General features: G+C 42.4%; 1 protein-coding gene across 4 annotated transcripts; it reads right to left on the bottom strand.

Moving 5' to 3' along the window:
* Positions 1–57,555: 57,555 nt before the first annotated feature.
* On the bottom strand, positions 57,556–136,500 carry C6H14orf132 (chromosome 6 C14orf132 homolog). 4 transcript variants are annotated; one of them, XR_012159553.1, is made up of 4 exons: positions 136,170–136,500; positions 93,527–93,658; positions 68,120–68,397; positions 57,556–66,511 (listed from the first exon to the last, which is right to left on the bottom strand). XR_012159553.1 is itself a non-coding variant. In XM_073349580.1 (3 exons), exons 1-3 carry the CDS (start codon positions 136,488–136,490, stop codon positions 68,173–68,175), a joined length of 609 nt encoding a protein of 202 aa, XP_073205681.1. In that variant the 5' UTR covers positions 136,491–136,500; the 3' UTR covers positions 67,589–68,172. The 4 variants fall into 4 exon arrangements, 3 of the variants coding, with proteins under 3 accessions (XP_073205681.1, XP_073205680.1, XP_073205682.1); XM_073349580.1 differs by lacking the exons at positions 57,556–66,511; positions 93,527–93,658 and adding an exon at positions 116,521–116,583 and having other exon boundaries at positions 67,589–68,397; XM_073349579.1 differs by lacking the exon at positions 57,556–66,511 and having other exon boundaries at positions 67,589–68,397.
* Between the last annotated feature and the right edge of the window lie 7,679 nt (positions 136,501–144,179).

Here is a 144,179-nt window from a genome sequence, read left to right as displayed (position 1 = left end):
AACCTCTTCATGAGCGGGACATTGTTCACTCATTACACACTTGTCCAGCTATACTGCCAAATAGGGTTAGCAGTAATTATGTAATTGTTTAAATTACTTACCGGTTATTGAAAGTTCATTGTCAAAGCACTTGGGTGATGTACAAAATGAATACATTTATACATCACAAAGTGGGTCCAATGGCTCTATGGAACCTGCATCAAACCCTATCCTACATCTTGTTGAAAAATCAACAAGACCTACACAGTGGTTTCTGACAAGTTATTTCTGAGACCACTTTGCACTCATGGTAGGTGAAAGCGGGGGGGTCAAGTGGTAAAATGATTTGATTTTTTCTATTATTGTAGAACCTAGGAGCCCTAGTCATGGAGTAGGACCCCATTCTTCTAGGTGCTTTACAAAGACAGAACAATAAGAACGTAAGAACAGCCATACTGGGTCAGACCAAATGGCCATCTAGCTCAGTATCCTGTCTTACAACAGTGGCCAATGCCAGGTGCCCCAGAGGGAATGAACAGAACAGGTAATCATCAAGTGATCCATCCCCTGTTGCCCATTCCCAGCTTCTGGCAGACAGAGGCTAGGGACACCATCCCTGCCCATCTTGGCTAATAGCCATCGATGGACATATCCTCCATGAATTTATCTAATTCTTTTTTTAACCCTGTTATAGTCTTGGCCTTCACAACATCCTCTGGCAAGGAGTTCCACAGGTTCACTGTGTGTTGTGTGAAGAAATACTTCCTTTTGTTTGTTTTAAACCTGCTGCCTATTAATTTCATTTGGTGACCCCTTGTTCTTCTGTTATGAGGAGTAAATAACACTTCCTTATTTACTTTCTCCACACCCGTCATGATTTTAGTCGTCTCTTTTCCAAGCTGAAAAGTCCCAGTCTTATTAATCTCTACTCATATGGAAGCTGTTCCATACACTCCCTTTCTCAAAGACCTGGTAGTCCAAGTGTAAGACAAGACACAACAGATGGATACAGATAGACATGGGAAGTAACAGGAAAGAATGAGTCAATATTGGTCAATGTGACAGGCAGTGGTCTCAGCACACCATAGCAGCCTAACCATGGTTAAAAGTTTTTGGTAGGTGTTACAGCAAAGGAGAGGTTTGAAGGAGGTAAATTAGTTTAGTGGATATTTCTGAGAAGTTTCTCTAAGCATGAGGGGCTGTAAGTTTAACTTTTTCCTGCAGCCATATTAGGAGACCAGCAGCCATGAGCTAAGAAGCAGAAAGTCACATCCTCACATTCCATTAAAACAATGTAATATCAGGCTGTTAAGAAGGCTCCTGTCCTGATAGTACCCACCATCACCCCATAAAGAAACAGATCTTAAGATGGTTAAAGAAAACTTTGTTTGATAGCATTCTGTCTGGCAAGAAATCACTTAACAGTTGTGTTTGTAAAATCTATACTTCTGTTGTTTGCCTTTATGGCCCTTACTTCTCTATTGTTTGTCTGTATGATCTTTATCTAGTTCTTTGATTGTTTCAGTCTGTTACATAACTAATTTTGCTAGGTGTAAATCAATTAAGATAGTGGAGTATGATTGGTTAAAGAATTGTTGTACAATATGTTAGGATTGGTTAGAGAATTGTTTAGTAATATTTTAGCAAAATGATTGGTTAAGGTACAGCTAAGCAGGACTCAAGTTTCACTATATAAATTCGCAAAAAGAAAAGGAGTACTTGTGGCACCTTAGAGACTAGCCACAAGTACTCCTTTTCTTTTTGCGAATACAGACTAACACGGCTGTTCCTCTGAAACCTGTCACTATATAAATTGGATCCAAAAGAAGTTCTTGGGAACCAACTCTAGGACACAGCCCCAAGATCAGAGCTGCCAGATCTCAGCACCCTGCCAATGACACCATGCAGAAGCTGGAGTCCCCCGATGACCTAATCCTACCTGGCCATCAAGAAAAGTTCATCTCCCTTATTGGGAATGGTGAGCATTGTATGCTTAGCGTGTGCATTCTGTTTTGGTGATTGTTAATAAATGTAGGTTATGGATATTACTGTGTAAGGCTCTTTTGCTGGTAAAAGATCCTGTAAACCCACAAAAGATTATGCTTTGAGCCCTGCATTGGGTAAGGGTGGGTATTTAAATTAACCACATTACACCCTGGGAATTGGGTAAAGTTAGGTGTCTTTTGCCTGGAGCCTTAAGAACTGGGAAAGGGTGGGGATGCCTAAATTAGCAGGATCACGCCTTGAACCCATGGAATGGTAAAGTTGGATGCCCTAGAGTGTGTGTAACAGAGAATTTTGTGTGGGTAACAGGGCACAAAGGTGCTTGATCTCAGCAGGACAAGATTGCATTTTTCAAGGGCAGAGAAAAGAATGTTGCATTAATTGTGATGTGAGATGATGAAAGTCTGGATGACCAGTGTGTGGATTCGCAGGACAGGCCATCTTATTATTAGTTATATTACAATAGCATCTAGGAACCTTAAGTAATGAGGGGCCCCATTGAACTAGGCACTGTACATACACATACATAGAGACTGTCCCTACCCAAAAGAATTTGCAGTCTAAATAGACAAAATAGGCAAAGAGTGGGAGAAAGGTATTATTATTCTCATTTTACAGACGGGAAACTAAGGCATGGAGGTTAAGTAACTTGTCCAAGGCTGAAAAGCAAGTCTGTGGCCCAGCCTGGAACTGAACTCAGATCTCTAGCACCCCAATTCAATAACTTAAACACAAGGCTATCCTTTCTCCCCTATGGGATAGCTACCCTGACGAGTAAAGATTCACAGCTTTTAACATATAATTCTATCTAGTTTTATCATCCATGTATTTTTAAAGTAAATTAAAATAGCAGCAAATAAATAGTAGAAAGTGCATAAGAAAAATATCTTGAGATAAATAATATATTGCACTTACATTGCAAATTTCATCAGAGTATCACCAAGCACTTGACACAAAGATTAGTTAATGAATTATCAGTGAATTATAATAATATAATGAAACCTGCTGGCAGTAACAAGCCCTTGCCCCTTGGCACTTCTTAAACTTAGTCACCAGATGACTACAAGGCAGGCAGACAGGCACAGCACTGAGGCAGAGACAGAATAAGATCAAGGTCATTGCCAGTGCTGGGAATAGAACTCAATGGTCTTGACTTTTGGCTGCTGATCAAAACCCCTCAATGAACACCCTACATCACGACCACTGAAAAATACAACTCTTATGGCTAGCAGACAAAAATACCTAACAAGCCCTCAGTATTTAAACAGAATTGTTTGAATCTACAAGTGTCCCATTTTATCCTCTTCAATTTTCTCCTTGGTTACTGTTAGCTTGTAGCTATTTGAGTGGCTGCTGTTTCTCAGACTTACTCTTTCTGTCATGATGACAGAACCCAGATCTCAGTGCAGATTCTTTTCAGGCTTATGGGTATTGGAACCAGAGTTTTTTGTGCCATGTTTGCCCTCTAGGATGTTGCTTACCTCACATTAGTAAAGCATGTACACGCTCTGCAGGTGCAATTACTTAGGGGCATGACTTGTCTGGCAGCCAAGTCCCTGTGATATGCTCGGGACCAGGCATGAAGTGACAGTTCTTCTGTCTAGAGTAGGTACAGAGAAAGAATAATTGTCAGGATTTATTGACGTCAAAACAAGATCGCAAACCAGGAACAAAATAAAGCACGTACAGTTCACAAAGCAGTGAGGCCCTCAGAGTTTCTTTCCACAAGCTCAGTCTCCATCAGTCAAACAAAGAAAAGGAGAAAACAAATATGACTAAACTCATCTTTCATTATAAATGGGCTAAAATGGCTTCCCTATGCACTTACAGGACACCTCCTGTTCCCCAGTGCCTCTCAGAAGACACCAGGATTACAGTGGCTGCAGATTTCACAACACTTGTGGAGGGCACAAGGGATCCTGTTGTAAGGCTTGCATGGAGCCTGTACTGACCCATCATGCTGCTTAGAGTCCCAGCTCACTCTGCTATTCCATTCACTCAAGCTGCTCTTACAGGGTGTTAGGGTTTGTCTTCCCAGGGAAGTTAGTGTGCAGTAAGCTAGCGTGTGACTTTAAAGCTCACTAGCTAGTCTGCACTAACTCCCCACATGGACACACTTACAGAGCACTAAGAGTGCCCTCAGGAAGTTTAGCTTAATGCCCATTCAAAGTTCAGTGAGCTACTGCACACACAGTCAGAGTGTCCACATCAGGAGTTAGTGTGGAGTAGCTAGTGTGCTTTAAATTCACATCCTAGCTTGCCGTGCATTACCTTCCCTGGGCAGGTAAGTCCTTGGTCATATCTGCAGTAACAAGCCCCTGCCCCTTGGCATTTTCCAGCCGGTAAAAGGTTTAGTGTCCTTTAATTATAGCTAATAGAATTGTACACCTGCTATTATAATAATATCATTAGCAGCAGCAGCCAGTTCTGTCCACAGGGCTGCCAGCAGGTTTAATTATATTATTATTATTCATAGCTAATGATTATTATTTTTGCAGCATAGTAGCCCCAGGAGGCCTCTGGAAGGCCTGGGGCTCCATTGTGTAAGGTGCTATATAAACAGACGGGCCCTGGCCCAAAGAACCTAAGTCTAAATTAAGAAATGCCTTAAGAATAAAGACATTTTGTTTGTATATTTACTAAAGAAATGAAATAATCCAGTTGTAAAAGCAAAATATTTGCCAGCCTGTGACAATCTACATTGAACAAACTGTATAGATTCCCATAAGCAGCATACGCGTTTTAGAGCCCATTATTTTCGAAGGAGTGGCAGAGGCAGATGGCTGTAGTGTGCAGTAAATGTACAAGGGTAGTAAGTGGCTACAACAAACAAAGGAAGGGGAGAGATTTGTGGAACCGCTCTCATTGTTGCAATAGTGCCAACTCTTGTGATTTCATCACTAGTCTCATGATATCTGGTGTTTTTCTTAAATCCCCAGCTCCTAGAGACAAGTGAACACATGAGATGTTATCCCTCAGGGTTGAGAGCAAAAGCTGGAAAATGTGACCGAAATGCAGCTCAAAGGCCCGAAGACTGGAAGGCAAACAAACAGAATCCAGTATTTATGTCACTTCTTAAAAATCTCATGATCTTGAAGCCAGTCTCATGATTTTTCAGTACTTGGGTTGGCACTAGCTGCTGTAGTGGAAGGATGTAGCTGCAGAAGGTTGAGGTCATCCTCCATTTTAGAAGGTGAGTCTTTGGACTCTAGGGGGCCAGATCAGAGAGTACCAGGCTGCGGCTTAAAGCAGGGGTTGGTTTCTGTGTTATGTAGTGCTTAATAAAAGAAGATAATGCCTTCATACAAACAGCAACACAGGCTGGACACTGAATGTAACAGTGGTGGGAACCTGTTACACAGATCGGATATGTGTTCACTAATGGGTTTTGTATCAATTTTCAGTGTTTATGAGATCTGATCCTTCTACTAATTCTCACTGAAGTCAATAAATACCATCGCTTCTTTAGTAATACTTGACAGATAGAATGGGAGTAGTGCATGCTAGGGACTGAAGAATCAGGTGCATATATTTGTATGAATGAAGGAGGAAAACCTTTCTTAAGGAATCTTTAATTACGTAAGATGTCCAGCTATGTCATGTTAAGTTAGTCATAGTTTGGAACTCCCGAGGAAAAACTAACTCCTCTGCTTGAGTTTAATAGTGGAAAAGTTGACTATTAAATGGCAGCCCTTGTTGCTTATCTCAAGTAGTATGGAGACTGATTTATAAACTCTGTCACAAACAACCATCCATCTCTCCTTATTTAGGATTCTTCCCATTTTATTGGTTTGTTGGTCATTCTTAAGGCTGGTTGGAGACCAAAATGTTTATAGCACAGCTAGTAAACTGCATGGAATAAAAATTAACTTGTTAGAGGTACATCCCACATTTCACCATTGGACCTTGCAAATTAACTTAAAGCCATATAAATAAAAAAAAACATGGAAAGAGGAAATCGAACTGCTAAATGCTGATGACTGGGTGGAGATTAAAGGTAATCTAGGTATGGCCCACACCTAAACAAACATTTTGCTTTAGTTTTTAATAAGGGTAATGTGGAGACAGCGGTAGGGTGACTAATGGGAAAGAGGATGTGGAAGTAGAAATTACCACATCCAAGGTGGAAGACAAACTCAGACAGTTTAATGGGACCAAATCAGGGGGCCAGATAATCTCTGTCCAAGAATATTAAAGGAAATGGCACATGAAATTGCAAGCCCAATGGCAAGGATCTTTTAATGAATCTGTAAACTTGGGGGTTGTACCCTTTGCCTGGAGAATTGCAAATATAGTACCTATAGTTAAGAAAGGGGGAAAAAGTGAACTGGGTAGCTACAAGCCTGTTAGCTTGACCTCAATTGTATTCAAGGTCTTAGAACTAATTTTGAAAGAGAGAGTAGTTAAGGACATAGAGGTAAATAGTAACTGGGATAAAATGCAGCATGTTTTTAAAAGAGGTAGATCATGCCAGACCAGCCTGATATCTATCTTTGAGAAGATAAATGATTTTTCTAGACATAGGCAATGCAGTACATCTAATCTATATGGATTTCAATAACACATTTGGTAAACTTCCACGTGGGAAATCATTCGTTAAATTGTAGAAGAAGGGGATTAATACAAGATTTGAAAGGTGGGTAAGGGACTGGTTAAAGGGGAGACTACATTATTTCATGTTGAAAGGTAAACTCTCAGGCTGGAGGGAGGTTACTAGTGGAGATCTTCATTAGTGACCTACGTATAAAAAGTGGGAGTGTGCTAATAAAATTTGTGGCTGACACAAGGGTAGGAGGTACTGCCAATATGGAGGAGGACTGGAATATCACACAAGATTTGGATGACTTTGAAAACTGGAGTAATAGAAATGGGATGAAATTTGATTGTGCAAGGTCATGCTTTTAGGGATTAACAATATGATTTTTTGTTATGAGCTGAGGCCACATCAGTTGGAAGTGACAAGAGGAGAAAGACCTGGGTGTATTGGTCAATCACAGCATAACTATGAGCTGCCAATGTGATGCGGCTGTGAAAAAGGCTAATGCAATCTTAGGATGAATCAGGTAAGGTATTTCCAATAGAGGTAGGGAAGTGTTAGTATCATTATACAAGGCATGGATGGGACCTCATCTGGAATACTATGTGTAGTTCTTATCTCTCATGTTTAAAAATAATTCAGACTGGAATAGGTGCAGAGAAGACCTACTAGAATGATCAGAGGAATGGAGAACTTACCTTACAAGAGGACACTTGAAGAGCTTGGCTTGTTTAACCTAACAAAAGGAAGGGTAAGGACAGATATGATTGCTTTCGGTAAATACATCAGAGGGATAAACACCAGGGAGGGAGAGGAGTTATTTAAGTTAAGGACCAATGTTGGCACAAGAACAAATAGATGCAAACTGGCCATCAATAAGTTTAGGCTTGAAATTAGATGAAGGTTTCTAACAATCAGAGGAGTGAAGTTCTGGAACAACCTTCCAAAGGTGGTAGTGAGGGCAAAAAACCTAACTTGTGTCAAGACTGACAAGTTTATAGAGGGGATGAGATTGCCTACAATGGCATATGCCCCATCTGCAACTTTTATTAGCAAATATCTCCAAAAGCAGAAGAAGGGACACTAGATGGAGATGACTACGAGTTACTACAGAGAATTATTTCCCAGGTGTCTGGCTGGTGGGTCTTGCCCACATGCTAAGGGTCTAACTTATTGCCATATTTGGGGTCAGGAAGGAATTCTCCCCAGGTCAGATTGGCGTGGGGGCTTTTCACCGTCCTCGGCAACGCAGGACATGGATCACTTGCTGGTTTGAACTAGAGTAAATGGTGGAATCCCTGTAACACAGTGTCTTTAAACCAAGCTTTGGGGACTTCAGTTACTCAACCAGAAGTTATGAGCCTATTACAGGAGTGGTTGGGTGAGGTTCTGTGGCCTGAAAAGTGCAGGAGGTCAGACTAGATGATCATGATGGTCCCTTCTGGCCTTAAAGTCTGAGTCTATGAAACAGAGCCATGACAGGATGCTAAAAAAACCTTCATGCTCTTTCTTATCCAACACAATTACACTGATAAAATGGCTGGGCGATGATGTTTTATGTGTAATCCAGATCTTTAATGTCATTTTAATATTCCTTTGGTTTGTCTGAGACAAGTAAAGCCATGTGGATGGAAATGGGCAAATTGCTTCTCAACAGGTCAAAATCACTTTCTTCAACCTAAAGTTATTTAATAAGTTTGACTTTTATTTTTCATTTTAAGATCTGTACAAACTTCAGGCTACACATGGTAAGTAGGAGAAAAAACTCCATTAAGTTTCAACTTGAATCCCGCAATTGCAACTTACAAGAAAAAGAATAGGAAAGGATACAAAAACTCCCCTTCCTGCTGTTATCTGCAGCTAATTCTGGCTTTCTCATGGGGTAGGGAGGTTGTAAGAGGAGTCATTCCTTGGACTACAAACCCAGCAATATGGAGTAAGATACTGGACCCATGGAGAAGAAACAGGGTGAAATGCTGGGCCCATTGTAGTCAATGGCAAAACTCCTATTCACTTCAGTGGAACCAGGATTTGACCCAGAATCTTTGAGCCTGAAAGCCGCAGGATAGATCCAGGAATTATTTTGGGGAAGTTCTATGGCCTGTGTTATACAGGAGGCCAGACTAGATGATTACAATGGTCTCTTCTGGCCTTGGGATCTATGAATCCACAAGGAAGGCATTTGAACGTAGGTCATCTACATTCTAGGTTAGTGCCCTAACCACTGGGCTACTGGGGGTGGGGGCATGTGCATAGCATACCTACCAGATCAAGCAAGACTGGCAGGGAACACATCTAGTTTGCAAATCCCACTGGGGCTTAGGTGTGAGCTAGGTACCAGGCAGTTCAGTGGGATCAGGACTTAGGTGGCTGTGTGCATATGCACCAACAGAAATGTAGGCATCAAAATCCCTTTGTGCATGTAGACCCAGTGACTAGGAGGCAGGAAATCCATGGGAGCTGGAGGTGTTGGGTATCTTATAAGATCATTAACCTTAATTTAGTGCATTAACCTTAACTCAGCCGGAGGTTATGGTCCTATTGCAGATGTGGGTGGGTGACATTCTGTGGCCTGCAATGTGCAGGAGGTCAACTAGATGATCACTATGGTCACTTCTGGCCTATAAGTCAACATTTCCATTTCTGTCCTCCCACAGGGTTCCCAATCCTCACCCCAAACCCTGTTTCCCCTTCCATCTAAATTCAGTATCTTAAAACAACTTTTCCTGTGTCCAAGGCTCTGGTATCAAAGGGAGAGGTCAGCTCTTTGGGGAAAGGACTGTCTATTATATATCTGTTCAGTCTCTAGCAGAATGGGACCCCAATGCTGAGTACACCCTTGAAAGATAGGTAAGTAGTATTTTCCCTACAAGAAGACAGGTAAGGCTACACAGAAAATCACTGGCAGAGCTTGGATTGGAACTCAGGAATTCCTGACTCCTTAACTTACGTTAAGTACACTAGACTATGATGTTTCTGATGTTTACTAGTTTAATGTAGAGAACAAACACAGTGCCCATATAAATGAGGGGCATAAAAGAAAACAAAAAGAACAAAAAGCACATGTGGAGGAGCAAAACCACAAGACTTTGAACCTTGTGTCTTAGACACTGCAGCCTGCATTCTCCCCTGATCACCATACATGTATTAAGGATACATGAAGAAGAAATGCAAAAGATAAGCTGATGGTCTGTTTTTCCAGTGCTCCCATCCTTACTGGAACTGATACATCTGGTATGTACTATATGTTTGCTGTGTTGGTCCAAGGATATTAGAGTGCCAAGGTGGGTGAGGTAATATCTTTAACTGGATCAACTTCTGTGTAATCCCAAAGGCTTGTCTCTCTCACCAATAGAAGTTGGTTCGATAAAAGATATTATCTCACCTATCTTCTCTCTCTTTGTACCAACTGTATGCAATTTTAATCTAATTGTTTTGTTTGCTGCATATGCAAAGGAATCAAGTCAGATAAGACAATAATCCTTTTCCGTACCATACATCACTGCTGAGTCTAGAATGCGGCATTCAGCTCTGGGCACATCAGTACAAGAAAGCTTTAGAAGATAAATGGTAGAGAATCCTGAAAAAAGGGACAATTGGGTCTGGAGGGACTCACGTGAAAAGATAAATGATGGCCACACAACATCTGAATGGGACATAACTCATTGCAAGTATCTGAGAGATGTAAAGGTCAAGAAGGGAGAGGAGCAATGTCCAAAGGAGCTGTAACTAGAAGTAATGGAATGAAATTAAAAACACTGAGGATATTTTTTGATATTCAGCCTGAATTTGCCAACAGTGAGATTTATTAGATTGTTGACTAGTTTCCCAGGGTTGTGCTGTGTGCAGATTAGTAACTGCTAGTTAAGTCCAATTACTTGGTAGAATTATAGCACAGGGAACATTCTGGCATTGGCAGCTAGGGGAGGACTAAGGGGTTTAAATTGAATTTTTCTTTTTGAAACTTTTTTATCTGAAAGACCATAAAATAGGCCCAGTTCCATTGAAGTCAACCGGCATTTTGCCATTGGCTTCAGTGGGAGCAGGATGAAGCCTGCTGGGAGCAGGACTGTGAGGTGACCTGATTAGGGTGTTATGTACTAACCGATAACAATAAGTAATTGCATTTTTCATTTGTAAACTTCAAATCACGTTCTATAAGGTACCTGAGCACCACTGTTCTCCTTTCACGGATGTGAGAACTGAGGTGCAGAATGGCCCAAGGTCCAAAGCATGTCACTGGGAGAGTCAGGAATAGAGGATAATTCTCCAGCTTCCAACCCTGTGCTCGATGCAGGAAAAAAAGGCTTATACCTATGTTTGTACAGGACTCTACATAGCTGTTCAAATAGATATCTCTCATACACATATCAAAGATATCACACTACCATCAGGATACATTGCCATCAGGAAAACGGGATATATTCTGGCTGTGTTCTATCAATCTTTAGAACCGGCTTTGAGAAACACAAGTAAGAAAATACCCTTGAGCAGTCTGGCACTGTTCTTTTACACTGACTCCCAAATGAACAACACGCTGCTCTCACTTGCGGTCACACATGTGTTAGTTAAAGGAGAAAGGGTGGCCACCTTGGGATTTTGTGTTAAAATATCACTTTGAAGAGAGAGCAGGGTTTGCAGAGGGAAAAGATGGGTAAGCTGAAAGGGCGAGTAACTGACAGGCTAAGAATAAAATAGCTTCAAGATGTGGCAGACTGAGATGGGACAGGATGCACTTTGAATCCTTATTTCAGCCACAGGAGATTTCAGAGTTCTCCACAAACTTTGAAGCTTCTAACAGGTCCATGGCTGCAAGTAATATACACCATGGCTGCTAACTAAACAGTGCATTTATGGCATGGGGAAACAATTGCAAATACCTGTGTAGTAAAAAAAACCTCAACAACATACCAGCTTGTTCATTGCAAACTTGTTATTAGCCTATATAATGTCAGTGACAAGCTTTAGAAAGAGGGATTCTAGTTTCAGCTAAGATAGTGGGACAGATCTGCAACAGGTGTAAAACTTGTGTAGCTTCAATGAAGTCAAAGGAGCGATGTCAGATTTACACCAGCTGTGGTTCTGCCCCCCTCCCCATCTTCTTTACAACTAGAAATGAGAGCTATTCAAAGAGAAATGGCTACTAGCAGGGCCTGATTCTCCACTGTATCAATTTTACACTGATATAACTCAATTAAATCCCATGGAGTTTCACTGGCATGATATCAGTGTAATGGTGTGGAGAATCAGGACCAAAGAGACTAGATGAATCTAATGTTATTTTGTAACAAATAACATTGGTATAACTGGGTAAAAAAGGGTACATGAAGGGAGGGAGAGCCCCAGCAAAGATCCCTGTTTTGTGCTCACTGGGTGATAAATGGTATCCAATCAATAGACTCTGCATGCTTGAACTCCACCAAAATCTTCTACAAGGTTTCTGAGCTACAGCTAAAGATAAACCTCACTTATGAAAGTACTTTCTCACCTTGTGCTCATGGGCAAAAGCAGCCTAAATTTCCATATAGTGAAAGAGTGCAGCAATACTAATCCAAGGCATGGTGTAATAAGCAGAATTTCTCCATTCTTGCCCTTTTTGCTGTAACTAGCAACACTGCTCAATGTCTTTCTACTTTCGAGATTGCTTTGGTCATCACCTTGGTAATCCACAGGAGAATTTGGACGAGTTGTAGTGTCTAGAGCATTTTAGTGCACTATATTTTAGGCAGGATAATGTTGGAAAATATGTATTTTTGTACCCATAATACACAGATGTCCCTCTGCCTTAAAAAGTAAGGGAGGAAAAAGAAATGGATGTTTCTTTGTTCAGAAATTGACCTTCCTTAAAAAATAAGAAGCAGAAACAGGATAATACACAAAGAGAGAGCAGATATGCAGGCAGAGCTATAAAGTGAATAGATAGATACCTTTAATTACATTAGACCACTAAAAATATCTGCCCCTGATGTTTATGCTGCTAAGTCTTGAAACACCACGAGTAGGTGTAAGCTGGTGAAAGAAGATGGGTTGACCTTGATTTTAAGTTTTCTTGCGAGGGTGAGTTTTAAATATGAACAGAATAAAATCATGAGGACAGGTAGTCTTTAGTTAGCATGCAGTTAGAAACTGAAGCACTGAAAATGTCAGGGGAGCTCAGCATAAGCAATTAAGCTGAAAAACTGTTATCCCTGACAGCAAGTTTTGTTTGGTGGGAGACTAGTTGAACTGGTGTTTTCATTCTATGATAACAGACAGGGTTAACATGATAATAGACAGCATTTTACTGAGAAGGAACAAGTGACTTGGATTGAGTTAAATCACTATTACTTGTGAAGTACCAGTTTAGGCAGCTATTAAATTATGCTAAAATCATCTACTTTGGTTTTCAGATTTCAGTCTCACTCAGTCCTGGCTTCATGCTTTTGCAGAGACAGCTCTGAGGATTCTCTTTCCATTACATTGCTTCCTTCGAAAATATTGTTAGATACACCACCCACTCCAGAGATGTCTGGGTGTGATGCTACAATAAGAGTCCATTGCATCACCAAGTGAGAACCCAACCGCATTGGGAAAGAGAGGAATCTAGTGGTCAGAGCATGGGACTGGGAGACAGTAGTCCTGGGTTCTATTTTTGTATCTTTCACATTGGACCATTGTGTGACCTTGGAAAAAGTTGCTTAATTTTTCTAGGCCTTAATTTACTCAAATGGATATATTAATATTTCAGGGGTTCAGATACTATGGTGAGGAGCATGATAGAGAAACAATTTAGATTCATTCTTAGATTGATAGATTTTCCTCCCACACAGGAGTGTTTTGAAGGGTTTATTATGTAAATACTTTAAATACTTTTAAACTTTTAAACTGTTTTGAGAAAATCAGATGTAAGGTTCTCTCAAAGTGCAAAGTATTAGTAATATTTCCTTATCTCGGCCTTTTGTTGCAGCAACTAATACAGAAATACACATAAAAACCCAGCTTACTAATTTCACTATGGGTAGGTTTAACACAGTCAGTGAATGGTAGATGGCAAAACAATGGATATACTCCATAAACACAGATTTATTTATGAAATGATCCCTATTGCTTACAAAAATATAATCAAAACAACATTTGCTGCCTCTTACATAAAAAAGAAAGATATTTCCCAAGTCCCATCAAACCTCTGCCTCAAGCAAATGCTGGAGAAAGGAAATTAACCTTGTGTTATGCCCTAAAGATCAAGCAACTCTGTTTTATTGGTCCAGTGGGGAAGTGAAGTCCAGAATGAATTATTTCCACTGACAGCTAAGAGCAGGTCTACATTACGCTTTTACAGTGGCCCAGCTGCACCGATGCAGCTGTGTCACTTTAGCATTTCTGGCAAAGATGTTCTACGTCAACAGGAGAGAGCTCTCCCATCAACTTAATAACTCCACCTCCACAAGAGGTGGTAGCTATGTTAGCGGGAGAAGCTTTCTCGCTGACATAGTGCTGTCTACACCGGTGCTTAGGTCAATATAACTGCATCGCAGAGAGGTGTGAATTATTCACACCCCTGAGCAAAATAGTTATACCAAAGTAATTTTATAGGGTGGACAGGGCTGAGTCACCGATAATGTGACATTTAAATTAGGGGCTGTTTGTCAGCAGTGTCCCAAGCCAAAAGGAAAACACAGGCCAACAGATGACACCAAAGTAACCTTTGTAAAGGTCTTCCATAACAAAGGAAGATTAGAGATAGGGTGATAACTGGTGAGAAACGAGAGCAAAGTGTGTGTTGGCTTTGTATGTAGGGTCTGCTTTAAGTCCTGTACCCTTAAGAGTAAAGCAGGCACCTTGAGCTGTTTGGAGGTTTTTCCTGTGACTAAGGGCCAGCTTTTCAAAAGTGCAGAAGCAGACAGGTGCCTAAAGGGATTTTCAAAACATCTAAGCAGTCTTCAATGGGTGTTTGGTACCTAATCTGCACAGGGGCTTTTGGAAATCATATTGTGAAAGTAGAATGAATTATATTGAAATTATAATTCATTAAAGAAATGCTACTTGAAGGGTTTGTTGAAATATAGTTGTCAGGAAGAGAAACATTAAGGAGTGTGAGACAATGGGTTCTCAAACTAATTAACTTAAAGCTCCTACTGAGCTAGGAGATTGGCAAACGTTAGTATGCAAATAAGATATGTATGTATATTTGTCAGTTTCTGCTTTCTTTTGTCTCTTATGTTAAATTGGCTTTGGCTTAGCTGTATAAATAAGTTATCTTGGGCCTCAGAGAGGGGCTCACATCTGGGTGCATTAGCAAGGCGCTTTGCTAATAAACAGAGTGGTCTGACAAATTATGTGAGTCCTGAATCTGGCTTTGACAATATTTAGATGTCTAAAGACGAAGGTAGGTGCCTAAACCTTTTAAATCTGTCCCTAAATATAAAATGGTTGCAGCTACAGAGCACATTCTTGTATGGATACTTTATATTTGTTGTTTGTTTCTTTGCCCTTTCCCTTAGTCTAGAGGGATAGCTTACTGAAGAGCATAACAGGTTTCATGTTATGATCACAGGAAGTATAAAATATAAAAATACATGAAGATATTTAAGAGGCTGGGCTTTGAAAACTATAGTCAAACCTTGGTACAAATTTGAGACTGCTAGTTCAGTGGCTTACAGCATGAGAAGCAAGCTAATGGCCTTAGACCAGCGTGTTGCATGAATACTTGCAACACAAAAGCCCCCATTATAAATGGAACTAACTGTTGTTCATATGGACAGACACAATCTTACTCTTAGGCATGATCCCCAAAATGAGGACAAATGACAGAGGAGTATAGGAAAGGCTGTATTGCCAGTAAAGTCATGGACAGAATGCGGGCAATAAACAATAAAGCACGGAAGCCGGAGCCCTACCACCCAGGGCTGACAGCCCAAGCCCTGCCGCCTGGGGCTGAAGTCGAGAAGTTTACATAAAATCACGGAATCCATGACCGACTCATAGCATTAAGCATGCTGTATCCATTTGGGGCATAAAAGACCAGACTCACAAAGGTGTTAAAGCACCTAAAGATGCATCTAGGCAGGTCTTCTCTTGTAGATGCTTATCCTGCTTAAAGAATGAGGCATACTTGTGGCACCTTAGAGACTAACAAATTTATTTGAGCATAAGCTTTCGTGAGCTAAATCCCACTTCACCGGATGTATGCAGTGGAAACTACACTAGGAAGATAGATAGATAGATTACACAGAAAACATGAAAAAATGGGTGTTGCCATACCCACTATAACAAGAGTGATCAGTTAAGGTGAGCTATTATCAGCAGGAGAAAAACAAAAACAAAACCTTTTGTAGTGATAATCAGGATGGCTCATTTCCAACAGTTGACAAGAAGGTGTGAGTAACAGTAGGGGGAAAAATAAGCATGAGGAAATAGTTTTACCTTGTGTAATGACCCATCCATTCCCAGTCTTTATTCAAGCCTAATTTAATGGTGTCCAGTTTGCAAATTAATTCCAATTCAGCAGTTTCTTGTTGGAGTCTGTTTTTGAATTTTTGTTGTTTTAGTATTGCCACTTTTAGGTCTGTAATCAAGTGACCAGGGAGATTGAAGTGTTCTCCAACTGGTTTTTGAATGTTGTCATTCTTGACGTCTGATTTGTGTCCATTTATTCTTTTACGTAGAGACTGTCCAGTTTGGCCAATGTACATGGCAGAGGGGCATTGCTGGCACATGATGGCATATATCACATTGGTAGATGTGCAGGTGAACGAGCTTCTGATAGTGTGGCTGATGTGATTTGGCCCTATGATGGTGTCCCCTGAATAGATATGTGGACAGTTGGCAACAGGCTTTGTTGCAAGGATAGGTTCCTGGGTTAGTGTGTTTGTTGTGTGGTGTGTGGTTGCTGATGAGTATTTGGTTCAGGTTGGGGGGCTGTCTGTAAGCAAGGACTGGCCTGTCTCCCAAGATCTGTAAGAGTGAGAGATCGTCCTTCAGGATAGGTCTGTGGGGTTGGAGCAAATGCAGTTGTATCTTAGAACTTGGCTGTAGACAATGGATTGTGTGGTGGGTGTGGATGAAAGTCCCCTCAGACAGAGACAAACACCTACAAGATCTCTATCAAGCGTTCTTACAACTACAATACCCACCTGCTGAAGTGAAGAAACAGATTGACAGAGCCAGAAGAGTACCCAGAAGTCACCTACTACAGGACAGGCCCAACAAAGAAAGTAACAGAATGCCACTAGCCGTCACGTTCAGCCCCCAACTAAAACCTCTCCAGCGCATCATCAAGGATCTACAACCTACCTTGAAGGACAATCCCTCACTCTCACAAATCTTGGGATTCAGGCCATTCAAGAAAGAGATCTTGGAGTCATTGTGTATAGTTCTCTTCAAGTGTTTAGTTCTCTCTGTGTTCCAAGTGTGCAGGGCCATTAATCGACTTCTGCTATGACGGGTAGTTAGTCTGGGAAATGAGCAGGACATAGTGGATGGTTTTGCAGCGATAGGTTCCCTAATTGTGTTGGGGTGACAGATGGCATGCATATCCCCATCTTGGCACCAGACCACCTTGCCAAAGAGTACATAAACTGAAAGGGATACTTTTCAATGGTGTTTCAAGTGCTGGTGGATCACAGGGGGGCGTTTCACCGACATCAGCATAAGATGATCGGGAAAAATTCATGGCACACACATCTTTAGGAACTTGGCTCTGCTCAAAAAGCTTTAATCTGGGACTTTCTTTCCAGACCACAAAATGAACATTGAGGATGTTGAGATGCCTATAGTTATCCTGGGGGACCCAGCCTACTCCTTGCTCCCATGGCTCATGAAGCTGTACACTGGCCGCCTGGACAGCAGCAAGGAACAGTTCAACTATAGGCTCATCAACTGCAGAATGGTGGTTGAATGTGCCTCGGTCACTTAAAAGGACGCTGGAGACGTTTACTAATGAGGTGGAACTTTAGTGAAGAGAACATCCCCATGGTTATAGCTGCCTGCTGTGTGCTCCATAATATCTGTGGGAAAAAAAGGGTGGAAATTTTCCACAGGGGTGGGCAGTTAAGGCAGATCACATGGCAGCCATTTTTGAGCAACCAGACACCGGGGTACTAAGAAGAGCACAGCAACAGGCGCTGCGTATCCACAAGGCTTTGAAAAGCTGTTTCAGTAATGAGTCACAGTAATGTGAGCTGCTTGTCTGCATTGTGATTTCCCAAAGCTTCACCTGGCTTGTATCACAGTCCCTGTAAAGCCAACCCCCTGCCCAAACCCACTGCTTCTACTCAATAAAGAACATTTATTTCTCAAATCCATCTACTTTATTTAACAAACATAAGTAAAGAGGGAGAACAGAAAAAAAGTTAGCCTTGGGGAAAAGGGGTTGTAAAGTTGGAACGGGAGAAACATTTTTAGCTGTGTAACATAACACTGCATTCTAGACCATAAAATGTCTGGGAATGGGCACTTTCTGTTCCTTGTAACCTCCCCCTGAGTTAAATGAAAGGGATAATGGACTTTTCACCCACGCCTCATGGAATGCTTGGGGGAGGTGATTCTGCGCCAGGTGATGCTGGCTGGCTGTCCACCAGGGTCTGCAGAGGGACTCTACCTTCTTGTTTCTGTTTCTGCAGTTCAACCAGATGCCTCAACATGTCTTATTGGTCCCGCATAATCCAAAGCATGTCATCCTGAGCCGCACGCTCACGCTCATGGGAAGCTTTCCTACTCTCCATGTCCATATCTAACTTCTCAAACAGTGAAATCCTCAACGCTCTCAGCTCTGTGACAGCTGTCCTAGAGGTGTTCATTATCTCGGTGAACATGTCCTCCCACCTTCTCTTTCTCCTCCTTCTAATCAGTGAAAGTCTGCCTTTAGATGTTGAAGGCATGCTGAAGGACAGATTTCCAGCTGTCAGTCATGGGAAAAAAGAAAGGAGCCATTGTACATGCAAAAAAATGTTTCCATAGCAAGGCCATTTTTGTTTAAAAAAAAAACAAACTTATTACACTAGGTGCAAACCATAACATAATTAGAATCCGTAACCGTTCACTGCACTGATTTGCTGTTCCAGCCATGGTGATTAGGTCCCCCCAGGCCATGGGTGACCGCACTTTTAAAGAAGTTTATGGCAGGCTCATGTTGGGAGCAGAGGTAGCTAATGGAACAATGGCCCTTTCCCATAGCACCACAAGAAGCTGTTTACGAACAGGGCGAGAGGGGGGGAATGTTTTCACTCCTAAATTGTGGAATCACACATGTGGGCCCCCAGTCCCCTGTCAACCATTAGCAGCTGCGTGGTTTGGTGATCCAGAATATGGGGGAGGAGGGGGAGTCTACATGCTCTTTTTTTCTTGTAAGAGCACTTTTAATAAGAACTTCCCCTGTTTCCCCTAGGTGACCCTATGTGATATCAGTCTCCTGAGGTAACAGAGGCGGAAAGGAAGGAGATGCTGCAAGAGTCTGGGTATAGACCTGGTTCTTATGCTGCTATGCTGTGTACCACAATGATGCCAACAGAATTAGTTCAGGAGTTGCATGGGAAAGTGTCCTACCGTGGTGGAAGAAGTAAGGCTGTCCTGCCTAGAAACCTTCTGCAAAGGATTGCAGGGTACCTCCATGAAAGTTTCCTAGAGATATCCCTGGAGGATTCCCAGGTTCTTGTAAGCAGAGAACCACAGAACCTCGCTTTTTCTTCACAGTAAACATGCAATACCACTGAACATGTGTGCCTGCTAAAGTTTAACTGGACTTTGATTGTAACTGTATACTCACCAGAGATGCCTTCCCTGGCATCATGGTGGCCCACCGTGATGTCCTGCCACCCACAGGGCTCCAGGGTTAAAAATATTTCCTGGCTTTCGGGGAGAATGGATCCACCATTCGCCTGTCTCCCATTCTTCTCCTCCTCCTATTCCTCATCCGCCATATCATCCCCCTTGTTGTCCCTAGACTCATGCACCTATGAGGGGTCCCTGTTGCTTGTGGGAGTACTGGTAGGGTCACCCCTGAGAATTTCATGCAGCTCGTTGTAGAACCAGCATGTGTGGGATTTAGCACCAGAACGACTGTTTGCTGCCCTTGCCTTCTGGTACGCTTGGCGAAGTTCTTTTATTTTCTCACGACACTGCTGCGTGTCTCTCGTGTAGCCCTTCTCCCCCATTCCAGGAGAGATCTTTGCATAGATGTCAGCATTTCTTCTGCTGGATCGGAGCTCTGCCTGCACACACTCTTCTCCCACACAGCGATGAGATCCACCACCTCCTGTGCAGACCAGGCTGGAGTGCGTAGTCCCCATGATCAGCTGTGGTCAAGCTGGCATGCTCCCAATGCTGATCAAACAGGAAATGGGAAATCAAAAATTCTTGGGGCTTTAGCAGGGGAGGGCCTATTTCCTGTGTACCTGGCTGCAGTGCAGCAGAGTTGAGAATGGTCTCCAGAGCCGTCACAGATGAGCATTGTGGGACACCACCTGAAGGCCAATTAAGTCAAATTACACAACGCTGCTTCTGTACTACCTCGCAGTCGACCCATGAAAATCAAGTTAAATGCTACGCCACTCACAGAGGTGGATTACAGAAGGTGACATTAGACGCGACTTAGGGTCAGTGTAAAGGACCCGGTAGTGTAGACACATACATTAACAGGTTGACTTAAGGAGGCTTCCTTCGACCTACCTCTGTAGTGTAGACCAGGCCAAAGTGTTATTTACTCTTTCTCATAATACAAAAACTAGGGGTCACCAAATGAAATTAATAGGAGCAGGTTTAAAACAAACAAAAGGAAGTATTTTTTCACACAATGCAAAATGTGGAAAAAAGACCAGTAGCTGAGAAGTCCTGTGTTCTAATCCAAAATCAAAAGGTAACTTTACTGTGATGTATAAGTATCTACATATGGAGAAAATACCAGGTACTAAAAGGCCGTTTAATCTAATGGAGAAAGGCAAAAGAAGAACCAATGGCTGGAAATTAAAGCCAGACAAAATAAGGCATACATTTTTAACGATGAGGGTGATTAGCCATTGGAACAAACTACCAGGAGAAGTGTTGGATTTTCCATCTCTTGATGTCCTCAGATCAAGACTGGATGCCTTTCTGGAGGATGTGCTTTAGCCAAACATAAACTATAGCGCTGAATACAGGAGAAACTGAATGATATTCTATGGCCTGCATTAGACAGAAAGTCAGACTAGATGAATTAAAGGTCTTTTCTGGCTTTAAAATCTAGGAAGTTATGAATACAGCCTGGGCCTGGCTCAGTGTTTGACGCTGGGAAATAATTTAGGGGCCAACTGTGGAAGACTTACTTATTCATGGGGGTAGTCCCAAATTAAGTCAATGGGACTACTTGTGTGAGGAAGTGCCCTGCAACATGAGTAAGGATTAAACAGTCAGGCCTTTAACCTCCTTTTACCCAAGTCATCTTCCTGCCATCAAGTGAAAAGCTTCATTGTTACAGAAATACTGCACCTGAGATGAGCTATTCTGGGGGAGGACGCTAAACAAATTGGAAGAAACCTGTGCTGAACCACTGGCATATTTTAACCAGTGACTTATCTGAAGAGAGAGAAGAAATAGAATCTTTCTGTGGGCCATATTCTCCTCTGGGCTCCTTCAGTGAGTTACTCTGGGTTTACACTGCGAGCAAAATGTGGCCCTGAATCACTTTCACGTATAAAGGCAAAAATCTGCATGTTTTAACAGTTGATTTAGCCCTGTGGACCCAGGTTGCCCACTAGACATTGTTTTTTTAGTTTCAAAGAAGTTAACTTCCTTGATTTCAACTGCTCATGTTGTAATATCATGATCTGAGCTGACCAGATTACATGACAACTATGAGGCAAACCATTAAAAGTACATCAATGAATGTCTTTTAGCACAACTTTGACAGTCTACTGTATATGCTACAATACCCCTGTGGCCTGGCATATATAAGTAAAGCACTCAAGCATCTAAAAAAATAGCAGCAGACAACATAAAATAGCCATTAGCAGAAAGAATGTCGACTCCTCAGGAGCACGACTTTTTATGAGTACCACACACATAGGCACCACATTAAAATTCATACATCTGGCAAATTCAAAGTCCGGCGGTAGAATATTTGGGAACCTATTCACTAGCAAAGAGAACTAACCAAATACCAGAGTAAAGAAACAGTGATGGTAAACCCGTGAAAAAATGTAATAACCGCTCACTAGGGGTGTTCAATGGGGACTGAACTTGGGATCTCTCACACTAAAAATACAAGCCTCTATCGCTTAAGCTAAAAGAGCAGGCTTAGGAGCTGGCAGCTATAGCTGACTCATTAACCTCTAGGGTGGACCAGCCACTAGCCAGGGATAAAGACCCATACTGCCAGATAGCATCACAGCAGAGTGGGTGACGCATACATTCAGCAGCCAAGGGCAAAGTGAGTTGTGGTCCAAAAAGCTACATTCTCTCAAAGAGCAGGAAGATCAGGAGTACTTGTGGCACCTTAGAAACTAACAAATTTATTTGAGCATAAGCTTTCGTGGGCTACAGCTCACTTCATCGGATGCATGCAGTGGAAAATACCTGTACGAATTTTTTCATTAAGTTGATGGATTTCCACTCCATACGGCTAAATTCAGTGCTTTGCATAATGACAGGTTTCAGAGTAGCAGCCGTGTTAGTCTGTAGCCACAAAAAGAACAGGAGTACTTGTGGCACCTTAGAGACTAACAAGTTTATTTGAGCATAAGCTTTCGTACAGCCCACTTCATTGAATGCATGCAGTAGCCCACAAAAGCTTATGCTCAAATAAATTTGTTAGTCTCTAAGGTGCCACAAGTCCTCCTGTTCTTTTTGCAGATACAGACTAACACGGCTGCTACTTTGAAACCTGTCAAAGAGCAGGATGGCCTATGAAATGATTAGTGCATTATTTGGAAAGATGAATATCATCCCTTTTCCCGCACCTCCTAAAAACCCTGTATCTTGTGAGCTAGTAAAATAGTCAATTAAAAAATGCCGTCAGCAAATATTTTACCCCAGTGTGTCCTGTACACCTCTAACATTCTGTTGGCTTTTATACTTTTGTCTAAGAATATTAACTGAATGGAAACTGAGTCTTATTGAGAGATTCCTGTGGGCTTACCCAGTGTTAGAAAGTAGCCAATAAAGGGCCAGATCCTACTGTCCTTACTAAGTCCAAGCTCCCATTAACATCAATGGCAACTGGAGTTTTGACTGAGCAAGGAATAAGGACAACCAGAGTTGGCCCATATTGTTTCAAAGGCAGGTTTTGGACTAAAGATGATCTGAGGCAAGCCCTCCTCATACACGGACATCCTGCGAGATCCCCTCTAATGGAAGGAATACAGTGTAGCAGAGTTTGGGTGTATTTCCTTTTAGGCCTTTCTGCATACTTCATTCATTTATAGATCAACTATTCATTAGAATCTTTATCTTCAAGAAACAGTATGTCTGAAGTTCAAGGCCCAGAACACCGGTTCTTGACTGATAACTAATCCTACTCAGGATTTTTTTGCATTAGGCTGGAACTACAGTGAAGCATCAGCCAGTTGGTTTTTCTGATCCTGCTAGAGCATTGCCAGCTGTAACACATCCTAAATGCAGTACATCTGGGAAACCTGGAGGAAAGAAGGGTTAATAGTGAGACCCATACAGGAAAGATAATAGTAAAGCCAGTAAAGTACTTGGATACCTGTAGGCCATTGATGGAGTATGATACCTGACTTTGGCCAAGCAACTTCAGCTTGAGTCTAGAAACATTGAAAATGCTTCCCCCAGAGGTATAAATTCACTTCAGTATTCAGTGACAGATTGATCCAAGGTATAAAATAACGCCACACACCATTTGCAAATCTAAGAATCCCAGATTTCCAGTGGTATATGGAAGTTTATTCTAGCCAAGGAGATTCATGATATATCAGATCATAAAAAATCACATTATTCTGATTACCATTATCCCTTTCCCACTCCCCACTTCAATTCCTAGCTAATGAAAGTGACTGCTAGCTTGAGAAGTGACCCCGAGTCCTAGCACTACAATTTACTTCCACTGAACACCATCAGTCTACATGAGTCCATTGACTTCAGTGGAACTATAATGATCAACACCAGGTCAAGAGTTAGTTCTAGGGTTGGAAAAACCCAGACTTAGAAAAACTGTTTTCAGTTTTATAACCTATCCTGTTCTGGTGCTAGTGACAAAGATTTCCAGTCAAAGTACTCTTTTCTTCCCATTATTTTATACTCTCCATCGTCTTTTGAATGGGAAGTTTCTCATTTTTACAGGCTTTCCCCAGCGAACATTGCTACTTCAAACTAAACGTCATGAAAGGCAAAGCCCCAAAATTAAAACCAACATCATTTGAAATCTGCTTGAGACAAATCTAAAGTGTATGTTGTTGTGCAGTTTATGAAACCTATTCATGGAAAAGAGGACACTCCTGTGAAGAACTGGAACATTTGACCAATGCTATTTTTTGAGTCCTATGAAATGTAAAAACTCTGTCAAATATCCTGGCAACTTCTTTCACAATAAACAAAAATTGCTCTCCTTCCTTCTCCTGTGTGAGATTGTAAATATCCTTTTTCTTATCCTTCTTTTCAGAGTAACCTACTTAAAATAGTACAAGGTGAACCTGAAAGTACAGAACCACATGGGACATAATATAAATTCTGGAAGAGAGCAATAACTTAGCATGGTGAAATCAAATGTACTGGGAAGTGACCACACCAGCATTGTTTTTAAGGAATATTAGGACTCTCCTAAGAGGTGAGGTAGCTAATCTGTTAAGGGGATTTTCTACAATCCTGAAAGGTGTGGGTTTGAGTTTTGCCTGGTCTCACGCTGGAAGGCCACCTCCAGTGCACCCAGCTACAAATGGTTACCTGATCCATCAGGCTAGGGCTGCCAAAGGTGGTTGGATGTGATGCTGGGCACATAGCTCCCTTGTGCACCTTTGCTATGACACTATTATGCCTTTACCAGGTCAGCCCAATGAGCCATTGGCTTGGGAGAACTTTGAATGCTACAAATAGCTGTGAGATTTTGTGATAGCTTCCCTAATCCCCAGCACAATCACCCTTCTAGCTGGAGATGGGAACAAATACATTGACATACACACCTATTGTAGGAACAGCAGAGCATACCTGAATTGCAGTGATTAGCCTATTTCCTGAATAGTTCTGTCACATCTGGGTGCTTTAGATAGCGAGATAAATGAGTTCAGACTGAAGTGAGTAATAAAACTTTATAGAAACTTTCCTCCAAGGCTCAGAAAAGTGCTTTGCAAAAGGTGAGTACTAACTACCCCCTTCTACTGACAGGGTCATTTAAGCACATTTCTGATTCTCCACTGCCTTGCAATTTGCGTAGTCACTGGTGCCTGCTTGAAGTGAGCATAAAATGCTACCATTCTGGTCTATGGTCCGGTCTACGCTACAGACCTATATTGGTATAACTACGTCGCTCTGGGGTGTGAAAAATCCACCCCCCTAAGGGAAGTAATTTTACAGACCTAACCCCCACCATGTAGACAGGGCTATGTTGGTGGGTGAGCTTCTCCAGTCAACATAGCTACGGTCTCTCAGGGAGGTATATTAACTAAGCTGACAGGAGAGCTCTCTCTTGTTGGTTTAGAGCGTCTTCATTAAAGCGCTCCAGCTGCAGCTGGCCTGATGCAGCATTTTAAGTGTAGACCTGCCCTCAGAACGTATCATGCTCACTATACGTACATGTAAATGTCTAGCCAAGGGTGCAAGACAGTGGAGAATCAGGCCCAAGGTGTTTAAGTGTCCTACCTAAGGTCATGTAGGAAGTCAATGGCAGAGTTCGGAATAGAACTCAGATCTCCTGCCTCCCAGTTCCCTGTTCTAACTATTAGACAACAACACTGCCATCATGCAACAGATTCATATGCTAGAATCTAAAGGGTCAGTTCAACAAACTAGTACAGAAAGTGATTCACATTTTCCTTTATACCTGCATAGTTTTCTTTATTGTCCATGATGGCCTGCTATTGAATTTCCTTAACACACCTGCTCTCAGTTCCCTGGGCCCTTTGGTCATAGTAGAACTACAGTACAATTACCAGTTTGGAAATAAAGACTACGATTAATGGAAATTCTGCAAATAAAATAAAATAAATAAAATTCCTTTTGCATCAGGATGAGAATGTACCATGAGGACTATAGAACAACTGCAGGTACACTGCAAACTTTAACTTGTTACATGTAAGGAAGCATAACAAGCCAGCTTTCTGTTTAAGTACAATCATCTCAAACCTTTACTCTAACGAGTCTGGAATTAAAGGCTGCAATCGAGAACAAATAATACAGAGAAATTTCCCATCCAAAAGAGAAAGCGCTACTCCTCTGAGTAAAAGAGAGCAGTAATAGTCACATTCTTAGAGCATTTTTCAATTAGCCATCATCCAAAGAGAGAGAAGTAGCAGAGTGTTACAAATGCCTCCAATAAAAAATGAGTTTGCAGTTCGAGCTGGGCAAAGTTCTTCTACAAAACTTTTTTTTCAGCAAAAATGCAGGTTTGTCAACACCAAAAGATTTCACAAATTTGTACTAGTCTTGCCAAATCGTTTCAGCCAGAAAACAAAATCCTTTAAAAAAATGCTACATTCTGACATTTTTGAAATGAAACATTTTGATTTTTTGAGTCAAACCAACATCTAATTTCAAAATTTCCTTTAATTTTATATGAAAACCAAAAATAATCAAAACCATTTTCAATGATTGCAATCAAAAGGAAACTTTACAGTTTTGTCAAAATGAAACTTTTCATTCAACCCAGTGTTTATTTTTCAGCACTGCCAGCAAAGCAAAAAATCCATTATTTGCATATCTCTCATTGCAATATTCTTTATACAGAATATATATATATAGATAGGGTTACCAGATAGCAACTGTAAAAAAATGGAAAAGGGGGTGGGGTGTAATAGGTGCCTGTATAAGAAAACTTCTCAAAAAACGGGATTGTCCCTTTAAAAACAGGACAGATGGTCACCCTATATAGAGAGATGTATGATCTATATGTACATATAGATAGATACATATACATAGATCTATATATACATAGATCTATATGTCTCTATATATTCATTTGATCAGGAAATTCTGAATCCTTTTAGGAAGGCATGTTGTTTGCACGCTCAGCATAGTATATTTCCATCCATGATCAAAACATATTTAACAGGTAAATTTACATCATGTGACTCTTTGCAAAGACTACTCCTTTTGGTAGGTTAAAGATACAATTCTCCTCTTTCATCTCTACTTATGTCTACACTTCAGTTGAAGGTGTGATTGCAGCTCATATAGATATACCTGAACTAGCTTTAACCTACTTAGAGCAAGTACCAGTAGCAGTAAAGCTGTGACAGCACAGGCTTCAGCATGGGATGGACAAGCCTGCCAGGGACCTTGGGTACTTACTCAGGCATCTAGCCCACCCTGAAGTCTATGCTGTCATGGCTTGGTACTTGTGCTAGTTAGGTAATTCAGGTATATCTCCGCGTGCTGCAATCACACCTCTGATCGCAATGCAGACATACCCCTTATGGTGGATCTTGACTTTGCTGCACTGCTCAGCTCTTACATGAGTTAAATTCCCAAAGATGTCAAATTAGATCAAAGGCTAATATTCCCCTGTTGATGTATTCGGCTAAAATCCAAAGGGAAAAAGCCACTTGAACCATTCCTCCTGCCTGAGGAGGTTGTGAAGGCCAGGACTATAACAGGGTTTAAAAGAGAACTGGATAAATACATGGAGATTAAGTCCATTAATGGCTATTAGCCAGGATGGGTAAGGAATGGTGTCCCTAGCCTCTGTTTGTCAGAGGGTGGAGATGGATGGCAGGACAGAGATCCCTAGATCATTACCTGTTAGGTTCACTCCCTCTGGGCACCTGGCATTGGCCACTGTCGGTAGTCAGGATACTGGGCTGGATGGACCTTTGGTCTGACCCAGTATGGCCATTCTTATGTTATTATGTGTGTTAAAGGCCACACTTAAAAAAAAATAATAAAAAAAAATGGCCTCTAATTTCCTACCTCCATGTTGGAAATCATGAGTAAACTTCTGGGCCCTATGAAATTTGCACTTTTCTTCAAAGCTCAAGGTAACAGACGATGTAAATTCTCAAAAAGAAAAGGAGGACTTGTGGCACCTTAGAGACTAACCAATTTATTAGAGCATAAGCTTTCGTGAGCTACAGCTCACTTCCTCAGATGCATATCGTGGAAACTGCAGGACTACTGCGCTATATTTTAAAGGATCATTTGTCATTACCATCTGTGATATGTCTCCTAAGTGAGATTCATCTGCAAATCTTTTAATACTAGTTTTACCAGCAGAGTGATTTGTATAAATAATAAAACAACCAGAGCGCTGAAACCAAGCAGCTATAAACCAAAAAACCATAAATTCCATTTATACTTTTCTCTTGTTTTCTACTGTCCTTTTTAATCCACGTTTTCCTTTTTTTATGTTCTTCCCCTGGGCTGTGTACCCTATGCAAATACTCTCTGAAGAATATGTTGTCCAGTGCTTTTGCGAAGTCAAAATAGATTGATGTCTCTTTTATTTACAAGGAGCATGGGCTTTCTTTCTTTCCTTTTTTTTTTTAAAGAAAACAATGCAATTCCATTAGTATAAATGCATCAACATTTGTTTAAATGTTGAAAGGACTAGAAATCTATTATATGCATATTTTAATGTGGAAGCTAATGGATGTTAAATACATTCCCTGCATCAATTTGGAATGATTCTCACATTTTCAGAACTTAAGTTTGCATCAATACATCTCAACTTGAACCCAAATGACAACTAAATCCTTACAAAAACCTTCTCTTCCTGAATCATGTTGCAAGTCATTCAGCCAAGCTGAAATTTTCCAAGAAATCTTCCAGTGATCCTTTAAAAGAATTTCTGAAACTCTTCCATGCAATTGATATTGACAAGGACGTGTCAGCTGTGGTTGAGGCTGTTTTGGATGAGCTTCACCACAGACAGGAAGGAAGATTCTTAGCCTTAGACAGTGAATGAAAAACTGAGGTTGTGGCATTAGCTGTGGTTGAGGATGTTTTGGACGAGCTGCAACAAAGAAATTCACACTCTTTTTATTCTAGCATTTTATATCCACAAATAAATACCCACTGAGGCATAGCAGCCAATATTGAGTGAGTGTCTGCTGAGCAAAGGAAAGACAACACCTTGGGAATTTCAGTCTAAGACAGCTACTGAGGTGATACATCCAACAAGATAGGAAAACTGAAAGGCAACCAAGCAGAATGAGGTTGACATGAAGCCCAAGTTGGATCTAGCAGGGTTAATTCTCAGCTTTTAATGACATATGCCACTATGAGGAGGAGAAAAAAAAGTGATGCTGTCATAAATATAAAGGGAAGGGTAAACCCCTTTGAAATCCCTCCTGGCCAGGGGAAAGCTCCTCTCACCTGTAAAGGGTTAAGAAGCTAAAGGTAACCTCGCTGGCACCTGACCAAAATGACCAATGAGGAGACAAGATACTTTCAAAAGCTGGGAGGAGGGAGAGAAACAAAGGGTCTGTGTGTCTGTCTATATTCTGTCTTTGCCAGGGATAGACCAGGAATGGAGTCTTAGAACTTTTAGTAAGTAATCTAGCTAGGTATGTGTTAGATTATGATTTCTTTAAATGGCTGAGAAAAGAACTGTGCTGAATAGAATAACTATTTCTGTCTGTGTATCTTTTTTGTAACTTAAGGTTTTGCCTAGAGGGGTTCTCTATGTTTTTGAATCTAATTACCCTGTAAGGTATCTACCATCCTGATTTTACAGGGGGGATTTCTTTATTTCTATTTACTTCTATTTTTATTAAAAGTCTTCTTGTAAGAAAACTGAATGCTTTTTCATTGTTCTCAGATCCAAGGGTTTGGGTCTGTGGTCACCTGTGCAAATTGGTGAGGCTTTTTATCCAACATTTCCCAGGAAAGGGGGGGGTGCAAGTGTTGGGAGGATTGTTCATTGTTCTTAAGATCCAAGGGTCTGGGTCTGTAGTCACCTAGGCAAACTGGTGAGGCTTTTTACCAAACCTGGTCCAGGAAGTGGGGTACAAGGTTTTGGGAAGTATTTTGGGGGGAAAGACGCGTCCAAACAGCTCTTCCCCAGTAACCAGTATTAGTTTGGTGGTGGTAGCGGCCAATCCAAGGACAAAGGGTGGAATATTTTGTACCTTGGGGAAGTTTTGACCTAAGTTGGTAAAGATAAGCTTAGGAGGTTTTTTATGCAGGTGCCCACATCTGTACCCTAGAGTTCAGAGTGGGGGAGGAACCTTGAAAGATGCTCAAAACCAGAGCTGATGAATGGGTACAAATATTTTGCTTCTGTGCCATTGTTTAGCATGTAGCACCTGAAGGGAAAACTGCAAGAACTTAAAGCTTTGTGTATCAAAAATTTGACGTTTTAAAGTTTTTTATGTGGATAAAAGACACCTTCTCACCCTGCTCATGTCTACATTTGCTCCACCTGTTTCCCTGTACTTAACATTCCATGGTTCATCTCTCCTGCCCTCTTCAGGTACTCTCATTCAATACGCTCCCATCCTCATGCTCATTCCCCTCAATTCCCTACCCTGTTCTGTGCCTTACTGCCCTCTTCTACCTCTGACTGCTCCATAGCCTGCTCTCACTCCTACATTGCCCTTCCAGGCCCTCCAGGCCCATGCTCCCCATCCTTTTACCATCTTCTCTGCTGTCCCTGCTCGGGGCCCTCTGTGTCCTTTCCCTTCCTTCCTGAACTCCCCTAATCCCATCTGAGTGCCTCATCCCATTTTCTGCATCCCCTTACATGTCCCCTGCCTTCCTTTTGGCATCTATCTGCTCACATTTTCTGTCCCTCTCCCACTTTTAATGTTTGGACATTTAAAATGCTCAAAGCAGAGCAGGAGCATGGGGAGCAGAGGAGGGCGATGAACCGGGGTTGCAGAGCAGGAAGCACTGCTGGCCTATCTGTTTTTTGAAACTTTACTATTGAAACATATATTCTGTAAACCCTTTAAAAATGTTGTAAAAACCAAGAGTGGATGCTTTCAAGTTTAAATCCCGTCTGGTGAGCAGTGCTGTCAACTTCAAGCATTTCCCCTTCCCCCAGCACTCACAAGTCTTCCCCCAGCCAACATGTACACATGGGAGTGAGATGCATCATTTTTGTAGTGTTTATTAATATTTACGCATGTGGAAGTAATATACATGAAAATGATCTAGCGAGGGATGCATTTTTTTCTCTGTATTTGCCCACATAGCTATATAACTCCACCATTATGGAATCAGTCTTGAAAAAGAATCCAGTGGGAGTCACTCCCTTCTCATGGAGGCAAAGGTTGAAATTCTCCACTGTGCACAGAATTAGCCAAGGCTCAAGTGGGGCATTGGTCTTGCTCTGCCCTCTGCATAGGGATGCATTTCACTCAACAAGGGTGAGATCAGTCTCGTGTTTTCAAATAAAGGAATCTGTGAAATACAGGGCAAGGGAGAAAAATAATTAGAGAGTTTAAATAAAGTTCAGAGACACAAAAATGTGTACCTAAGTAGCTTCACACAGTGTGAGAAGTTGGATGTCTGGGCAGAATGTAGCATGAGAAGTTCCAGAGGGAGGAAGGCCGGCCCAAGGTGCTAGCCTGGAACTTGGGTGACCCAAGTTCAGATCTCTGCTCTACCACATAGTTCCTGTGTGATCTTGGGCTTGGTCTACACTTAAAATTAGATTGACCAAGCTACAGCACTGAGGGATGTGAACAATGTTGTGCCCGGAGTCCCAAAGTTAGCTCAACCTAAGTCTCAGTGTAGACACCATTAAGTTGACAGAAGAATTCTTCCATGGACCAAGGTACCATAACTCAGAAACATGGCTTAACTACATCAATGGAAAAATCCCTTCCATTGAGATAGGAAGCATCTTCATTATGATGCTATATTCAATTGATCTCAAGTGTAAAATCTGAAGAACCATCACTTCAGACATCTGAAAAAGATTTTTAGGAGTAAAGTTAAGGGTTTTTTTGAAAGGTGTTTGCCTTCTAGCCTTTGGTTTCCAAGTGGGTTTGACCTCTCAATGTTTCTGTTTGTCCAAAATTGGCTGGAAAAAAGAAAAAAAGCTGACAATTTCAGTCATGTCTGTAAAATTCTTGATTTCCACCAAACTTTGGGGAAAACAATATCTATCCATATATGAAATGCAAACCAAATGTGAAATTTCAGGCGAATAGTTTTGGGAGGTTGGAGAGGAGCTGAAAATCAGGCTTATAATAAGAGGAAAGCTGCAATCTGAATTACAGATGGATTAGCACCACACTGTAATAATGCGGCAAGATTCTGTGTAATGCTCAAATTGTTTTGTTTTTGTTTTTAAAGAGAGAGAGAGAGAGAAATACAGGGAGACAGAAAATCTTATGCATGACTTGGGAAGAGCCTAAAGATTTCTGGGTCATAACAGATATGTTGGCAATATGTCAAATAGTATATCTGATGTCAGTGACTGCATGATATTAGACAATTTTTCAGATACTGCCTCTTCTTCTGTATATCTGGCTCACGAGACCAAAAGATGTGTGTCACTCTGCATTAAAGGTCTATAAAGAACTCTCTTTATTAAACATTGTAACAGCTGTTTGGATAATGACTTACCCTCAAGTCCCTTAGCCTTTTTTGTCTCATGTTAGATAATGGCAGTGTCTTCACATTACCACATTTGCTACAAAAAAGAATAGTGACGGGAGTTGCTGTTTTTAAAGCATTATTTAATATGGGCCATCACACTGTGAGTGGGTGATACCAAGGCACTGGAAATAAGCACTTTTCAGCCTCTAATAGGGAAAAAACTTGAGCGCTCAGGTAAAAACTAAACAAATGCTCATCAAATTTAATGAGGATGTTTTCAGTTCTGCTCAAGAGAATACAGACAACCATCCCCACACAACAAAAAGTTTATGAGCCAGAAGAGTCTCATTACTGAAGTGTGAATGTTGAAAAGGGGAAGGTTTTGGGTGGCATATGCAGTGCGCTGCTATTTTAGCACCTCTGTCAAAGCCTGAAACATCCTAGGCAAATCAACTTGGGCAAACAAATTTTCTACATATTCATTAATTAAAACTACTAATTATCTGCTTGAGGAAACTCCAGTAGCTGCAAAAAGCCTTGTGTGAGAAGGCAAGCAATAAGGCAGGAAATATATTATTCTTCCTTCCACTAACTGGAAGCTAGTAGCCAGATTACAATGATGGATGAAGCCTCAAAGGGTTCAGAGGTTCACGCTATAGAAACATCCTGAAATCCAGATGTTTATCTGGCGGACACCTCATATAAGCTAGATAGCTAGAGATAGGCCAGGGCTGTGAAACTGGATTCTGAATTTGAACTTTCCCCAAATTTGGTGGGGTTCATATGCACGGTGTTAGTTTGAGTCCCACCTCTAATCTAAACCTCCTGAGTATGCAAATTTGAGCTGGAACTCTCACAAGAGTAGCTTTTCACCTGGCAATTTTTCATTTCCTATTCTGGGCTCCACACAGAACCAGGAAGTTCAACAGAAAAAGTGACACAAGAATTTAAAATAGAAGATACAGCTGACATTGGTTAGATTGGAGACCACCTCTGACTACAGAGTCCACCATGACTGACAACCTATGTAATGCCACCTACCTTTAACCTGGTCATTCAATCCCTACCTCCCATGTGTCTGTTCATTCACCTGTTGCATATTGTCTAAATCCTAGCTTGTAAGATTTCTAGAGGTAGGAACTGTCTATATGATGTTTGCTTGAACATTGCCTAGTACAATGGGCTCTAATTCCTGTTTGGGGTACTAAGCACTGCCGTCATAATAATGGTAGTAGCAGAGCATTGTCAGACCTCTAGAACCGTGTGGCTTGAATTAGGCTTCTAGTTTATGTTGCTCCTTATTTATCTGAACTCAGCTAGCCCATCTCAAATTGGAATTACAGCAGAAGAGAATATGGAATTTCAATGCTTTCAAGCTGAGTAAGCAGAAGCTTTCTAATGTTTTTATTTCTTTCAATCTGATATTTATTTCTACACAGTGCAATAACAGAAGTCTCCCATTTACTTCTGTATCTGTGAATTTCTGCACTAGTAATTCCTCCTCCACTGGAGACAGAAAAAATAATTGCGTCCAATTCTTGTTCAGTTTCTCTATAATATTGACCCATGCTTCTACTTGCACTGTTACTATACTTTATTACTGAGATAAGGCCTACAGAGGAACATCCAAAACACATGATCCCTGCTCACATCTGGAAAGAATGCCAGGTGGAAGGAGCCATACAGAAGAACTTCTAACTAACTTTAATAAACTTTTTAGTTCTCATTTTCACACTTCATTGCACTTCTGTGTTCCATCTGGCACATTACAGCAAAGTACTAAAATATTGCTAGAAAGCTTGTTCTCATGAGATTTGCAGACAGTCAGCAGGGTTAAGAGACTCAAATACCTAGAGTAATTTTTAGACAAAATCTAGACATTAAGGTGTTTATGTAAACTGTACTCAAACTCTGAACCGTTGGAGTTTGGTTCACCAGTAATGAGGGAATGAGAGCTTGGTTGGCTCCCTAAAATTGAGTGTCAATATTTATCAGAAAAAAGAACAGGAGTACTTGTGGCACCTTAGAGACTAACAAAATTATTTGAGCATAAGCTTTCGTGGGCTACAGCCCACTTCATCGGATGCATAGCATGGAACATATAGTGAGAAGATATATATATATATACACATACAGAGAACATGAAAAGGTGGAAGTAGTGTTCTCTGTGTATATATATCTATATCTATATATGTCTTCTTACTGTATGTTCCAGTCTATGCATCCGATGAAGTGGGCTGTAGCCCATGAAAGCTTATGCTCAAATAAATTTGCTAGTCTCTAAGGTGCCACAAGTACTCTTGTTCTTTTTGTGGCTACAGACTAACGCAGCTGCTACTCTGAAACCTGTCAATATTTATCAGAACCTACCAAGTTGATCAAGAAGACTCAATGGTCTTTTTGTGCCACAATTATTTTTCTTCCACACCGTTTTTTCATTCTGTTGCTGTACTTTAAGGGTTTACAAAATGTTGACAATGGTCAGTAGTTTAATAATGTTAAAATTAATATCAGAAATAGGATTAAAGAGATTCTGATCAGAGCCACAGACTAAAGTGCAACAGGACAGTTCCGGTATCAATTCATTCTTTATGACCAATAAGACATAGAACATAAGAATGGCCATACTGGGTCCAACCAAAGGTCCATCTAGCCCAGTATCCTGTCTATTGACAGTGGCTGGTGCCAGGTGCCCCAGAGGGAATGAACAGAACAGGTAATCATCAAGTGATCCATCCAGGCCAGCCAACAGCAATTCTGGGCCCCCGGGCAGAACAGTCAATGGGTCCCCAGACTGCGCAGACACGGTCTGCCTGACATTTGAGCGGTGCTGCGCCTCTGCTGGCTGGTGCCCAGCAAGCTGCTTCCGGCTGTGCTGCTGGGCACACTCTTCTGGCACATCCAGAGCTTCCACATACCCCCCTGGCTGCCTTTGCCGCCACCGGTACCAGCCTGCGCTGAGACGGCTACCACTGTCACCGCTCCCTGCCTTGCCCAGGCTCAGCTTCTGGGGACAGGAGCTGACTCTGAGCATGCCGGGGAGGGCGATGGGGCTCCGGCTTGTTGGCCACTGTCCCTAGAGAAGCTGAGCCCCAGGGCAGATGTTGCGCTGCACACAGCAGCATGGCTGGAAGAGGAGAGGCTCTGGCCCCACCTCTTCCCTTCCAGCTCTTGCCCCGCTCCTTCCTCTCCCCAGCCAGGGCTGTCTGCTGGGTTGAGTGCCCCGAGCAGGCATCTGGGGAGGGTGGGAGGGCGACCCTTCCCACCCCCCTCCCCCAGCATCGCCTCTGAGCCCTGAAGCCTGCCCAGGAAATTGCCCCCTTTGCCCCCACCCCTGTCAGTGGGCCTGGATCCATCCCCTGTCACTCATTCTCAGTTTCTGGCAAATAGAGGCTAAGGATATCATCCCTGCCCATCCTGGCTAATAGCCATTGATGGACCTATCCTCCATGAACTTATCTAGTTCTTTTTTGAACCTTGTTATAGTCGTGTGTGTATTTAGCATTACTAAATAACAAAGAAGTAAATTGTATCATTACATAGGTTTTGCTTTTACTCCTAAAGCAAGTTGCAGTGAAAAAGAATTTTTGTTTCAAGGCTCCTTATGTTATTTGGCAGCTCCAGACTAATGGCTCTGAGTTATAATAACTTGCATTTTTACTGAACCGTGAACAGTATTTTAATATTTAAAATTAAGTTAGTTATTCCCTGTCTTCTAAAGGGCTCCTGTTTTGCTTGCTACAAATCAGAGATAGCACATACCCAATGGAGACTGTTTGACTCATGTCACAGCAAAAGATCTTTCCAGCAAGCTGGAAAAAGATATAAAAGAGGGAAGTGACATTATCACTTGGCCTCACTCCTCCCAAGATTTAACAGCTGGAAACACTTTAGGAACAAAGACTGAACTTTGGAATGGGGACCCAGGCAGGACAGGAGAATTCCAGCCTGTGTATGCAAATGCTGTGACCTGCTTGCACTATCTAATAGGGTGAGACAATTCCCATCCAGTTTACAGAACCTAGATTGTGTTTTTGTTTTATTTCTTATGGCAATCTACTTTGATCTATTTGCTCTTACTTATAATCACTTAGAATCTATTTTCTGTAGTTAATACATCTGTTTTATATTTTTTACCTAAAACAGTGCAAAAGGGAAATTTGCTCAGGAGCAGGAACTGGTACATTGTCCTCTCCACATTGAGGGAGGGGCGGACTGGAAAATAAACTTACATTGGTCAGGGGTTTGACCAGGGCAAGATGGTTCCTCTCTGGGGTCCTAGGCTGGAGGCTGAAGCCTCTTTATTGTTGACTCACTGGCAAAGGCACTCAAGTAACTACTGCTGGGTGTGTCCCTGCCTGTGTAAATGCTTGTGTGAGCGCAGGACTGGGAGAGGTCTGCACCTTTCCACAGCCTCACAGTGAGTAAGGAAGCCAAGCTGGTGAGACAGAAGGCTCAGCAGTACCCCAGTTCCAGGTTGCACCCTGAGGATGTCTCGCACATAGACCTGGCCTTAAAGATTAAAAAATCCCTTCCCACCAACCCCACAAGAAAGCTAGGCTTCCACTGATGGGGGCTCACAGAACACACTGAATTTCTTTCTTTAGCAGAATTTCTTCCTCTAAATATCTCTGTTCCTTCTTCTCCCCACATTTCTAATGTCTCGGTATTTGTTATTTCTCTCCACTCCATTATCCATCCAGTTTGTTTCACTGTAGGTTTTACTCTGGCTCATCTCTGTACTCCTTTTTTTCCTCCAAAGTGAAACATGAACTCAGTAATGTTGCAGTCTGACATTTGAGTGGCTTTAGAATTATGCAAAATGAGCTTGTCTGTTCAGACTTTACATACGACTGATCCTGATTACAAGGATTTTCCAGTTCTTCACTGGCAAGTCACCGATTTCACAGCCCTACAACTTGGAGCCACAAAGTCCCTCCCAGCTGACCTCCACGAGTTCAAGAGGGGCAACTACATGCTCATAAATAGTGACAAAGACAATCTGGAAGATAGTACATTGATAAGTAGCAGGTTCCCTGTTGACCAACTTCTTGTAACTCAAAGATTCCCCTGGAAGTATTTATCACAGCTGAGATTATTTTCCTTAATGTATTCCCATTTCTAAAGCATGTTCTGGAACCCTTCATAGGAAGGTTTTCTTATCTAAAGATTTTAGTATATCACAAAGCATTACAAAAACATTTAATAAAAATACCAGTACTTTAATCAGCTTTGAAACTCTGTTTCCCAGGATATTACTATTATATGCAGAATCTTTGTTTACAAATGAAAGATAAAAGTGTTTAAAACAGAGCAGTGACACTGACCAATTCTGCCCTTAGATGTGCATGACTGCCTTCCACTGATTTAAATAAAAGCCTTATTTCACATATCCAGGGTCCGAATTCTGTCTTAGTGGATATGTGGTATATAACCATGCCACACTATGCTGGGCTCTCATCAGATCTCATAAGGTAAGCAGGATCATGCTGGGTCCAGCATTAGTAGGCATCACCTCTCGTGAGAATTAGACAATAAAGTCATTTATGGATACATATAATTTATGGATGTATATTCTATTTCCCATACAAATCTGAGCAAACCTCATGTGGACTTATTCTGACAGCTCAATCTGTGGAAAAAAATGCACACCATGTCTTGATATTTTTGCTTTCAGAACAGAATTTCCAAGTTATATGTTGCGCTGCACATCCTGGGCTGTGACGCCCGGCTTACTTAGGCCAGGTCTACATTACAAACTTCCATCGGTAGAACTGTGCCATGCGGGGGTTGGGGTGGTAAAAAATCCACACCCCTGAGCAGCGTAGCTATACAACCTAACCCCCGCTGCAGATGGCGCTATTTCGATGGGACAGCTTCTCCTGTTAACATAGCTACTCCCTCTCATGGAGGTGGATTAACTAAAAGCATCTCCCATTGGTGTAGTAGCATCTTCAATAAAGAGCTGCCACAGCACAGCTGCACTGCTGAAGCTTTTTAAGTGTAGCTCTGTCCTTAGAGTCAGGGCTGCTCTCACTCACACCATGCTCCCATTGCCCCAGTGGACTATTCTAGTAGTGGAGGGTTGCCAACTCATAGAGACGCCACAGCCACGCAGAACTTTTCCCAGATCCATCCCCTGCCCCTGGCCTGGGAGGGCTGGTGGTTGGTGCAGGAGCTGTTATTGAAGAGTACCCAGGAGCCCAGCTACTCCAGCTTTCTGGATGCTTGGTTTTGCCATAGCAGCACAAAGCAACCAACTCAAGTTGGCCCCCAAATCTTTTTTTCGTAACATTTATATAACAACTTTCATCTGAGGTTGTCAAAGTGCTCTACATACCTCAAGTATTTAATCTTTATACCACACTTGTGAGGTAGGCAAGTATTATCTCCAGTCTGTAGACGAGTAAACTGAAACATGTCAAAGTGAGCAGTGACTTACAGAAGGTTAATCAGTGACTTAATAGGAGATAACTCTGCTATTCCTCTCCTCTGCCCACATGGCATTTGATGGCATGGTACTTGGTTAAAGTTTTTCAAATAAAGAGCAAGAACTTGACACAGACGTTGTTTCTCTGTTCTGGAGAAGCAAAGTGAAATAGAAAAGAATAAAAGAGAATTGTGTTTATATAATACCTAAATCCCAGAGCATTATTTACAAAAATAAAACGACTGTGAATTCTCTAGACCAGAGTTCATTTTCATCCCCGATTTAAATATATCCCCATACTATGAAAACCAGCTGTTGACCATTAGGCCAAATGCTTGTCAGAAGTCTGTCACAGGATTTGAATGTTGTTGTAGCCATGTCATGTTAATATCCCAGGATATTAGAGAGACATGGTGGGTGAGGTAATATCTTTGATTGAACCAACTTCTGTTGGTGAGAGCGGCAAGCTTTAGAGCTTACACAGAGCTTACACAAAGCTTGTCTCGCTCACCAACAGAAGCTGGGCCAATAAAAAATGTAACCGTATCTACCTTGTCTTACAGGCTATCAAAGCACTTATAGCTTGAAGCCAAAGGGACTACTATGAGTAAGTTACTCACATGCATGAGTGATGGCAGAATCCTCTCCTTAAGGTGCATACGGACAGGTGTATAACTTGGAAACATTTCCTTTCTTTATTTTTTGCTTTATATTTTAATTGACTAGCTCAGATATGGACTTTTACCATTTAAATAAATAACGTATATGATAGCAGAGCGAGACCAAACTGCAAATAACCCCATTGATAAGAAAAGTCTTGACTGAGGCTTTTACTATCGTGTAGCATTGGCTTCCGTCATTGCCAGATTTTCAAAACGGATCAGCATTTTGAGTGCTGAGCTTTTTGAAAGTCTGGCTTTAATTATCACCATGGGAGCCACTGGAAGCTTTGAAAATCTGATATTAAGGTGCCTAAACAGGAGCTGAATTCTTTTGAAAATCCTGTACACTCTCAGAGTGATGGACATCATTTGCCAGTTATGTAGCCTCTGTGTGTGAGTTCAGTATAGACAACACTGGCTCTTTCTTCTTCCTTGCCTCTTCTGGCACTGCCATTTTAAAACGATGTTCAAAGCACTGGCCACCAGCATGGTGGATTTTCTCAATTCAACTAGATTGCAAAATAATCTATTTCTATTTTTTAAAAACAGCTTGACAGGTGGTATGGCTGAGTAACAATAAAATAGGACAGCGGACATATTTAATCAGCCTGTGAAGCAGTAGTAAGAGCGCCAGCTGGACCAGCAAGCTCTCATCCCCCACCATCCATCTGTGTATAAACAGTGTTTATAAATCAGTGAGATAAACACAATGGCTTTGTTTATAGCTAGTGGGAAAAATTCGAGCAAGTGATGTAAATGCATAACTAAGTGGGAACAGGGTGCTTCATTCCACACTGAATTGCTGTGGCCATGTGTCTACCATGATGCCAAAAAATGGTATAACTGCTAGTGTTATAGTGTATATTGGACAAAACTCTGTTCATCATTGTTGTGAGAAGGACATGACTGACGCTTTAGGTAGATCACTGAGCCAGATTCTCTTGTGCATTCTGCTCCCTTTGCTCCTTTCATACAAGACAAAGAGGCTGAAAAGCAGCTGGATCTTCCCAGCTAAGAATCCCCTGGTGTGGCGAAGTTCTTAGCTGGTGCAGAGATAGAGTAACCAGCTCCCTCCTCTATCCATCCCTGGCATAGGGGCTGTGGCTGGATCATGCTGTGTTCCTAAAACCTTCAGCACAGGTGCCGACTTTCCAAAGTGCTGGTGGGTGCTCGACCCCCAGCACTGTCCCAGTCCCCACCCCCACTCCACCCCATCCCCCAAGGCCCCACGCCCGCCCTGCCTCTTCCCGCCCCTGCTCCACCCCTGCGCTACCTCTTCCAGCCCAGTTCCGCCCCCTCCCCAAAGCATGCTGCATCCTTGCTCCTCCCTCTCCCTCCCAGCCTCGAGCATGCTGTGAAACAGCTGTTTGTGGGGGGTGGGAGAAGCAGGGAGGGAGGGGGAGGTGCTGATCTGCAGGGCCAGTATCGGGTGGGAGGCGCTGGTGTGGGAGCTGATAGGGGGCTGCCAGTGGGTGCTCAGCACCCACCATTTTTTCCCCGTGGGTGCTCGAGCCCTGAAGTATCCATGGAGTCCGCACCTATGATCTCCAGCCAGCATATCATCCCTTGTGGACTGTTAGCAGCTGGCCTTGTTTAAAAACAGCACAGACTTACCCAAGCGCTACTACAGACCCCGCCAGAGAATCCATGGCCCCAGTCACACTGTCTGTGATGGTGCTGGAAATGGTCTTGTTTTGTCTGTTATTACTATTGTTTGTGTTTCCCTCAATGCCTTGAGGTCCCAGCTCTGAATGAGGGCCCATTGTGATAGGCTCTGCACAAACACACAATGAGCGGCAGTCTCTGCTCTGAAGCGTTTAGTCTGTAAATAAACAAGACAGAATACCATTGGGAGGGAAAACAGAGGTGAAGTGACTTGCCCATAGTCCCTCAGCAGGTCTATGGTAGAGCCAGAATCAGAACCCAGGTCTCCTAGCTCCCAGTCTAGTGCCCTAGCTATTAGATGCAAATGCTTCCTAAACCTATGCTTAAGTCCCTTTGTTTTCAGTTTAAACAGATTTTTACTGAAAAATGTCCACATTTTACAAAAAGTATTATTCAGGTTTTTTTGATTCTCACCCTACATTTGTATCATCCAAATATATAAAAAATAATTTGTTTTATTAGGAAAATATAATAGATTGCATGAGATATGTATTACGATAATACATTAGTCTGTGTGTATACACAAAGCTGCCTATTGAAGTAAGGCTATGTATTAGTCTCGACCAGGGGTGGTCAACCTGTGGCTCCAGAGCCACGTGTGGCTCTTCAGAAGTGAATATTAATAGATTCATAGATATTAAGGTCAGAAGGGACCATTATGATCATCTAGTCTGACCTCCTGCACAATGCAGGCCACGGAATCTCACCCACCCACTCCTGCGATAAATCTCTCACCTATGTCTGAGCTATTGAAGTCCTCAAAACATGGTTTAAAGACTTCAAGGTGCAGAGAATCCTCCAGCAAGTCACCTATGCCCCATGCTACAGAGGAAGTTGGAGCCAACTTTCTAATGTGCCAGGGGGTGCTCACTGCTCAGCCCCTGGCTCTGACACAGGCCCTGCCCCCACTCCATCCCTTCTCTCCCCCTCCCCTGAGCCTACACTGTCCTCACTCCTTCTCCCTCCCCTCCGAGAGCCTCCTGCATGCCACAAAACAGCTGATAGGGAGGGAGGGAGGGGAAGGTGCTGATCGGCAGGGCTGCCAGTGAGTGGGAGGTGCTGGGAGTAATGGGGAGTTGATGGGGGGCTGCTGAGGTATTACTGTGGCTCTTTGGCAATGTACATTGGTAAATTCTGGCTTCTTCTCAGGCTCAGGTTGGCCACCCCTGGTCTAGAAGATACATGCAATAAACAAACAGGCACACACGCGAGGTCTGAAGTGCGTGCGCATCTGAATGTACTGATGAATCTCATGCCCACCACGGACACATTTCAAGCTATTAGCAGATAATGGTTTAAAGATTTGACACATTAAAAGGGGAAGAAATGAAAATCTGTATCAGAATACATTTCAGAACACAAGTTTTAGAAAAACAAAAACAGGAGGAAAAGGCTGAAGTTGAGTGTATGTGCTGCAAATGGTGTGATCCAATTATTAAATGTAAATATTTATAGGCTAATACTCCTAAGACTCCAGCAGTGAACTGTTTGTTCAAATGAAAAGTTTTATTTGGGGATTAGAGATATATTATTTTCTTAAACTCAGAGGCGGAATTGTGTTTTGAGTTCTGTTTTAGTTCTGCAGCAAACCACATTGATGATCAGAATTCAAAGCATTAGTCTACTGAATACTTTTCCCCCTGTCTTTCCATCCACCAAAATAAACCCCGATATTTACCCAGAAAAGTTATTAATAGTTTTTGCACTGATTTTCACCCGTTTTTGTTGTGGTAATAAACACTGATAAATTCCCAAGAAAAATTAAATAAAATAAACTGAAAATGAAGGGCCCTCAACACGAGCTGAAGGTGGACCCACTGATGTCAACAGTTGCCAGCAAAGAGCCATTTCCATAGTGCAGATGGGGACTAGATAACGGCATTGCCATTGTACAAAGTTGGGATCATCTGAGGTGTTTAATTGAGGAAATCCAAATGTGTAGGAAACTGTTACATTTCCCCCTTCTTTACCATCTGTCTTGCTGAGAATTTCTTGCATTGTGGGCATGATTTATTTTTAGTTCGTTCCCCGCAGTTGCATGCGCTTTGTTGACTGAAGCTTTTGTTGGCTATTGCATAATCTTTTTCTCAGACATTCCCACCTAACTGAGCTCTTTACGATCAGCATCTACGTCCATTACAGTTGTGCCATGGGCAGACATTTATAGAACAACACCATATCAGATCTGGAAGTTGGAGATTTTCTTCCTCAATAACAGGAATCTGATTCTTTTCATCTTATTATCATAAATGTTAATCATCATTTCTTCCTTTACACAGGGGAAATAACTTGGAACTCCCACATAAAAAAATAACACATTCCCTGCAGGGAAGTCACACATTTCAGGAACTTTGTAGCCAAGTGGAAATAGAAAAATAGATTCAAATGCGTCAGATGCTGCTCTTTGTTCTTTCCTTTGGCTTTTTATTAAGTAAATATTATATCCATCATTTAAACACTCAGCAGAAGGCAAACAGTATGGTTCAAATAAGGCAAACTGAAATCTTTGGCTACCACACTGAGATCCTAAAAACTACAGCTTCTGTTTAGTCTCACTTCACTCTAAGAAGAGTAATCACATTGTGGCTTCATTCATCTCCAGATGGTGTCAATATCTCCTTCCAAAGATTAAACAGGTAACACGCTGTGAGTAGTCCTTGGTTCTGCCTGTGTTGGCAGAACGCCCCTCGTCTTATTAAGGCATTTAATTCTTAGGTCGCTAGCCAATCCTTGAGTGTTTTACACATCGAGAGTAACCACTTTTCTTGATTTTCTGGCCTTGTTGGATTCCTGGACAGAGCTAGTATGAGTGAGCAGATCTGATTGTGATTCCCTGTTCTGGATGAGAGACTTGCCCCTAATCCTGTTGCTGGGTCCCACCCCTTGCCTCATACAGGGAATTCCCGGACAGCAGATGGCTCAGCTGGTTAGCGTTGGGAATTCCTGACATGGTGGAGAGTGGCTACATGTGGAAGAGGCCAGTTAGCAGGGGAAGCAAGGCAGGCAAGGAACAGGAGGCTCACTGCTTGCTAGAAAGAAATGATCCTTCTTATTTTCAGGATATAGGAAGGGGGCGGGGGAAGAATGAGGAGGTGGGATGGGTATCAGGCTGCAGCTGGAAAGGAGAATGAAAGCAACAATGGGCTAGTGCATAAGGACCGGAATGTAAACCTAGCCAAGCACTGTCTGTCTAGGGCCAGATTCAACCACCATGATTTGCATATGGTAGTATCGTACTGTACAAATAGTCCCATTGCTTTCAATGAGTGAGGTACTGCTCAGTGTAAGGGCAACAGAATTGGGCCCTCTTTGAGTAAATCTAAAGAAACTATTCAAGATGCTTCCTTACACCTGTGGTTACAAATAATCTGGACTCCACAGTCAGAGTCAGCTGCTGAAATGTTTATTATGGATGTGTTTATTTTTTTTAAAGAACAACATTTTAAAGGAACAGAAACATTCTACAGATTTTTATAATTTTAAAATTCTAACAGTTCTTATGAAGCCTAAGAAAAATATTTCCATGACTTAAAAGATAAACACATAATGAAAAATATTCAGACTCTTTACAGCATTTCTGTATTGTGCTAATGGAAAAAAAAGGGGGGGGTAATTGGCAGATATAAGCACAGTGCGGGTCCGTTGCACAGGGGTGAATTCTACCCAAAGCTAAACTGATTAGGAAGAAACTAAGGCCCCGATACAGCAACTCGTCTGTGTTGGTGTAGCAAGTCTGCTTCTGATGGTTGCATGCCAGCTTGTCTTCACAGCATTGTTAGCTCACACTATAACTCTCGTGCTGAATCAAACCAGACTCTTGTCCACACATGCAAATCTATAGCTTCAGTTAAGTGGTGCTTTAATGTTGAGCTAGCTGACCTGTCCAGGCTGTGGGGTGAAGTTCAAGAGCTCCTGAAGCTTGACCTAGAAATCCAGTGGGGATGTTGGAACTCGAGTTACAACAACTCATTAGTTGTTATTCCAGTAACACTTAACAGCTCAGAGGGTATTTCATGTGGTTGCTCAAGCGAGGCTAGTATGAGTGACATATGCAAAAGTACTAAACTGAGCTAACAGTTTCAGTGGAAACAAGCCTTTGGCACAGAATCAGCATCCCAGTCAAGATCCGTTTAAACATTTGCTCCTGGCAGCTCTTTTTTCAGGAGAAAACTTTTATAATATATATTTAAAAAAACAAACTATCCTAGAAGATTTTAGTTGCTGACATTGTGCAGGATAATTCTCATCCTATGGCAAATAACTAATGGACAAAGTTACTTTTAGTATTAAAAGTGGCTGCCAGTGGGTAGAACAGGATTGTGGGTATGTTATGACTGACATCTCTAATTTTAAGATGTCCTACATACCAATCTGCTGTAATGTGCCAACATACTGCAGCATTTTTAAGGAATAAGAAATGTAGATTTACAGTGACTCACCCCCTCAAGTAAGAGACCAAGAAGAGAAAAATCTCTCTGGCAAAAGTGAAAGGGCTACATACAAACTGAGATGGGCTCAAGGTACATTTCAATCTGCTTTTAAATGCCTCGGACCTGGGTGTATGTGTTAAAATTACGGCTTTCAGGTCACACCCATTCTAAACATAGGGATCATTTGGAAAATTCAGACACTTCAGACTGGACTTTTGGTGTCAGCCTTTCCCCATAAGGAAATTAAATAAAGATCCAGAAATGGGAACAGGGCTTGTAATCACAGGAAAACCATTTCCCACTCTTGACTAAAATGCCAGTGCATGATTCACTGGGTGAAGATATTGTTTAGTCTCTAAGGTGCCACAAGTACTCCTTTTCTTTTTGCGAATACAGACTAACACGGCTGTTACTCTGAAACCTGGGTGAAGATTAAGATGAATGATGGATCTGAGCCAGATCATATAATCTGGCTCTTCCTCAGTTTTGGAAAGTTTGGAAACATAACATCTGACATCTATCTCTCATAAAAGGGAAAACCCAGATAAAAAAGGAAGTAAAGTGAGAAACAGCTCACTAAGAAACTGGAGGCATTTATTCTATGCAATGGGTCTGAGCAAAGATTCTTCATTAGGATGCTCAAGGATTAGACTGAGGCAGAAATGCTGTAGTGTGGCACGATGGTGCATCAGGGCCCTGTTTTTGATTGCTTTAGCAAGAAGTTATACTATTTGCAGCCTCCCACTGAAGTAAAACACATCAGAGAGTTGGGCTGCATTCATTTGACAGTGCTGTAGTGATAATGTGAGAAAAACAACAGTTAGATAAAATAGATAAAAACAATAGTTAGGGTGCCATTTGAATTACAGTTACTGCATGTGGCAGGAATTCCCACAGCTGAAAACATGAAGAAAGGCTGTGAGAATAAGCATATGAGTGAGAAAATCTGATAAGGTTAGGATATTACATGGGAGAGCAAAGGCCTGAGGCGAAGCCCTTGTGTTAATCCACAGGTGATAGAAAGTTTAGAGGAAAGACGCAGAATGTGAGTGCTCATAACTCTAAGCCAAAGGCAGCACGCAAGCTGATTTCAGTGGCACTCACACTGCCCGGGTCCTGGCCACCGGTCCCGGGGGGGGGGGGTGGCATTTTAATTTAATTTTAAATGAAGCGTCTTAAACATTTTAAAACCCTTATTTGCTTTACATACAAAAATAGTTTAGTTATATATTAAAGACTTATAAAAAGAGACCTTCTAAAAACGTTAAAATGTATTACCGGCATGCAAAACCTTAAATTAGAGTGAATAAATGAAGACTCGGCACACCACTTCTGAAAGGTTGCCAACCCCTGGTCTGAGCCATGTAATTAGAGGCCAGTTATGCCATAGAGCTGCTCTGGAATGCTAATCAGAACAGTGGCAATTTGGCTTGTCAAACTGAGAGACTTTAAAGAGAGGAGAATATATTTTTTGCTCTCTGTGTATGGAAATATCACAGGATGTAGTAAATAAATAATAATGATAATACCTTGCTCTTACATAGGGCTTTCCATGGATAGATCTCAAAGTCCATGTGTTAGCTCAACTATACATGTTCCCTGGACTCAGTACGCTTTGCTGTTTACTGACAAACAAGGTTCAATTCATGTATTTTTTTTAAACTTGAACTAAGAAATCTCATATTTGTCATCCTTTCCTTTAATACTCATGTAAGAAAACAATGTGCATGGTCAACAATTCTCTTTATCTTTAATAAATAAAGAAACTAAGAGTGAAATGAATTGCTGTGCTGAAGGCCAGCACCACTTATGCCCAATTTAAGACCTTGAAGTAGGGCTGAAAACAGTATGGCTTATGAGAAATTTACTGGGGTTCTAGAGAAATTAACTCTGAAAATCAACAGAATTTAGTAGAATATAATAAACTTTCTATATTTTTTTAAAAACTATTCTGTAGGAGAGAATTTTCCATTACATTTTATCAGATCAATCAAAAAAATCATAGAATTTAAGTCCAGAAGGAACTACTGTATTATCATCTAGTCTCATCTGATGGATAACGCAGGCCACTCAATTTAGCTGGGAATGCTTTCTCATTTAAATTTTACAGGACAATTCCATAAGAGAGAGACTTTCACAGAGGGGGGGAGGAAGGAATTTTTAAAAGGTACACTATGTCCAAAAGTATATCTGTGCTGAATACCTCCCCCAGCCTGCTTAGAGAAGCATGAAGACTGAGTTTCTGGTTCAATTTTCATTTTAGTTTTGAAGTGGGGTGCTGAGGTACAGTGTGATTCAAACCAAAAGGTGGATGGGATGTAGATCATTTTGCTTTTATAACTTAGAAAGAAAACAGAAACATAATTCAATGTAATGATGATATGCTCTAACGATGAGTTGATAGTACTTAGTGAAGCATTCCATTGGAAACCTCTTTGCTCCACACTGAATTCTAATGATATCTCAAGGCTATAAAATTACATTATGGAGGAGTCACAAATGATATAGACAAAGGAGAATATTTGATTATTGTAATATCAAGGTGATCATTAAACCCACAAAAGACTAGGGGGAAAAGAGAAAGAAAAGCCTTCAGTATTATGATGCATCCCTCAAAGACTTATTCATAAGGAAGACAATTTGTATAATTCATAATAGATAGAAGTCTTTGCAACTATAAGCCAATATACTTTTCAAATATGAGAAATGGTCTGATGTGTGGAGGGTATTAACAATATCCAAAACAACAATAGTTGAAGGCAGATTGCAGAGGAGGCAAGGGAAAAAACCCAAAGTAGAAGTAAGGATAACCCTTAAAATATTGGCACTAACTGGATTGACTTTCTGGAGCAAGAGAAGAATGGGACATGAAGCATACTAGGGTTCAGAAGTTTGAGACGTTTGGTAAACAAGGATCCTTCTCTGTTCAGGTCAATAGGACTCTGAATTTTCTTCAATAGGAGCAGGATTATAACTCAATGGTGAAAGTCACATGGCTTCTGAGTCACTTAAGTCCAAATTAAATACTGATATGAGCAGTTAAGGGGACTAAATGATGGCCATTACTTGTGCTGGCCCTCTGCACAGCAGTGAATTTCTCCCCACGTGACCAGTGAAAGCTTACATATTGCCTCTGTGTTGTGAGCTCCTCCACCATGCATTTGTTGCTGATTCAATGTTTGTTAAATTTGGGCCTAAGTACAATATCAATGATGAGCTTTTAAAAACACCATCGCAATAGCTATAAATAATTAGAGCTGGTTGGAAATTTTCTGATGAAACAGTTTCATGGAAAAATTGACGGCTTGTTGAACTTGACATGTCTTGCAAAAGCACGGCTAATATCAAGAATGTGAATTTCAGCCAGCAGTTCCAGTCTAGGCCAGAATGTTTTGTTTCTGAATCACCATATCAAGTTGCAGTGGGGAAGGTTTAGATTGGATATTAGGAAAAACTTTTTCACTAAGAGGGTGGTGAAACACTGGAATGCGTTACCTAGGGAGGTGGTAGAATCTCCTTCCTTAGAGGTTTTTAAGGTCAGGCTTGACAAAGCCCTGGCTGGGATGATTTAACTGGGAATTGGTCCTGCTTTGAGCAGGGGGTTGGACTAGATGACCTTCTGGGGTCCCTTCCAACCCTGATATTCTATGATTCTATGATATGTCCATGGTTTTGAAACAATTTTTTTGTTTAGATTTCTGGTTTGTGAAACATTTAAAAACATTTGGGTTTTGTTCTAATTCAGAACGAAACTAAATTCTGAAAGCTCAAAATTTCTCCCAATAAAAATTCTTAAGTTTTAACCAGCTCTATAAACAGTGTGCATGGACAAAGACCATGAGTAACTAAAAAGCTGCTTGCTTAGCTAGAGAAGTGATATCACTAGAGGGCATAAAAATGTAGATCTCTGAGAAGTTACTGTGGATAAGAAAAATGTCATTTAGACTCAATTGGACGTTTTGATATGATTAAGGAATAACAAATTAAGAAGATGCAAAAACAGGAAAATTCAGTCAGTGTTAATTTAGATCAAAGGAAAATTAAGATATCAATTCACAGAAAAATCCAGTTGAGGAACATGGCAGAAAATAGAATGAAAACTAAGCCAGCCTCTTGCAGTCCTTTTCCCAGATTGCTCTAATTAAGTGAGCCATCCACTGTTTACACAATTCACTTGAAATTACTGGGGCAGTTGCTGCTTCAGCTCATTTGCAGTGCAGGTTACTCCAATTCCCAATCAAAGGCTGGATATGGTTTGGTATAATACAATGCCTATATTCAACCAGAGCTGTAAAGTTGTTTACTGGTAAGTCCTTTCTCTGCATGAGGAGTGAGAAATGATGTTTGCTTAGGAAGGGCTTGGATACCCTCTTGCTGTCTGCTTTGTATTAGTTACCCCATGCAAAGACATTATGTTGCAATGAGAATTAAAAAATCCTTTGTTAACTGAACATCTGCGCACTGTTCTTTGGACTGTCTAACAGAACTGCTGCTTTATAAACAGGAATGTTTTCAGGAATGGAAAGTAGGCAGGTTGGCTCAAGCTGCAAGGGAATACGTATAGCAGGAATGGCACTAAGCGAGTGTCAGCTTTGAGGCTATTCACTCCACGATGCAAACAAGGCAGCTGTGCAAAAATCACAGTGAGTTCATGTGCACATTTTCTTTGGTTCTTGTGTGTTTGCAGCCTTTGTATTTCACTTGGAGTACCTGGGTTCAAATGAGCTCCAAACTCATCATACAGCCCTGTCAATGCTGCCAACCTTCACCTGGTTTTGTGGGTTTTTTTAAAAAACATAAAATTGCCAAGGTTTTGGTGTCAAATATGTTGATTGATCAGCTCATGTTCATTGGACAAACCTTTTCCAAGTTTCAAGTTCATCATTAAACCAAGCAAGTTTCATGTGGTTTGGCCAATCTAACAGCGCAAACGAGTGCTGTTCCCAGGTCTTACTAGAATTACATGCACATTTACACAGAGAAGTGGTAGCTATTGCTGCTTTCAGCAGTTTCCTTACTTTGACCCTCCCATCCTCCTTGAGAGTCTGCTCTTAAACATAGAGAAACCACAGTATCATCTTCTGGCAGCCTACAATATATTGCATTCAAACAACACCATCAAACGGTTTATTTAACATAGACACTATCATTTTCTTCCAAAATCTATTAACTTCTTGCATGGGATTATAAGAAAAATGTTCAAGCTAATCAAAGAAATTCCAGGAGGTTTCTGCATCTGTCACCCTAGAGAAAAGCAAATGCCAGGAAGATAACCCCTCCTTAGCCATAAAACCATGTTTATTGCCCCAACAATGTTACAAAAACTCAGGAAAGCTGCATTTTAAACTTTACCTTGCTTTAACTTTATAGTGTTTTCTTTTGTGCTATGTTTAAAAGATGTATTGGTTATTAAAATGGGTGTTTTGTAGAAAATATTTAATTGCTACAACAAAGAGGTTGTAACTCTAAGGAGCTTGGGTCAACAGACAAACCAAAAAAATGTCTTATCTAGAAGAGATACATCCCTCTCGTTTGGTACAAATGTAATCCTACTGTTAGGAATACAAAGCATGCAAAACAGTCATGTCTTAAGTAAAGATCTGATCAAGTTGGAAAAATTGTGACAATGTTCTTTATGCAGTATACTTTAAAAAGGAAGATAGGAAACAGGAAAGTCTTATCAGAGCAATAGATCCAGGTGGTAAAAAGGACTATGCCATTCCCCTCTGCCCCCTTTTCTTTTATAGAAAAACCTCTGCTTGTGTCTTTAAAACTCCAAGGAAAAATATGTGTAATAGGAAATATTTTAAACCTTTTGTTTATTTATTAAATGTTGAAATGGCAAACCCCTTTGCATACTTGCAAATATCTTAAGTAAATGCAAAGCTCCTAATATGATTTCCTAATATGATTGCTATGCAAATGGTTAAGAAAATTATGTACCAGCATGGAATCTAATGACCTTGCTAATCAAGTTACTAATGTAAGAAGCTATTTAAGTATAGATTATTTATATTAACGGGACATTAATTATTGCCAGTGCTCAATAAATTCCCTCAGTCAGCTCAGGAAAACTGGGATCATCTTTCCAAACATTGTCATGAAGAATCAACAGCTTCTTTAATAGCTAATATGCTAAAGATACTCTAAGAATTATTTAATTTTCAAAATACTTTTTTGAGAACTGTAAGGTGGTTGCGGTTCTCTCCCTGCCTTCTCACTGCAATGCTCCTATAGCGACTCTGTTCAGTGGGGGAATTAGGCGGCAGTTTATAGGTCCACACCTGCAGTCTAGGCCGGGCAGCAATTGGGTCTGTGAGCCCCGGCTCTCAACCAGAGCGGGACAGCACACAGTTAATGCTTCTGGCCCGTAGTCGGGCAGTTTAGCAGTAAGTCTATAGGCCAAGCGCCCTCAATCAGGGCAGGAGCGTAACCAGTTAAGGGCTCTGGCATGCAGTCAGGCAGAGCAGTAGGGCATCTGTCTGCCCAGGGCCCTCAATCAGGGCGGGGCAGCAATCAGGTAATGGCTCTGGCCTACAGTCAGGTAGAGCAACACAGCAGTCTGGGGGGGTGGGGGAGGATTAGTTCTCTGGCAAGAGAGCCAGCCAAACCGTCTGGCGTCCTAGCCTGGGCAGGCACCAGACCAATACAGGCCTCCTGGCCTAAAGGTGAGGAGGCTGCCACTCCCAGGAGTAGGGTGGCAGGGAGTAGGGGGATACAGGCCCACCCACTCCACTGCGTTCCAGCCCAGGGCCCAAACAGGGCGGACTGGTCCGCCACTGGGTCAGCAGGGAAATCTCGCCACAACACGCTGGTCGACTTGCAGTTTGTAACACAGCCAAACCCTATTTGGCTTTTTTGGGCTCCTTCCTACACTCCCAGTCAGGCGGTACCTGGTTTCCAGGATTGTTGTTTGCCTTGCTGGGGTAGACAGCTAATGGCAGCCCCAACAGCTCCTCTGTGTCCCCAGTGTCTGGCAACTCCAGCAGTCCCTCCGGGTCTCTGGCAGTGTAGCGGCCTCCATCAGGTCCGGCTCCAGCAGTGGGGTGGAAACATCCTTCTCCTCTGGCAGCTCTGGCCCAACTGAGCTGGAGGGCCCGCCTTTTATATTTCTGGTTCCTGCCCCACCTCTGCTTCCGGCGAGGTAGCCGTGAATATCCCGGTTCTGCCCACCAGGGGGCGGTCACAGTTCTTTCCCTGTCTGTCAGGGAGGGAGACCACGCCCCCTCGCTACACCCACCCCGCTCAAGTCCAGCCCCCACTCTCCAGGGCTGGTATGGTCCCACTCCCCCAGCCAGGAGAGACCATCCACATTTGCATTCTCTTTACCTGCCCTATGTTGTATGGTAAATGCAAACAGTTGAAGGGCAAGGTACCACTTCATTAGCCTCGCGTTAGTGTGTTTCATGATCTGGAGCCACTTGGGCGGGGGGTGATCCATGACCACAATAAAGGAGTCCCCCAGGAGGTAATACCGAAGGCCTTCACAGCCCATTTAACTGCCAGGGGCTCCTTCTCCATGATTGAATAGTAGTGGGGGAATAGTTGCATTCTCGGGGGAAGAGCTTCCGACTAATGTAAAGGACAGGGTGTTCCTCTCCTTTGAGGTCTGAGAGAGGACAGCCCCGAGTCCCACTGCCGAGGCATCGGTCTGGATCACAACCCTATGAGAGAAATCAGTGCTATAAAGCACTGGTTTGTGGCAGAGATAATCCTTTAATGTCTTGAATGCTTTGGCACACTCGGGGGACCAGTTGACACATTGCGGCTGGTTCTTTGTTAGGAGTTCCGTTGGTGGGCGGCAATCGAGGCAAAGTTGGGGATGAAACGGCAGTAGTAGCCCACCAGCCCCAGAAATTGTCCCACTTGTTTCTTTGTGGTCAGGGGAAGGTGTTCTTGAATGGCTTGGATCTTCCCAACTGGGGACGCACCTTCCCCTGTCCCAGGATGTACCCCAAGTAGGTGGTCTTTTGGTAGCTGATTTGGCACTTTGACTACCAGAGCTTTAAAGGCAAGTCTTTCTTGATTTTCCTTGTGAGTCTCTCCACAGAAGATGCTAATTTAAAGGACACCGTCCTCATCTCAGATTTAGCAGGTGGTAGAGCTCAAGAATATTTATATGAAACTAAACTGGTGTATGCTAGTCAGATTTGACAGACCTTACTCTGTAAATGGATTACTGTTTTCCTCCTTGACTATTGAGAATTCTCACAGCTACTTGTAATTAGTCTTCACACAATACATACCTTTGTTTGTTTGTTTTTATGTCAAATTTTCCACACATTTGTAAACATTCAAATTCAACCAGATTTCCACAATGGCAACAGCTGAATGAACTATGATTAGGCATTACCTGCTGATATGTAGTGACTCTAGTCCACTGAATGACATAATTCACTCCAGTGTTAGAGACTCATACTAACTGTGCCTGATAAGTACCAGCTGATCTGGGTTTTTATGAGTTTTAGCTAAATTTACCATCCATACAGATTTGTGAGCTTTGGGTTGCAGATTCACCCAAACCAACAAAATTAAGACAAATATTTATTTAAAACCATGTAAGGTGAGTTTCATAGCACTCCCTTCTGCCCTCCTCTCAACAGGGTGGACTTTCTCTTATCCATCTGTCGGAGGACCATGAAGTCACCCTTCTACCTGCCCTGTCAGTAATTCCCCTTAAGAGAAGACGGCTGGACCACTTTCCACTTCATCTTGCCTCTTCAGAGAATGTCTACACTGCAATCAAAAGCCTGTGGCTGGCTCATGCCAGCTGACTTGAGCTCACAGGGCTCAGGTTGTGGGGCTCTTTAATTGCAGCATAGATGTTTGAGCTCGGGCTAGAGCCTGGGGTCTAGGACTATGGGAGGGTCCAGAGGCTCAGACTATAGCCCAATCCCAAACATCTATACTGTAATTAATCAACCTTGTAGCCTGAGCCTCGTGCGCCTGAGTCATCTGGCATGGGCCAGCAACAGGTGTCTAACTGGAGTTTAGACATACCTTTAGAGGCCAGCCAATAGGTCTGCTCCCCCATCAAGTATCACCGGGAAGTCAGAGAGCTACTCCTGCCCCATTCTGTAGCACAAAGAACAGGACATGCTTCTTTAACTGTGCTACTGACATAGTTCAAAGCCCTTTATCTCATGCCTGGGATAAGAGACCCAAGAGTGCATCACCAGATTACGTAGTCCTCAAAATTGCAATATCTATAGTGAGGCAAAAGACCTTGAGAAGTGGTAACAGCATTGCAGGAGGAGCATATCCGAGCCGTGATACTGCAGAATGGATTTTAATGGTTGCAAGCAGGATTCCTGTTACAGTGAACATAGGGTTGGTGGATAAGGCTAACCAACCTTCCAGACAGCGGGAGGGAATGATCATCTAGCTGAGTTGTTGGGTGGGGATATAAGTGTGTATACCTGTTATAGGGTGACCGGATAGCAAGTGTGAAAAATTGGTATACTTTTTTTTTCGGGGAGGGGGATATAGTTGCCTATATAAGACAAAGCCCCTAATATCAGGATGGCCCTGATATATCAGGACGTCTGGTCACTCTAATCTGTCATCTGTATCGATCTACAGCCTTTGTTCTTGGTATCTGGTGTAACAGATGAGTGGCGCGTTTATTTTAAATTATGTTATTTTATTTTTAATACATTCTCAGAGGTTAACAAATAATGGAGATCTGTAAATTATAGGTGATTATTAATATACTGATATACTCAACTTTAATTATAATCCAATTCCTTTCAAGTTAACTGAGAGAATGAAATAAAAATCATCCTGTTGTGGTCAATTTCAAGGACTTTATCAAGAAAAAGCACAAATTTAATCTTAGATTAACAAATTTTGTTATTCTCATTATAGTAAAAAGAGTAAACAAGTAGTAATAAGTAAATACATAGTGAAGCCAGTTAAGTAACTAGGAAGTGAATGTAGCAGAAGTTTAAAAGAACATTTTTCTGTTTACTATACCAGTAAGGATCACAATAAATTATGAAAAATCCAATTAGACACAGAACACTTTTCAAATTTTGTATCTGTACAGATAAATCCACATTTCAAGAACAATTCATTACAAGAATAAAGTTTCTGTAAACCAACCCATACAATATAAAACAGAACAGTGAAGCCCCCTCAAAGCAAACTAAGCAGAGAAAGAAGTAGCAGAGAGAAAGAACATGAACATTATATTGTGAAAGATACTTAATAAAAATGGTACCAATACCAAAGGACTCTTGAGAAAGCCTGTGCCTTAAATAAGATTAAAAGGAAGGTTTAGCTTCCTAAAACAACAAGAGTTTGGGTGAAGCTTGGACAACATCAGTGGAATTAGTCTGAATTTTTGCAAAAATTCTGCAAGTGGTAATTGAAATGAAAAGCTAACCAAAATTGAAAAAAAGAAATACACTGCAAGCTAGGTAACAAAGCTATCTCTTTGACCAATTTACATCACCTACAAACTCTATTGAGATTTTGCACCCAGTTAAGGGCTTGTCAACTTCAGAATGGAAGCAAGGCTTCACGTGATTAAGTTCAGACACTCCACAAGCAAGCAGAAATGGAAGGAGAAGGCAAGTTACAAATTTGCTATATTATACACCCCTCTGCCCCACCTATCAAAATTCTCAGATTTTCTATTACCCATTCGTTTAAAAAATACATTGATCTGATTTCTTTTTAAATAACAAAGATTTTAGAGATATAAAAGAGATTTAAGGCTCCAGTCCTGCAAGCTATTCTGTACAGGCAGACCCATTTTATCAGCAAGGAACTTTAGTCAAGCCAATGGGGGCTCACAAGAGGGAAAGGTTCTGTCTGCATGGACCAGCTTGCAGCATTGGGGCTGTAGGCATTCTTGTGAAGGGAGGAACCTAATAACCCAGTATGAATTTTAGGCTTTGATCCTGCAAACAGTTTAATTTTACTCATATGAATAATCCCATTGACATCAAAGAGACTACTTGTGTGAGTAAAATTACGCACATAGTTTAGCTGTCTGCTTCCACTGATTCCAGTGGCAGCAGGATCAGTTTGTGTTTGAAGGTGCCTTGAAGGGTTCTTTCACTGCCTCGCTATTAAACTTTTTTTCAGTTCTGTCAGAAAAGTTCCAAGCAAGTTCCCACATCCATGGTGTTTGGTCAGAAGTTGATTTAGGAATGATCACATATCATTTGCTGGAATGGAATTGAAAAAGGGTCCACATGGACCAGGCTCCAGGTTACATCTCTGAATGGCCCAATCAATGCCCTACTCCCCCAAAGGGCACCAGAGACTCCGAGGTGCTGGAGGAGCTACTAGCTATCCCTTTGTGAGTGTCTCCCTCCCTTGCTGCTGGGGCTGTCCCACTTCGCTTCTGGACCCATGATGTTCCCCCACGTGTTGAAGCAGGTGGATGGCCTTTAGGAATGTTCATACATTTGCTTCAATGAATACCTGAGGGCAAAAGAGATCCCAGAGTTTTAAATATCTGTGGCTTAGGAGCCGCTAAAGTCAGGAATGATCTTTTTGTTCTGTGTTTGCAGAACTTCTAGCACAATGAGGGCCTGTTTTATGACTAGGACTCTGAGGCACAACACGAATACAAAAAATAAATTATAATAACAGGACTCCAGAAGTATTTCAATTCAGGTTATTTTTCTTTAACTGAATGATACGTTAGCCTTTGCTGGTCTCAATCCTGCCCCCATGTCAACCTGAAGAACAGCCAAGAGGAAAAGAGTTAATAGATAGCAATATCTGTATCAAAACTGGCCCATCATTATTTTTGGAAGAGGCAAAATTAAACACACTGTAAAATGGAACCATAGGAAAATATTTAGGGACAGGTCCACATACCAAATGATGACATACAAAGACATGTCTTATTTCACTACATCACAAAAAGATTGTGTATTGAAAAGTCACCCAAAGAGACTGACATGATTGTTTCATTGGATTTGAGTGCCTGGTGCAGTTTAAATCCACGATGATGGTTTTATCATAATGCCGTATACTGGTGTAAGGTCAGTACTCCATCTCTGGCTCTATTATGGAAAAGGGTCCCATAGAATCTGTCTGATCTATTTGTGCTACCCACGCTGATTACAGCACAATGAAACATGATAAAGTATGAACAGTCTATTCAATAGCTTTCCTATAATATTTTTTAAAATATCACTTTGCCAGACACCTGGAAAAAAAAGTCAAGATGACAGTGTATTAGGCTTTGGAAGAAAGTCTCCGTATTCCTGGGAAAGTCTCCGTATTCCTGGGGCTCTGGATTCTCCTGCTCCATTGGAGCCAGATTGGATTGTTTGTTGGATACAGAATATTACCTCAACCCTTAACAGAAAGGGTTCTCTCCATGTAAAGAAAAAATTGCGATACACAATTTAATATAAGCAAATTACTGTATAAGTCCAACATTACATTAGCTGTGAAAATTTGCATTTCCAGGGCTTGCTAGAATATTTAAATGCAATATGATATTGGTCAATATTCAACAGTATTATATTGATCAGTATTCAACATCCAAAAACATTTAGTTCTGGCTGCTAGAGTTCTGGTACTTATTGGAGATAAGATGGGCCACAAATACCCTGACATGTGAGCTCCAAACACCTGCTCTGACCACAGATACACTGAGGAGTATGATTTCACATTGGGTAAAATTCTGGCCCCACTGATGCCAATGGGAGTTTAGACATTGACATCATTATTCGCATTATTCTTAGACAAACTCTTCCTTCATCAGGAATTTTATCCTCAGAACCCTTTAAACTGAATTGCTTGATGGGAAGCTCTTTGAATCAGTGGCTGTCTTCTTTTGTGTATGTACAGTGCCTAGCACATTGTTAATGCTACCAGAAACAAACAAATAATAACAACAACAATGTGGGTATGCATAAGATTTTTCCACTTTCTGGGATGCTGCCCTTAGTGCTACACCATCAGCATCCTTCTCTCCCTCCCCCCCGCATTTTCTATTACTAATCATAATACCCTAGTTCCAGTTGCAGAATTACATGAGGACTGGGTTTCATAGAATCGTAGAATATCAGGGTTGGAAGGGACCTCAGGAAGTCATCTAGTCCAACCCCTTGCTCAAAGCAGAACCAATCCCCAATTAAATCATCCCAGCCAGGGCTTTGTCAAGCCTGACCTTAAAAACCTCAAAGGAAGGAGATTCCACCACCTCCCTAGGTAACCCATTCCAGTGCTTCTCCACCCTCCTAGTGAAATAGTCTTTCCTCATATCCAATCTAGACGTCCTCCACTGCAACTTGAGACCACTACTCCTTGTTCTATCATTTGCTACCACTGAGAACAGTCTAGATCCATCCTCTTTGGAACCCCCTTTCAGGTAGTTGAAAGCAGCTATCAAATCCCCCCTCATTCTTCTCTTCCGCGGACTAAACAATCCCAGTTCCCTCACCTTCTCCGCATAAGTCATGTGTTCCAGTCCCCTAATCATTTTTGTTGCCCTCTGCTGGACTCTTTCCAATTTTTCAACATCCTTCTTGTAGAGTGGGGCCCAAAACTGGACACAGTACTCCAGATGAGGCCTCACCAATGTCGAATAGAGGGGAACGATCATGTCCCTCGATCTGCGGGCAATGCCCCTACTTATACAGCCCAAAATGCCATTAGCCTTCTTGGCAACAAGGGCACATTGTTGACTCATATCCAGCTTCTCGTCCACTGTAACCCCTAAGTTCTTTTCTGCAGAACTGCTGCCTAGTCATTCGGTCCCTAGTCTGTAGCGGTGCATGGGATTCTTCCATACTAAGTGCAGGACAACCTCATTAGATTTCTTTTGGCCCAATCCTCTAATTTGTCTAGGGCCCCCTGTATCCTACACCTACCCTGCAGCGTATCTACCATTCCTCCCAGTTTAGTGTCATCTGCAAACTTGCTGAGGGTGCAGTCCATGCCATCCTCCAAATCATTAATAAACATATTGAACAAAACCGGCCCCAGGACCAACCCTTGGAGCACTCTGCTTGATACCAGTTGCTAACTAGACATGGAGCCATTGATCACTATCCGTTGAGCCCGACGATCTAACCAGCTTTCTATCCACTTTATAGTCCATTAATCCAGCCCATATTTCTTTAACTTGCTGGCAAGAATACTGTGGGAGACCGTATCAAAAGCTTTGCTAAAGTCAAGGAATAACACGTCCACTGCTTTCCCCTCATCCACAGAGCCAGGTTCAAAGGAGGCTGGTTACTAAAAAGCTGGCTAGGTAGGAGCTTGCACTTGTGGGTGCCAGCCTGCTGGTAAAGGCTGAGCTTCTATTGACTCAGGCAGCAGGCATGTTTAAGCTGCACAAATATTGATGAGCGTAGATGCTATAAATGGGAAGAGGTAAGAATGTAAGCCTGGCTTGACATAAGTAATTAAATATGGGGGAAACCTCATTTCTTGGAAGACAAGATTAGAGAGGGAAATTGATTAGCAGACTGAAGATGAAATATTTGTGGTAACGATGATAAATAAATGGGTCAGTAGGCTAAAAGAGAATGTCTGAGCTAGCTCAGATAACAGGGGGAACGCCCAAGGAATCATTTACCATGAACAAGATAACAATGGACAAGATAAGTCAGGAATGTGAAGATGCGGTAAAGAGTAGGCTGAGCATGGACAAGGCATGAACAGCGCATGCTGTCCAGGGATGGTTCCTACACTGTAACCAAGCCAATATAAATATGCACGATGCAATGTATAGTAAATGCAGTGAGAAGTGTAAATGTATAAAAAGGGAAAGGGTTTTCTGTGTAACTTTAGATCAGTGATGTACCCTGCATCCACCCCTGACGTTTGAGTCTGATCAACTCAGCATAGTGTTGCTGTGCCAAATACAGATACCTGAGTGACAAAGTTTGGAGTTGAACTAAGTTCTTGGGAAGCTGAGTGGAAAGAGGTCTCAAAGGGAGTCGCAGCATAGTGGTGCCATGACTCAGAGGCCCCCAATGTATTGTCTGGCTTGTGGAAATATTGGGTTGTTTTGTATGGCCCTTGGTAACAAACACTTACCTATGGGAAGGGAAGATGCTCTTGCTTCCCTGGACTTTCTTGAGCAGTATTTGGAAGGTCTGCAAAATTGAGAGAAGGGATGAAGACTATTTCTGGTTCCCAATCAACTGGATGGGCTGATTGGGAATTAACTCATGTGCCCCAAAGGGAGATTTTCAAAAAATGCCAATGGGGGAAGATAACAAAATAAAGGAATTGTGTCATGTTGTGTTTGATTTGCTATAGCCAGATACTTTAGAGGAAGGTGCATTTGAAATAAAACAGTCAAGGGAGACAGTATGGCCTAAAGGACTGTGCCCTTGACAGGGAATTGTGAGACCTCAGTTCTAGCCCTGGCTCTTCCCCTGGTCTGCTGGATGATGTTGGGCAAAATGTTTCAGCTCTCAGAGACTTAGTTATACTTCCTCTGTAAAATGAGAAAAAGGATTCTGACCTCCCTTATAAAGCATTTTGAGAGCTACCACTGTCAAGTTCTATATAACAGCTGGTGGTGTTAGCATTATGCAAATAATGCTTCTTCATTAACTATTTATGGATGAGATCTGTCTGTTATATAATTTTCTATTGTTGTTCATATCCCTTTATAGACATCATAGGGCTTTACATAATAAATCTTTCCTCAAACATTTTGCCAAAATTGGAGGCCTTTTTTGCCGTTTCTGTACCTGAAGACTTCCACCCCCGCACCACGCCAGCCACACCACCTTGCATAGGAAGTACAGGACAGATCTAACAAAGAAGGCCTTTTGGGATTTTCTGACTTTGCTAAGCCTTCCAGATGATGAGCAAACAAGGTTGTGCTCATGTTAAAGGGCTAGTTGCCTTGGCAACAACATCTTGAACATGTCCATGAACTTCAAGGTGAACCTGTCTTTGGGGCTGGACCCTGCAATATGCTACGGAGACTTAGTGTGCTCAAAGGCTTTTCTGTTACAAGCAGATTTTATAATTTAGGGGAGTCTTCCTGGCTAAGTGTTATGATAGTTCCCAAAATGAGTGACTGCAATAACAAGATCAGGAGAAAAAGAATTAACAAAAGAGGAAAAAACATCAGCTTAAAGGGGCCTAAATGCCAAGCCATTCAGAAATAAATGTTTTCTCCCCTTCCACTGAATATTCAGCAGCAAGCAGCTCTGATGTAATAGATAGGCCTCAAATACCATAGCTTGTGGGTTAGTTCTGACAGAGGTCAATCGTGCTTGTCAAATCGCTGGTCTATTGTGTAAGCCCGTCAGGTTTGTTTTGGCTTCTTTCAGCCAATGCAGACATGACAGACACACACAACCTGTCACAAAATTGACTAGGATAATTGACACCCTCAAAATAACCTACCTGTTGTCACAGGCCAAGCCTAAATACTCTGGAATAGACTGGGACCATATAAAAATGTCACTCACTTCATTCTGCGAAGGCGCGTATCACTTTTGATATGGAAAGGTAGATTCTTGGCCTCACTCTACCCGCTTTGTGACTTTCAGGCAGCACAAAGAGAGCACAGCTGCTGGGGATTCCTGATGTGTGTGGGAGTCCTCAGTCAACACAGAATGGTTGCTTCTTACACTATCTCACTCCACAGCCTTTGGTGCAGGGGCTATGTAGGAGGTAGGGAGGGATGAGAGAGGTGGGCATGAGGAGCTCAATGTACTCCAGCAATGCCCAGCTAGGGGACCATGAAAGCTGGCATGGTTTAAAGCAGGCACCAGGATGCTCCAACCTGTGTAGGACGTGCCTAAGGCTGGGCCTAAGGAGGGACAACCCCTCATCTTCCATGCCCAGCATAAATTCTCCTATGCTTTTCCTGTGGTGATGAAGTAAGGTACACATAGCTAGGTCTTGATCCCTGGCCACAGTTGCTAGTGCCAGCAACAGGGTAAATATAAGTGCTTCCCTCAGGAGTCTCAACAACAGAAATAGGGAGGAGCAGCTGTACACGATGTCCCCCTGGGATGTCCAGCTCTTGTGTGAACAGAGATCAGAGTAAATGAATTGGGAGCACAGGAACAGAATGCTAGTTAACAGAGCTCTGAATTCTGCATGGGACTTTATACAACTAGGGGAAACACGGGATGCCCTTTATCTTCCCTAGCATTAGTGAGATGAAATTCAGTTCCAGATATCAAAACCCCAAAGCTCAGAAGTGTTTCTACCTGGGGGTTTGATTTTGGCCAATTCTTTTTATTAACAAAAATTATATTTTTTTAACAAAATGTCATTTTCCAGATCTACTTCTGTGATTAGCCACAGGAAACTCAGTAAAATTATACTTGCTGGGACATGGTGTAAAAAGTGGAGCTGTGTTAAATTAATAGTTACTAGCTTCCTGCAGGACAATGCAAAGAATATATTAAGAATTGAATAATGGCAGGATATTAAACAGGAGGCTGTTAATAATAGAGAAAAGATATAGTGGCTCACTGAACAAAGACTGTGGCTGTATTTGGATTGGACTCACCCACAGTAGAAAAGTTTCCAGTTGGCTTGATATGGGCGTATCTGAAGCAGATATTTGTCTAGCTTGTCTCCTCTCTCATCTCATTCTTGAATGGTGCTGAGCACTCCTGAAAGATGCTGAGTGTCCCTAGCTCTCACTGAAGTTGGGGAGAGTTGAGGGGGCTCAGCGCCTGACAACAGCGTGCAGCAGCTTGCAGGACTGAGCCCTGTTAAATGGTGATCTAAATTGCTTGCAACACACGAGCCATCTCTTTCCCCCATTTTGCTTGTTGTCAGTTTGTTAACAAAGGGAAATGATGGATTTCAAACCACATTTGCAGGGAAACAGGCATGTTTTCCACCTCTCTCATTTTGTTGTAAAGGAATGTTAGTGCTGGGGACATGTACTGGATTAATAGCGATGGAGGCCAAAGAGAACAAGGACAGCCGGGGCAGCTCTGAAAGCTTCCCCCCTCACCTCTCCCTTCTAACATGCCTTCTTCCTGACCTGGAGGAACCAGCAGTCTCCATACCTGTTCAATCCTTTGTCTCTTTGCTAAAATGCCAACAGGGCAGCTCAGTTGGGATGGTGGCTGCTCATGGTCAAATCATTCTTAAAATAGTGAGATACATGAGCATAGAGCCCTCAAACAGTGATTCTCAACCAGGGGTATGTAGAGGTCTAATACAGGGTATATCACCTCATCTAGATATTTGCCTAGTTTTATAACAGGTACAAAAAAGCACTAGCGAAGTCACTACAAACTACAATTTCATACAATGACTTGTTTATACTGCTCTATACATTATACACTGAAATGTAACTACAATATTTATATTTCAATTGATTTATTTTATAATTATATGGTAAAAATAAGAAAGTAAGCCATTTTTTCAGTAACTGTGTGCTGTGACACTTCTGTATTTTTATCTCTGATTTTGTAAGCAAGTAGTTTTTAAGTGAGGTGCAACTTGTGGGTACTCAAGACAAATCAGACTTCTAAAAAGGGTACAGTAGTCTGGAAAGGTTGAGAGCCAGTAGAAGTTATGGAAGATCGTCCAGTCCATTTCCTTGCTCCTCCCAAGCTGAGGTACATTTACAACCTTGAACAAGACAGATATTGTTACTACATGCATGTGCAAGGTGTGGCATTTATACAGCTAGAGGTCGTATGCTAGATTTATAAGGTGTTCTGCCTTCTCCACTACAAAGGCCTAATACAACTATGAAGACTCTCTGCGTGTCACTGAGTATCTCATTGTCATTTGTTTGTGTTACGTGCCTCTATTTTAATACTGATTAGAACTAATCCTTGAGCTGACTCCTGCCTTGGTGTGCAAGGGGGCCCAGGGAGAATTGCGGAGGGGCTTCTCCTCCCCTGCCAAATAGCCACGTAGAATGGTTCCCCAGCCCACACAAATGCACAAGCAGAAATTCCTGATTGACATGCTGAAGCTCATACTACATCCCAAAGAGGGTGAGGTCTGTTACACAGTCCACAGGTGACTAGTAACTATGGTGCAGTCAGCAGTAAGTGCTAGCTGGAACAGGTCAGGGCATTGCATACACCTGCTTAAGAAGAGCACTAAAATGCAGTTAAAGGTATATAATGTGGATCCTGTCTAACAGAGTTCCTGATGCAAAAGCATCTACTTTGGCCCTACTTATTCTCCCAGAACTGCTTCTTTCACCAGTCGGGATTGGGAGTTGGGTCCATTTTACAACGTTTAGATGCAGAATTGGATCCAAATCTGAAATTCCCCAATATGTGGAGGTATTTGGATTCCATGTTCTGGTTTGGCCCAATACCAAGAGAGGGCCAAGCGGTGAAGTTCCAGTCCGTATCTGGATCTTAGGCTCAGCTACCACATTGAGATCCTGTTATAAATACCTAGATAGCTAACGTCTGGTTCTGGAGCTGCATATCTGCATAGTTTGATGGGATTCAGCCTCAGTACAAGCCCATCCCTAATATGCTTGACAACACACTGCCCAGACTTTTCATTCAACAGTCCAAATATATCCCTAGAGAAGGCTATTTTTTAATCATAAAGTTCCCATAGCACCTGCCTTTATTTTGTGGAAATCTCCTGAATTCACAGTGCTAACTACACATTTACAATCTTTCAAGTCTGAGATGCGGCAAGAGCAAATATTTTCCTTAGATACCCTACTTTATATGTCACCCTCTTAAATCAGTTACATTAAGTTACATCAGGCCCTTCCTGGCAAGTCAACTCTGATGATGAAAAATATATATGAAGAGGACAGGGGGAGAACTGGTTCGTTCGAATCTTTTCTGCAATTCCTGTTGACTTCATATGAAAGTAGGGCACCTCTTTGCATAAGACAACATGACAGTGTCTCTCATTTTAAAACAACTCATTCTCAAGTATTTTTTTTTCATGGTTGACTGTACCTTTTCAATTTGGTCCAATACTTTGGGAGATTAAAGATAAACTTTGCTAATTGCATTTAGATTAAAATTAAAAGTTTAGGCAAAGCATTCTACTGGCAAATTCACTGAGCAGCAAAAGATTCCCATTGGGTAAATACAATATTGTCTAACTGGTTTTAATCAGGGTGAAAATGCTTTACTATCAACCATGCAAGAATAGTTTTACTGCATGAGGTAGCATCACTGCAGAGCCTTATTGAGGCACCAAAAAATCCTATTAATTACTAATGATGCAATTATGATGCTAGTGACACACCTGATATAGCTGAGGGCATGGAATTAAACTGTTCTACCATATATTAGTGTGTTAAAACGGAAAGCCCAGGAGGCCCACACACACACTTAGGACCAAATCTTTTCCCCTGCCCACAGCCTGATTAGATCGGCCTTGCACTAAGGACTTCATTTGACAGTTGCTATTGGTGGTGGGGTGGGAGGTTGAAGTCTCCTTCACCAGGCTGCTCCATGGAGGGCTGTGCTCTTCCACTACATACACATGTACATGGGGGCGGGGAGGGGACTACAAATGCACGGCTGACATAACTCATCCTACCCCCAAATGTCTCCTCTTTGAGTCTACTTTAGAGGCCCTTCTGCACCCTGCCACACTAATTTTCACTGCATTCAGGGCCTTTCTTGGGCTACAGGATTTGGCACTTAATGGCTTATTCTCTTACGAGAATGTAGGGAATTTATGTATGTAATTCACATGAGCATTAATAGATGTTCCCCCTGCTAAATCCTCTGTCTATAAAGGAGAGAGTAGACATTGTAGGATGCCAATCATCTAAAATACCAGCTTCACAGGTGTCTGTCACAGATACTCCGTGACTGATCATCCATATAGTCTAACCAGGAGTCAGGTTCCAGAGGTTCAGTGGTGTGGAGTGGTACTGCATCTTCCTCCTGAAGTGGTAGCCATATAGAGTACGGTATGGCCCCTAGAAAAGGGCCTTGGGAATCCTCTCCTGTGATTTCATGGATCAAGGATCTTTGCAGTTGATTGACAGTGAGCCAGCTGCAAAAGAACTAGGGCAGCTTTACAGGCCAATACTTTGACTAACAATAAATAAATGCAAAAGCTGAAATGCTCATTTAGGACATATTGCTCTGGATTGAGTGACTATCCACCAACCCTGCAGGAAAAATGGTTTAGAGAGAAAAATAAAAGCAAAACCTGTCCATACGTTTACCAGCTCTTACTCCAGCCTTGAGCGGAGTGACAGAGAAGTGTCAAAAATATCCACCATGCCTGCAGACAGGGCCTTCTGGAATCAGGGTAACAGCTGTAGGGGACAAGAGTAGAGGGAGAACTGTCCAATACACAGAGGTTTTGTGTAAAGTATTTATCTGCTGCCATTTCTCTATGCTCACATCCATCACCTATATATATACACACACCCTTCCTTTGGCAAGGAAGGCTGCAGATTATTTTAGATGGATACAGCCCTTAAAAATCATTGCTCACAAGATTAATACAACAAAGACATTACCCATTAATAGAACACTGAATACAAATATCTGTATAAAATTGCTAGCACAATTGATTTTACATTTCCCCCCTCATTATCCGACCATAGAAACATATTAGTGCCTAAATGTAAACATTTGTCAAGGTCTATCAGCAACTTCCCTTAAGCTACTGCCCTCCAGTGCTCCGTATATCCCACCACTGTATAAAGAAAAGGAGTATTTGTGGCACCTTAGAGACTAACCAATTTATTTGAGCATAAGCTTTCGTGAGCTACAGCTCACTTCATAGTCTCTAAAGTGCCACTAGTACTCCTTTTCTTTTTGCAAATACAGACTAACACGGCTGTTACTAACACGGCTGTTACTCTGAAACCCACCACTGTATGTAACTCATGTACCCAATTCACCATGGGAGGTTATGTATGTGCACTGTAGGGCTATCTGGTAAACCTTGTGATTCATTTATCCCCATAGATGAATCATTGGCAGTGAATTAGGCTGCAGAATTACTGCACTTTAAGTAATTTCTTTCATTCATAAATAAAGCTTATTTGACCACATGGCTTTTATGGGAAATTTGGATTTCAGCATAATGAACCCAAAAGATCCACAGTCTTTATTTTCTAGAAGGGGTCAATCCAATGAACTATAATCATTATCATTTCTGGCTGTCAATAGTCTGATGGAAATTGGAGCTTCTGTCCCTCCCATTTAAAACTCACTTGCCAGCACTTCATCCTCTGGAGTACAGGTTCTAGAAATATCAAGCAGATTCAGTATTAACACTCAGAATATCATCTCTGCTCACTGTCTTTAGAATGAGAGCCCTAGTTAAAGCAGCCATGCATCCACCTGCATGCCCACTGCTTTAAGATTAATAATATCTACACTTTAAACATAGCCAACTGATCATGTGTATTTTAGTTCAACACACAAGAATCCTGAAAATCCGTTAATTACAATTGAGCCAATGCCCACCATCCAGTGCATCTGGACATCTAGATAACTAGATTTCCATGGAGAATAAGATACAGAGCATTTTTCATATAATGTTGTGATAGAAATACCAATCCCAAAAGCAGATTAAAAACTCAACAAAAGGAACAAACAAAAACAGAAGAGCTACTAGAAAATCCAACCAATAGGAAATAAGCATTTTTTACATAAAACCCGCTTTCATTTTGTGTTTCGCATATCAACATTGGCCTTTCACATCAAATTTATATATGACATGTATTGGCTGTTCTTGATTAAAGCTTTCACCACCACAAAATTTGCCAATGCATCCAAACTTTGCTACTGAAGTTCAAGTTTAATAACTTGCACTTCATTTCTAGTACTGTCACAGCTTATAATTAACAAAATGTGTCTATCTATATATATTTATATAGCTATACATGTATATATACACAAACACGCACAACAAACACACTTGTAGCCATCCACTCCTGCAGTATTCCAGTCTCCGGTCTTCTTAGAATGTGAAGGCATACACCACTCCCACAACCACAATGTTTCCAATTGTTGCTATGATTGCAATCCATAACAATATGGCATCGTTTGAGGAGCGGGATGTCTCTTCTGGCTGGTTCTGCATTGAAGCAGCTGCATGGACATTGGCCGATGAATTAAACAAGGAGTATTCTGTACCAAAGTCCTCATTGGGTGAGTCCATGAAGGCTCCTCCCATAACAGGAATCTGCGAAGAAGGATTTGACAACATTAGATTAAAGTCCAGGGTCAACTTTTTTTTTTGGTCTTAACATGTTATTTATCTTTTCATACAAAGCAATAACTACCACTCATTCTGGCAAAACTGCAAAGCTCTCACATGCACGATGTTGGGATGCAATGATCATATATGGAAGAATGTCCTTTGCCAGGCACATTCCTTGCCTTAAACATTAGACAATGGATCTGTACATGCCTTGCATCATCTTAATGGGATCTTTGCACTTTTTGATAGTTTAGGCAGATTTTAAATGTGCACATCATAACGTTTCCATCAGCACTATTAAGTTCATTTCAGGGGACCTGTGATATTAAACGTGGGTCTGAGAAAGACAGTTTTCTTTCTGTACACCTGGGTACTTATATGACTCCCATCAAGATAATTTCTGAGTGGAGGTGGCTGGAGTTTAAATTCAGTCTGTGATTGGGGAATCAGGCACTTTTAAAACTAAGCCTGTATTTTTACTTCTCTCAAGCAGGATAATCCTATGTTGTAAAGTAGCTGCTCAGCTCCTTTCTTTGCTACTTAACTTTGCTCCTCTCTTTGGTGAATCATCCACAATGGGAGGACTGGAAGAGGGGAGCAGCTGAAGAACCACTCTTCCCTGCACAAACAAGCCGCCTTTAAGGGCTAGGGGGCTGGGGCCAGCCAGCCCTTGTTACTAAGTAGGTACTTCTGAGCTGGGATCGGGTGATTCCACTCTAAGACCAGCAGGAAGCTGTAGAGCAGTGGTTCTCAAACGTCTGTACTGGTGACCTCTTTCACATAGCAAGCCTCTGAATGTGATCCCCCTTATAAATTAAAAACACTTTTTTATATATTTAACACCATTATTAATGCTAGAGGCAAAGCGGGGGTTGCCTCAAGCAACTCGCGACCCCCCATGTAATAACCTCGTGACCCCCAAAGGGGGCCCAACCCCCAGTTTGAGAACCCCTGTTGTAGAGAGAGGGGGGACACTCAAGGAGAGACAATGAGAAGAAGCTGTGGCAGAGGCTGCTGTCAGAAGAGCTGCAGTGAGCAGGAGGCTTTTGCCAAATACCCTAGACCGGGAGAAGGGTTTGGTCCTGGAAGCCAGAGGTCTGAAGAGTTTGGGGGCCAGGGAGAACAAACTCCATGGGAGTAGAAAAAGACTCCAGCCAGACAGGGCTGAGAGAGGCCTGCCAAGGCAGGGAAAAGCTGTGGAGAGCAGACTCAGGGAGAAGAGAAGCCCTAGTAGTGAGTTTTGTATTGTGTCTTATGTCAATACATTAGACCTTGGAAGAGCGGGCACTGTTGGACAAAAAAATGCCGGTGTGGAATTTATTTAAGAAGCACTTGGAAGGGGGAAACACAGGCAGGCTGCCTGCAGAGCAACCTTAGGCCGTGAGCTGGCACTCAGGAGGTAGCCGGCTCATTCGCACACCCCTGCAGTGGGGTTGTGCAGTGGAAGGCCTTGCTAGGGTATCCCCAGCATAGGAGCTAAGGGCAATGCAAAAGGAGTGGAGAAGGCCAGAGAATCTGGTCCAGTGAGGCAGCACTAGGAACATAACTGAAGAGATCTGGCACCCACTCCCATGTTCTAAATAAAAGATAACATTCCCTTCCTATAGAGATAGAGATTATACACAAATGTGTTCACTAGCATCATTGATATAACATGTAGGTAACAGTGTATTCAACTCTTTGGACAATTCATAACACAAAAAAATCTCAGTCGAGGCAAATTGGGTGCATGAAACCCACATGATCTTGACGATCAACTATTTTAAAGACCTCTCACAGCTGAACAAACTTTACCAAAAAGCTAAAATTAAAGTTATATGGACTTTTAAAGGAAGGCAAATGACCTTTCTAGTAGGGCTGTATATACCCTTCAGCCACCCAGATGTCAAAATGTAGGCAGTGGCTTACAGAATGGCTGTCACCTCATGACTAGAGTAAAAACTATCAACACCAAGAAACCTAGCAAAATTGTGCTGCTTAGAGGAATTAAACAGGTAGAATGCAAAAATAATGCACAAGAAAATGATATATGGTGTTCTTCCCCCACATGATGTATAATCAGACAGTGACCAGAAAAATCACACATAAAAAATGAGAACACAAAAGGCCCTACACATTCACAATTCATCTTCCTTTGCCAGGATAGCTATTGACTGAAGTTCAATATTTTGTCCTCCTGTGAAAGAAACCTACAAAAGCTTATTCAGATATGCCTCCTGGAATTGGAACATACCCTTGTGGAGATGGAGGATTCATAAACCCCAACATATATGCTAAAAATTCACTGAACAAGCTGCAGAAGACTTAATTGATGATAAACAGCCAGAGCCATCAGGTGGTGTGAATCTGAGTAAATAATGGAGTTATTTTGACATTCTGGCCCAATATGTTCAGAAACCAAACAGGACTACAGCGCTGTCTGCTGAAAATACAAGGTTGGGGATTTCATGCTCCACCTTTCCTCCTCCCCACCATATAGACATCCCCGGTGCAGAAGACTCACATTCCATGCATCTGAAGAAGAGAGGTTTTTACCCACGAAAGCTTATGCTCAAATAAACCTGTTAGTCTTTAAGGTGCCACCGGACTCCTTGTTGTTTTTTCAGATTCCCTTGCTACACGTAATGGAGGTACCAACATTGTACATGGAACTAAACAAAAGCACTCAGTAAAAAGGCAATTATTCAGTGCCTTTTTCTTGTCATAATTCTTGTCATTATTCTTTTGCCCCCACTGCTTCCCTTGGAAGGCTGTTCCAGAACTTCACTCCTCTGATGGTTAGAAACCTTCATCTAATTTCAAGTCTAAACTTCCTGATGGCCAGTTTATATCCATTTGTTCTTGTGTCCACATTGGTTCTGAGCTTAAATAATTCCTCTCCCTCCCTGGTATTTATCCCTCTGATATATTTATAGAGATCAATCATATCTCCCCTCAGCCTTCTTTTGGTTAGGCTAAACAAGCCAAGCTCTTTGACTCTCCTTTCATAAGGCAGGGTTTCCATTCCTCGGAGCATCCTCGTAGCCCTTCTCTGTACCTGTTCCAGTTTGAATTCATCCTTCTTAAACATGGGAGACCAGAACTGCACACAGTATTCCAGATGAGGTCTCACCAGTGCCTTGTATAATGGTACTAACACCTCCTTATCTCTCCTAGAAATACCTCGCCTGATGCATCCCAAGACCGCATTAGCTTTTTTCACAGCCATATCACATTGGCAGCTCATAGTCATCCTGTGGTCAACCAATACTCCAAGGTCCTTCTCCTCCTCCGTTACTTCCAACTGATGTGTCCCCAGCTTATAACTAAAATTCTTGTTATTAATCACTAAATGCATGACCTTGCACTTTTCACTATTAAATTTCATCCGATTACTATTACTCCAGTTTACAAGGTCATCCAGATCTTCCTGTATGATATCCTGATCCTTCTCTGAATTGGCAATACCTCCCAGCTTTGTGTCATCCACAAACTTTATTAGCACACTCCCACTTTTTGTGCTGAGGTCAGTAATAAAAAGATTAAATAAGATTGGTCCCAAAACTGATTCCTCAGGAACTCCACTGGTAACCTCCCTCCAGCCTGACAGTTCACCTTTCAGTAGGACCCGCTGTAGTCTCCCCTTTAACCAGTTCCTTATCCACCTTTCAATTTTCATATTGATCCCTATCTTTTCCAATTTAACTAATAATTCCCCATGTGGCACCATATCAAATGACCTTACTGAAATCTAGGTAAATTAGATCCACTGTGTTTCCTTTGTCTAAAAAATCTGTTACTTTCTCAAAGAAGGAGATCAGGTTGGTTTGGCATGATCTACCTTTTGTAAAACCATGTTGTATTTTGTCCCAATTACCATTGACTTAAATGTCCTTAACTACTTTCTCCTTCAAAAATTTTTCCAAGACCTACAGATCTCCCAGGGCTCCATGTCCCCTGAGGGAGCCCATTCTCGGTACAGGAACCCCTTCTCCCACAGGAACCTCTCCTGGCAACCTCTCCCCATGGTCTGTACCGCACTGAGGTTGGCCAGGTCCCTTAGCTTCCGCAAGGAGGGATTGCAGGGGAGGGATAGCTCAGTGGTTTGAGCATTGGCCTGCTAAACCCAGGGTTGTGAATTCACTCCTTGAGGGGGCCATTTAGGGATCTGGGCCAAAAATTGGGGATTGGTCCTGCTTTGAGCAAGGGGCTGGACTAGATGATCTTCTTAGGTCCCTTCCAACCCTGATATTCTATGATATGATTCTATGATCCTACTCCTTTAAGGATGATTACCATTAGCATCAAACAGTCTGATCCTGCAAGGTGCTGAGCCTTTCCCACTACCCGCAGCTCCCAATGGAGCCATTAGGAGTCAAGGGTGCTCAGCACGTTGTAAGACTGGCCACACAAAATACAACTCTTTCACCTAGGGAGAATGGACTACAGCAAGGAAACTTAGTAAAAGACACTTTGCAAAAAAATCTGTAATGAACTGAGTATTCCAGGGACAGAAAAATATTTTTTATTACGAAAACAGTACCTAAAACCGATCACCAGGCATCCTCTGATCCTAAAATAAATGATTCACAAAATTCCAAATTAAGAAGCAGACATTTACAAAAGGCCTTATTATATTAACCTTCCACAGTCTGATTTTCTTTCAAGAATGTGGGGGTATGATCATTGTTTGCTTTCCTAAACATTTCCCAAGCAAATACCCCCGGGGAGCATTCGTAAATGATGCTATAAGTATCAAATGGGCCTTGAAATGGGGAGAGTGACCAGCTGAACAACCACATTTGCAGTCTCAGGTTGGGATTATATTTTAAAAACCTATTTCATTCAAGGCACTTGAGAGTCAATCTTTCAGAAAACAAAACCTTAGTGTTTTTTAATGAGAAAGGACCTGAGCATTGGAGCCTGCGCTAAGAAGTTGGAGCAAACACAGCTCTAAGCTCTGCACATCCCAGGGAAAGAAAAGGTTAGCAAATTCTCAAAGGATCCCACAGTTTTTGTGGGAAAACCATCTTTAAAATCAATTCTCTTCTAAAAATTATTTGGTTTCCTTTGCTCCAAGGAATACAGGGGCATGTGTGGTTTAACGGGCTCTCTTCTGGGTGGCTGAACAGCATTGTGGGCCAGTGAAGAGTGGGAGGAGTGAAGTCATGGCCCCAGATGCTTCTGGAGCCGGATAGTATTAATCGGTTGCCATGTTTCACTTGGAAGGTGGGTGCATTGTACTTGAGTAGTGGGCTAGCGATTCCTATATACCAGGGGTGGGCAAACTTTTTGGCCTGAGGGCCACATTGGGGTTCTGAAAGTGCATGGAAGGCTGGTGTAGTGTATTAAATTGCTCCCTGTAGGAATGTGCTACTTATGGTGTACTTCTTAAAGCTGCCAGTCCTGGTGCTCTGAGCGGCATGGTAAGGGGGTAGGGAGCGATGGCGTTGGATAAGGGGCAGGGGGTCCCGAGGGGCAGTCAGGGGACAGGGAGCAGTTGGATAGGCGTGGGAGTCCTGGGGGGCCAGTCAGGGGGAGGGGGATGTGGATAGGGGTCGGGGCAGTTGGGAAAGGGAGCAGGGGGTTGGATAGGGGGTGCGGTCCCGGAGGGGCGGTTAGGGGTGGGGGGTCCTGGGAGGGGGCAGTCAGGGGACAAGGAGTAGGGGGGGTTGGATGGGTCAGGGATTCTGAGGGGGGCAGTCAGGGGATAGGAAGTGGGAAGGGGCAGATAGGGGGCAGAGGCCCAGGTGTTTGGGGAGGCACAGTCATCCCTACCTGTGTGTAGTGTATTAAATTGCTCCCCATAGGAATGTGCGACTTACAGCTGCCAGTCCTGGTGCTCTGTAAGTAGCACATTCCTATGGGGAACAATTTAATACACTACACCTGGCGGCTCTTGCACCTGCGCTGCCCGGCAGGAGCTCGCAGCCCCGCCGCCCATAACGCTGGTGGCACGACGAGCTGAGGCTGCAGGGGAGGGGCCGGGGGCTAGCTTCCCCGGCCAGGAGCTCAAGGGCTGGGCAGGACAGTCCCAGGGGCCGTAGTTTGCCCACCTCTGCTATATACGGTACCAACAGTTTATAGACTGAGGATCAGATTTTCTCCTTCACCACACCATAAAAGACGTAGAAGGGCAGGGCAGGCTTACATGTCCTGTTGCCATTCAACCATATCATCGCTTGTGGGAGGTGAGGCTTGCAGTAGAGTTGTCTTGACATAGGGAGTGACCATCAAGAGGTGAAGAAGCTGAGATGCAGGGGAGATCTGGTGGATCTCTGGCCTTCCATGTGGCAGGGATCTGTCTCTGGGAGTCTCCTGGCCCCTATTTCTGCTTTGCAGCATTGTCATATGGTGCCCTTGCCCTTCACTAAGCACATACTCCCACTACTATGCCACAGAGGGTTATTGCTTCTAGCAGCATTAACTTGCATTGCCTCAAATATCAAGTCCCACTTAACTGCAAGGGGAACAAGGTTACTCTTCCCCCTCACCTCCTATTTATGTGGATTTGAGTCCTCACCAGCACACCTACCCACTAGCCCTAGCCCTGTCCCCTCTACCCACACTCCTCTTAGTCCTGTATAGCTGAGCTCCAGAGAAGCAGCTTAGTGTGGAGGATAACAGAGCATAGCCACTTTTCCCCATGACAGGACCTCTACTCACCTCTGCTTTGCAGAATTTGGACCATCATTTGTAAAGCATGTGGGGGACCTTCTGGGATGAAATGTGTTTGATATGGGTAAACTGTTATCAATAGCACTCAAAGCTGTAAAAGGCAGACCCTCTTTCAGTGTGGCCTGCTCTAAAGGCTTCAAGTGGAATGTGAAGCATATTTCATTTTTAACGGAAAATAACCAGTGTAACATTTATACTACATCTCAAAATGTGGGTTGGGACCAATGTTCCCTCTAATTTTTTTCACCCATGTGCGGAATAAATTTTGTTATGTGCACCAAGGTAATGTGCACCAGTAGAAACAAAAAACCCTGTATATAATATATATTTTTAAAAAGTGACTAATAGGGATAATTTTTCCAACCTGGACAAATTAGGCATTTTAGAACACACTACTCAAAAGAATTAAATGTAAGTGTAAGAGAGAAATAAAAATTATGAAATGCATAGACTAGTCAAAAAAATTAAAATAACACACTCTGAAAGAAGAAAATTACAGAGAATATATGTGCATTGCAGGAAGTACCAAGAAGTAACAACAACAATGTTGGGAGGTGTCTGACAGACTGTGTGTGTGTGTGTGTGTGAAAGAGAGAAAGAGACACACACACAGACTGTGTGTGAGTGTGAGACACACAGTGTGTGTGTGTGACACAGAGTGTGTGTGATGGCTGCTAGGGAAGTTTCTGAGAGACTCCCGTCTGCTGTCTCTTTAAGGCACTCACTGAAAGCTCTCCTCCTCCTGAACCATGTCCCCCCTCCCCTGCTCTGCGGAGATGGGGTAGATGGACAGGGGAGAAAGGAAGAGACAGAGAGAGAGTGTGTGTGTGTGTAAGAAACCGTGCACTGTCTCTTTAAGGCACTCACTCACCTGAAGGCTTGTTCAGACCTCAGAGCTGCTGCAAGTCCTGAGCCCTGTCCCCTCTACCCTGCTCTGTGGAGATGGGGTACAGGGGCTGGGGGAGAGGAAGTGAGACTCCCTGAAATCAGCACCATCCTTTCCCCCTCCCCCATCCTGCTCTGCACAGCAAGCAGGAGGGTCCCAGGAATAGCTGCAGGAGCAAGGTGGCTGCAAAGCAGCAGGGCGGGGGAGGAGGGGCAGAACATATGCTGCCATCTGCATGTGTGTGGCTCTGCTATTCAACTGTGTGACACTTGAATCTCTCCTGGGTGGCTGCCCAAGTGCACAGCTTACAGGGAACACAGGTCTGGACCCCAAAGTGGGTTGCAACCCCCTTTTAATGGGGTCGCCAGGGCTGGCGTTAGACTTGCTGGGGCCCGGGGCCAAAGCCTGAGCCCTGGGCAACAGGGCTCAGGCTTGGGCTTCAGCACTGGGCTCAGGATACAGCCCCCACCCCACCTGGGGCTGAAGCCCTTGGGCTTCGACTTTGGTCCCCCTCTGGCCCAGGGCAGTGGGGCTTGAGCAGGCTTAGGCTTCGGTCCCCCCTCCTGGAGTCATGTTGTAATTTTTATTGTCAGAAGGGGGACATGGTGCAATGAATTTTGAGAACCCCTGTACTACATAGTGTAAAGAGAGAGATGTTCTGTGAGTGTGCATTTGTAATGCTATCAGTAGAACACTTCATTTGAAGGGCACGCCTCTTCAACAAATCATTTTACTAGACTTAGATTATTCATTATTTGAATCCAAGAAGCTATAAGAACTTTAGGACACATGGTGCTGCCCCTTCTGTGTAAGTACCATTCAGAGTACATGGACAGTGTGGACTTGCACAGCATTGCAAGTAATGTCAAGTCAGAACCCTGCAATACCACGCACAATGCAAATGAATTGTTTTCAACATCTGAGAGTAGCACCTGGCGAAAAAGCTCAGCTGACTTTTTGAAGGACTTGCAGTGACCCATTATGAAGTGTGGACTTTCAGCAGCTGGTACGGACATATTCTATAATATTGAGTCTCTCTCTATTTATAGGTTCACTCTTCATCACAGATTGGAAGGCATTTAGTCTCTAGTAGTTGCCTTCTGAATAAAATCACATCTCCCTTAGCACAAAACACTTTGCTAAAATTGCCTTCCTCTGAGTCTAGTATCTCCTTGCCATACAACAGTGAAAGAGGAAAGACAGTCCAGTGTGAGGGCTCTAGACTAGGATTTGGAAGAGCTGCATTCAAGTCCCAATTCTGCCATAGGCTTCCTGTGCACCTTTGGGCAAGTCATTTAGTCTTTCTGTGCCTCAGTTCCCCATTTGTAAAATAAGGATAACAGCACTGCCCTATCTCACAGGGGTCTTATGGGGAGAACTCAAAGACTGTGAGGTGCTCAAATACTACAGTGATGGGGCCCTATAACTACCTAAGATAGACAGATTCACCTAGTAGGTCTTAAGGATGGAAAGCAGGCAATACGGACAAGATGCTCAGCTGTTGTAATTTAGTGTGGCTCCATTGAAATAACTGAAGATGCGTTGATTTACAGCAGCTGAGGATCTTGCCCATGTCATCCTACCATGGCAGACTGGCATCCTCGCTGTGCCTGCTCTGACTCCTTTTGCAGTCCATGGATTGGGACCCCAAAGTGGGTTGCGTTGAGAGACTTGGGTAGCCTTCCCTCACCAGGTCTGTACTCATGCTGACATCCTTTGGTTTTCCTGAAAGCTGCTGTAAATGACATCTCCTTTATTTGGTAAAGGTGTCCTGCTGCTAGCCATATCTATTGTGATCTGCCAAACTTCATGAATAAAGGGTGTGTATTGAGAGGAGTAATGCTACTTTGTTTCAGATGACTTTTATCTTTAGATTCCCCCCAGATGTATTTTTATGTTTACAAAAGTGACTGGGCCAAATATATTTCTAGATCTTGATCTGGGTACTGGGAAAGAGAGAGAATGTGCTCATATAAAAAAAGAGCTTAAGTAAAAGACTATAGAATACACATCACATATCCTCATCTCCTACATCATGTCCCTCTTTGATTCTGAAATATCTAATGCAACATAAACATGAAGGGAAAGGAAGAAAATAAATAGGGAAAGAAAATGCTGAACAAAAATGTTATAATTCTTATGAAAACCAATACACCATTAGCAGTATTCTTACTCCTCAGTTCTTGCAGCAGGTCTGAAAACATGTGGTTTTAAGGAAAATATCCATTAAGGAAAAAGCTGAGGCTGTAATACTACATAATTTCCCTTTGAAGCATTCTCTTTGAAAGCCAGATATTTTCTTCCACTCCTGCATGTGTTTTCCCATGAGGGAACTAATATTTAGAATGATTTAATATAATGATGTTATCGGTAGGGTTACACCATGATGAGGGCACTGCCCTGGCTCTCTCGCTGGGTATATCTGAGGACAGAACCCTTATGGCTGTCTCAGAGTTGTTGACAATGAGGCAGTTATTTTGTATCATTACTTACAGTAGTGCTGCTGTGACAGCAATTACTCCCCTCAGTAGGCAAATGTATCCCAGCCTGCCTTTGGACTACAACCAACACGATATAAAATGCATCAGGCAGATAGTTTGATGGATCTTCAATCTGCATGGAATAGCTATATGTTTCTTTGATGAACTAGAGCTAAGCTGTGTTAGCTTGTTAGTGTGGCACAGCTGAGGCTCAGCTGGTTAATGTTTTATGGGCAGTGCAACTGAGTTTGAACGAGCCTACAAGATATTATTATTCCTAGTACAAGCTGGTTCATACAATGGTCAACATAGGCTACATGGTGGATTTTAAAAAAATTCTTCATGTTTTAGACCCGTTAAGATTTACCCTCGCATAATGGGTCCCTCTAGATTCAGCCCCTCCAACACTTGCCCTCTGAAATTCTTCCAGCCTTTGTCAGAAGCACCAAAACCACCTAAATCGGCATCGTATTGAGCCATTTGGAGTGGACAGATTTTTATTTTTTATGAAATCACTAAGCCAATCAGTAATGAGTTCTAGTCATTTAATAATAATTAGTTTTGAACTCAACCTGTGTTGAGATATGCACATCCACTTCCATCTCTGCTAACGATAGCCAAACACCCTCATACCCTATCCAGAGATACAGCAATAGGCTAAACATCCTGTTAGGCGGATAACAATATATAGGGGAGAAAAAATACAAAGCTTTGATCCAAGGCCCGTTGACGTCAATGGTAAGAATCCCATTAACGTCAACAAGCATTGGATCAGGCCCCAAAGGCACGTAGTTGACAAATTCACTAGCTAATTGAAAAAATCATCTTCAGTGATTTGAGGAGGCAGTTGATGTAGCATCAGAAAGAGCTATGTTCTATTCCTGGCTCTGCCAGTAATTTGCTATGTGACTTTGGACAATTAACATGATATGTCTATGACTCAGTTTCCCATTCCCTAAAAAAAGGCTAATGATACTTATCTCCCCTTGTCAAATACTTTGAGATCTGTTCATGAAAAACAGCCTGTAATTGCTAGTTTTATACTATCTAATTATAATCAAGAGAATGAGACAGTTGACCCCCTCTCCACCAGTGTTTTACATCAGTACCACATCCAAAGCCAAGAGAGGTGGCTATGAAACATTGGGGCTTTTACTTGGTAGAGAATTCCATTTGGCATCCTTACCTGATTTATTCTTAAGATAAGGATTTTTTTTAAATGTAAGGTGTGGCATTATGAGCTGCGTGCATGTGGACTTTTTTCATGTGACAGATAAACCTCTTCTTAGTTTTTGCACAGCATCTATTGAAACATGCCACTAATACAATGTAGATATTACTAATTGCATTTAGTACATTCCCATGTGTCTGAAATGAAATGCCCTCCCACAAGGCATTGTGCACTGGGCTGTGTTGCTTTTTTTCAGAAAAAATATAACATTGTAATATAGAAAAAGAGGAATTGCCCTCCCGGATCCAACCCAAGGTCCATCTAATCTAAAATTCTATATCTGATGGTGGCTGATACCAGAAACATCATGGGATGGTGCAAAAATAAGAAACCCTGTACTTGGCAGATGTGGGATAACCTCCCCCGGCTCTTCCTAATCCCCTAATAGTTGGGAGTGATTTAAACTCTGACACTTGACTAACCAAGATTGGTTATTCCTTGTGCACCATGACATTCCTTTATAAGCAGGCATGGTTCTTTCAAATGAAGGGTATGGGTAGTGGGAATAGGGCTTTGATACGTACACAGAATGAGTACCTGGAAAGTGCAATGGTTGAAGGAGCTTGAGTGCACCTTTTGCGTTCTGTATTGGTGTCACTGAACAACTGGGATGGTAATTCCAGTACTCTAATGGCACTGTCAGGGCTGGCCATTGCTGTTGGGAGCTGTCATAAATATAAAGGGAAGGGTAAACACCTTAAAATCCCTCCTGGCCAGAGGAAAAAACCCTTTCACCTGTAAAGGGTTAAGAAGCTAAGACAACCTTGCTGGCACCTGACCAAAATGACCAATGAGGAGACAAGATACTTTCAAAGTTGGAGGGTGGGGGAACAAAGGGTTCTCTCCCTCTGTCTGTGTGTTGCTTTTGCCGGGACCAGAGCAGGAATGCAGGTCAGACTTCTGAAAAGGGTTAATAAGCAATCTAGTTAGATATGCGTTAGATTCTGTTTTGTTTAAATGGCTGATAAAATAAGTTGTGATGAATGGAATGTATGTTCCGATTTTTGTGTCTTTTTGTAACTTAAGGTTTTGCCTAGAGGGATTCTCTATGTTTTGAATCTGATTCCCCTGTAAGGTATTTACCATCCTGATTTTACAGAGGTGATTATTTTACTTTTTCTTCAATTAAAATTCTTCTTTTAAGAACCTGATTGCTTTTTCCTTGTTCTTAAGATCCAAGGGTTTGGGTCTGTGTTCACCTATGCAAATTGGTGAGGATTTTTATCAAGCCTTCCTCAGGAAAGGGGGTGTAGGGCTTGGGGGGATTTTGGAGGGAAAGACGTTTCCAAGTGGGCTCTTTCCTGGATATATTTTGTTAGACGCTTGGTGGTGGCAGCAATAAAGTCCAGGGACAAAAGGTAAATAGTTTGTACCTTGGGAAAGTTTTAACCTAAGTTGGTAAAAATAAGCTTAGGGGGTTTTTCATGCAGGTCCCCACATCTGTACCCTAGAGTTCAGAGTGGGGAAGGAACCTTGACATGGTGGCAGAGCAGTGGGATTAACTTGAAATCATTTCAAGATTTTTTTGAACCAGAAGCACAGATTTTAAAAGGAAATATTTTTTTTCCTTTGGGCTGCTGGAAAGCAGGTTTTAAGCTGAAAGCAGTTAGAGGTTTTTTGTCTCTGCTTGGGGGCCAGAGCAGAGACAAAAGGGATTTGTCTTTTGTGAGCTGGAGTTTTCTGTACCTAAAGGCAGGGTAGTTAACCTCTTGCAGGGAAATTCACAAGTCTTCACAGACCTGAAGTTGTTTTTTAGCTAAGAGCAACGAGAGGGGTTTTCTGTCTAATTGCCTGGAGACAAAGGTGTTAGTTTTGGGTTTTTATAGGATTTTTCTGTAGGCTGACAATCACTATCAGAGAACATAGGTGTCCGGTTACAGCACTATCTATCTATCTATCTATCTATCTATCTATCTATCTATCTATCTATCTATCTATCTATCTATCTATCTATCTATCTATCTATCTATTTTTTTTGGACAAGCCAAGTTTTTTGTTTGTTTGTTTGTTTAGTTTTGTTGTTTTCTTTCTAACTCTCGGGTGTAAAGTTAGTTAAAAACAGAGAGGCTAACATGACAGAAACCAAGGCACAACACGAATTGGAGTTAACCAGACTGGAGGCAGAAAAAGAGGCAGAAAAAGCCCAAGAGGCTGCCCACAGGAGATCTATGGAGGCAAAGGACAGAGAAATGGAGGCAAAGGACAAAGAAATGGAGGCAGAAAAAGAGGCAGAAAAAGCCCTAGAGGCTACCCACAGGAGAGCTATGGAGGCAAGGGAAAAAGAACTGGAGGAGAAGGAAAAAGAGAGGAAGTATGCACTGGAGATGGAGAAGGTAAGGGCTGAGAGGATCTACTGGATAACCCTAATAATCCTTCCCCAACAATCCACAAATGGGAGCGACTATGTCAGAGTATGATGAATCCAGTGATATTGCTGAATATTTTCTCACCTTTGAGAGTCTGTGCACTCTCCATAAAATTCCTGACGCTCACAAGATGACCACATTGGTCGCAAAATTGACTGGAAGAGCTCTGGATATATTCAATAAGATGCTTATTGATGAGGCTTCTGACTATAATAAGTTCAAGGATTTGGTTTTAAAGCAATTTCAAATTACATCTGAAACGTACAGAGTAAAATTTCAAACCCTTAAGAGAGGGCCTGGACTAAGTAATGTGGATTATCTAAACCAGATGAAGGATCTGTTAGATAAGTGGGTCCAAGGAAGGGGTGTCACTAGCTTTGACGGAATGTGTGATTTGATAGCTCAGGAGCAATTCCTGACTATGTCTAAGGAGGAAATAAAACAGTGTTTATGGGATAAGGAAATGGACTCAGCAGAAAGTCTTTCTTCTTATGCTGATCGATACAAGCAGTCCCAGACTGCCAGAGAGGCAGGGCAAGCTGGAACAAAATGGGTGGAGGGAAGAGAGAGAGAACCCCTTTGTTCCCCCCCCTCCAGCTTGAAAGTATCTTGTCTCCTCATTGGTCATTTTGGTCAGGTACCAGTGAGGTTGTCTTAGCTTTTTAACCCTTTACAGGTGAAAGGGTTTTTTCCTCTGGCCAGGAGGGATTTAAAGGTGTTTACCCTTCCCTTTATATTTATGACAGGAGCTAATGTGTACTGATGTGCTTGGGCCAGGATAAGATCCTCACCAGCTACGGTTTGTGACTGGCAAGCAGGTACCACAGACTGTATAGTAGTTGGTCTGGTTGTGACAGTGAGGTGCCTATTCTGCAGTAGCCAATTGGATAGTGTCATGGAAAAAAGTGAGGGGAGGATAGGGGAAAGAAGGAGAGTGCCTAGAAGATGGTGCCTGGAATTGGGATGATGGAAAATTTATTTTATTTTAATTTTATTTACTCATTTTCTGAGGGGGAAATCAAACAGCAGGATCATTACTGGCCTTATGAGAGGGAAAGGTTTAAAAGAGGGAGAAATAAGGAAGAGGAAATCCTTTTTCTCATGATCTGATAGTCCCGTCTGGCCTTAAAGTCTATGAAGGAATCAGGGACACAAAAGACTGTCTGGAAAAAAAAAATGTTGATTTCAACCGCACTCTTAACACAGAAAATGAAATCAGTGTTTGCTAAATGGAAAAGGATAAGGGTGAGATTTTCAAAAACCCCTACGGCAATTAGGGGCAACATTTTCGGAAGTGTCTAAGTAAGTTAGGAGCCATGCGCCATTGATTTTTGATGGGATGCAGGCTTCAGGGTCACACTGGTGATTTTGAAAAATTTACCCTAAGTCCAACTGAAAATCAATTAGACTTGGGCTCCTAACTCCCTTATAGTGCTTTTAAAGATTACACATGAAGAGCAAAAGAGGAAAATTAAGAGATTTACATTTCACAAATAAGAAAGATAGAAAATGTAATGCAGTCATATCAAGTCTTTAAACCACGATTTGAGGACTTCAATAGCTCAGACGTAGGTGAGAGGTTTTTCGCAGGAGTGGGTGGGTGAAATTCTGTGGCCTGCGTTGTGTAGGAGGTCAGACTAGATGATCATAATGGTCTCTTCTGACCTTAGTATCTATGACTCTATGAATCAATGCAGGTATAAGTGGGCATAACTTAACTGAACCCAATGGTTATACTTGCTTACAGCAGGGCTGAATTTGATCTATAAGGCAGAAAAAAATTCCTCTTATAAATATCAAAATAGGCTTCACTTTCAAATAATTGTACTTTGTTTCTTTCTCTCCAGCTATCTTTTTCAGTATATGGAAAGGTGCAATTCCATGGGCCCCCAAGGAAAGAGCTTCTATGAATATGACATGAAATGAATTCTAAAAGTGAACAACATGATGGCTTCTGAACTGCTCCAAAGTCCTTTGCTATAAGGAATGCTAAGATGCCAATAGCACAGGAAGCCTGATCATTTGCTTCCCCTCCTAGCTTTCATGCAGATGGAAGCAACTGTCATAGCAAGCCAACAGGGCCTTTACACATACTGAGTAGCCCCTTACTCCTTGATTTAAGTAGGACAGTTTGGGATGATACAATCTGGCCCAAGGACTCACCCTATAGTTGCACTGAATTAGGCACTTACAACAGATCAATTACAGAAGACACATAAAACCAGATCAGTGTGCCATGCTGACAAGCTTCTCAAATAAAGGGGGGTGTAAATTACTTGCACATACAATTACCCATATTGCACATGGAACTGCTGTTTTGTTTTAAAAAATGCATGTGTTGGCAGGTACCCTATTTCTGTGGTTGTAGCTCCTTTGGAAATATGGCCTTACATGACCAATCTTACATTCCAAACAACCTGTGCATCACAATAATCTGTGGGAAAGCATCTCTTAAGTGATCCTAATGCTAAAGTTTAAATACTGTTATTGGATATTTGAAAGCTAGGTTACAATATTAATTAGTTCTGCTGTATCAGAATCTGCCCTTCAGGGGTCTTAGTAAAATCCCAATCAAAGTTGGCTGACAGAAGTCTGGCTCACTGTGCCACAAGACAGAGCAGGGTGTGAAAGGTGCCTCTGGGTTTCCCACTTTCAGAGCCAGACAGATGCATTGCTGAATTCACTTATCTAGGGCTTGGCTTGCATGTTCAGAAAAAGAATAAATGCTTTCTTTGGGCTAGATTATACTACTTTACTCATGTTGAGTATTCATGAACAGTCCCACTGAAATCAACTCAACTTGAGTAAAGTTGTCACGATCTGGCTCTTTGTGATGGTTTTAAAGTGAATGTGAGACAAAAGGGGCAAATGGCTGGTGACTGGAATAAAAAAGTAAGATGATCAAACTCTGATGGACCGGTCTTTAGTTCAAGCCGATGTGCAGTTCAGGAAAACCTAACACCTAAATGCCTGTCAGGTATCACTACAGAAAGTCTATGTGCCAAATCCCACAGCCATCACTGAGTCCTGCCTCTGATGGGATGCCATATACATTTATCTAATTAGAGAGTCATAGACTGTAAAGCCAGAAGAGATCATTATGATCATCTAGTCTGACCTGTATAACTTCCCCAACATAATTCCTAGAGCAAATCATTTAGAAAAACATCCCATCTTGATTTAAAAATGGTCAGTAATGGAGAATCCACCGCCACACTTGGTAAATTGTTCAAATGGTTAAATACTCTCACTGTTAAAAATGGCAGGTTTCAGAGTAACAGCCGTGTTAGTCTGTATTCGCAAAAAGAAAAGGAGTACTTGTGGCACCTTAGAGACTAACCAATTTATTTGAGCATAAGCTTTCGTGAGCTACAGCTCACCTCATCGGATGAAGTGAGCTTATGAAAGCTTATGCTCAAATAAATTGGTTAGTCTCTAAGGTGCCACAAGTACTCCTTTTCTTTTTACTGTTAAAAATGTATGCTTTATTTCCAGTCTGAATTTGTCTAGCTTAAATTTCCAGCGTTGGATCGTGTAATACTTTTCTCTGCTAGATTGAAGAGCCCCATTATCAAATATTTGTTCCTCATGTAGGTACTAATAGATGTAATCAAGTCACCCCTTAGCCTTCTCTTTGCTAAGCTAAATAGATTGAGCTCCTTGAGTCTATCATTGTAAGGAATAGTTTCTAATGCTTTAATCACACCTTTGGCTCTTCTCTGAAACCTCTCAAATTTCTCAACATCCTTCTTGAATTGTGGACACCAGAATTTGACATAGTGTTCCAGCAACAGTAACACCAGTGCCAAATACAGAAGTAAAACAACTCGGGATTCCACTCTTTATGCATCCCAGAATTGCGTTCGCTCTTTCGGCCACATCACACTGGAAGCTCATGCTCAGCTGATAATGCACTATGACCCCCCCAAATCTTTTTAAGAGTCACTGCTTCCCAGGATGCAGTCCCCCTCATGCAAATATAGCCTACATTCTTGGTTCCTAAATGTATACATTTACATTAAGCCATATTAAAACACGTTTGCTTGAGCCCCATTTACAAAGCAATCCAGATTGCTCTGAATCAGTGACCTGTACTCTTCATTTTTTTACACGCCCCCAATTTTTGTGTCATCCACAAACTGTATCAGTGATGATTTTATGTTTTCTTCTAGGTCATTGATAAAAATATTAAATAGTGTAGGGCCAAGAACCAATACCTGTGAGACCCTACTAGAAACAGACCTACTCAATGACAATTCCCCATTAAGGAGGAATTAAGGAGGCACCTTGGAGAAATGTGAAGACCAAAAGAGGTTGGTTGATGAGCGGTCTCTAATATTTCCTAGGCACGGTGGTGATGTTGAGGATAGGTCCCTCAATGGCTGTTAGCCAAGCTGGTCAGGGATGCAACCCCATACTCGAGATGTCCCTAAGCCTCTGACTGCAGAAACTGGGAGTGGATGACAGGGTATGGATCATTTGATAATCACCCTGTTCTGTTCATTCCCTCTGAAGCATCTGGCACTGGCCACTGTCGGAAGACAAAGATACTGAGCTAGATGGACCATGGGTCTGACCCAGTATGGCTGTTCTTACATTCTTATATACTTTCAATTTAAGGCTCTGGCTTTCTATGGAAGAAGGCGCATTTTCACACCCCATTAATAATACAAGGCAAAAGGCCTGATTCTCCTCTGAGATCACTGGACTTACACTGTGTCAAACCAGCGTAAGTCAGAGGAAATTCAAGTCCAACATAAAAACTAAAGCCATTTTCAAGTCTGCGTGCCCCAAGTTACACATCAAAGGCCATAGTTAGGCATCGAAATAAGTGGCTGCATATTCAGAGGTTCTGTGCTGCAGGTGTTCAGCAATTTATGTAAGTCAGTTCAGTGATATTTCTTTTTAGCCATCAAGGTTTGAAAATGTTACACTAAGGTCTCCATTTAAGGAGTATTCTGAGGGCATAACACGGCCACAATGCAGCTGGTTTGGGTTTACTTTCCACTTGCTCTCCAGGCAATCTCATAAGCACATACATAAGATAACAATGAAGCATTTAGAATAAAGGCAGTCAAGCTACAGAGGCCAGGATCAGGACAGATCCTCTGGGAGGCACGCATAGCCATTTCTCACAACAAAAATGCAGCTTTTTCAGAACAGTTCAACAGAAACACTTAAACTGGCAAAGTGTTTCTGGAAGATTATTCTCTGTGCGCATCCATTTTTAAGATACTTTTTTTTACTATAAGTCTAACCAGAGAGAAATATATCTAAAAATTCGGATCTGCCTGTACCTATCTCAAATATAATTCAAAGACCACTATTGTACACAGGAAGATAAAGAGGCTAGGAAGGAATTGTTACGTAAATAACAATTAGTCAAATTATTATTTCTTTTAAGCAACTGTACATTTTTCTCAGATATTTGGAAAGAACCGAGCATATTGTGGGCTCTGCTGAAATCTAAATGATAACATTCTCTTCATATGCTGAAATGGATATTTTAATGAGACATAAAAAGACTAAGAGGAACTGAGCCCAGATTGGCTAACACTGGGCTCAGGTTCAGTCAAAAGTGTACCCTCTACTTAGCAGGGAAGGAGAGCTAATAGTGGATGATATCAAGAAGGCTGAGGTGTTTAAAGCCTATTTTGCTTCAGTCTTGACTAAAAAGGTAAATGGTTACAGGATACGCAACACAATATTAATACAGGGAAGGAACGCAAGTCAAAATAGGGAAAAGAACAGGTTAAAGACTATTTAGATAGGTTACATGTATTCAAGTCAGCAGGGCCTGATGAAATTCATTCTAGGGTACTTAAGGAACTAGCTGAAGCAGTCTCTGAACTGTTGAAGTGAGGGCCTTCAAGAATTCATGAAGGATAAGTGAGGTCCTAGAGGACTGGAGAACGGCAAACACAGTACCTATCTTTTAAAGGGGAACAAAAATGACCCAGGAAATTATAGGCCAATAGGTTTAATTTCAATACCTGAAAAGATAGTGGAAGAAATTATTAAACAATTTGTAAGCACCTAGAGGATAAATAGGGTTATAAGGAATAGTCAGCATGGATTTGTCAAGAACAAACCATGCTAAACCAAACTAATTCCTTATTTGACAGGGTTATTGGCCCAGTTTGGGAGGTGGGGGGGAGCACTAGGCATTATATATTTTTATTTTAGTAAGACTTTTGACAGTTCCACATGACATTCTCATAAACAGATGAAATGACTATAAAATGGGTGCACAACTGGTTGAAAGACTGTACTCAAAGAATAGTTATCAATGGTTCACTGTCAAATCTAGTGGGATCCACCAGAGATCAGTCCCAGGTCTGGAAGTGAATATTTTCATTACTGTCTTGGATAATGGAGTAGAGCGTATGCTTATATAATCTGAGGACGACACCAAGATGAAGACATTGCAAGCACTTTAGAGGAGAGGATTATAATTCAAATTGATCTTGACACATTTGAGAATTGGTCTGAAATCAGTAAGAAATTCAGTAAAGACAAATGCAAAGAACTACGCTTAGGAAGAAAAAAAATCAGACGTACAACTACAAAATAGGGAATAACTGGTTAGGTAGTAATACCGTAGAAAAGGGTCAGGGGATTACAGTGGATCAAACTTTGAATATGAGTCAACAATGTGATGCCATTGTGAAAAAGGATAATATCATTCTGGAGTGAAATAGCAGTAGTGTTGTAAGACCTGGGAGGTAATTGTCCGGCTCTACTTGGCATTGGTGTGGACTCAGCTGGAGTATTCTGTCCAATTCTTGGTGCCACACTTCAGGAAAGATGTGGATAAACTGGAGAGAGTGAAGAGGAGTGCAACAAAAGTGATAAAAGGTTTAGAAAACCTGACCTATTAGGACAGGTTTAAAAAACTGGGCATGTTTGTCTTGAGGAAAGAAGACAGGGGGACCTGATAATCTTCAGACATATTAAGGGCTGTTATAAAGAGGATGGTGATCAATTGTTCTCCATGTCCACTGAAGGTAGGAACAAGAAGTAATGGGCTTAGTCTGCAGCAAGGGAGATTTAAGTTAGATATTAGGAATATCCATAAGGGTAGCTAAATTCTGAAATAGGTTCCAAGGGAGACTGTGGAATCCCCATCAATGGAAGGTTTTTAAGAACATGTTGGACAAACGTGTCAGGGATGGGTCTAGATTTACTTAGTCCTCCTCAGCGCAGTGGGCTGGTCTTGGTGACCTCTAAAGGTGCCTTCCAGTCCTATGGTTCTATGAAAAGTTTCATACACTCATAGAGGGTCCCAAAACAAGGTAACGTGTTTCATGTCTTCAGAAATCCTTGCAAACATTTTGCACATCAATAGTTTCTAGCCCATAATAGAAGAGAACGCAAGAGCAAGCATTTCATGGAGGTTTCTTTGACATCTAGATATCTTTTCAGTCTCAGAAAGCACTGATGCTGCTCTGAATGGTTCTCTACATGACATTCATCATTTGAGTAAATTTACCCTTGAAATGAAATTGGGAACCATGATGTAACAATTTCATAATATACTCAGTGACCAGAGATATTGTAGAAAATTGAATTCTGCATTACATCCTTCAAAAGAGAAGGTAATTTATTTCAACTGTGCTTCGCTGCTGCTTGAAGTATATCTCAGTTAAGTAAAGAAAATTGTTTATTTAGTGTCTATTATGTAAAGGAATCATGGAATTAAAACAAAAATGAAATACTATCCACCAAACTGTCAACATAGAATTATAATATATAACATATAAATACAACATAGAAATATATTTAATCATTCTTTTAATCGCACTGTTAAACAATAGAATACCAATTGAAATTTATTAAATAATTTGGATGTTTTTCTACATTTTCAACTATATTGATTTCAATTACAACACAATACTAAGTGCACAGTGCTCACTTTATATTATTTTTATTACAAAAATTTGCACTGTAAAAATGATAAACAAAAGAAACAGTACTTTTCAATTCACCTCATACAAGTACTGTAGTGCAATGTTTTTATCATGAAAGTGCAACTTACAAATGTAGATTTTTTTTTGTTACATAACTGCTCAAAACCAAAACAATATAAAACTTTAGAGTGTACAAGTCCACTCAGTCCTGTTCAGCCAATCTCTCAGACAAACGAGTTTGTTTACATTTAATGGAGATAATGCTGCCTACTTCTTACTTACAATGTCACCTGAAAGTGAAAACAGGCATTCGCATGGCACTTTTGCAGCCAGCATTGCAAGGTGTTTACATGCCAGATATGCTAAACATTTGTATGACCCTTCATGCTTCGGCCACAATTCCAGAGGACATGCTTCCATGCTGATGACATGTTGAAAAAAGATGGCATTAATTAAATGTGTGACTGAACTCCTTGGGGGAGAACTGTATGTCTCCTGTTCTGTTTTACCCACATGTTGCCATATATTTCATGTTATACCAGTCTCAGATGATGACCCAGCACATGTTGGTCATTTCAGAACACTTTCACTACAGATTTGACAAAATGCAAAGAAGGTACCAGTGTGAGATTTCTAAAGATAGCTACAGCACTTTACCCAAGGTTTAAGAATCTGAAGTGCCTTCCAAAATCTGAGAGGGATGAGATTTGGAGCATGCATTCAGAAGTCTTAAAAGAGCAACACTCCGATGTGGACACTTCAGAACCCGAATCAGCAATGAAGAAAATCAACCTTCTGCTGGTGGCATCTGACTCAGATGATGAAAATGAACATGCGTTGATCCACGCTGCTTTGGATCATTCTCAAGCAGAACCCATCATCAGCATGGACACATGTCCTCTGGAATAGTGGTTGAAGCATGAAGGGACATATGAACCTTTTGCGCATCTAGCATACAAATATCTTGTGACGCCAGCTACAACAGGGCCATGCAAATGCCTGTTCTCACTTTCAGGTGACATTGTAAACAAGAAGCGGGCAGCATTATCTCCTGCAATTGTAAACACACTTATTTTCTGACAGATTGGCTGAACAAGAAGTAGGACTGAGTGGATTTGTAGGCTCTAAAGTTTTACATTGCTTTATTTTTGAATGCAGATGTTTTTGGTACATAATTCTACATTTGTAAGTTCAACTTTCATGATAAGGAGATTGCACTACAGTACTTCTATTAAGTGAACTGAAAAATTTATTTTATTTTTTACACTGCATTTGTAATAAAAATAAATATAAAGTGAGCACTGTACACTTTGTATTCTGTATTGTAATTGAAATCAATATATTTGAAAATGTAGAAAATATCCAAAAATATTTAAATAAATGGTATTCTGTTATTGTTTAAATGCATGATTAATCGTGAGACTAATTGCGATTTTTTAAATTGCACGATTAATGACAATGAATTTTTAAATCGCTTAACACCTGTGGATCTTATGAATCTCATCAGTGGAAAGATACTGTCTAGCATAATGGCTTCACTTTCAAATTACCAGAGATGACAGAAGTAGTGAAACTTTAGTTTATTGAGAATATGGGGCATACAAAGATGCGGAGTTTATAATAGGCTGCTTGGGAGAAAAGTACCATCTTTTGCAGACTGGGTAGCTCAGGAGATTGGTAATACTCTGTACAACATCTCACTTACCGTTTGCTGATATGAATCTGAGCCAAGTCAGTAGAAAATGAAAACTCTGATCATTTGAAGGCTGTTTTGTGGCCTATGACAAATGAATTTGGTGATCTCAGTCCAATTCAAAAGCCCACATCACTTAGCCCTGATCCAAACCACACTGAAGTAAATGGAAAGGCTCCTATTAAATTAAATGGATTTTGGATCAAGATTTTATTTACATTCTCAGCAGAGACATCAAGGACTGGAAAGACATGAAGACTGACCTATTCTTTCTCTCCTGGAGGTGGTCAGTTCTGGTTGGGCTGAGGGGATGAGAGGCACTATGGTCCAGTGGATAGGGCATTGGCGTGGTTACTCATAAAACCTGGCTTCTACTTCTGGCTCTGCCACTGACCTGCTCTATGACTTGAATGAGTCACTTCACGTTCCTTTGCTTCTCTTTGCTCTCCACTTTTATTTCAATTTTTTATTTATATTTTAGCTCTTCATGGCAGGGACTGTTTCTTATTATGTTTTTTATACAGTGCCTAACACAATGAGGCCCCTATCTTGACTGGGGAGTCTAGTCACTTGTGTAATATAAATAATAACACAATTGTTTGCATTACTGTAGTTCTCAGAAACCTCAATCAAGATTGGGTCTTTATTGTTCTGGGCATTGAACCAACATATATGAAGACATGATCTCTGCTCTGAAGTGGCTTAAAGAATCACTTCTGGTTCTATTAATGGTGGACATTTCAATCAGATGACTATCAGAATATTTCAGAACCCTGATCCATCCCTTGTGTTTTCATTTCTGTTTTAAATGGTGATGAGTTACACTCAGAAACTTTCTGCGGCATCACAAGACAACAGCCCATTTTTTAATTGTTACCCATATTAAAAGAAATAAAGAAATTACTTTACCTAAGATGATAATCCACTGCATGTCACAGTTATCAGTGTTGCTTTATACCAAACACCTATATTGATGTGCGGCATAGATGAGTGGGAGACACCAGTTTCTGGCAGGTATCCACTCCAGATACCTAATCTACCGATGAGATTTCAAGTAATTAGATACAGAACATTCAATTCTCCTCTCACACTGATTTTTCACTGGTATAATGACATTGACTTCAATGGCTTGACAGCTGATTTACAGATGTGTAAGTGAGAGGAGACTCAGTCCCCCTCACTTTTCCCCCACTCATGCTATTATTTCAGGAAGTACATCATCTGGAAATGTTTCTAGGAATGGCAGCCATTCAGAACAAGCTGAAGCTATGATGTAATCTGTGGTTGTTTAACTGGTATGGCAGCTCTGAGAAAGAAGAGATCCAAGCAAGTGAAGTCCACTTATTCTGCAATAGCAACAACATGTGAGCTCTAAGTATCCTGGGTTATTTATTCCCTGTTTGACCCACACATGATATGAAATGTGCTTGCAGACTGCTTGCAAATTATACATTTCATGCATGATTGCATGAAAAAGTAGGCCAAACTCTCAACTACTCAGGAAGTTCACATGAAATGTGCATGTGACCCTAAAGAAAAAGGACCTATGACTTGTGAAGTAGTTGTACTGTCTAATTAGCATGGTAATTTAACTTCCAAACATAGTATGGTTAAACTTTAATAATGTTGGAATCTCTTAAAACAGATGTTCTCAGACAGATTTCTGTTTTATCCACTAATGACTGTCGTACACAATTATGTCTCTGGTTTCAAAGGGTTACTGGGTTTACCTGCTGGTAAGCAAATGCTGATAAGTCACAGCAAACAAATGTACTTAAGCCAACACCCTGGTGAGTCCAACAGAGATAGTTGGGCTACTATTGTGGAGGTAAGAGAACTAGACTGTGATGCAGTTACAATAATTCAAAGAGGAGGACAGTGTAATCACCAGCGTTTGCAGTGTCTGCATTAGCTTCTCTGTAGAACACTCTCCTACTATGATCCCTGAAAAGTTGTGCTGTAGGTCCTCCTCTAGACTTCTTGGGTCAGCAAGGAGTGTTGCCTGAACTTCACAAACTAGCTGAGGAAAAAGGAAAATTGCCACAGCTTAGAGTGTCACAGACAGGCAGGAGGCAGCTACAGAGGAAGAGGGACATCCTGTGTATATGAAGGTTAGGAATGATCCGTTGGGGCCCTGCATACTTCATGTTGGGCCTGATCCAAAATCCACTGAAGTCAGTGGAAAGACTCATTGACTCCAGTGGACTTTGGATCAGGCCCAGAGGACTGTACAAACCCTACAACAAACCCTGGACTTTGGCATAACACCAACTTCCTGCAATGTGACTGGAAGGCTTGAGGCAGGAAATACATGTTTATTCCCATACCCAGGAAATACCATACATGTGTATGGTTTACCAGCTTAGTTATGAACACATGAAAATAGGGGTGCATGCTGGAAATGCTAACAAGATCTGTAATTACAGAGCACTGCTGTCACAAGTGGATCAGAGTGGGAAATGGTTTTCCTGTCCCATGAAAATTCTTGAGATTTTAAAAACATTTCCTGTAAAAAACTGAAATCTTGAATATTTTCACAAATCAAAAAGGCCAAAAAAAAAAAAATTGGCTCAGTCACTCAAAATGTTTTGCTTTAATAATTTTGCAACATATTTCAGTTGTGACTTCTTACATTCTTTAAAACTTTGTTTTACTATAAACTAACTAAAAGTCATTTTGAAATAAAAAAACCGAATTGTGCATGTTGAAAATTTTTGCCAATGTGAAAACTCCTCTGCCCCCAAGACAGCAAATTTCTAGAAAGCACGTAAGAGGATGATTCATTACCAAGGGAGTGTGTCTGTAGCCTATCTATCTTAGAACTGAACTGACATGTTTCAAAAGAGAAACAATGCCAAAAAAAATCTAATCTAGGTATTTATTGGAACCTTTACAACATAGGATCAAATGAGATGGATTTTGAGTATGACGCTACTTACAAAACACAGAAAAAACAAGACCCAAGAGCAAACAAATTGTCACGTCTTGATTTGTTTCACACCTGCAGGAGGAACACTGTGAAAATAAGCAAACTTTGCTTCTCTGTTATATCCCTTACTTCTATCTGGGCCAGTCTTTTCTATTTAGATTAGTGGTTTTTAACCTGTGGTCTGCAGATCCCGAGGTTTCCGCACATTATGTCTAAGTGGTCCATGAAAGGTTACCATTACCGTAGAACAGTGGTTTTTAACCTGTCGTCTGTGGACCCATGGGGGTCCATAGACTATGTCTGAGATTTCCAAAGAGCTCTGCATCTCCATTTGAACATGTTTAGGGATCCTGCAAATGAAAAGGCTGAAAACCACTGATATAGATTGTGAGCCCTGCAATATAGGGACAGTTTATTACTCCATGTTTGTGCACTGCCCAGTATAATGGAACCCCATTCATGATTGGGCCCCAGGCACTACCAGGGTAGAAATATATAAATACGACTGATGCACCAGGAACAAAATGAAAAGGAGGACTTGTGGCACCTTAGAGACTAACCAAGTGCCACAAGTCCTCCTTTTCTTTTTGCGAATACAGACTAACACGGCTGTTACTCAGGAACAAAATAACCCACTAGCCAAGGTCTTCCATTCACATATTCCTCATTTACCCGCCATAATTTGCCCACTGGCAAATCAAGTGCTGACAGCAGTAAGGGAAACCATGTTTTTATATCATTTCTCTTCCTGGTATGGGATAATTCCAGAAATGGCTGTCCAATCAGGGCCATCAGTGCTATGATGGGATTATACCATATAGATACATAGCGGCAAAATTGTTAAAAGTTAACTAGTGATGTTAGGAGCCTCAGGTTTGTGGGTAGCTGATTTGAAACCCCTGAGTGCTGCTTGATTTTCAGAAAGAGCTGAGCAACCACCCTCTGAAAGTGAAGCCGCTTTAGCGTGTCTCAAACCGGGCATCCCCAAAAGAGGTACCCGCTATCACTAGTCACTTTTGACTATCTTGAACCGCGGATCTCAGACAATCCTCCAGGTAGTAGGTTGCTGTTATTCAGTCCAACTCTAATAAAAGATGCTGTCTTGCTGTAACTATTTTTATTGTTATCGTTATTCTCATGAGTTTATAGAGCACCTTCTCGGTGAGGCAGTTCCTTCATAACATTAAGAAAGCTAAAAACATAGCCAATAGTTCCACAAATTCAATCAAAATAATAAATAAATAAATGTAGTTCTTCTGTGTAGATTAATGAATGAAGGTTGGGTCCAATTGCTTGGGGAGAAGCATACCTGACGCTCTGCTGTATATTAGTGTTGTATATCGTCATATGGAAAGGATGGGTTTAAGATCAGCTATTAAGCAATGTAGCAATATAATTTCACAGGGATAAATTAGGGGAAGAAATTCCAGGGAGGAGCTGCCAGCCCCAGGGACCAGAGGAATGGATACCAGCAGAAGCAGACACAGAGGGACCGGTGGACACTGATGATGTAATCAGAATCCTTTATACTGGTTTGGCTGGACACTCTCTCCCCAGTGCTCACTGACTGTTTGCTCCAACTCCCTCCCCCACATTCTCTGCACCCAAGCCTCACTCCACCAACCCTGCACACCCTTCTCCTTTCTCACCCTACTATTTCTCCCCTGCCCTGTCCCCCTACCTGCTCTCCCTTCCCTTGTCTGTCTAGCTAATCCCCTCTTAACTAAATGCCAGCCATATAATTTTTTTAAATTGTAATACTCACATGGTGTTTGCAGACTGACTCTACTTCCTCTATTTGTGTATTATATCCCTTCCCTTACCCTTTATCTGTTTTGTCTATTTAGATTGTAAGCTCTTTGGGACAGGTACAGTCTCTTACTCTGTGTCTGAACAATGCCTAGCCAATAGGATCCCGAACTCCATTGATCCCTAGTTGTTACAATATTAATGTATTATTATTAATTATTATTATTAATATTAAAATCCTGGACTGCACCAGTAAGGAGATTGGAAATCCATTATTGCTACATATACTGGATCTGTATGGGCCTGGCCAACAGAGACAGATTAACCCAATACATATCTATGTTTGCATAAACACAATCTATATTCATTCTGAGATGCCAGTTCAGACAGCTGATGGCAGCTGTCCATTTCCTCGTCTTCTAACAGATTCTCTTGTTCATATCCCATCCTGTCGCTGGCATGGTTCTCCTCCAGGTGCATGGCCAGCATGCACCTACAGCTCCTCCCCTAGACTGGCACAGCTATAACGGCTGAAGTCATGCCAGACTGCCTCAGATTCCACTTAGCTGTCTAGTTCCCTTCATTGTTACCACTCCCCTGTTTACATATCTGCCCACTTCTCCAGAATGGTGGTCCTATAATTGCTGTACCCTAGTCCTGGGCGTCATGAGCCTATTGGTTAATGTGGCCTTGCTAACTGATCCAGAGGGCAGCTGGCTCAGTTCAGAAAAGAAGGGGGGCAGAAGGGCTCTGAACACATAGCCTATATTCAAGGCGAATGGAACTGCTGGCAGAGGACTGTGAAAATGAACTCCTTGCTCCACACCCTGAACTCACCTTTGTTTATCCTGCTTCCTCTCTCCCGCACTTGCAGCTGTAGGGTCCAGGATAGAGCCATAAAATCAAACCAAACCAAATGGTACCTTGAGTCACAACTCCTATCCTTGATACAGCTCTGGTCTGGATCTGTCAGCTAGGAGTGCCATATTAAGTGTGTATATTCCATTCATGGTTCCACCCAGCTGTTGGTCAGCTGTGCACGTGCTCCATCCCCTCAACATATCCTCCCAATGCCTAGGTAGAACAGAATCTATGACTATCCCATGGAGAAGTTGAGCATCCTGAAAAATCTAGTCAGACACCAAGATATCAAGAATATGTTTCCCAGTAGGAAGGATCATGCCTGATCTCTAACTTTTTGGTGCTCCTTGAAATACCATGGCAATGCTTACTTACAAAGATGTTTTATTCTTTGATAGATCAGAAGAATAGATGAACATTAGAAAGCCTGATTTCCAACAGTGCTCTAGGTTCCACATCTTTTGTGCCTGTTAGAAAATGGATGCATTTAAGTTATTGAGCTCAACATAATTAAAATGTATCCAACAGCTTTAAAACTTTTGAAAATGTACAATGTTAGCAACAGAGCTGTGCAGGAACCAGAATTTCCTTTCTGCAAAAAATTTTCAATTTTCTGTAAAACATAATTATCTAAAAAAAATCATTTGGGGTTGATCAGAGCATTCTGTTTTGATCAAATCTAAATGTTTCATTCTGATTTCAATATTTTACTTAAAAATAAGCAAAATTCAGGTCAAAAAGACATTATGAAAAAAAATTAAATTTTTTTCTGATAATGAATTTTTTTAAAGTGGAAAATATTATAAAATGGAAAATCAGAACATTTGACCTTATCAAAATCCTTTCCCCCATTTTTTAAAATAAAATTTTGTTGTAATTGACATGCTCCTTTAGACAATACAGCATTTTCCAATGGAAATATGTTTTGTCTGAAAAAATGTGACAACCTCTAGTTAGCCTGTGAGATGAAAGAGTGGATCTTTTAGCACTCGCTATTAAATGACTGTTGAGATGTCTCTGTTATGCAAAAACAAACTACAGCAGAGAGATGATAAAAAGAACTCATTATTCCAGAGATAGCTCTTGCTAACAAGTGTGTGCACATAGCCAAAATGGAGAACTTCCTTAATATCCTTCATGAGATCATTTCAAACTGGAGTAAATCAAAACACTGAGTTTCAAACATCCCTCAAATTCCAAGGCTGTTTGAAATACATCCTGAAGCTTCAATGTTCCTTGCCCCCCAGTCCCCAGTCTGTCCTTTATGTTTTAGATTGCAAGCTCTTGAGGACAGTGACCTGTCCTAATATACAGACCCTGGTACATTTTTGGGTGCTATATAACTAGTAGTAATACTCTGAATCTGAACTTTGCAAATGTGCCACATCGAAGTGTAAGCAGTGTCAGGATGAGCTCCACCCTGACATCTGGTGGTGAGGTGTGGCAAGTTGTGGAAAAGAACTTCAGGGGCCGATCTCATTTGCATAGGCACACCCACCACGCCTAGAATGAGACCATAGCTGCCCAAATGGTCACTGTGGCTGCTGTGGGATCCCCAGTGTCTCTGTTATTGGGGCAGGAAGAATAAATTGTTATTACCCTGATTATGGGAACTGTGCTTGGCCTTTTGTTATGATGGAGGGATTCACCATCAACTAAGTAGCACTCGCTAGGCAAGGGTCATGGGTTCCAAAACTGTGTAAATGGAGAGAGGCTGGGGACAAGTAGTAATACTTAGTGGCATGGGCCCCTTGGTGAGGGCCTTACATGCTGATTGCACTTCCTCCTCTCTCCACCGTGGAATATCAGAGCTAATTTTGATTTCATTAGAAGTCTAGTTATAGGCTGCTGAGCTCACTTTGGGCTGACAGTGCACCAGCACTGGGGCTCCCCTACTATAAGCTGAATTCACCTAAGAGCTGAAATCACTGAGTGTTGTGTTAAGTAGTGGGGGAGCCTGAAGATCTATTGTGGAGCAGTTTGCGGGACGGCTGGTGAAGCAGTTCGACGCGGAGCAGTGTGTGGATGGCAGGAGCTGCTTGTGGGCCGTGGAGCTGAGCGAAGGAGTTCGTGGGGCGGCTGGTGGAGTGGAGCGCAGCTGAGCGAAGGAGTTCGTGGGGCGGCTGGCGGAGTGGAGCGCCGCTATGGAGCTATGGGGCGGTCAGCTTCAGATCACGTAAGGTGCCTCTTACCCCCGTCCCATTTCCACCCAGGTTGGGAGGTAAAGCTCCGCCAATAAACTTTCGAACTCTGGGGCTGCCCTGTCCAGGGACAGAGACTTTTGGGGCATTGGACTTTTGGGACTTCGGGTGATTTGGGGTTGCTGGACTCAAGAACCAAAGGGAAAAGGGCATGCCCCAATTTGCCTGGGGTGGGGTTGTTTTTGCTCATGGGTTGTGTTATGAATCCTGTTGGTGGTGTTTCCCCAACATAATGCCACATTGTTTCTCTCTGTTATTAAAAGACTTTTGCTACACTCAGACTATGTGCTTGCGAGAGGGGAAGTGTTGCCTCTTGGAGGCGCCCAGCGGGGGTGGTATATATTTGTCCCAGGTCACTGGGTGGGGGCTCGAGCTGGTTTGCATTGTGTTATTGGAATGGAACCCCTAGATATTGAACCCGGCCCTTGTTGCTGCCAACTCTGACGGGCAGAAGGGTTACAGAAGGTTGCCAGCTTTCTAATTGCTGAAAACCAGACACCTCTGCCCCACCCCTTCCCCCAGGCCCTGCCCCTACTCACTCCTCTCCCCACCTCCCCGCATCGCTCACTGCCCCTGTCCCGGGACTCACTTGCCTCCTGAAGAGCTGGGCTGACCTGGAGCCTGCCTGCCTGCCCAATCAGGGCACAGTGGGGCTGAGGAGGGGGTTGGTCCCTGGAGGGTTCGGGGCAGGAGCACAGCAAGGTTGGGGGTGGGGGTCGGTCCCCTGAGCGAGAGGCCGGAGTGGGAGCACAGCGGGGCGAGGACAGACAGGATCCCCCCTCCCAGGTGGTGGCAACTCTGGTACCTACCTCTCTGCTGGAGAGGCTGGAGCTGGGTCCAGGAGCCAGCCTGCCACTTCTCTCCCTCAGCAGCTAAGCGGAGAGCAGCTCCTCCAGGCTCCAGCAGCAGCTGCTGCTCTTCCTGTCTCTCAGCAGGGACCCTGATTGTGGTTACTCTGGTAACCGGACTTTTAGTGTGTGGTCAGCACTGCTGACCAGATGCTGTCAGGTCCCCTTTTCAACCAGACTTTCTGGTCAAAAACTAAACACCTGGCAACCCTAGTCCCATCTTTGTCATGAGCCAATCCAGAAACCCAGATCAGAACACCCTGTATTTTGGTGGTGTTTGAAATCCGATCTGAAAGCAGATTCAGATCGTTTGGCATGACGCCATCTTTACCTTCAAAACACAATCATTACAAATTTATTGTATTTTTGCAGCATGGATAGCTAGACAAAACTGAAAAAAGGCAGGCAGTAATGCAGTAGTTGATGTGTGCTTGGTTGATATAGTGATATATGCATGTGGTGCCAGTGGATAATTCAGGACTGATAAGTGAAAAGCTAGCATTTTCTCACTGCTCCATGAAGGATGCAATGATGTGAGCAATCATAAGAGTCTGGCAGTGATTGTTCTCTGTGCTGCCAGCAAGTTGGATGAAGAATTACTGAAACTCAGTCTGTTTCAGGGGAAAGAAATCTCACACAAATAAATAAATCTACGAAAGAATTGCTCTTCTAAATGCAACTTTATTGACTGGATAATTCCCTGGCATTGTTGTTGAGACAAGGTGATTAAAACTAAAGAGGTAACTGGATTTGCCAGTCTGGTTAACTGCTTGGAGGGTTGTTACTTAGCTAACCTACAGTAGGAGAAAAGGGATGAGCATGAGGAAACTGGAATGACAAGAAGAGACAGAGCTCAATTAGTATAACTGATCTTTTTCTATTGCATGTTGTTTGTCTCTTTAGCTTTGCCCCAACAGCTAATAGTTTGAAGAAACCATTTCCTTTCTTGAGCAAGAAGTGAGAGTGTATCATCAAAACAAATGTGCTTGTGATATATATGAAAAAACACTATGTGATCCAACTTGTCTAGTAAAATATGGTCAATTCATACAACATGTAGCAGGACTATGATAAGCAGCTATGGAGCACTGGACATTTTGAGGTCATTTTGAGAGGATCCACAGGAGGTCAACAGCTTTCAGAAGCATGGGAACTGGATACAATTGCATGGGAACATACTAGTCACTAGCTTTCAGCATTTCTGCTAAAGGGATAACATTTCATGAAGATTATATTTAACAAGCTGAACCCTTTGCAGTTAGAAGGGCTACAAATTGATTTTTTTTTATTATTCACTATTATTTGTATGACGATAGCACTTAGGAGTCAGTCAAGGACCAGGAACCCCTTGTGCTAGGTGCTATACGCATGCAGAACAAAAAGGTAGTTCTTGCCCTCAAAGAGTTTACAATCTAAGTACAAGGCAAGAGACAACAGATGGAGAGAGAACGACAAGGGTGGAAACAATGAGACAATATCGGTCAACATGACAGGCAGTGGTCACGGTACACCAACAGCCAACTGTCAAGTTTTTTGTAGGCCTCATGACAGTGGTGAGTTTTAAAGAGCGATTTGAAGGAGGAAAATGAGGTAGCTTTGTGAATGTTTACAGGGAGCTCTTCCCAAGCATGAGACGCAGCATGGGAGAAAACACAAAGGTGTTTGTTTGAAGATTTAACAGTGGACAATGGAGGCTGGCATTACTGGACAATCAGAGGAGGAAGTCACCATGTCCCTACAGAATGAGAGAGGATAGGTAGGATGGAAATAAGCTGTGAAGGGCTTTGAAAGTGAAGAAAAGCAGTTTATGTTTGTTGTGATAGAAAGGGGGAGGCCACTGGAGGGATGTGAAGGGGGGGCGTGATATGATCCAAGTGATGAGCTAGGAAAATGATTTCTGCAGCAGCATTCAGAGTGGATATGAGCAGGGCAAGATTGCAATTGGCAAGGCCAGAGAAAAGGTTACGCAGACAAAATCTTCATGATTTACACATAGCCTGGATGTGAGGACCTAGAGAGAGATTCAAGTAGAAAATGATGCCCAGGTTAGGGGCCCGAGCAACAGGTAGGATGATGATGTTGTCCACAGTGACTGAGAAAGGAGGTGGAAGGGAACATTTGGGAGGAAAGATTAAGAACTCTATTTTAGCTATGTTGAGCTTGAGCTGATGGCTAGACATCCAGGAGAAGATGTTAGAATGATAGACCGAGATTTTAGTTTGGACAGGATCCAGTCTGGAGTAGAGAGGTAGATCTGTGAGTTGTCAGCATATAGAGATGGTAGTTGAATTTGTGTTTGCAGATGAGATTAACCAACAATGAGGTATAGAGGGAAAAAGCCCTGTGGAACCCACACAGAAAGTTGGGGGTGGGGGATGATGAGGATTCTCCAAAGGACACACTGATGGAGCAATTAGAGAAGTAGGAGGAGAACCAGAAGACGACAGTTATAGAAGCCAAGGTAAGTCTTAGGGTATGTCTTCACTGCAGAGTAGTTCAAGATCTCTCTTCTTGTGTTAGCCTAGCTTGAGTATCAGTAGCCACACTGCAAAATAATACTGGAACAGCACAGAGTGTTTTTGCTGGCAGCATCCCCACTGCATTACTAGCTGGAGCATCAGACCCACTTAAGCTTCAACCCACAGCCCCTGACCAGCTAGAGTTTTTAGAGCTAGAGATTGTTTTGTATGGCTAGGAACTGGGTTATGGGCCGCATTTCAATTACACCCTGAGCTTACAAGCCAGTGAAGTCAAGACCTTAGCGGCAAAAATTACTGAACTTCAAGAAAGTGCTGTGCAGAAATAGAGTGGGCTAAAGAACTGATCATCCCTAACATTATTTTCATAACTGGATACAATTAACTTAGGCTTCAATAAAGACTGGGAGTGGATGGGTCATTACACAAAGTAAAACTATTTCCCCATGTTTATTTCCCCTACTACTGTTCTTGTCAACTGCTGGAAATGGCCCACCTTGATTATCACTACAAAAGGTCCTCCCCCCACGCTCTCCTGCTGGTAATAGCTCACCTTAAGTGATCACTCTGGTTACAGTGTGTATGGTAACACCCATTGTTTCATGTTCTCAATGTATATAAACCTCCCCACTGTATTTTCCACTGCATGCATCCGATGAAGTGAGCTGTAGCTCACGAAAGCTTATGCTCAAATAAATTTGTTAGTCTCTAAGGTGCCACAAGTCCTCCTTTTCTTTTTACAGATACAGACTAACACGGCCGCTACTCTGAAACCTGTCATTATTTTCATCACGCATGTTCCCTGGTTTCTAATATATTCACACTATATTAAAAAGAAACAACCAAAATAGCTACCAACAGCATAATATATAAAGCCCTGCAAATCTCTGGATATCTGCGGACCATGTCTGTGGATTGGATGCAGATACAACTTTTGTATCTGTGCAGGACCCTAATAATATCTGTTTCCTTTCCTTGTCTACAGCAAACACTTATCCACATATATTATTTATTGACCTCTGCAAATCAATGCTGGCATCACCAAAAAGTGCAAAAATAATAAAAATATTGATCTGATTTTTACTAGGTGGATTCAACTTATATATAAGCAAATTTGCACCCCCTCCCATGCACTGTTTTTCTGCTCAAAATTGCTTGTGTGCCCAGGTGATCAAATCTGTGCAGATGGGTTTAAAAGCAGAATACGTTAAAGGACTGTGCCCTTTCAGAATTACATTTTTTATCAATGTAGTGTGAGGAGACAGAGAATAATTAATTGGAAGGCACACAGACTGTAAGCACAAATAATTAACTTTTTAAAGTGTACTTGTGGCACCTTAGAGACTAACAAATTTATTTGAGCATAAGCTTTCATGAGCTACAGCTCACTTCATTGGATGCATTCAGTGGAAAATACAGTGGGGAGGTTTATATACATTGAGAACATGAAACAATGGGTGTTACCATACACACTGTAACCAGAGTGATCACTTAAGGTGAGCTATTACCAGCAGGAGAGCGGCGGGCGGGGGAACCTTTTGTAGTGATAATCAAGGTGGGCCATTTCCAGCAGTTGACAAGAATGTCTGAGGAACAGTGGGAGGTGGGGGGGGGGGAAATAAACATGGGGAAATAGTTTTACTTTGTGTAATGACCCATCCACTCCCATTCTCTATTCAAGCCTAAGTTAATTGTATCCAGTTTGCAAATTAATTCCAATTCAGCAGTCTCTCCTTGGAGTCTGTTTTTGAAGTTTTTTTGTTGAAGAATTGCAACTTTTAGGTCTGTAATTGAGTGACCAGAGAGATTGAAGTGTTCTCCGACTGGTTTTTGAATGTTATAATTCTTGATGTCTGATTTGTGTCCATTTATTCTTTTATTTAGAGACTGTCCAGTCTGACCAATGTACGTGGCAGAGGGGCATTGCTGGCACATGATGGCATATATCACATTAGTAGATGTGCTGGTGAACGAGCCTCTGATAGTGTGGCTGATGTGATTAGGCCCTATGATGGTGTCCCCTGAATAGATATGTGGACACAGTTGACAACGGGCTTTGTTGCAAGGACAGGTTCCTGGGTTAGTGGTTCTGTTGTATGGTGTGTGGTTGCTGGTGAGTATTTGTCTCAGGTTGGGGGACTGTCTGTAAGCAAGGACTGGCCTGTCTCCCAAGATCTGTGAGAGTCATGGGTCGTCCTTCAGGATAGGTTATAGATCCTTGATGATGCGTTGGAGAGGTTTTAGTTGGGGGCTGAAGGTGATGGCTAGTGGCGTTCTGTTATTTTCTTTGTTGGGCCTGTCCTGTAGTAGGTGACTTCTGGGTACTCTCCTGACTCTGTCAATCTGTTTCTTCACTTCAGCAGGTGGGTATTGTAGTTGTAAGAATGCTTGATAGAGATCTTGTAGGTGTTTGTCTCTGTCTGAGAGGTTGGAGCAAATGCGGTTGTATCGTATAGCTTGGCTGTAGACAATGGATCGTGTGGTGTGGTCTGGGTGAAAGCTGGAGGCATGTAGGTAGGAATAGCAGTCAGTAGGTTTCCGGTATAGGGTGGGGTTATGTGACCATCGCTTATTAGCACCGTAGTGTCCAGGAAGTGGATCTCTTGTGTGGATTGGTCCAGGCTAAGGTTGATGGTGGGATGGAAATTGTTGAAATCATGGTGGAATTCCTCAAGGGCTTCTTCTCCATGGGTCCAGATGATGAAGATGTCATCAATGTAGCGCAAGTAGAGTAGGGGCATGAGGGGACGAGAGCTGAGGAAGCATTGTTCTAAGTCAGCCATAAAAATGTTGGCATACTGTGGGGCCATGCGGGTACCCATAGCAGTGCTGCTGATTTGAAGGTATACATTGTCCCTAAATGTGAAATAGTTATGGGTGAGGACAAAGGCATAAAGTTCTGCCACCAGGTTTGCTGTGACATTATCAGGGATACTGTTCCTGATGGCTTGTAGTCCATCTTTGTGTGGAATGTTGGTGTAGAGGGCTTCTACATCCATAGTGGCCAGGATGGTGTTTTCAGGAAGATCACCGATGGATTGTAGTTTCCTCAGGAAGTCAGTGGTGTCTCAAAGGTAGCTGGGAGTGCTGGTAGCGTAGGGCCTGAGGAGGGAATCTACATAGTCAGACAATCCTGCTGTCAGGGTGCCAGTGCCTGAGATGATGGGGCATCCAGGATTTCCAGGTTTATGGATCTTGGGTAGCAGATAGAATACCCCAGGTCGGGGCTCCAGGGGTGTGTCTGTGCGGATTTGTGGATTTGTTCTTGTGCTTTTTCAGGGAGTTTCTTGAGCAAATGGTGTAGTTTCTTTTGGTAACCCTCAGTGGGATTTCTTGTAGAAAGCTTGTAGAAAGTGGTGTTGGAGAGCTGCCTAGCAGCCTCTTGTTCATATTCCGACCTATTCATGATGACGACAGCACCTCCTTTGTCAGCCTTTTTGATTATGATGTCAGAGCTGTTTCTGAGGCTGTGGATGGCATTGTGTTCTGCACGGCTGAGGTTATGGGGCAAGTGATGCTGCTTTCCCACAATTTCAGCCCGTGTACGTCGGCAGAAGCACTCTATGTAGAAGTCCAGTCTGTTGTTTTGACCTTCAGGAGGAGTCCACCCAGAATCCTTCTTTTTGTAGTCTTGGTAGGAAGGTCTCTGTGGGTTAGTGTGTTGTTCAGAGGTGTGTTGGAAATATTCCTTGAGTCAGAGACGTCGAAAATAGGATTCTAGGTCACCACAGAACTGTATCATGTTCGTTGGGGTGGAGGGGCAGAAGGAGAGGCCTGAGATAGGACAGATTCTTCTGCTGGGCTAAGAGTATAGTTGGATAGATTAACAATATTGATGGGTGGGTTAAGGGAACCACTGTTGTGGCCCCTTGTGGCATGTAGTAGTTTAGATAGTTTAGTGTCCTTTTTCTTTTGTAGAGAAGCAAAGTGTGTGTTGCTTGTCTAGTTTTTGTAAAGTCCAGCCATGAGGAAGTTTGTGTGGATCTCCACAAGAGACTGCTGAATTGGAATTAATTTGCAAACTGGATACAATTAACTTAGGCTTGACTAGAGACTGGGAGTGGATGGGTCATTACACAAAGTAAAATTATTTCCCCATGTTTATTTCTCCCCCCACCTCCCACTGTTCCTCAGACGTTCTTGTCAACTGCTGGAAATGGCCCACCTTGATTATCACTACAAAAGGTCCCCGTCCCCCCACTCTCCTGCTGGTAATAGCTTATCTTAAGTGATCACTCTGGTTACAGTGTGTATGGTAACACCCACTGTTTCATGTTCTCTATGTATTTAGAAAAGGAGTACTTGTGGCACCTTAGAGACTAACCAATTTATTTGAGCATGAGCTTTCGTGAGCTACAGCTCACTTCAACTCACGATGAAGTGAGCTGTAGCTCACGAAAGCTCATGCTCAAATAAATTGGTTAGTCTCTAAGGTGCCACAAGTACTCCTTTTCTTTTTGCGAATACAGACTAACATGGCTGTTACTCTGAAACCTGTCTCTATGTATATAAATTTCCCCACTGTATTTTCCACTGAATGCATCCGATGAAGTGAGCTGTAGCTCACGAAAGCTTATGGTCAAATAAATTTGTTAGTTCTAAAGTGCCACAAGTACTCCTTTTCTTTTTGTGAATACAGATTAACAGGGCTGCTACTCTGAAACTTTTTTAAAGTGTGAAATTCTTTGCCTGATGGTTACAGTGTTCTGGAGTCCTTTGTAACTGTATTCTGTAATTACAGTGCTTTGCATACACTGTAATTAAACCTCACAAACTCCATTTGAATAAGGTAAGGAAATATTATCCTCATTTTACAGCTGCAAAAAGAAACTCAGCTCCTAGGGATCACATTCAGCCTACACGTAAACCCAAAGAAATCAATGGAGTTTAACAATTAACAAGAGGTTAACTTGGTTCACAGAAATTAAATAAAACTGAATGACTTGTCCAAGGTCACATAGCAAGACAGCAGCAGAAACAGGAGTATGGGAATAGAAATACCCAGATCTTCTTACTCTTGATCTTAACCTCTAGATTTGATAAAAAGTGAGATTTAGCCATATATATCAGCAAATGCTCCCCCCCCCCCCCCGAAAACATGAAGTTTCACCATGAGTTAAATCAGAAATGCTCCCACCTCTGCAAATCTTTGTGTTCAAAGGGCAAGATTTTTGCCTCCAAATAAACCACTTTTTGTTTTTATCATCAGAAATCATCAAAATAATAGAGCTGCAATCACTCTTCCATTTTTGGAAAATGCAGAACCATGATTAGTTTTGCAGACAGCAGAATTTATTTCATTCAAGGCTAGTTTCTCAATTGCATATCAAATACTATTGCAAACCACAGTTCTCGCTGAGATAAAATTCAGAAAATTAAACAATCTAAGTCAGAGATGGATTCAAATGAACGGTGGCCTTGATCATCTGTAAAATTTGGGGCCTTGGTTACGGAATCATGAAATAGGGCTTATGGGGGAGGGACAAGGTGTCTAGAAATACATATGTATGGAGTAGGGTGTGTTTGCGTGGAAATGTGATATTAATTCATACTTAGAAATGTGGATGCCCATTCAGAGCACTGGGCCTTGACCGGCCTTTACATTGGCTGCTATAAAGAGAATAGGTTTCAGAGTAACAGCCGTGTTAGTCTGTATTCGCAAAAAGAAAAGGAGTACTTGTGGCACCTTAGAGACTAACCAATTTATTTGAGCATAAGCTTTCGTGAGCTACAGCTCACTTCATCGGATGCATACTGTGGAAACTGCAGAAGACATTATATACACAGAGACCATGAAACAATACCTCCTCCCACCCCACTCTCCTGCTGGTAATAGCTTATCTAAGTGATCACTCTCCTTACAATGTGTATGATAATCAAGGTGGGCCATTTCCAGCACAAATCCAGGTTTTCTCACCCTCCGCCCCCCTACACACAAACTCACTCTCCTGCTGGTAATAGCCCATCCAAAGTGACCACTCTCTTTACAATGTGTATGATAATCAAGTTGGGCCATTTCCAGCACAAATCCAGGTTTTCTCACCCCCCCCTCAAAAAACCACACACACAAACTCATTCTCCTGCTGGTAATAGCTTATCCAAAGTGACCACTCTCCTTACAATGTGTATGAAAATCAAGGTGGGCCATTTCCAGCACAAATCCAGGTTTTCTCACACCCGCCCCCCCCAGACACACACACACAAACTCACTCTCCTGCTGGTAATAGCTTATCCAAAGTGACCACTCTCCCTACAATGTGCATGATAATCAAGGTGGGCCATTTCCAACACATATCCAGGTTTTCTCACCCTCCCCCCCCCACACAAACTCACTCTCCTGCTGGTAATAGCTCATCCAAACTGACCACTCTCCTTACAATGTGTATGATAATCAAGGTGGGCCATTTCCAGCATAAATCCAAGTTTAACCAGAACGTCTGGGGGGAGGGTAGGAAAAAACAAGGGGAAATAGGCTACCTTGCATAATGATTTAGCCACTCCCAATCTCTATTTAAGCCTAAATTAATAGTATCCAATTTGCAAATGAATTCCAATTCAGCAGTTTCTCGCTGGAGTCTGGATTTGAAGTTTTTTTGTTCTAAGATAGCGACCTTCATGTCTGTGATTGCGTGACCAGAGAGATTGAAGTGTTCTCCGACTGGTTTATGAATGTTATAATTCTTGACATCTGATTTGTGTCCATTTTATTCTTTTACGTAGAGACTGTCCAGTTTGACCAATGTACATGGCAGAGGGGCATTGCTGGCACATGATGGCATATATCACATTGGTGGATGTGTAGATGAACGAGCCTCTGATATTGTGGCTGATGTTATTAGGCCCTGTGATGGTGTCCCCTGAATAGATATGTGGGCACAGTTGGCAACGGGCTTTGTTGCAAGGATAGGTTCCTGGGTTAGTGGTTCTGTTGTGTGGTATGCGGTTGTTGGTGAGTATTTGCTTCAGGTTGGGGGGCTGCCTGTAGGCAAGGACTGGCCTGTCTCCCAAGATTTGTGAGAGTGTTGGGTCATCCTTCAGGATAGGTTGTAGATCCTTAATAATGCGTTGGAGGGGTTTTAGTTGGGGGCTGAAGGTGACGGCTAGTGGCGTTCTGTTATTTTCTTTGTTAGGCCTGTCCTGTAGTAGGTGACTTCTGGGAACTCTTCTGGCTCTATCAATCTGTTTCTTCACTTCTGCAGCTGGGTATTGTAGTTGTAAGAATGCTTGATAGAGATCTTGTAGGTGTTTGTCTCTGTCTGAGGGGTTGGAGCAAATGTGGTTGTATTGCAGAGCTTGGCTGTAGACAATGGATCGTGTGGTGTGGTCAGGGTGAAAGCTGGAGGCATGTAGGTAGGAATAGCGGTCAGTAGGTTTCCGGTATAGGGTGATGTTTATGTGACCATTGTTTATTAGCACTGTAGTGTCCAGGAAGTGGATCTCTTGTGTGGACTGGACCAGGCTGAGATTGATGGTGAGATGAAAATTGTTGAAATCATGGTGGAATTCTTCAAGGGCTTCTTTTCCATGGGTCCAGATGATGAAGATGTCATCAATATAGCACAAGTAGAGTAGGGGCGTTAGGGGACGAGAGCTGAGGAAGCGGTGTTCTAAATCAGCCATAAAAATGTTGGTATACTGTGGGGCCATGCGGGTACCCATAGCAGTGCTGCTGGTTTTTTTTGGGGGGCGGGGGGGAGTGAGAAAACCTGGATTTGTGCTGGAAATGGCCCACCTTGATTATCATACACATTGTAAGGAGAGTGATCACTTTAGATAAGTGATTACCAGCAGGAGAGTGGGGTGGGAGGAGATATTGTTTCACGGTCTCTGTGTATATAATGTCTTCTGCAGTTTCCACAGTATGCATCCGATGAAGTGAGCTGTAGCTCACGAAAGCTTATGCTCAAATAAATTGGTTAGTCTCTAAGGTGCCACAAGCACTCCTTTTCTTTTTATAAAGAGAATAGCGATCAACTGTTCTCCATGTCCACTGAAGGTAGGACAGGAAGTAATCAGCTTAATCTACAGCAAGGGAGATTTAGGTCAGATAACAGAAAAAAGTTTGTAACTATAGGGACAGTTAAGTATTGCAATAGGCTTCCAAGGGAGGTTGTGGAATCCCCATCTATGGAGGTTTTTAAGGACAGGTTAGATAAATACCTGTCAGGGATGGTCTACCTATATTTGGTCCTGCCTCAGCATGGGGAGCTGGACTAGATGACCTCTCGAGCACTACATATCTATGGATTATACTTTAATCCTCCATAGTTTCAAACTGACTTATATGAGCTTTGCATGCATCCTTTTCAAATGTCATTTTCAGAGAAATTTGCTATATAGTCTCATTTTGCAAAGTCTCACTTTGGAAAAAATTAATAGATGTCTGCCTTTAAAACTTTTAATATTTTGGCATGTAAGCTCTAAAATGCTCACTATTGTGGTCTTACAGACACAGCATTGTCTGGACAAATAGAATCAAAAGAAATTTGGGATGCAAGGAGTTAGACTCTATTAAGTGGAAAGAGGAACAAAAAGAAATTGAAAGATTACTGATAATGAAAAATACAATCCTAGTAAAAGTGAGGCCAAAGTTCAAAAGAGTAATAGCAAATGCAAGAGAAACAGATCCCTAATCTTGAGACTACATACGCTGTATCGCTGTGTGAAAGTCAGAATTTCCATCTAGGGTTGCCAACTTTCTCATTGCTGAAAACTGAACACCCTTTCCCCATCCTCTGCCCTGCTTCTTCCCCAGATGCCCCGCCCCTGACCTGACTCTTACCCCCAAGCTTCCTCCCAATAACTCCTCTCCCCTCCTCTCTCCGTCGCTTACTCTCCACCCCACCCCGGCTCACTCCCCTCTCTCCCGGGACTCACCTGCTGCCTGCAGAGCCAAGCTGGGAGGAGCTGACTCTTGCCTGCAGAGCCAATCTGGGCACAGTGGTCGGGCTCTGGCTCAGAAAAGGAGCATGGTTAGCACACTCACAGACCTTTTAACACTCCCCTTTCCCATTCTTTCTCTTTCAATGTACAACTGTATTGAGCTTTCACTGATTTCAATTAATCTTCTTGCTGACTTATAATTAAATTAGAGCCTGGTAACATAGAACATAGTTCTGACTGCACAGGTCCCCTTAAATCTGGACTTTTTGAATTAATTATATTAATTAATTAATTATATTATGTTATGTTATATTATATATTATCCTCTGACAGGTTTCAGAGTAACAGCCGTGTTAGTCTGTATTTGCAAAAAGAAAAGGAGTACTTGTGGCACCTTAGAGACTAATAAATAAATGGGTTAGTCTCTAAGGTGCCACAAGTCCTCCTTTTCTTTTTGCATATTATCCTCTATAATTTGTCATGAGCTATTTTTCTGTCTTCAGCGGAGCCATAGTTAACATAGGTATTTTGACCAGCTTGTGTAACATCTAATTCGACAAGGACATTTCTGTATATTTGCAACAGTTCAATTAGCACCACCCTGGGAACAGCACTAACTGCTGTAACTAGTACATCAAACTTGCATGCTTACAGTTTCACCATTTTTCATGTTTGGTAGAGTATTATTAAGCCATGACAAAATGATGCGAAAACTATAAGATAACAATATAATTTACATTGGATACCAGCTATTCTCAAGATTAACAAAACAAGGCACTCACATGTTGATATATTAAGTCAACTGTGTTAAGAGAATATATTCTGAATTTGGTTTAACCTTTAAGACAATAAAAAAGCCCACCCAGAAGAGAGTAGGTAGAGAATTTAGTTCATAATCCAACACCACATCCCCATCACAGAAAATGGTTATATTTACGTATCAGTTACCAGTCATTCCTTAGAATACACAGTTCTGTATCTTCAAGTGATGGAGAAGTTGTAATTGCAAGGTGTTTCTCAGGATAATATTCATTTTTCTGTACTACATTGACTCTTACAACATGGTATCTGTTGTTAAACCTTTGCTGAGTGTTGTGTAGGAGAACCAGGGGCAATTGGGGCACAGCTGGGCGGAGAGGGGGTCAGTCCCCAGAGCGAGGGGCCAGGGCCGGGGCAATCATGGTACAGCAGGGGTCGGTCCTCGGAGCAAGGGGCTGGGGTGGGGAGGGGTTGGTCCCTGTAGCAAGGGACCAGGGCATGGCGAGGCAGAAGTGGGGGGGGAGGGGCCCGTCCCACAGTTCCCCGCCAATGGGAGCTGTGGAGTCGGCACTTGGGGCAGGGGCAGCACGCGGAAACCCCCTGCCCCCATCCCCAGGGGCTGCAGGGATGTGCTGGTGACTTTTGGGAGCAGTGTGGAGCCAGGGCAGGCAGGGAGCCTGCTTTAGCCCCACTGTGCCGCCAGACTTTTAGCGGCCTAAAATCTCCCATTTTGGCTTCAGTAGCCTCCGGGAGATAAAGCCCGATTCTGGGAGACTCCCGATGAAACCAGGAGGGTTGGCAACCTTAGCAGCAGCACCTACCTCTTGGAGCCTGGTCCAAAAGCCAGCCACTGCTCTCTGTCAGGTGTCAGCAGCTGAGCAGAGAGCAGCTCCTCCATGTGGCTCCAGCCGCAGCTCCTGCTCTTCCTGCCCCCCCAGGTTGTGGAGGCCGGTTACTGCAGCCACCTGGACTTTTAACGTCTGGTCAGCTGACCAGAAGCTGCTAGGTTCCCTTTTCGACCAGACGTTCCAGGCTAAAACCAGACACCTGGCAATCCTATTTCCATCCAAGGGAAATTCTAATATTTCAATATTTATTTTCATCTCGAATCAGGACAAAAAGCTGAAATATTAATGTTTTTAGCAGAACAAAAAGTTCTGGAAAATTTCAAATCTGAAATGGCAAAACATTTTGTTTTGACATTTTCTATCAAAATGAAATGAAATATTTTGATATTCCTGAATTAAAACATTTCATTTCAAGTCTGTTCAACATTAAACTGCATCTCCCTATGGTGCCACAGTGCCTCATGGCAGTTATGCAGGTGCCTGATGCCCCCATCCTCCCCTGAGGGCTGGGCTCCCTGGCAGGACTACACCTCCCATGATGCACTAAGTGGTTCAGTCAGAAGGGAGACCATATTGCATCATAGGAATTGTAGTCCAGACAAGAGGTCTGGCTCATAGGAGAAAAAGGGGGTATCTGCATTAACAACATCCATAAGGCAATTAGCATTATAGGGAGATGTAGTTTACTGTTGAAATGACGGGAAAAGAAGCATTTCAGATCAGTTCCACAAACTGAAATATTTGATTCAGATCAAACCGACCCAAATTGAAATATTTCATTTAGTTTTCCCAACAGAAAATTGACAAAAACCAAAAAAAATTCCACAAAAAATTTCACTATTGTCAAAATTGTTTTTTCCATTGAAAAATCATTCAGATGGAAAATTCCCAACAAGTTCTAATAGCAGTTTCTAAAATGGTCCATCATTTAATGAGGAGAGAATTTTTAAGGGGAAATATGTAGCGCTGTGGCCTTTCTTTTCATGCCTGCAAAAAGGCACACACAGGTGGCTGTCCCCAGAAGGTGTCATGTGTCATTGCAAACAGATGTTTGCATGAACTGTTCAGAATTCAAAGTTTGGTGTGTTGCAGTCTGACATTTGGGTCTATTACATCCATGAGGAAAAAATAAAAAGGATGATCGTTAGTTCCTTTGTTTAATAATTTCCATTTTCCAATTCATCATATAACATCCAGCATTCATGACTGGGTATGCTACCAGCTGAGTGCTGATTACTTGCTTTATTAAGCTTCTATTTTTAAAATGTCTGTGAACAAATAATTCATCACATTTACTGATTATTCAGGTGCAGAGCTGTGAGGGGACACTACATTCAGCTGAAAAACAGTAATCCCAAAGAAAATAAAATAATTGAGTGCTGAAGGCAAAGTGTGTGTGACCGGAGCTGGTGATTAGCAGCAATGTGCATGTTCAGAATACTTGCTCATGACCTCTGCATATTTTACAAACCCTGCTGTATGTTTTATGCATGTGACAATTATATCATGTCTCACCGGACTCTTTTTTTCTTTGGAATGGCTAACTAGCTCTGTGCAGGGAGAGCCTGTTCCTGCTCCCACTAAAAGCCTAAGGCTAATTTGTGTTTAAAACACTTAGCCTGCAGTTAGGAGTGGCATGCAGCTGGGAAAGTCCAGGGGCAGCCTGAGGGGCCTGGTGCATCAGTGAGGCACAATTCCTCTGATGCTCCCCTATTGCTCTTGGAAAGATGGGGCACTTATTTCACTGCAGCTTTGTTGGCTGCTATGTGGGGGGTGGGGTGGGAGGCAGCGCTAAAGCTCCACCAGCTATCCATCCCTGACTGGCTGCTTGCTCCTTACGGTAAGTCTGCACTGCACACCAGTGGTGGCAGCATGTAGGGCACGTGTAGCTATATGCTGCAGCAAAAAGCAGGCTGCGCCCACACTGCAGTGTGTAGCGAGAGGCGGCAATGAAAGGCTTTTGCAGAGGGGAGGCAGCAAGAAAAATTCTGGCAGGTCAGCAGCTGCTGGAGCCTCCACCTATCAGAGCCTGTCCCTGTTGCAGGGATCTGACGGATCTTTCCTCACTGCCGGAGTCTATCCCTAGAGCAGGAAAAGGCTCTGGCAGCTCCCTGTGGTGGGGAAGGGCTCTGGCAGTGGGACACTACACAGCTAAAATAGCTGTACCAGTGGGGGGAGGGGGGGGGCACTGCTTGGCTGTGTAGAGAACTCTGTAGGGTACATACCTTAAGCCTATGTCTCCACGGCAGACCTCTTGTGGCGATCATGTGCAGGGTATGTGTAGCTACCTGCCACAGTGAAAAGCAGACTGAATCCACATTGTAGTGTGTAGCTTTGTTTGTCAGGGAAAGGCTCTGGCAGTGGGGAGGAAGCAGGGAAAGGCCTGGCAGTGGGGATCTGCCAGACCCTTTTCCTGCTGCTGGAGCCCTTCACCGCTCCTGAAGGTCCCTGTGAGGGGAAAGACTCTGGCAGCTGGGAGATAGCTGCAGGATACTACACTGCTAAAAACAGCAGTGTGAATAGACGGGCACTTCTTTGGTGTGTAGAAAGCCACACAGAGTATGTACTTGAGTACATACCCTAAGGGTCTGGCATGGCTTTTTGCACCTAAGCAGTGCCTCATTGTCTACACTGCTATTCATACCCATGCAGGGGGGAGGAGGGTGTTGTGTCTATACTCTACACATTACTGTATGGAGCATGCAGTGTTGATGTACCTTTAGTGTAGCATCAGGTAAACAGCTTCTGTGTTTGATCCCTAACATGGTGGCTTATACGGTCAGTGGAAGGTTTGGGGGAGACTTATTCCCCTGCACAATGGCATTAGGGCTGGTACAGCCTAGCCCCTAAATGGCAACAATATGAGGTGACATCCTATCATTGCTGAGGTTTTCTGATAGTAAGAACACACACACTGCATCGCATTGGGACTGGTAGACAGGTTTGCGATATAGAAATACGCATATGCCATTATTAATGCTTTGGCCCATCTCTTTGCACAGCAGTTGTGCCCATCAACCTGGCTGTCTGGAGAGTTTGGAAAATTAACAAAAGGTTACCATGGTGTAAATCTGGAGTCATTCTAATAGGTTTTATGGAGTTACATTGTATTTGTGCATTGTAACAGAGTAAAATTTGGTCCTAAGGGAATAATTTAAGATGGGTTTTTAAGTAAATGTTCCCAGGCAATACCAAATTTAAGAAAGGATGGGGAACTGTATTGCTAGGAGGGCTGATTACAGTGATATGGGCCTTGTACAAAAAGTCTGGTTTTACTGTCATTTAGAAAACTGCAAGAGAAATTTAAATTGAAAAATATTCAAGAACCTTGATTTTGTCAGTTGAAGGCTTGTTCCACTTAGTCACTCCTGATGCCTTCTGGGAGGTGCCCTATTTGCAAGAGTAGAGGTAGAATTCAAAATATTATTAAAGGGAAGGCTCAGGAACAGGCAAATAGAATCCTACACAGGATTATGCTTTTAACATCTATAATGGGGAATGCATTTAACAACCCTAAAAGACATGGACTGGGTGGCCCTTTTAACCTGATCTTTGGCATGAGTAATTAGTGGGCATCTATTCATTTCATGAATCTGTCCATTCTATTGGAGGTGGTGTGAGTAAAGTCCTGCAAACTGGGTGGGATTTTCATGTAACACAAATCTCCTAGGCTGATGATCCTGTGGCAAGGAGCTTGTTCAGGTGAGCTCAGAAAGGTCTTATTCTAAATGAAATTTATCAATGTGTAGAAAACAAATATTGAAGAAAATGGTCCTGATCTTGAGGTGCTGGGTATACTCAAGTCCCATTGACTTTAATGGGAGTTGCAGGTGCTCACCACCTCCTAGAATCGGACCCTTTGGTTGCTTCCTGAGGAGGTGAAGTTTTACAAACTCCTCTATATTCTTTTATTTTGTTTAACTGAGACCCCCCATACCAGGCATCGATTCAACAAAGTACATAAACACATGTTTAACTTTAAGCGTGTCAGCTTTGCTGAATTGGGACTTACTGCGTTATTTAGAAAAGAATGTGAACTATCAACAATTTTGTTTGAATTTTAAAAATATCTAGTGACTAAATGAGCTGTTATAAAATTGGTCTTGTGCCCATGTTTTTGGGGAGACTGAGTTGGAAGGTGTGAGACTAAGTGTTTGTTTTTAGGTTACAAGGGAGAAAGCATTAATTGTTTCAAATGTTTTTTCCCCCACCACTGTTTTCAAAAAACAAACAAAGGGAATCTTCAATTTGATTTTATAGTCACACAACTATGAATCCTCTCTGCCTTTTTACAGTAAATATTGTTTGGCCTTGTGCTGAATATTTTTTCATTTTAGTAGATTTGGTAAGCCTGAGATAACATACCCACTGAATCCAGGAATAAAATCTTTACTTTAAGAGCCAGATCCTCAGCTGGTATAAATTTAATCAATGGAGCTTTGCCAACTTAAATCAGCTAAGGATCTGGCATTAAATGCTTGGATCTCCTACTAAATTAGTATAGGAAGTAGAAGAAATTCAATTATTCGGCATGTTGTCAATATTGTCTTAGCAACTAGCAGGGATATTACATTTTTACTTGTGATTTAGTTTTTTAATGGTCTACTTTAAAAATAATTAGAAAAATATTTTCATTCTACTGAGTGAATACTGAATGCATTTACTCTTGTGTTTTTAGAACTTTCTGTGCCAAAAATAGGTGCATGCTGGCTGATGTGGAAGAACAAGGCCTAAATATGACAGACAGTTGGAGTATTCTCTTTTGTCACCATCTTGTTACTTCTTTGAGAGAAGGTCAGGAACTTGCAGCTACCATAACTGAGCTGAACATGGGATAACCCTCAATAAGTAGCCCTACATAAACTGAAAGTGGGTTCTCCTTCCCCAACCCTGCATTTGTTGCCTCTGAACAAATCAACAATCACTCAGATTTCACCTAGTTCCTGGGATGTGTAAATGTAGAGCCTGATCCTGACAGACTGCCCTGGCTTTACTGAAAGATTTGCCATCAGAGAGCTTGCAAGATTGGGCCTGAAAAGATTGCTTTTGCTTTCACAGCACAGCGGTGATACTTACTGAGGTCACCTCGAATGAAAGGGGGCCCTAATAATTGACTGTGTATGAGTTTGATTGTGGTGAGTGCAGCGTGGAAGGGCAAGACTTGCTTAAGATGGGGAAGGAGATTAGACTTCATCAAGTTCAAAGAGAATCAGACAGATAGAAGTTGGCTTTGAGATACTGGTTATACTGGATGGGGCTGGGGTGGGCATATGCAGTAGTATAAATTCCTCATGCATGGGGAGAGGAGTGAACAGTGGAATAGGACACATGTGCACATCACCACGCTAGTCCAGCTGGCTCTCTGTGCATGACACAAGAAGTAGGAGAAACCTTCCTGCCCCCATATAGGACTAATCTCAACTTGACCTACAGGAGAGGTAGTGTGTTCCACTGGACAGAGCACCAAACTGGGAGTCAGGCAGGCCTGATTATGTTACTAATTTACTCCTTGACATTTTAAGTGAGTCACATCACCCTTCTGTGCCTCAGGTACCCTGTCTGTAAATGATACTACCTTCCTCTTATCATGAAAGGCACATCCAGTTCTTATCATTCCAGAGAGGATGCACTGACGTATTATTACACTGAGTATATAACATAATAGAGAGAAAGAAAGGGACAGATCTCTCTCTCTCCACACACACACACGGATGAAAGGTCCAGCTTTCAAATGGCAGAATTTGGCCACTGCCTTTCTTCCATTTCCCATGTTCTCCTCACCCCCATTCCTTTTGGTTTGCTGAACAGAAATGGTTTGTTGAATTGGGGCCCGCAATGGCAGCTTCTTTAGCATATTACCTTTTGCTGGCAGATCACGTAGCCATCTGTGCATTTTCACAGCATGCCTGGTCAAGTGGTGTGAGGTCTAGAATTGTGAAAAGGTTGCACATTTGGCAAAGACTAGCACAGAAGGGGCTGCCAGTAATACCAAACGATGCTCTTTAAAGTTAGGACATGACAAATAAGTCAATGGGACTTAAGCACATAACTGAAGTTAAATCAGGGCCTAAAAATGGCAAGCATCTGTAGCATATAGGAATTGGGTAATGTCCTTTTAAATAGTGTGTGAGCCCCCCAGTGGCCCCAACCATCTTCTGTTTTAGAAGCCACCAGACCTCTGAGAGAGCAGCAGTGTATACATGTAGCTAGGCCTCGCATGCTATATATGTTTAGTAAATATAGTTACTTAGGCTTTAAGTGTGGTTCCTTCATGTGACATTTGTTGTGCAAGAGCAATATGCAGAACAGTATCACTATTAAAATGGAAATTAGAGAGGGAAGAAATATTTAATTAAATCACTTTGTCTGGCCTGACAAAGCAGGATTGCTGTTTATTCACTGATACAGTTTCTTAATATACTAACAATACTTTATTTATATAATTTTGCATTGGTTTTATTTTATTACATTTCTTAAATAACACGGGTCAAGCAGCATGACAAGACTGATTTCATTTCACAGGAGACCTCGATAAATCCATAGCCTCTCCTCTAGCACTGAATTCAAATTTTATAACCTAGATGCAGTTTCCTAATCCAACACTGCTGGAAATAATGAGCTGGCATTCAGAAATGGCCAGCGTACTCAAAATCAATTCAAACCATTCTATATTGTATACCCAATAAGGCAGACAGTAATCAGTCCCATTTTATCATGAAAGGCACATCCAGTTCTTATCATTCCAGAGAGGATGCACTGACGTATTATTACACTGAGTATATAACATAATAGAGAGAAAGAAAGGGACAGATCTCTCTCTCTCCACACACACACACGGATGAAAGGTCCAGCTTTCAAATGGCAGAATTTGGCCACTGCCTTTCTTCCATTTCCCATGTTCTCCTCACCCCCATTCCTTTTGGTTTGCTGAACAGAAATGGTTTGTTGAATTGGGGCCCGCAATGGCAGCTTCTTTAGCATATTACCTTTTGCTGGCAGATCACTAAATTCTCTTTTTATGGCTGATCCATATTCCAGGGAACAGATATCACTGGGCAAATGTTATGGAAATGGGACTAATTATGTATTCACAACATTTGAAAAATACTTGCATTTCAAATTTTGTTAAGAATACATCATACCTCTTCATGCTGAGTAAGGAAGATACTATCAAAACAAAGTGCATTATATTCTAAATCCTCTCTGCACGCTAAGTCAGGGATGCTTGGGTAAAGATGAGGGCCACGTGGAAAGCATAAAGCACAGTTGTAAAAGAAGTTTCCAAAGAGGGCCCAGTTCTGTTCGTTCTCCATGACATTACATGGATAATGATTTGCAAAGCTACACAGGAACGCAAGGCATCCGGAAGAAAAAAACCTTTGATTTTCTGCTCTTTCTATCCCATCTACATGTTGAGTGCCAAAGAACACACCAGGAGAATAAACCAACTGTCGCACTTTGTCAATGAATCTGTTCAGGATTTCACTGACGTAGCCATCTGTGCATTTTCACAGCATGCCTGGTCAAGTGGCGTGAGGTCTAGAATTGTGAAAAGGTTGCACATTTGGCAAAGACTAGCACAGAAGGGGTTGCCAGTAATACCAAACGATGCTCTTTAAAGTTAGGACATGACAAATAACAAGCATTTTTATGTTGATAACGTCCACCCACAATGGAGAAAAGGGAAAAAATTTGAGGACAGGTGAACAGGAAAAAAGGAGGCGTCTGAACTCACTCCCTTCCCTTCAACTGTTTTATTTTTATGTTTTAAACGTTTTTCTCCAAGTGACTGGGTGGCGCCATGTACTGAAAATGGGATTCAGAGCCGTTCAGATCTGAGTTGCTGGGTCACTCAGCCCAGATTGAGAGTGACCACAAGATTTTACCCTCCGATATTTTGATGACTTCTATGAAATTAGTGTGGTTATTTTCATGCCAGGTGCATTAGATTCTATATCACAATTGACGCTAAGTGGCACTCTGGTTGTGAGACTCGGCAGAGAAGAATGAACATAAAGCCAGAAGTACCTTTTCTCCTGTAAAAGTCACAGGCACACTGGTACAGAGCAGCATGGGAAAGCTTATGCTGCTGCTGCCTGTTTTCTACGTATTCAGGGAACACAGGAGTTCAGTCTGCAGGGCTGCTAATCCAGCACATTTCACAAGCACTACATTCATATGGGAAAACTATGTAAAATATTATAAAAATCCTCCACTTAAATAATAAAATATAGCATATTTAATCCAAAGTGCTTTGCAAGGTAGTGTTTATTACCCCTATTTTACAGATGGGGAAATTGAGGCACGGGGAGATGAAATTATTTGCCCAAGTTCACACGATGAACCAGTGTCACTATCACAACAAGAATTCATGTCTGTTGGCTCTGAGTGCCATAGGCCAATAATGATGCCCTCCTAATCTCCTAATTGGCTCCAGGCCAATGGGAGCTGCTGGAAGCAGCGCGAGCCGAGGGACGTCCTGGCCGCCACTTCCAGCAGCTCCCATTGGCCTGGAGCAGCAAACCGCGGCCACTGGGAGCCGTGATCAGCCGAACCTGCGGACACGGCAAGTAAACAAATCGGCCCAGCCCGCCAGGGGCTTTCCCCGCACAAGCGGCGGAACAAGTTTGGGAACCATGGCACTAGACCAGTGGTTCTCAATCAGGAGTCTGGGGTTCCTTAGAGCAGGTTTCAGAGGGGCCGCCAAGCAGGGCCAGCATTAGATTTGCTGGGGCCCAGAGCAGAAAGCCGAAGCCCCACCACACAGGGCTGAAGCCCAGGGCCCTGAGCCCCGGCATCCTGGCTGAAGCTGAAGCCTGAGCAATGTAGTTTCACAGGGACCCCTGTGGCATAGGACCCCAGGAAGTTGTCCTGCTTGCTACCCCCTATCACCAGCCCTGGCCTTCATATGTAGAAAACCAGTCATTGTGGCACAGGTGGGCCGTGGAGCTTTTATAGCATGTTGGTGGGGGGAGGAGGAGGGGGCCTCAGAGAGAAAAAGGTTGAGAATCCCTGCACTAGAGCACAAAAGCTGAGTTAGGAAATGAGAGTGGAAAGTCCAAGAAGCACCAGGCAGATCTGTGGGACTCCATTCTCAAAGAAAATTTTCACACAAAGTCTGAAGACACAGGGGTAGAAAGGAAGGTCATGGGACAGGCCTCGCAAATGCTAACGGTGTGATAATGGAGGCCTGGCTCTGGAAAATGACCTTTCTCCCTCTGGTCCGAGTGTCCAGATATCCTACATTCCCTTGAAGAACAGCAATGACATGTAGCCCCAAAGTTGTGAGCCAGGGACCCCAAATCAGCAAGGCACTTAAGCACGTGCCTCACTTTAATCACAAGAGAAGTCCATGGGATTGCTCACAGGCTCAAAGTCAGGCACATGCTTAAGTATCTCACTCAACTGGAGCCACAGATCAGCTGCAGAGAATCAGCCCCTCTGAGTCTTCAGCATCAGATGCTCTGTCTTGGAAACCCTTTTATTTGGGGAGACTCTTTTTGATCTGCCTCATTCTCCCATTACTCCTCTCTGCTCCAAGCACGCGCATGCTGCAGCGTCCTCCAGAAGGGGTGGCTTTAGTTTTCTCTTAGGTTCTTCTTCCTCCCGAGGGACTGAATATGCTGCTTCTACAGTGTGACCAGCTCCTGCCAGCTCCAGGTTCCTGCAGCCCAAACCCTGATGCCCAGCAGGGGAGCATGTGCCTTACTGATGCTTGACTGGTGGGTTTGGCAGAGGATAAATAATGTTGCAAGTATTATTGTTTAAAAAGCTAAACATCATTTCGGAGATGTTTCCCCTTTTTATAACATTATAACCACTTCTCAGAAATAAGCAGAACAGCAGCAGTAGCAGCAAAAAAGCCAATTTTGGTATCAAAAATGTACTATTTGATCATTCAACAGAGAGGACTCAGCTTGTCATATAACAAAAGAACTGGCACTTGGTCTGCCTCTGCCTCCCAACGTCTGTTCCTAATAGGCTTCCAGCTCAGTTGAAGTGACTGGAATACTAATTTTTTCTAGTTAGCTCGTTCTTGGCAGGTTCGGGGCCTGACAGCTAATACGAGTGCAGAATTCAACACTGAATGGGAGCGACGAGAGGTTCAGTCGAGGAACAGGAATAATTGTGGTTTCAAACTTGCTTTGCTGGGAGACATACATAAAAGGAGCTGCACGTGGGTGTGAGCCCGTATGTGTGGGCGTACAGTAGCTGCAAGTAATAAACCAAATTCTGGCTGCCACGCACCCAGAGACTCATGTCAGAACATTTGCAGGCAGAGAGGTATCACAATGGGGAGTGTTTTCCTCCGCTCCCGGTTTTCCCCCAGAGCTGTGGAGAGGACATTCACCAAGCATTCAGCACTAGACATCTTCAGGCCATGCGCTGGGGTTGGAGGGAAAGGGCATTAACCATTTGTAGGTTAAATTTGCTCTTCCGCAGGTGAGGGCAGTGCAAGGTTTGTGCATCACTTAATTTTTCAAAATGCACACTTGAGTGCATCTGGCCCCTTGCCCTACAATGGGAATTACAGACACCCCAGATAATACAGCTATTTGTGTTTCTGGCATGAACAATATGCAGGCCAGATTCTCCTTTCACTTATACTGGTTTCACACTGGTGTTACTCCACTGATGCCGATGGAATTAGTCCTAATTTAGCCCTGAGAGGAGAATCAGGCCCTTAGTGGATGGCACAAATGTTTCCGATTTACTGCTGCTCTGGGTGGACCTCCAGTGAGATGACAGCGCTCGTCTGTTGAAAGCACTTTTTTATTAAGAGCAACACTGATTTACCATTTCTATTTTAGGGCACCCATTTTACATGATGGCCCATGTAAGCCATTTAGGGCAGTGCTCCCCAAACACTTTATCTCGTGTTCACCCCTTACCTTATCTGTTCCCCCACCCCCGCCCCAGGAGCCAGGGCCAGCTCTGGGAGAGGGGGACATGGACCAGGGTAAGGGGGTCGAGGTTGGGGCCGTAGCTAGGGGAAGAGCCTCAGCCCGAGGCCAGCAGCTGGGGCACCGGGCCAGCAGCCAGGGCTCCAGGCATGGGGCTGACAGCCAGGACCCTAGAAGAGGGGCCAGGAGCAGAGCCCTGGGCATGGGGCTGGCAGCGGGGCTCTGGGCGTGTGCAGGGAGCAGAGCTCGAGGCACAGAGCCAGCAGCCATGGCTGGGACCAGGAGCAGAGCTGTGTGGTATTCCCTCCCCGCGCCCCCTGGGGGCTGGCCCAGCCATGCCCTCCCTGAACGTTCCTCTGTGCCACCTAGGGGGCACGCCCCACAATTTGGGGACATCTGATTTAGCGGGTTCTTTTTATATTATAACACTCACCTAGGCAAGGGACTATGTGAAATCATAGCAGAGCCGGCAGTAGCCCATTCAGAGTCCTAAGTAGGAATATTTTTGCCCCCCAAAACACATCATAATTAATATATTAGGGGGCCCCTTGAGCGGCTTGAGGCACTAAGCCATGGCTCTCAACCGTTCCAGACTACTGTACCCCTTTCAGGAGTCTGATTTGTCTTGCATACCCCCAACTTGCACCTCACTTTGTAAGCATACTTGCTTACAAAAATCAGACATAAACACACAAAAGTGGCATAGCACATTACTAAGCAATTTTTCAGTATTTCTCATTTTTGCCATATAATTATAAAATAAATCAATTGGAATATAGGTACTGTACTTACATTTCAGTGTATAGTATATAGATCAGTATAAACGAGTCATTGTCTATATGCCATTTTAGTTTGTACTGACTTTGCTAGGGCTTTTTATGTAGCCTATTGTAAAATTAGATAACTATCTAAATGGGTTGATGTATCCCTGGAAGGCCTCTGCGTACCCCTAGTGGTACGTTACCCCTGGTTGAGAACCACTGCCCTAAGCAATTGCTTAGTCTGCTTATGCCTAGTCCCAGTGTAATGTTGACAGACCCCCGGTTGTCAGTGGGCAGGATTGAACCTGGGGCCTCTGGAGTTTAGTGCCTCTACTGCATGAGCTAAAAGCCAACTGGCTAAGACTCATTAATCTCTCTAAGTGGTCTCAGTGCCACTAGAGGAGACAGAACACCACACCCAGAAGGTGAGTGGGTTACATACTTCCCCTAGCTGAGGAAGCACGTCCAGAGACTTCCCAGTTGAAATCCCAGACGAGCCCCTACTTGTAACGCTGACAGACCCCGGTCGTTAGCAGGTGGGATCAAACCAGGGACCTCTGGAGTTTAGTGCATGAGCCTCCAGTCTACTGTATGAGCTTAAAGCCAACTAGCTGTTAGCTAAGGCTGAAGAGCAGACTCATTTTCTCTCTCTCTAAGTGGTCTTGGTGCCACTAGATGGGACAGAACACCACACCCAGAAGGTGTGTGGGTTACACCAGCTCTGAAGGATAGATGGAGGATTCTTAGAAACATTCACTGAAGGGATTTTCTGCCATGAAAGTCCTTGCAGGTACACTGAGCATGCTAACAAAATTGGTCAATGCTAAATTTACTTCTGCTACCATTCTAATTTTCCACTTTCTACATTACTGTGCCTTTCATCTGAAGGATCCAAATTGGGTTTTTAAGTGACACTATGATTTGATAATGTTCAAACAAGCAGTAGAATGGATTCTCATTTTGTAGCTCTAAGTCTCATTCCAAGTTTTGGTTTGTTTTTGGGTTTTCTGAGTGGGGCGGGGAAATAGTTTGCTTTAAAAAAAAATAAAATTGTGTCATTGGTCTAAACTCTTCTATGCTGAGTGTTGTCTGGCACAGGAATTGGAACAGGTGCATCAAGAGCCAGAACTGACTCCCTAATTCTCAACCGCATCTCCAACACAACTGAAAGCTTCTGCCAGACAGTTTCTCCCACTCGCAGAGAGGCCTTAGGAGGAATGCTGTGGTGGAGAAGTGATGCAAAGAGACCATACACTGGCCACAGAATCTTGTCCAATATCTATAGCAGCCATACAAAATTCTCAAGAAAGTGTATCAGCCTGTGACAGAGTACTGAGCAACAGCAGCTAAGCCAGCACTCTGGTCACTACAGTTCTAACTGCTGTACTTTCTCCAGAGCAGACCTCACTAAGAAGAGCTGGGCCTAATTGATGGGCTGAGGAGTACTAAAAGGCTAATTAAGCTGGGGGCTCCCTAGGTGTAAGGCTGTATAGTATACAAGGGTAATGGGAACCAGCATTGTAAATAAACTGCACTGGGTGTTTTACCAGCATAAAGGTCTCTGAGCTGTTTGTGGAATTGAGCAGGGACAGGAGCGAGCCGGTCCTGCCACATGGTCCATAAAACCCCCCTGTAACAATGGTAATGATTATTATAATTAAAACAACTAATGGTAACCTTCTAACCCACAAAGAATGTTACTTGCCAGTAAAGTTGGTCAATTTATTCATTCTTTATAAAGTGTCTGTCTAATTTAGCATGCTTTGCTGTTTGCACTTTATTCCTGCATTGTGAGATTCAGTATATGTCCATTAAGGAGTTGACAGTGCTCAGCCCTTTTAAGAGTGCCCAGAACACTGCAGTACTGGGCTCTTACGGCAGGGCAAAATATACACATAAGAACAAACAATATATTCAACCAAGCATGTGGTGCTTCTTCAATCTTGGTTCCTTTCCACACTTCCACCTCTTGCAATTTCCTCTTTACAATGGGCCCCAGCAGAGCTCCTGCCATAAGAAAGCTGGGAAATAATCCTTTAAAAAAACCAAACAAACCCAAAACTCCAAAAAGGAGTATTAATGGATAATACCAATGTCTGTTTCCAAATATTTTTATCCACTTTATTTTTGCACTAGCCGGAAATTTTAAAAAAGACTCAGATACTAATTGTCAAAGATTCAGAATGTAGTGACTGGGGATGTGGTGGTTCATAACAGACAGAAATAAAATCATAATTGTAATGCTTCATAAAATTCAGTTATTAGCTGATTGCCATATAAAACTGACAGCAAAGAGGGGCACTGTTCTCCGCAAACTGTGTATCCATGCACATGTACAAAACCCCCCACAAAACACAAACTAATGAATGTGAAACCCAGGTGTTCACAAAAAGGTGCGTGCACACACAGACACACACTCCTACCCACCTACCTTTCTTTCCCTAAAAGTTTTAGTAATTTCCAATGAGACAAGGTGGGTAAGGTAATATCTGTCTTTCGACCAACTTCTGTTGGTGAGAGAAATAAAAGAGCTCTTCTTCAGATCTATGTAAGCTTGAAAGCTTGTCTCTCTCACCAACAGAAGTTGGTCCAGTAAAAGATATAGCCTCACCCACCTTGTCTCTCTAATACCCTGGGACCAACATGGCTACAACTCCACTGCATATAGTGATTTCCAATGGAATATTTATCACTGATTTTTTTTTACAGGAGGGAGAAATAGACAATTGCTGACATTAATCTCTTTATAATGATTCTTTCCAAAACACCAGGTTTGTTTGGGATACTTCTGGAGCATGAGATAAAGTACTTCTATAATTGTATTCCCACTCTCCCACTCTGATTGGTCTTGATCCCCTAAAGTGCTGAGCAAAGTTCTTTAGCATGTGCTTCACTTTAAGCAGATGAATGCCCCCACTGGTGTCAGTGGGACCACTCATGTTCTTAAAGGACAGCACACATTGCTGGAAAGGAGTCAAGAGTTCTCAGCATCGCCCAGGATCAAGCCCATAATGCTAGGACAAAGCAGCCTCTTCCAATGCGCAGAGTAAGAATTTCACAAAACAAACCAAATCTCTGCAGAATGAAGTTCAAAAACTTTTCTGGCACAATGATTCTGCTACCTGAGAAGCAACATGAGATTTGAAGATGCTGTCTTGGTCTCCACCGTTTCTGCAGCTAGAGATGTTTCCTTTAAGATTCTGCCAATCACATATGGCATCGAATCCCAGACAGACCACACCAAAGACTACGCACACCAGAGCCCCTAGCAGCAGATAGCCTTTTGTAGAGTAATGGGCCCCAACAAATGTCCTGGATCTGAACACGACTGACTTATGTGTTGAGGGGGCATGGGCTGGAATTTGATCTGTATCTAAGTTTCACAAGTGGCCCATATCTCTATAATGGGCCATATCAAAACCCCTGATCTTAAAAGATGCCCTGAACTTTGAGAATTTGAAACCTGGATCTGGACCTGAATTTTGCAGTTTGGGCCCATCTCTGATCTTTTAGTTTCCCAAATAGGTTGATTCAATTTATTATGGGTCAAGACATTCTAGGTCTGTATTGATTAAAGGATGCCAAAAAAAATTACTTTAACTTTTGGAAAACAGCAAAGCTGGTAGAGGAATTTATGGTGCCTTACTATATTGTAAGTTTTATGCCAGTTTGTATTGAAATGATTATATTTTCATATAAGGGGAGGTCTGCATCCACTTAGGTAGAATTATTAATGTTGGATACTAAGGATCAAAGAGGATTTGGCTTTTAAGTCTAAAAAGCTGACGTGTGATAATCATGCATCTTTAAATCTCCTTTTCTAATTTGTTTTCTTCCACATGATATACTGTTTTGAAGATCAGAACATTTTCCTGAACTTGTGCCAAACAAAGAACAAGTTCCCAAGTGTGATCAGTGCATTCCTGAATATCAGACACATCTACTCAAGGTACTAAGCAAGTCTGCAAGATCTAACTCTTTAAGCTGATATTGAATCCAGGTTTCAACACACGCATCTAGAATCAGTTGTCAAGATTCTTCCTTATGCTGGGACCACTGTATGCTGCTCTAGTAGTCTAAAGGGGCCATAAAGGTTTTAAAAGGCCCCTGCAGAATAACCTCATTGTTGGAAGTTCTCCAAATAGCATACAATCTTTATAATAGCTCTACACTAGCATCACCTCCTGGACCCTCTGGTAGAGGATGCGGTAGAGTCGATTGGGGAGCTATGATCTGGCTGTTCTGTGCTACTGTAACACACTATGGAGTATATTAACAAGATGGCACAATTTAGAGCCCTGGGGTTTCTCTAAGCTGCACTGGAGATAAAGAACACATTCCTGTGAAAAGGGCCTGATCCATGCCTATTAAAGTCAATGGAATGACTCCCACACAGAATATGGGAACAATTAAAACAGAATCTGCTATATTATTTTAAATGTGTTTCTTTAACCTCCACAGTGCACTGCTGAGGTGCACTTTAATATCTATGGAGGACGAGATATAAGATATACCTAGCCCTAGCATAAATTCAAGGTTAGAAAACTCACTCTAGCAACGTCAAGAATTTGTACTTAATCTGAGCAAACTCAAATTACAGGCCTAAGAGTTAACTTTAATCCAAGAGTTGACCTTGGATTCTCAGAAGTTGTACAAAAAGAATCGTTTGAACCGGGCAGAACACAAAGATAATTTAATTTTGTAAGTTACACTTGTGCCGATGAACTCATTTAGAATCAGAGTAGCAGCCGTGTTAGTCTGTATTCGCAAAAAGAAAAGGAGTACTTTATTTGAGCATAAACTTTCGTGAGCTACAGCTCACTTCATCGGATGCTTATGCTCAAATAAATCTGTTAGTCTCTAAGGTGCCACAAGTACTCCTTTTCATTTAGAATCTTGACCACATTCTCTAGAGTCTTAAAAGGCTTAGTCTTTTCCTTACCAGGTACTCTTTTTTGGTACAATGCAAAGGACATTGATGGGGTTCAGAAAACAGTAGTGGTTTACATAGCACATAGTGCAATAAAAATACAAAGAAAGGAAAGGAGGATTCCGCAATTTTCTCTTTCACTATGGAGCAAAAATTACTCCTCTCTTTTCAAATCCTTTAAACATTGTGGGGGTAGGGGAATATTGCAAATGTAAATCCTAAAAAATAACTAACTGGAAATAGCTATACAATTGGCATGTACGATAGCAATGATATGTATCACACTGAAGACCATATAACCATTCTTTTTTTTCCAATTTTTTTTAAACATCATTTAAACTTGTTGTCTAATTACAGAGCTTTTAAAAACTAAAAACAAAACAAAACCAAAAAACACATCTTTGCCTGGTACTGGGTTGTGGTCACTGACAAAATAATTGATAGATTCCAAGGCCAGAAGGGACCATTGTAATCTAGTCAGATCTTCTATACAACACAGGCCAGAGACTTCCCTAAAATAATTCCAAGAAAATACCTTTTGGAAAAAATATCTAACTTTGATTTTGAAATTGTCAGTGATGGAGAATCCATCACAACTGTTGGGGTTAATTCCCTCACAATCAAAAATTGATACCTTTTTTGCAGTCTGAATTTGTCTAGCTTTAGCTTCCAGCCATTGGATTGTATTACATCTATTTTCTATAAACCCATGTTGATTTCCATTAACAACGTTATCCTTCTTTAATTTTGTATTAATCAAGTCCCAGAATGGCCACTTCAATATCTTAGGTTGACAGACCTACCCATGTAATCTCATTTACCCCAAATTGGCACAGTCACCTTCTTTCAGTCTTTTTTTACTTTGCCCAGTGCTCCAAAACTTCTTGAAAAATCAACATTAATCTGTCCTGTGAGCTCCTCAGCCAGCTCTTTTAAAAACGTTTAGATGCAAGCTATCTGGACCTGCTGATTTAAAAATGTTTAACTTCAGTAGCTTCTGTTTAATATCCTCCAGAGATACTAGACTAGGAAAGAGTGTTATCAACACTATATGATGACACTATATAATCTGTTTCCCCCCAAATACAGAACAGAAATATTTATTGAATACTTCTGCCTTTTCTGCATTATTATTGATCATTTTACCATTTCCATTCAGTAATGGACCAATACCACTGTCATGGTTGTTTTTGTTCCTAATATATTTTAAAAACTCCTTATCATTCTTAACTCTGCTGGCCATAGAGTTCGCCTTGTGTTTTTTTGCTTCCCTTATCAATTTTCTACAGTTTCTAATTTATGATTTATATTCATTATTATCAATTTCCTCTTTCTTCTATTTGTTTTTTATTTGTATAGCTGCTTTCACTTCCCCTCTAAACTAGGTCAGTTTGTTAACCAGCACAGCCTTCTGATATGTAGTCAGAATTCAGGGCTCAGTCCTGCATGTACTCAGCTCCCACTGGGCACTGATGGTGTTCAGCACCTCACAGAATTGGGCCGTTATTTTGAAAGACTGAATCTCTATGTAAAATAAAGAGAAGCCAATTTTATTTCTAAGATTATTTACAGTACAAATGTGCTCCCAGGTGAACACACAGCACGCAAAGGTAAAATATACATACTACAATATAGCTCCACACTTGCATGCCAACATATCTCGTATACCGGAAGCAGAGAGGAGGCAGACTGAAAGCAACAAAGACATAAACATCTTTCATAGTTATTTTTTGTTATTTTCATTTACTAAGGGGCTCTTCATAAATTATATAACACCTTTTTGAGTGATTTTTTTCAAGACCTTCCTCTCACTCTTGTAACACTGAAACAAACATGAAAATTAAGGATCCACCCTTAATGTGTTACATAATTAATGGATAACCCCTAATCCCCTGCTCTTCTGCACACTGAAAAAAAAGGTTCATAAAAGATTTGTTTAAACTTTTTTTTATTTAATTAAAGGTTGAGCTATAAGGGGCTTTTACATTTAAAAACACTTCAGTTTTACACTGTTAGTACATAGTTATTTTTATGGTCAACAGGCTATATGTAGCAAACATTTCTGAGTTATGCAATATGTAGCCTAAAAACAAAGGGTTTTAGTGGTCCTCTGCTATTTTAAAGTTGCCTATCCCTGATGTATTGTGTGAATGCATTACTTAAAGATCAATATACAAAGCCTCTCTCACAGGAATATTAATGGCCTGATGAACTCACAAGAGCAAGGAAATTCAGTTAAGATTTAACCCTTGCCTTTGTGGCTAGCTATGCTCTTTACTCATAAGCACTGCCTACCTTGTCATAAAAATCAGGTATAATATTTATGCATCTGGCATTTAAGCCGTAAAATGGCAAACACAATCTTACTGGATCTCCTCCTGCCCCTATCTCATCTCCTGTCCTCACACATCCTCTCCTTTAACCACCAACTCCTCACTTGCCTTGTCAAGCAGGGACAACTCAGTGCACCATCTCACCACAGACACTATGGGCACAGATGGCTCCAGCCACACCGAGCAGATTGAAAGCCAAGGGGTAGTTTGAAAGATGAAGAGTTGCATAATACAGTAGGTGACATGACGACAACACTGAGCATTGGAACCCCTAGGATAATGCCGTTATGTCAAATGGACCATACATCTTGGCTTTGAATTACAAAAACAGCAGGAAAAGGAGGCCGGAAAAAGAAGGGCAACAAAAATAAGAGACGTGTGTCTGTCTGTATGAAATTCCACTTGGGAAAGGATTGTTTTGTTCAGAACGAAGACAGAGTAAGAGGTGCTGTGGTAAAGGTCTAGTGAAGGCTAGTTGGGCATCTCTACTAAACATAGCAACCCTTAACATGGATTTACATAATATACACATAAGACCTCAAATCATCCCCTCCTATGTGACAGGTTTTTATGGGGGGAAATCTGCACAAGGATCTCTCATGGAGTTCCCTCATTTCCCCCAATGGGCAGATCCCTTGGAATTCATTTGGCTCCTGGGAAAAGTGCAGAAGGTCCATAGGGGCACTCTGCCTCTACACTGGCTCTGGCCCCTGGCAGCATGGCTTTGGAGTTGCACTCCCAGGGACTCCTGTGGCCATGGCAATTCCTGGGACCACGGGGTGGGAGGGCACCATGTGGAAAAGATAATACAGCTTCAGGTAGTTTAACCTTTTCCTCCTACAGTCCAATCATTTGTCCCTGCCTCGGTCCACTCAATCCTCCCCTAGTTTGCCCAGTCTCCACCCTATCCCCGAGTGGACCCTACACCAGCAACTCTCCTCAGAGGGACCAGGCAGAGATGTAGGGAAATAGCATTCTGGAGGCAGCAGACCTTCCACCTCTCCTTACCACAAGAGAGGGAGATCTGTATATACACAGATCCATGGAGGGATGATCTCATTCTCTCTCTAGCACTCACTGCAGCAGGATATTAACACCACAAATAACTGACTTTAAAAACACTCAGACATTCGTATAAAGAATAGATTCTGAAACTTCACCAGGTAGGACCTTAAAGAGACTATTCATCTTCATATTTCACGGAAAAAGTTGGAGGGTCAGGAAGAAACACACCCACACACTCCTATTGCATAATTTAGTACATATTAAAATTATTAATAGGGGACTTTTGTGGAGAAAATAAGGGCCCAGCTCTTCAGCTTTTTGAATATACTGAAGATGGAAAACAGGATTTTTAGAATGAGAACAGTAAACAGCAAGTATAGTGCTAAGAAAGGAATGCAGATGATCTTAAGGCACAGCTTTTGGCCTCCGGAGACGTTGGTTCTATTTCAGATTATGCCACAGACATTCTCTGTGGCTTTCAGTCAATCACTTAATTTTCCTCTGCCTTGGTTCCCCATCTGTAAAATAGGGATGATAATATTTCTCTTCCTCACAGTGGTGCCATGCAGATAAAGGCATCAGTGATTTTGAGGTACCCATGGACTATGGTAATGGGGACCATAGAAAACTCTGTAACTAAAGAAGTATATTCCCGCTTAAACAGGGACACTTGGCATGTATGACAGTTTCCTTTGAATAATCCAGAACGGGACTCTGTTGAAGGAACGAGAGCAGATTAGATAAGCCACTGATTTTTTTCCCCAGTATGGCACTGCTTATAGAATATTCTTAATATGGACATTCCCACTAAATACAAGAGACTACTTCACTTTTGGGCAACGGGGTCAGTCCTCCTTCAGGAAGACATAGCTCGATACCCACACCAAGAAGTAGGCGGCTGTGGAGAGGGAGAGGACTGCATACAAGAGAACACTACCATTCCATTAATGAAATACAGCACACTTGGGACTAAATTTTGCTCTTTATTACACTCACAAAATGCAATTGTAGACAGTGTCCAGGCCATTACACTGATGTGAAGTGAGACCAGAATTTGGCCCTTAGTATATTTCTAAAGAGAGATGGGCTGAATCCTTTGGCAACGGGGTCAGTCCTCCTTCAGGAAGACATAGCTCGATACCCACACCAAGAAGTAGGTGGCTGTGGAGAGGGAGAGGACTGCATACAAGAGAACACTACCATCCCATTAATGAAATACAGCACACTTGGGACCAAATTTTGCTCTTTATTACACTCACAAAATGCAATTGTAGACAGTGTCCAGGCCATTACACTGATGTAAAGTGAGACCAGAATTTGGCCCTTAGTATATTTCTAAAGAGAGATGGGCTGAATCCTTTGGCAAAGTTCCAAATTTTGCAGATCATACCCACCTCTCTGTAAAAACGAAACCAAACAAACAAAAAACAAACCAACTAAAAATGACCTTAAAGTATCCTAAAAGTACTGTCTATTGAAGATGCCCTTTTGGCATAAAACCCTGTGTTTTCATAGCATATCTTAGATACAGCTTCTCTCTTCAAAACAAAACAATACAAAAAAAAACAAACAAACAAACAAAAAAAACCATGATAGCACCACCCAGGTCACAGACATTTCTTGGCCTTGAGGATATCTGGAACCATTGAGTTGCTCTCCCCATAGTGAATGTTTATTTCCTTGTATATTTATAGGACTACCCCACAGAACTTATTTGGTAGCTTATCATATGTTTGCGAATACACATGACATATACAGAAACAGTTCTCAGAACCAGAAAATAATATATATAAATACACAGACATGCACAAACACACACGTAAAGAGAGAAAAACAAATTGTGCACTGTACTCCCATTAATATTTCAGGGGATAAAATAATCTCTGGCCCTGGTGGGAAAAATACTGTTCTCGCTCGAACCTGAAAACAAAATAAATATAATAGAAAGCAGGGCTGCATAAGGAGATGACCAATGATTTTATACAACCATATTTCAGCCTTGGAGGCACCCAGCAGACATTAGCACTGGAAAAATTTCATGCTTGCTCCTCCGTTCATACAACATAATCCAATTTAACATGAAATCACCTGGCATAAACTTGAAGCGTAACATAATATAAACGAATGGTCTGGCAGCCAGCTGAGTACTAATAGGCAACTAAAAAATAAGATTTTGCTGCTGTTGTGCCCCTGTAAGAATATAAACCTAGCAGCAGAGAGGCAACTGTGAAACTACTTGTGGAGAACAGCAGCTCCATTTTCAGAAGTGCAGCTCTGTTCAGTGTAAACAGCTGTTGTGCTGTATGCTGATTTGTGTATAGGAGCTCTTATTAATATGGTGCCTACTGATTTCCTGGAAGGTCTTTGAGAAAATAAAGCAACTGTTCTGGGTATTATTAATGATTGTTATGAAAGTGATGGTGATTAACAGTTTATGTGATCAAGTCAATACAATTTTTTATTTATGTGAAAGGGTGCTGGCTGGCATTGAAACCTTGCTGGTTTTCTTTCCCCGGGGAGCACCAGGAGAATCCCTTCTCCCCTTTGCCAAATAATGACAATGTACAATTTAAATGATCATTAAGTGCCCTTTAAAAAAAAAACCAACCCAGCAGAATTGACTGTATACAAAACACTCTCCCTACGGCCAGCTGTTTGGGTCAGTGCTCGTCTTTCGCTCTGTTCTAAACAGAGCTTCACAGTCACTAGGAAAAGGACCCTCCCTGCTGGGCAGGGAGTGGGAGAAGATCAGTTATCACAATGCGTCCGCTCTGATCCACATGCCCCGCGTCCTCTCGCAGCCCCTGCCGGGCGCGGGCCACCCCCGAGCCTCAGGCAGAGGCAGGGGGGAGAAAGCAGCATCTTCCTGTGTCAATCCCCCCGCGCACCTGCCAAGCTCCCCGGACTGGAGGCTACGGCCGGGCAGCCCCTGGGGGAGGTGGAGTTTCTGGGGAGGAAGGGGACTCAGATCCAGTGGGGAAGGGAGGGGTGGGGGTTAACCAGGCACTGAAACCTGGTGCCTCTGGCGGGACTGGCCACTTACCTGTGCAGCCATGAAGGAAAGGTCCATGGTGCTGCTGCGGGTGGTGGCGGTGCTGCTGCTGGAGAGGCTGCCGCTGCTGCCCGGGGTCGGCAGGTCCCTGTGGCGCTGCGGAGGAGGCGGCGGCGGAGGAGGAGGAGGAGGAGGGAGCTGGTCCTCCCCCAGCAGCAGCCGCGGGCGCGTTAGCAATTCCAGCTCAGTGCGGTCGCGGCGCCCCGGCAGCAGCCCGGCTCCCCGCAGCCTCCGCTCATGCTCTGCGCGGGCAGCGGCGCGGGCAGCGGCAGCTCCCAGCACAGCAGCCGCCGAGCCAGCCCGTGCTGTCATGTGATTCCCCCTCCCTGCTCCCCGCCTACTGCTCGGGCAAAGCCCCGCAGCCCTTCCCGGGCTCTCCCTCGCCTGCCCAGGGGACGAGCCCGGTCTGCTGCTGCCGCAGCGGGGGCCGTGCAAGCCTGGCTGAGCCTGTCACAGCGGTTAGCTGCGGGCGGCGCCTGCTCTCCGGGCCTTAGAATCATAGAATCATAGAATATCAGGGTTGGAAGGGACCCCAGAAGGTCATCTAGTCCAACCCCCCGCTCGAAGCAGGACCAATTCCCAGTTAAATCATCCCAGCCAGGGCTTTGTCAAGCCTGACCTTAAAAACCTCTAAGGAAGGAGATTCTACCACCTCCCTAGGTAACGCATTCCAGTGTTTCACCACCCTCTTAGTGAAAAAGTTTTTCCTAATATCCAATCTAAACCTCCCCCACTGCAACTTGGAGCCTTCTCCGCTCCAAGCCACTGCCGCCCTTGGGCAGGCATTGCGCCTTCCCTGGCCCCGCTGGGCCACCAGCGCATTGCCACTGGCTTCCCCCCACTTACTCCTACCAGGGCAGCGGGAAGCAGGTTCACTGTGTCAGGCATACGCAATCCTTCAAACCTGGGGCATGGGGATGTACTGCCCTCTAAGGGGATTCCCCCCCTCCAAAAAAGACTCCACTCCTGGAAGACTACTAGTGCATGCAAAGCCTAACACCCTTAGGCCTGAAGGGAAGGGCAAGCCCCCTGGTTTCCGGGAGACCAAGACCTCAACTTTGCTTGAAGTGGCATTCCTCTCTTTCCCTATCCAGGAACAATAAACCTCTGAAAGCTACACTGATTAAAAACGACCCATCACTCCCCTGTGTTGTACTGTAGAGTAACGATAACTATGAGGGTGCAAGCTTAGAATAGCAATCAGGGCTGGAAGGGACCTCAGGAGGTATCTAGTCCAACCCCCTGCTCAAAGCAGGACCAATCCCCAACTAAATCATCCCAGCCAGGGCTTTGTCAAGCCTGAACTTAAAACCTCAAAGGAAGGAGATTCCACCACCTCCCTAGGTAACCTATTCCAGTTCTTCACCACCCTCCTAGTGAAAAAGTTTTTCCTAATATCCAACCTAAACCTCCCTCCCTGCAACTTGAGCCCATTACTCCTTGTTCTGTCATCTCGTACCACTGAAAACAGTCTAGATCCATCCTCTTCGGAACCCCCTTTCAGGTAGTAAAAAGCAGCTATCAAATCCCCCCTCATTCTTCTCTTCCACAGACTAAATAATCCAAGTTCCTTCAGCTTCTCCTCATAAATCATGTGCTCCAGCCCCCTAATCATTTTTGTTGCCCTCCACTGGACTCTTCCCAATTTTTCCACATCTTTCTTGTAGTGTGGGGCCCAAAACTGGACACATTACTCTAGATGAAGCATCACCAATGCTGAATAGAGGGGAACAATCACGTCCCTCGATCTGCTGTCAGTGCCCCTACTTATACAGCCCAAAATGCCGTTAGCCTTCTTGGCAACAAGAGCACACTGTTGACTCATATCCAGCTGCTCGTCCACTGTAACCCCTAGGTCCTTTTCTGCAGAACTGCTACCTAGCCACTTGGTCCCTAGTCTGTAGCAGTGCATGGGATTCTTCTGTCCTAAGTGCAGGACTCTGCATTTGTCCTTGTTGAACCTCATCAGATTTCTTTTGGCCCAATCCTCTGATTTGTCTAGGTCCCTCTGTATCCTATCTCTACCCTTCAGCATATCTACCACTCCTCCCAGTTTAGTGTCATCTGCAAACTTGCTGAGGGTGCAATCCACGCCATCCTCAGATCATCAATGAAGATATTGAACAAAACCAGCCCCGGGACCGACCCTTGGGGCACTCCGTTTGATACCGGCTGCCAACTAGACATAGAGCCATGGATCGCTACCCGTTGAGCACGACGATCTAGCCAGCTTTCTGTCCACCTTATAGTCCATTCATCCAGCCCATACTTCTTTAGCTTGCTGGCAACAATACTGTGGGATACCATATCAAAAGCTTTGCTAAAGTCAAGTCAAGCTTCCTTCTCCTCTGAAAGTGTTTGAGATGCTAATACAATTAGTTATGATATTAGAGGCAGGTTTGGTAGACCATAGGTTGCCTGACATTTCCCATCATAAGACACTGTTTTCAGTTGCTTATAACTTTGACACACTTATTTGGACTAAAAATGTCCATGCTGGGTTCTGCCTTGGGCTGAAATATTAGTGGAAAATTTCAGCCCAAATGGTCCAGCTGTTTCTAAGAAGGAGGCTAGGAAAAAAAATATGTTGTGCCCATATTAAAAAATTGAGACCTTGCCTCTGAAATGCTCTAATACCCTGCTTGCTTTGGAGCAGGGACTTGAAATTGGGCACGTGGATACTTTAGTGTCAGGGATGATTTTCATCTCCATGAAAATCCACCCAAATTCGGCTGAGATATAAGCCTTTGAAAAAAAAAAAAAGATCACAATTTGCACATGCTTGGTAGAGACGTCCTAGAGCTTAACAACTAAAATCTCAGAAGATTCCACCCTCACTGCTCATGCTGTATGGGACTGGACTGCACCTGCCTTATCCCCATAGAGTGATTAAGCATATTTCAGCCCAGGAATACAGGCTCTCTGAAGAACTATCCCTGTTAGTGTCTGCACCCAGGTAGATTGGGCTGGGCACTAGGACTAGGCCATTCACACATTCCTGGCTGTGGTATAAGACATTCCAGTACTTGTGGGAATGGCATAAACCCCCACCATACATGCAAGGTCATGCTGGTGTGTATGAAGTCACACTGCAACAGGGTGCCATTTTTAAGAACATGCTATTCCACCCCCACTGGCGTGGCCTCATAAAAAAAATCACAGACTCCTGTCCGATACCAGACAAAATCACCTTTGGGGAGACTGGCAATTGTGGAAGAGAGGCTGGAACTGGTTGGGCGGAGAGACTGGAACTTGGAGCTGGGTGGGAGGGGAGGCAAGAGCTAATTAGACAAGGAGACTGGGACTGGGAACCGGCAACGGAACTGGGGGTGACTGGGTGCCAGCCAATTGAAGGTGGACACAGATCGGGAGGAGGAGCTGGGAGGAGGAAGGAGACTGGGACTGGCTGGAGAAGGAGTTGGGGACAAGGAAAGACAGAACTAACAAGGAGCGAGGATGCAGGGAGAGAAGTGGGACTGGCTATTGAAGAAACTGGGGTAATTCAGGAGGTAGGGGAAAGAGAGAAGGAGGAGTGTGAAGGGAGAATGAGTGGGAACTAGTGGGGTTGGGAGAGACATTTCAGATGGAAGCCAGGAGTGGGGAACTGGGACTGGCTGGGCACGAAGACTGAGATTGGGGTGTGTGGTGGGGGAGTGATTTGGAAGCAAGGTCAGGGGAGGACTGGAGCTTGGACAGTGAGCCCAGATGGGTAAGGTCTGGCTAGGTAAGAAAACAGGGACAAGAAACCCGAGGAGTAGAGTTTGTAACTGGGTAGGCAAAGGGAATGGAACTGGGACAAGAAGCCAGGAGCGGGGAAGAGAAGGGACAGGGACAGGATGGAGGGAATGGGATAGGAGGTGTCAAACGTTGGGGAAACAGGCAGGAGATTGTGTCCGCTAAAGCCCACTCCCCTCCAGAGCCTTGGATAAATTCAAGATTCCTGAATCGCATCATTCCTCTGCTGTCAGCAGACATCTGAGAATCCCACCTGAAAAGTGGGAGCCTCATCCCCTCTTCTAGTGCTGGTGTACATAGAGGATGACAATCTACTATTGCTATCAGTTCCTCTATCGGTTCAAGTGGCAACAGTCTGCACGGTGGATTTAAAGATTCAAACTATGGTACCCATGTAGGTGTCAATATGATGTCACCTGGGGGAATTTGTTTTTTCAGTTTGCTTTTTTAAAAACCTAGGGACTTACACACACACGCACACACACAGAGCTATTACAAGAACATTAAGGTTACAAAGTCATGCACTCAAAAGTTAGTAAGTGCCAAAAATTAAACCTGCCTGCGCTACCTTAATTCAACCTCCTTGTGTGTACACAGTATGATGATGCTGAGTGTGGGGGTGAGTGCTGGGTTCTGTAGAACTCCCAGTAAGACAAGGGCCTGACCAATTAACAGAATGAGGAATAGGTGTTTCCAGTTTGCCTGCATTTCATTCACAGAGCCTTATATTACATTGTACCAATCCATCCCAGTTCACAGGAGTACTTGAATGCTGTAAACGTCTATGTAAACCCTCTCAAGTCTATTCAAAATGCTGCTGCAGTCATTTTCCTGGCTCCTCACTCTGGCCACAAAACCCTCCCTTTGCATCACTGCATTGGTTCCTCTGCTCCACCACATCACATCTTTAAGCCCTTCCACGACTTAGCCCCACCTTACCTAACCACTCTAATTCATCATGACATTTAATGCTGCCCTCACTCCCCCAGCATTACCAGCCTTTACCACTCAATAGGCAGCTTCATCCTCAAACATCTTGACACCTTTTCTCATGCTGTCCCTTACACATGGGAAAAATCGCCCACAAAAGATATGTACAGCTGCTATTCTATCCACTTTCAGATCCCTCCTGGAATCTCACCTCTGTTGAGATCCTTTAAAAACCTTGCCCCTTGGCCATTGTCAGGTGGGTAGAAAGCAGACATGTCAAACCCGTGAAAAAATGCAGAAATTGGGCTTGGTCTTGGCTTAATTGGCTTGTGAGTTGCTTGTTGGCTAGTTTTTGGCTTGTAGCTTGTTGCAGCTTGTTGCTTCTTTTTTCTTTTTCTTTTTTTTTAATCAGCTCCCAGCAAGCAGGGACAAGCAGGGGCAAGGAGGGACAAGGGGTAGGGGAAGAGAGTCATGGGTGCACAGCGGGCCCACCATGATCCCAGATTGTACTCCAGGGGGATCTAGTCACATAGAATGTTGTGGTTCTTAGGGATTCGCTTGTTTTGGCCTTGTTTTGAAATGGGATTAGCTTGATTTATTGTGAAAGTCAGGGTGCTTATTTACCACGTAAAAGTTGGCAACTGTGATAGAAAGCTGCAACTACTGCTCACTATGCTAGACGTATTTGTATTACTGTTACCTCATCCTGCCCCTGCCACACATCTGTTTGTTTCATCCATGTTGCAACATCTTCAAGCTTTTAAGCTCTTTGGGGCTGGAATTGGGTTTTTACTACTTCATGTTTGTACAGAGACTAACACAATGGGGCCCTGATCATGGCTTCTAGATGCTACTATGATACAAATAAGAATGTAAGAGCATAGTAATGGCAGCTTTTCTCTGATCCTATGCACTGGGGTTTTAACTGTGTTTTCCCCACTCCCAAACAGTAGACACATCTTATACTAATTTTTTCAAGATAATTATGTACAGTTTTGCAGAGGGTGACTATGGAAAGAAGATGATGTATTAACAAAAAAATCAATTCTCAGTTACTTGAATGACTTTGTTTGTGTCCCTGCCAAACATTCTCCTACGTGTCAAGAGTCCCATTAACTGAAGGAAAAAAAAAACAAACAAACCCAACAGAATCTAAATGAGGCTCTCTCATTTTAAGATTTTAAATTATATTCTCTGAATAATGGAATTGTCTCACTTTGGGAAGTCCTCCAAAGTCTTAAAAGGTTTAAAAGGTCATTGATACATGCATCACGAGCCATAAGGTAATTTCAAAGCTAAGCAGTTGCAATAATTAATTGTCTAGAGATGAACTTTGCATGCATTTATAGCCATCCCTGTGAGCGTAATAGGGTCATTTGGCTGCCTCCACAATAAAAGCTATAGCAGTATCACTTCAGTAGGAAAATAAAGTAGCAAAGGCCCTGATTCTGCCATTACTTACACACTTGCTTACCTTTATGCACTTTCAGCAATCTCACTGAAATCAATGAGCTACTCACAGTGCATAAGGTTAGGCATGTGCTTAAGTCTCTTCAGAATTGGGGCCTAAAGGAGGATATTATTTGATCTGTGTATTAAGAGCTTTGCAGGGGCATGGCTCTGGCACTGACACTCAGCCGATGTTTGCATTAATCCTCTGAAAGATGGGCAGAAATGTGCAGGAAGGAAGGAATATAGCTTAACCTGTAGTTTTCCCTCCAGTTTTGATTTTTGGAATGGTGCAGTGAATTTCCTGCAGGTTTACTGGACAATCAAATGATGCTTAGGTGGTTAACGGGCAGTCGTTCAATCTGCTCATTAAGGTCTGAGGGGTTGTTGGTTTTTTTGTTGTCCCCCGCCCCAGGGCTGTAGGACTAGCATATTAGAGCCAAGTTCATGATTTGGCTCTAGCATCAACCTGTTAATATTCTCTTATTCACTGTAGTCTTGATTCACACGAAATGTGTCCAACTCCAGAATTCCGCTCCAGACCTATGTAACTAAGGTCAGGGAGAATAGAGCTGGTTGAAGATTTTCAAGTTTCAAAATTTTCACTTCTGTGGTGCATACGCCTTGTGGAATGACTTCTGATTTAGACCCTTGTAGGTGAGAGCCGAGTTTGGATTTAGCAGAAAAACTATTTCATATAAACAATTTTTAACATCGCTGTGCTTAGCACAGAAGACAGCAACTCAGCCCCAGTCTGTTCCTACTCTGAACCCCAAATGCTTAGCTTCATTTCTTCTTCTTCACTTCCATAGTTTGGGTTACGCAGAACTTTGCTTACATTTGATTTCTTACATGCTCTTCTACAATCTGAGAAGGAGGAGGGTCTCATTACATCTGGTGCCATTGGAACGTGGTGCCAGTATTATTCTTCACAGCTGTTATCCATTCATTGGATATACAGCAGGTAAATGATATCTTGTATTTGCTAAGCACTCTAGAAGTTTGACTGAAGTGGCAGATGGTAGAGGAATAATAAAGTAATGGATTATTGCAGGTGCAAGATGTACTCCAGTATGGGATCTAACTATATGCAGCAGTAAAGTCCAATGGTTACCATTGAGAATTACTTCCTGAGTGGCTTGACCAGAGCTGGAACTTTATCTACTGGGGCCCTTTCCCTGCCAACACAGTTTAGGCAGTCTGTTTTATGGGAATCACACCTGGGCAGAATTTGCCAGTTTTGCCTGGGAAAAGCTGCCTAAGAGAACTTCGTAACTTCCAGCTTCCTTCTTCACCACAAAGGAGGTTACTGTTTCAGATGTCATTCTTTTTTGAAAGAGGTAAATTTACTGTTTTTGTTTATAATAGGTATGATATTTGCTTATGTTTTATTCTAAAAGGAAGTAATAATCTCCACATTTTAAAAACAAAATGTCCTCTCACTAACAAGGCCTTAGATGATTTAAGTAAACAAATTTGACAGATAATCTTTTTTATATGATTTATGATGTTTGTTTACTTTTTGCATTTCATTCTGCTTGCCAGATGGAAATATAGACTAGTCAATTTTCGCTTCTATTCATTAACAATTTCTCTTCCTGGCTCCTGCAACAGCACAATGCGGAAATATTTGAATTGCAAACACTATGCCATGAAAAATGAACTACTTTCATTCCAACAATATATTAGAAAAGAATTTATAAACACTTCATTTTTTTTCCTTACGCAAAACTAAATTTTGCATCAAAAACTACTCTATAGTATCTTTCAAATTCTTTAAATTCTACTGTAAAATAAATCTATGGGCTGCTTCTGTCTTTTATTAATAATGGTGGAAGGTGTGAATAGGGGTCCAGTAGCTAGCATGCCAACCATGGGTCTCATGAA

Source organism: Lepidochelys kempii, chromosome 6 (genome assembly GCF_965140265.1).
Source record: "Lepidochelys kempii isolate rLepKem1 chromosome 6, rLepKem1.hap2, whole genome shotgun sequence".
NCBI lineage: Eukaryota > Metazoa > Chordata > Testudines > Cheloniidae > Lepidochelys > Lepidochelys kempii.
The sequence above is the reverse complement of the archived record's forward strand: the minus strand, read 5'-3'. Positions and strand labels throughout refer to the sequence as shown.

Coding starts and splice junctions, on each gene's coding strand:
- C6H14orf132 (XM_073349579.1), bottom strand. CDS start 136,490: ATGACAGCACGGGCTGGCTCGGCGGCTGCTGTGCTGGGAGCTGCCGCT. Junction 93,659..136,169: donor TTTCCTTCATGGCTGCACAG/GTAAGTGGCCAG, acceptor CTTTTTCCTCAG/CTAGTTTGTGAAGTTCAGGC. Junction 68,398..93,526: donor TGCAGACACTGCAAACGCTG/GTGATTACACTG, acceptor CCTTCTTCGCAG/ATTCCTGTTATGGGAGGAGC.